Genomic DNA, 144,179 nt, shown 5'->3' with positions numbered 1-144,179 from the left:
TTGCAGTGTAGTATTATCAGAAACACTGATAATAGCATGTAATCTGAGGCAGGATCATCTTTTCTGGTATTATGGAGCATTGATATCCTTCACTCTACATGCTGCACCATATTACACCTAAACATGTCCCTTTTTAATGTATTTCTTTTCATGGGATTATGAGATGGAGGATCCTCCGCACAAAGTGATACGAGCAGTCTTTTACTGAATACCTAGAGGGATGGTGATTCAACCACCACCCTGGGCAACGCATTCCAATGCTTAACAGTCCTTTCAGTGAAGAAATTCTTCCTGATGTCCTACCTGAACCTCTTCTGGCACAGCTTGAGGCCATGTCCTCTCATCCCGTCACTGGTTGCACACGAGAAGAGCCCAATCCCACTTGCCTATGGCCTCCTCTCAGGCAGTTGTAGAGGGTGATAAGATCTCCACTGAGCCTCCTTTTCTCCAGGTTAAACACATCCATCTCCCTCAGATGCTCCTCGTATGATTTTTTCTAGAAATAGAAATAATATATGTGTGTGTATTGTATAGTATATATAATGAGGGTTTATATGCCAAATTCAGTAAAAAAATCTATTCTGATGCTGCCTAAATTTGGAGGTGCCTAAACAATTTAAGTGGTTTCCCTTTTTTTCTGGCTCAGTCTTTAACTGTCAGGAAGAACTGTTCTTCTGAAAAGCTGAACTTAAAACTTTCAGCCTGTTGCTCCATGTACTCAAATTTGTGTCCTTTCATTATTAGAGTCTTCATGATGGAGCATCTAAATCAACATCCTTACACTGATGACATTATTTCAAACATACAATAAACTATAGATAAACTCACAGAATATGCTCAGTTGGAAGAAGCCCACTAGGATCATCAAGTCCAACTTCTGCACAGAACACCCAAGAATCCTAGGCATTGTGGCATTGCTCATATGCTTCTTGAACTTTTTCAAGCTTGGTGTTGTGACTGGGGAATCTGTTCCAGTTCCCAGGCATCCTGTCAAAGGCTTTTTCCTGATATACCACCTAAACCTCCCTGACTCAACGTCATGCCATTTACTTGCGTCCCATCACTGGTCACCACAGAGGGGAGATCACAGTCTGCCCCTCCTCTTCCCCTCACAAAGAAGTCTCCCCTCCATCTCTTCTAGTATGAACAGACTGAATGACCTCAGCTGCTCCTCATATGGCTTCTCCTCCAGGCCCTTCATCATCCTTATATCCTTATGGACACTCTTTAATAGCTTGATATCTTTTTTTTTTTTTTTTATTACAGTGTCCAAAACTGGCCCCAGCACTTGAGGTGGGGCCAATCCCCTCCCTTGCCTGGATGGTGATGCCAGGCATGATGAACCCCAGGACATGGCTGACCCTCCTGTTTGCCACAGCACTGCTGACTCATATTCAGCTTTCTGTCAACCAAGTTTCCCAGGTCCCTTTCCATAGTGTTGCTTTCCAGCATCTCATTCCCCACTCTGTCCATCCATACATCAAGGATTGCACTGTTCCTGGTGCAGAATCTGGCATTTTTCATTGTTAAACTTCATATTGGGTCATTGCCCTGTCTCGGAATTGTCAATACTTTGTGTGACAAATTTAATCACAGAATGTGATCAAATATTTTAGAAACCATGCAGAAGCTTTATCCAATGAAATTAATTGTGTAATTAGACTTTTTAACTTGTGAATTTCTGTCAGCGTACGCTGCACAAGTGCAGGATAAACCATGGTAAAATATAACATGATGATGATGTGATCTTTTTCTACCAAAAAAGATTTAAATCTCTAATTTTGGATGAGCTACTATGTATTTCTGTGACAAATATTAACAATAATGATGAAGCCATAATAAATTGAATGGTCCTACTAAACTTTTTGATTTTTCTGGATTGTTAAACAATGCTGCCTAAATATTTGTGCATTCTAAGAAATATAAATATTTCTTTGTAATTATTCTCTGAAATACTCTAAATAGTGAGACAATGTGAATTTAGATCAAATTGAACTCATTACTGTCATAAAATGGCATGGAGAGACACTCTGGTGTTAGGCAAAACTGCCTAGAAATTTGGTGTCACAACTTGCAAAAAAAAGCTACTTCTTTTTGAAATATCCTTTGTTATAAATCACACTGAAACAATTTTTATTAATTTGAGCAGTGAAACAAAGTGAGTGAAATAAAACAGCTTCCCTGTTACTGCTCAGTAAATGTCAATATTCTCATCTATTTCACTAGTGCTAAAAGTGGACACCTATCTCACAAGACTTGGGGCTACAAGTGAGATTTTTCAAGAGGACCAGGGATAAGCTGTCAGAGACTGAAATGGATCATGCCTTAAACATTGCTTTGGAGGAGTTTTGCCCATTGCAGCAAAAACTGTATAAAGAAGCTACAACCATGGAAACCCACCCCTCCTTGAAGATGCCTGACTAGAACATTGGACTATGAAGGAAGCTACCTAGATAACATAAAGGGGATACTGTCATTCAGTCATCTCAGGTCTAGGGAGAAACAAACAAGGCAGAGAGAAAAGAATGCATCCACAAGAGAGCCAAATGCCGAAGGAGTTTTCTTCAATGTTTTTAGTAACATAGTATGGCATTTAGTAATAAAATGTGGCTTTATCAGAAAATGGCTCTGTTACCCTCTATTGTAAATGGAGGTTGCATGATGACTTTGAAATAACAAAAAAATGTATGACTTAGTGTGACCGTGGTCACAGGGGTTTTCAGGTGAAGAGAGAGACGAGAATGTTGACTCCATGATCAGAAGGCTTGATTTATTATTTTATGATATATATATATTACATTATAACTATACTAAAAAGAAAAGGAAAGGAAAAGGTTTCCTCAGAAGCTGGCTATACTAGGAATAGAAAAGAATAATAACAAAGGCAGCTCTCTCAGACTCTGTCCAAGATAGCTCCGTCTTGATTGGCCATTAATTATAAACATTCAAGAGGGGCCAATCGCAGGTGGACCTGTTGCATTCCACAGCAGCAGATAATAATTGTTTACATTTGTTGCTGAAACTTCTCAGCTTCAGCAAGAAAATCCTAAAGAAAAGATTTTTCACAAAAGATGTCTGCGACAACTTAAGACCAAGAATGGAATGGTGAATCTTTTCCAATCATCCTGAAATGCTGAGGTTCCTGTTTGATCTCCACCGTGAGGCATCTGAAGACAGTCAAAAGTTGGGCTGAAAGTGATAGTCTGTAACTTCCAGTTCTTGTATCAATTTCTATTTACCTAGAAGCAGACATTGCCATGTGTGTCCTTGTCTTCAGGTATGCCTAAATATTTAACTCCTCCATGATAAAGGTTGTGGTTAACTTTTTACCTTTTCACAAGCTCTAAGATCTACCAACAAACTTGTAGATTTTATTTCTAAAGAGCTTTTTTCCTGAATGTGATACTGACCATGAAATACAAGCAACTAAAGAACTATTTTAATTTTTTAATAATTTTTATTATTTTGCTGGTTTTTGCCTATTTAATTGCCTATCTATTCATCTGACAGAGGAAAAGAGAAAATAAACTAAAATCCTGAGTCAACACTTAAAATCTTATCTCTGTATATTTTTATTCCAAATGAGCAAATTTTCATTCTGATTCATTCAAACAAAGATTCATAACACCCAGGGTATCTAAACAAAACAAATCAAAAACAAACCAACCAAACCCAAAATGCTCTAATGCTGTGACAGTGAGGAAAACAAAGTTAAAAATATGTTAAATATACATGGCCAGAACTGATGTAATTTGAAAAGGGGAAGCCATGCCTATCAACCTTTCTCTTCTCATGTCTGCCAATGACAAGGAGAGCTTTCCAAGGGAGGAATCTCCCACTCAGTTTTGAGGGTCACTTACTTCGGTGTTTCTCCCTTCTAAATGATACCTGGCATTGTTGGAGGACAGATGTCATTTTGTTTTCTTTAGGGCTCAGAAACTAGAGTCTTCCCTCTATTCCTCATAAATCCATTTGCAGGTTGTATAATGGCATGATTACACTGAACATGTTACAAAAATGTATGCAAATATGGCATTTTAGGTGCTTTCAGAGTGTGTATTATTTTATTCTGGCTAAGATCCCTCGCTGAATTGCTGAGCATAATAAACTTCTTTTTAAAAGATTTTTGTTAAATAACACAGAGCAAGATGAAGCTTATGAAAGCATTTGAAAGAAGATTAGAATGACATGAAAAGGTTTGAGGCAGATCAGTACTGACATTATCTAGACAGCACTCGTTGTATCATGAAGCACTCCTGGAACATGCACAACTCAGTAAGTATTTCTAATCAATAAGTAAAATAAATACAGGGATTAGAAATATATATTGGCATGGTGAATGTTCTATGTACCTTTGACATTACATCTTCATTTTAAGCATAACTCAGTATACTTAAAGTAATGAGCAGGCTGAAAACTTTTTATAGCTATACATTGCACAGTGGGTTTCTTCTAAATTTGCTACTGTTTTTCTGATGTTTATTACATCTTATGTTTGACATATTCTGCCTACATATGGACAAGAGCATTAAACTACTCACTTTAGTATTTTGCCAGGTACCTAGATTCAATGAAATTTAAGCAAAGACCTTCATACTAGAAAAAGGTCCAGCAGAAGGTTTTAGTTTTGCCAAACTAAGGACCACTCAGTCTTTTCTTGCACAACTCTCACAAGTGTGAAGGTCTTTCAAGTATTGTAGAAATGATTACTATGGTAGCTTCACTGACCGAGCACAACTCCCTGAAGGCCCTCTTAAAAGTTTCTTGTGGACCTGTATTGCACTACAAAAGTGTATTATCTAAGGAGTTAGAATGGAAGAGGCAGGAGTTACCCTATTCAAAGGAAAAACTTTTTGAAAGAGAAGTTTAGATTGGAAGGTTTATGATGCTTCAGATGTCCTCAATTTCATTCTTACACCAAGATAAAATTAAGAAAAAAGCTAATGATATAAGAAAATGAATGTAACTCTAAGAATGCATTAGTAAAAAGAAAATGGTCAAAAAGAAGAATTTTCTAATGTTTAGTCTCTGCCATGGACAAGTAATTACTCTGAAATACTCAGCCAAGATCAGAACAGAGGTGGATTTAAGAAACCAAGAATTGTTGTTTCTACCTACATTATGCTGAGATGTTCTCAGATATCTGAAAACATTTCTTACCACTGAATGGCGTCCCAATGAGCATACTCAGTTTTAGACAGCCATTTCCTCACCTGGAATGATTTTCTGATTTCATTACTGAAGAAACATTAAAATTCTTCCCCTTTTTTCCTGTCTATTCAATGAATATTCATTGTGTGAAATAATTTATTTATAAACTTATTCAGAAATCACACACTTAATGACTTACCTCTTTTAGGGCTCTCTAAAGAACCTGAGATCCTTTAGAAATCACCACAGGCCAGCTGCAAAAGGGTGAGTTAAGTAAGATAAAGGACTGTGAACATCCAGCCTAAGGATCTTGCACTGTTCATCTTTTGTAGTTGTGGCAGTTGTTATACTATGCAGAATTGCATAAAGGACTGTAACAAAAATGTAGGAGTGTGAAAAAACCCCAGCTAGTATTCTTGAGCACATAGTGTCACACACATGAGAATGGTGATGTAAGATCATGTAACAACTCGCCTTTTGGCATTTCTTAGCTCTGCCTTACTAGCCTTTATGCACATCTCCAGACAAGTTTTAATGCCTTGTGTATATATATATATACACACATATATATATATATCTGGTTACACAAACATAAATATGTGTAAGTCTGCTCGCTGGAGCACTGCATAGCAATATCAGAACTGTTGTGGTTCATATAGGTATGGACAGAGGTTATCACTATGAGAAAATCAGAGGTAGTTTGACACTCAGCTGAGGAATCAGCTCACATGTGATGCACAATGATTAGGTGACCTAGTTTGTATAGCTATTGAGTGGCTTCTCATTGACTAATGTACCTCCTGAGAAATAATGTGGAAATAAAGTGTTTATATAGAGTTTCTGGGAGCATATTTCCTAATGCCTCTCTGTAAAATTAATATGCTTGCCTATGAATATAGTCCTTAAGTTAAAAAAAAAAAAAAAGAAGTATGAGTAATAAATGCCAAAACTATTTGCAAGTGGCCTAAATCAGCATTTCTTCATGAACACTGGTGGTGCTTTGAACTCCTTAGTGTTTTAGTGAGCTGTAGAAACAGGTAAAGAAACACATAATGGACATGGCAGCTTTCCACAGGGTCAGCTGCACACAAACTGCATGGTAACCTATTTGTATATTCCATAAATCACTTTGTTACTGGTTCCCAGTCTCTACTGTAAAAGAAATAGCAGTGTTCTATGTTTTAAGTACTCCCAAACCTGAAACAACATGGTTTAGAGTATTTACTATTTAATGTCCTTAAAGGCCATCTTAAAACTAGCCAGTAATGCTGAAGCCTTTCAATTACCACGATTTGCAGTAATTACAGTTTGTTTGTTGAATTAAATGGTTGTAAATTGCAAACACAACTGAAAGAAAACTCCAGCAAAAAATAAAGTTTCTACAATCATTATTTTTAAGCTAGAGCAAAGAAAGTGGTGGGGAGAAAATTAGTTTAGGTTACCTACTCTGGAGCATTTTCAAAACAGTTGACATAAAGGAGCTCTGATCTTCTATCTTTCTGGTATAAGCCAGGAGTAACCCCAGCATCAGTGGTTACACAGACATAAAACCAGTGGGCATGAGAATAGAAAAGTCACTGTTTTCCAGATGGGAGACCGTTACTCAGCTTTGCAACAGGATGTGTTTTGCAGCTCTACTTATCCTGCAGTAAAAGAGCCTAACCTCAGTGTCAGTCACAAAAAAGTTAATAATGGTTTTTCAGAGTCTTTTTTTTCAGCAAAGTAATTATCTGTGACCAAGTTAAATGAGATACTTTGTCACTAAGGTTAAATGGAAGTATTGGAAATCCTCAACCACTGTAAAATTTCACACATTTTGAACCCATGATGTTGATTCATCTGTTCATCTCATTTGAACGTTCAACCCATGATGTTGATGAGATGAAAAAAAACATATGTAGCTGGCTCATGCCCCATCCAGGATGGGGCATGAGCCGGCTACATATGATTGTTTTCATCTCTCATGGTAAAAATTATGTGGAGACCCCAAGTCATCTGTTCATTATATGACAGAAAATGCTACTTTGAGCTTAATTTGAAAAGAGTAAATGAGATTCAGGTTTTCAAAAAATTACTTCAGGCATCAGCATGTTAGGTCAGTTTGAGAGCAGTAGGAGTTCAGGAACGTGGAAAAATCCAAAATAGAAAATAGAAGTTCACAATCCAAGAAGTCTGAAAGCTCAGGTGGTTTGTGAAATTGGTGCTTTATATGAAGCAAGTGGACAACATGACTTTCAGTAGAAAGTCAGTCCTTACTAGTAGAGGTATTCCCTGCTATACTTTACAGCTGGAAAACCAGGATGTCTATCCTACCTCATCACTTACATGAGACCAGACAGTCAGACTAAATTTTATCCTACCTGCCCCACTTTAAAGCACTTCAGGAGTTTTATTACATGATGTAAAATACCATTATGATATACTTACCAAGACCATCACATCTTCTTGTGGGAATTTTAGAAATAATTTGTGGTGGATGAGAATGCTTCATGTAGAAAAATATATTAAACCCAATACGAAACTAGCAGTAACAAATATTCTTAGGCAGCTGAAAACATAACAGCAGAACACTTTAGCTCTTGGATAACCATTTGGGTCTCTGTCAGAAATTGCTTTGGAGAACAGCAACACAATTTTTAAATTCTTCGTCCCTACCTATTGAACTGCTTGTGTACAGTTTTCAGCAATCAGTGAAAAACCAGGCTGAGATGGAAATAAGGAAAGGAAAGCAAAAAAGTTTGGTATTGTTGTGTGGGTGGTTTTGATTAGAGTTGGCAGCCATTTTAAATGAGATGTATCTTCCAGAAGAAAAGACAGTTTTACTCAGGGAAGATACCTGTGATACAAGAATAAGACCTTTGACTTGTGATGGGCAAATCTAGTGAAAAATATAAGTGCTTATTACATGCATTTTCAAACTTTTGAAGATCTCCCTCAATCTCACTCCTCCTCTCTGAGGAAGTGTAGGCATTTTTAAGTAGAGGTTCCTTTCTGTTCTTCATACACCATAGCATCCCTGATTACAGCTAATTATTTATGCCAGAGTGCACAGAACAATCAAAAGTCTGAGATTATTCAAGAGGTCCAAAAATTTGCCCCATACATACCAGCTGGGAAGGGAACCTTTTTAGACTATAAGTCAACCTCCTGCACTGAGGGCTTCCTGGAACCTGAACTATTTTCTGTGCTTTTCCTGCTACATTAAAAGCAACCCAAATGTTTGAAAATATTTCTGTCTTAAAAAGCAGTGTGTCAGGGAACCCCTGTATTCTTATTCAAACGACCCAGTTCATTCTGCTGGATTCCAAACATTTTTGAAAATTAATCTCTTTCCCACAGTGATATCACCAGTTATAGGTAGAATTTTCAAAATCTTTTAAAGCACTGATTATGTGCTATACACTACTGGTGTAAAACAAAGGATCAGGCTTTGGTGTGAGTGGTGTCAATCCTGTCAACAGTGGAGGAGACCTCATTTTGCCTGCCCTCTTGGCAACCCTGAGCACTGACTGCATGCTGACTGCACCAGTACCTAAGTGGAGGCCGTATAGCTGCACTAGCACAGCATGGAGCCTAAGAAAATACATCTTGCCTTTTCAACAAGGCTTATGAGCTTGGGCTGCATGCCTGCTAGCTGCAGATAACATGGCTCCTGGTTTTGAGGCCAGTTTATGCCTAGCTGGCTCAGAGCACAGACAGAACAAACTTGAGCCTGCTTGCAAAATACCTCATGGATCTTTTGTCTGTCAATTCAGCAGGGGAGAGGCAGAGCATCACAGTAGTTCCCTTGAAATCTGCAGAAGATCTGATCCAAAGAACATACACAATAATTATTTTTTTTTAAAAAGGAAAAAATGCAAGTATCCTGGGGAAATTTTTCTTTCAGTGGATGTTACATAGTTGTTAACCCTTCCATTATCTGATTTCTTCGCTGCTCCCCTTCTATTTCCTTATTCCACATTTGTGAGTATAAATTGCACTCTACTAAATGTCAAGTTGCTGCAAGTTGAACAGCTTACACCCACATACACCTGTTTCCAGACCAACAAATACATGATATGTAACTTACACCATTGCTAACTTATGATTTAATTTGGCAGTGTTTTTATTAATTTATTAATTTTTTAATGTACCCTAGGGTGAATATATACATATGTGGCTCTCACTGGCTCTGGTCTCACTCCTTTTAATCCTTCTTCACTGAAACATTAAATAGCTGGATTTGCAGAATCCTCAGGTATGACAGGACAGATGCTGCTGGTGCAGTTTAATGATGGGGGATGCAGCATTCATGGCTCAAGGCATACAGCACAAGACTGGAGAATTACTTTGGTATTTCCATACATCTATTTGCAAGTGGACACCAAGTCTAGCCAATTCAGACATGTTCAAACAAAGGTTCGAGGGGTTAAAAAAGTGGGAATGGGATTTTGCAACAATGTAGAGGAGTGAGTATGAAAAAATGCAACCCAAGGACATCTTCTGGACTGGGCCTGAAACAGGGCAGAGTATGGGGCATAAAAATAGAAAGTTCTAAAAATAGAAGTTGCACTGAAAAGATGGGAAAAAACCTGGAGCTCAGCAAAGCTTTTGACACTGTCTCCCGCAGCAGACTCCTGGTAAAGCTGGCAGCCCACGGCTTGGACAGGAGCACTCTTTGCTGGCTTAGGAACTGGCTGGATGGCTGAGCTCAGAGGGTGGTGGTGAATGGTGCTGCATCCAGCTGGGGCCTGTCACCAGTGGTGTCCCTCAGGGATCTGTACTGGGGCCAATCCTCTTCAGTGTTCTCATTGATGATCCAGTTAATGGAATTGAGTCCACCATCAGTAAATCTGCAGATGACACCAAGCTGGGAGTGTGTGTCAGTCTGTTGGAGGGTAGGAGGGCTCTGCAAAGCAACCTGGACAGGCTGGATAGATAGGCTGAGTCCAATAATGAAGTGAAGTTTAATAAGTCCAACTGCCAAGTCCTGCACTTAGGCCACAACAATCCCCTGCAACACTATGGGCTGGGGAGGGTGTGGTTGGACAGTGCCCAGGTAGAAAGGGACCTGGGAGTACTGGTCAACAGCCAAGTGAATATAAGCTAGCAGTGTGCCAGGTGGCCAAAAAGCCCAATGGCATCCTGGTCTGTATCAAGACCACAGAAGTAATTCTTCCTCTGTACTCAGCACTGGCGAGGCAGTACCTTGAGTACTGTGTCCAGTTCTGGGCCCCTCGCTTCAGGAAGGATGTTGAGATACTCAAACAGGTCCAGAGGAGGGCAACAAGGCTGGTGAAGGTCTTGGAATACAAGCCCTCTGAAGAATGGCTGAGGATGGTAGGGTTGTTTAGCCTGGAAAAAAGGAGACTCGGGGTGACCTTATCACTCTCTACAACTACCTGGGAGGTGGTTATAGTCAGGTGGGGATCTTCTCCCAGGAAACAGCTGACAGAATGAGAGGGCACAGTCTTAAGCTGTGCCAAGGGAAGTTTAGGCTAGACATTAGGAAAAAAAAATTCTTCACTGAAAAAGTGATTGGGCACTGGAATTGTCTGCCCAGGGAGGTGGTGGAGTCACTGTTCCTGAAGATGTTTATAAAAGGACTGGATGTGGCACTCAGTGCCATAGTTTAGTTGATAAGGTGGTGTTAGGTCATAGGTAGGACTTGATGATCTCAAAGGTCTTTTCAAACCTAGTTAATTCTGTGGTTCTGTGATTCTGTGATGAATCTTTAAATGTCAAATCCAAACCTTAAAATGTAAAATCAAACAAAGTAGTTCACTTTTTGTAGTGTATAAATAGAGAACAACCTCACTGTTTTCTTTCTTTCTTCCGTGTGATATCATGCTTACAATTTTCCATTCATATGAGCATAATGTTTCTGGAATCTATCGGTGCAATCTATTTAAAACAATTTTCCAATCAAGCTATATCCTAGAGATGGAAGTTAAATCTATATTTAAAAGAAAGAATTTAATATTCATCAGTGCATAAAATATAGTAGTTCCTGAAACATATTTTAAACTCAATTGATCAACTTCACCATTAAATCCCTGTCAAACAACCATGAAAATGGATTATCTAGCTTTAATTCTTTTCCAATACCTTAATGGGAACTTTGTATATAGCATTATGCATATGTTAATACATAAACACGTATAAACACGTTAATATCTAAATACGTATTTATTTGTGAGGGAAAAAATCTAATGTGGGACATCAGTGATGATATTCAGTGATGGCTTTTGCTCTTTAATCTGTTGTATTTCTGGAAAACATTTAATTGCTTCTTACATCTCTTCTGAGTTGAGAGGATTTGTCATGGTCAATGATGTGGTTCAACTAATCTGTGAAATGTCATATTTCAGACATGGCTTCTGTATTGACGTTGTTTTTATCATAACTCATTCTTGATCCATTCTGAAGTAGAAGGGATGGATTTGCATAAACCAGCCTCACACCTTAATGATTCTTCACAAAGTTGTAACTCTCCTCAATTTGATTGCATCTGCTCCTGGTCTATTCTTTACTGGGCCTAAACCCCAAAATTGTGTCTTTAGGATTGATGCCAACTAAAGGTATGCACAAAGGTTTACTTCAGCCCAGAAAGACTTGCCGGGTTGCCCTCTGTCGCGGTTTCACATTGACAGGAAGTAGGTTTTTTTGGGATATGCTATGGTTACCAATAGGTGTTCAGATTTTAATATTGGCACCTGATGTAGCCACGGAGGTTCAGACACGCCTCTGAGGACACACAGGGGTTAAAAACCAGAGCTGCAGCCCTGGGAGGCTCTCTTGGGACTTGGAGGGAAAGAGGTCGGATCTCCCTCCCCCGTCCAGCTGCTGCCACTGGGTGGGCAAGGGGCAGCCTGCGGCAGGCCAGGGGCTGGACAGAGATGGGGGGTGAGGAGGCCCTTGAGGATGGAAGGGTGGAGGAGCCCCAAGAGACAGCCATCGGGCTTCCACCCCCCCCTGCACCCCCAGGAGAGAGAGAGGGAGAGCCGGCGTCTGAATTTGATAGCGGCCGGCCCAGGAGGAGAAGGGGTGGGGAGTGCGGCGAGAAGGAGAAGGTGCCCGGCGGGGCAGTGTGGGAGTTCTGGAGCTCTGGGACAGGCAGAGACTGAAATTTTTAACCCTTTTCTTGCATGACTGAAACCTTGCAAATGCTGATCCTCCTGGAGCTGAATGAGAAGAGAGATAAGAGATGAGATAAGAGGGGATGGGCCACGAGGGAAGTGCAGAAGACTCTTGAGTGGGGGGAGAGATGACAGAGTGGCCTTTTGGCTGGACTTTTCTTGTGTGGCCATAGACAGAACCATTTCTTTTTTTTCCTGTGACACAGAGACTGCATTTAGGGGGAGGCAGTGCCTCAAAACCGGGAGGGTTCAGTGTGGGTACCCCTCGGCCCCAGGGGATGAAAAACTGGGGGGACAGATGTCCCGAAAGAGAGACTGTGCCTTTTTTGGAGTGAGACAAGGCATCCTTGAAAGACAACCCTAGAAGCAGCTCTGGTCCATGTACAGTGGTGAGAGCACTGGGTATGGAAGGAAGATGTCACGATGGCATAAGGACTTTCTGGGCGGCGCTGAGTGACATGGGAGCACACGAGGTTTCAGTGTGTTTCCAGGGGAAGTCTATGGTGCAAGAAGGACTCCTCTCCTCTTGATGAACTGAAGATTGAGTATTCTAAAGGGTGGTGCCGGACTGAGAGTTGGTGATTTGGCGGAATGTATTGCATTGGAAAATTTGGTGGGGGGGAGGAGGAAAATGCTTTTGTAAGGTTTTCATTTTCCTTGTGTTTTTTTTTTTTTCTTCTTTTCTTGTAGTGTAGTTAATAAAGTTTTCTTTATTTCTAAGCAGGAGCCTGCTTTGCTTATTCCTGGTCACATCTCACAGCAGATACCAGGGAGAGAGTATTCTCATAGGGGCACTGGCACTGTGCCAGGGTCAAACCATGACACCCTCTATAGTCAGTGATTCTTTTCTGGGGTACTAAGTACCCAACACAACCCTCTTCTAGAGACCTTCTCTGTCTTTCCTGATTGGAGAGAAATGTGCTTCCTTCAAGCTAAAGTTATCCTTTGTGAGTAATCCTTTGAAAATGCCAATGGCAATCAGAAGAATGCAAGTAGTACCTTGAGCAGTTATGCTTGCTATCACTTCCAGGAAAGCAGTATTGAAAAGAGAAAGCTGCTTTACTCTTTTTCATACAAGAAACTCTGAAGAAAATAGTGATTCAGCTCCTCAGGCCTTGAGAAGAGATTATTGGTGGACTAAAATTAAACACAGAAAAATAAAAAGGAAAAAAAATTATATAATTCTGTAAAAATAATAACTTTGTTCATAAAAAAGATGTTAGGCCATAGTGGCGGCATAGGCTTATGTGATGAACAATATCTTATATATGGTTTCAATAGAGTTACATTCTATCATCTTACTATATCACACACTGAGATGATAAAAAATGAGACATTAATGTGTTGGCACGGCCCTGAGCTAGGATGATTTGCTTAGGTACAGACTAAATTTTGTCACATGTAAGCGCTATATGATTATGTTAGACCTGCATGAAGACTGTCACTGAAGATGTGCTTTTGAAGTTTAGGAGTTTCCTTGCTCTTCCTGCATCTGAGCAATAACGTAGTGGAAGGTGATGAGAAAAAATGCAATAGCAGTTGAAGTGATTCACATATCTGAGAATGTCATGAAACATATTTATGATCCTTAGATCCTTAGGCTGGGATTTTCTGTATTTCATGTTAATTGTGTAGAAATTACTCTTGCCCAGGATGTAGGATAAAGGCAATAAACAACAGGTTGCAGAAGACAGTACATGAAGCAGACATGGAACCCCTTAGTATTGTATATTTAGAGGCTGTTTAATGAATTATAAATGACAAAGGTTTTAAAGAGATTTCAAATTACCTCTCCTGCTTCTGGTTTTGCTCTTACAAATTTAGCTGGGTTTGATTCAATTATACTTGGCATGACAAGCTTCACAAGTGTTTCCAATGTGCAAAAGCACATGGGCCCTTTGGATTTCTTTAAGGAAGAGGTTTCCATTGAGGATGGGACTATGTGATTTGTTTGGAATTTGGTGTTTACAGAATATTAATATTGCCTTGCTCTAGGTAAAACATTCACCATTACTTCCACACTGGAAATAAATTTAGCCCTGACATTCTACATTAATCCTCTTCTATCCTGTGATCTGATCCATCATAATCTAAATCCTATACTATTATGAAAAAAGAGAAAGAGACTTTTATTTTTTTAAATTCTTTGCTATTCCTGGACTCTCTGGCTACAAATTTGTCATCTATCAGAGATCAAATAACAATATCAGGAGCACCAATGTGCCAAGCAAGTTTGCCAGAGAAGAAAGATAGTAAAACTCACTAATTTCTGAATAATATTTTCTACCCTAAATTTTTTGTAACTAGTATTTTTATACAGCCTTAAGATTTGATCTGATATTTCTGTGTAGTGAAAGGATATTTTGTCCTGTATTGGTGTTTAAATACTTAGGCATCTCTCTTTTTTTAGCATTTTGGTATGGTGTGTTTGTTCACTTCTCCTAGTTACTCCAATACTATGATTTTCAGTTAAGACTTTCACTTTGACTCATTTAGAAGAATAGATCCAAAGAGCTTGTTTTCAAAGTAGATTTTCATTTGGAATCCTTTTCATGTAGGAGTTGACAAAAGCCAAAACATAGTCCTGCTCTTGTGGAACAGAATTTCAGAGAACACAGAATGGATCTCGGAGAGAAAACTTCCCTGCAGCTGGAAAATATGGCTCATGATTGCAACCTGCCTTCATCTCAAATGCTACAGAATTTACAGAGTTAATGCTATGCTGTAATGAAGTGAGAAAAAACAGCAGCTAAGATCCACACATAGCAGATGAAAAAAAAGGAGGAAAAATATTTCTGTGATGACACCAAAACAAATTCATCACACCTATGCAAATATCAGTAGACATTTTTGTTGTTAGGCTATAACACACAATATTGTCGTGCAAATTTGGGATTCTTTATTTATGTATTAATTTGAGGCAACAAGAGAAGAATGACTAAGAATTAGTCAGGGAAAAATGGTGTTGCTGTTTATCCTGTAGAACAGGAAGAAGACTATAATATTCTCTGAACTAATATGTAGTGTTAAATCAGAGCATGTTAAACCATCTTCTAGAATTTAATTCTTAGTGAAATAATGATATCATCCTTTTTCCCAAACAGGCAATCTAGACAGAAGTTGATTAAACTGCTCTCTAGTCAGACAATGAATCAGTGGCACAGCAGGACTATAGCCCTGTAGTCCTGAGATCCATGTACATACCCTTGTAATTGGATCAAACTCCATGAAAAACATCCAGAAAATGAACCTGAAATAAGTTAGGTCTCAACTCCTTGCATGTATGTCAGCTACATAAATTTCAAGTGCACTTCTTAAAATTAACCTTTTAATTGTGTTGTAAGTTGCAGCATTTTTATTCTTCCCTTGCACTCTCTCAGTGTCTCTGCTTTGCTCACAGCACACTAGTAAAACACATCTTTAGGCAAAACAAAATGAGAACAATCCTGTAAACCATTTAAGCCAGTCAAAATATGGAATTCAACAGAAAACATTCCAAGATTTGAACCAGGCCCTTCATTTTTTTGCCATCTGGAATTCCGTTACCCAGGCAGCCTTGCAGCAGTTCTAGTTCACTTTCTCTGGACCTCAAAAAACTGCTGCTAGGGCTCCCCTCTCACCCAGCATGTCACCACAATTCACAGACGTTTCTGAGACCTCACAGAAAGGATATCCATCTAAAAAAAGGATATCCATGAACTAAAAGAAGACCCAAACCACAAAATACATCTTCTTTGGGGTACCATTTTGAATTTTGTTCTTTCTTTTTTCCCCCCTTTTTTCCCCATTTTTTTCAAACCAGAAAATGCTACTGCCAACAAAAACACTTCCCTTACTTCCACAACTGCCACACAACCTCGCAGTCCTCTCATTCTCATATTTCATATTAACATTCTTTTGAATATGAAGTGATGGAAAAGCACCTTTACATGAGAGCTCTGCCACTCCATGAAATTGAACCCCAGCAGAAGGACATTCATTCACTGTGTAGAACCAGCCTTTATGGGCTGTGCTGCTGAAACCCCTGCCTTCAAATGACCTTACAGATCACTATGACTTCACCAGCTCTGGAAGGGCTATCAAAACCATGATATTCTAAAGGAAAAATTACAGTTTGAAAAGCGGTGTCTTCCATCTCCCCCATTTCCCTCCTTACCCTCTGCCTTTTCCAACTCTACAAAAAAACGGTTTTGCTTTTAGAAGTAGAGAGGAAGCTGTGGAAAACCCCCACACTTTTTTTACCACTCTGTCTAGACATAGACCAAATTGAACATAACAGATAATAATTTAAGAGTTGACACAGATGAAGAAGGCCTTAGAAGTGTGTGTTGCACTATCACTTAGGAAAAGCCTTGTAAATTTCCTACAACCAATTCTTTGTTTAAGTATGATAAAGCACAAATTCAATACAGACCTGACCAAGTACAGGACAATAAAAGCAGAAGGAAAGTAATTGATCCCCATTCAGGAAGCACTTCAGAAACTCCAAGTTTCTTGGCTCTAGGAAAGGCAGTTTGATGATGTAGCACTTCACCTAATTGCATGGATCCTTAAAAAAGCCCCAAAAGGTGGCGGCTGTTATACAAAACTAGGCCTAGGACCAAATCTTCAAAGGCAAGTAGCACAGTGCCGAGCACTGAAGGACCTTTCTGCATGGATCTAGCCACTTTGTGAAGATTATAATCTCCCAAATTATAATCCTAATTATAATTATATCCTGAAGCCCAGGATGAAAAGTCCTGTTTTGGTGTTGGTTTTCAGTTTGTTTTTATTTTGTTTTAGTTTTTGTTTATTTTGGGTTTGGTGTTTTTGTATTTTTTTTTTTCTGTTCATAGTGGCAGCAAAAGCAGAAGGTCATAGTATCTTTGTTGGGTAGTGGACTTATGATGCAGAAGATCTCAGTTTCCCACACTGTCTAAACCAGAACTTCACTTCTGATGCCTTGCCACCAACATGTTTCTATAAACAGTAGGAGACTCACTAAGAAGTTAGAGACACTCTCTTATCCTCTGATTACTAATAATGTGGAGTTCAGTGTAAGAGAGAAAATTTGAGAGTAAAATAAATACAAGACTTTTTAGACAAGATTGAGGTGCAGAAAACATGAACAGTGAGCTGCTTTCCCCTTTCATCTCCAATATTCCTGAACACACAAGGAATTTCACTAGTTCTGATGGGACAGACAAAAAACTGGGAGGAGCTGTTGATTCTCTTGAAGGCAAAGAGGCACTGCAGAGAGACGTCAACAGATTAGAGGAACAGGCAATCAGCAATATGAAGTTCAACAAGGGAAACTGTTGGATTCTGCACCTGGGATGGGGCAACCCTGGATGTATGGACAAACTGGGGAATGAGAGGTTTCAGAGCAGTGCTGTGAAAAGGAGGTGGGGGTCCTGGTCACTGCAGGCTGGGTATGAGCCAACAGTGCCCAGGCAGCCAGGAAGACCAACCATGTCCTGGGGTGCATCAAGCACAGCATTGTCAGCCAGGCAAGAGAGGGATTGTCCTGCTCTGCTCTGCACTGGAACAGCCTCACCTTGAGTCCTGGGGGAGTTTTGAGCCCCACAGCATAAGAAAGAATTAAGCTATCAGAGAATGTCTGTGAGGATGATGAAGGACCTGGAGGGGGAAGTCGTATGAGGGCTGAAGTCACATGGCCTGTTCAGCCTAGAGAAGAGGAGACTGAGGGGACACCTACCTCATCACAGTCTTCACCTTCCTTATGAAGAGGAGGGACAGACACTGATCTCTTTGTGGTGACCAGTGATGGGACTAAAGTAAATGGACTGAAGTTTTGTCAGGGGAGGTTTCGGTTGGATATCAGGAAAAGGTGCTTCATTGAGAGGGCCCTCGAGAACTGGAAGAGGTTCCATGGGGAAGTGGTCACAGCACCAAGTCTGAAAGAGTTTAAGAAGTGTTTGGACAATGCTCTTGGACACATGCGATTCTTGGAGACTGTGCTGTGCAGAGCCAAGAGTTGGACTCAATGATCCTTGTGGGTCTCTTCCAACCCAGCTTACTCTGTGATTCTGTGTGTGATTTTAGATGCTTCAAAAACTGCTAAGTAGGATCTCTTAGTATTTTGAAATTGGAAGAAAATTGGGGAATTGAGTATGTGCTCATCTCTGGGGTATCCAATATAGGGAGGACATAGACCTGAAGGCCAGAGCAAATCTCTTATGGAGAAAAGATAGGTGGAATTGTTCAGTCCGGGAAAGAGAAGGCTACAAGAAAACTTTAGAGCCTTTTCCAATGCCAATAGCACAGTAATTATGTGAAAAATACAAATTGCCCTGCTTTTGTCAAAGTTTTACTTCTTGACAGTGAAGGAAATGTTTAAGCTTATTCTGGCATTATAAAAGTGCTCCATGAAACTCAGACAGTGGTAGGCTTCACAGCAATTGTATGCTTTGCGTTTCATTGTAGACACATTGCTTCAGCCTGTAAAATTCACTGATGCCCCAAAAGGGTGCACTGAATAGAAGGCCAGAGTGAAAACTATATTGGATAACTGTGATCAGTAGTTTCTCAGACTATATGTAGAAAACTTTTTCCTTCAAGGTGTAAAACTATGGCTAACAAAGGTCATCAGAAAAATTTTACCTCCTACTGTTTCTGAACTTCGTTTTGTCAGACTGGTGTGCTGTGGAAAGCTTTTATTTCCTTTAGCCATTGCCACAGGTAGGACATGACATGTTTATAGCCTGATTTTTAAGGCAAATGATGTCATTTTGTTTTGGAAAATAAAATGTTAGTCTTATAGCAGGCTATAACATCTCTTGTTCCAGTCAACAAAATCTACACACATACACCCCCCACTTTATAACCATTTAAGTAGGATTATCATATCAAAACCCTTCATTATCTTTCATTGAATTCAGACCAAACGCCTAATTTCATCTATTGTTCAGGGAATGGATATGACCTCATTATTTGACACCGTATTTTGGGGATCTGTATCCCAGTTGAATATAAAAACCATTAAATGCATCTTTTTGATGCAATGTGACCAACAATAACAATTCCCTGGCATCTTTTTTTCTTTGCACTTAATTCTATGTGTCTGCACAGACAACCATAACTCATTTATATCTTACAGAATAAATTTTTAAAATTCGAGAGCAGTTTTGTATTCTGAATGTCATGAAAAACAAGGAACTTTCACAAGTAAGACCTGCTAAAATGAAGTCAGAAAATTGTGATAGATACTGCAAAATCAAGATTCAAAATTATTTTGGGATGTGAACTACTTAATTATCTACCTTCTCCAAATCTGTTTTTTTTTTTTTCCTGTCAATGACGTAATCTTTCATTTTGCCAATAGCAGCAAACAAATGCCAATCCTTGATCAGTTTGAATTTGGTGGTCTTGGCCTAAACAATAGTATAGATTAATTTAGCTAAAGAGAAAGGAACTGGCTAGGCAGTTCTAAAATGTCACATCTTTCATCCTGTTGCAAAGAAAATGTAGGACTTCTGCTACCCATTACTACTTTACAAAAGACACATCCTATTTAAAGCTGGCTGATTAAATCTCATTGATCACTGAAATGCTATTGATATCTTGGCACTGTATCCGTCACTTCCACAGGTATACTAATCCCAAGATGTCCTTGCATGAAGCAAGAGTTCTGGATTGTCTCAAAGTTAGGCTCTGGTGATAGCTGATGGAAGAGAGCTTCTTTGTGTCCACAGAGTAAAGGTACACCACCACTCCTGAACTGTCAGCCTCTTGGTGTGCTCCTGTGCCTCCCAGCATGATGGCAGGATGCTGTTGGTTCTACCTTAGCCTTCACTCACTCCAAGCAGTCTTATTCCAGTCAAACAGCTTTCTTTCAGAAGAAGTTGTTTGCTGTCTTCTTGAATTGTCTCGTTTTCAAAAAACAGAGGGAAATTTTTCACTTGAAAGATGCTAGCAAATGAGTCACACTACATGCATGTGAATACCTGTCTGACAGTTTTCTACTACGAAATGACTAGTGCGGAGAATGTACGGAGAGCAGAGGATATTGCTGAATGTCAGTCCTCCTCTGATAAAGGACAACCCAATGGTATTACATGGTGCCAAATTGGAACTAAATGGGATTTTAATTAAGGTGAGCACACTAAACAGGAAAATGCCTATTTTGTCAGTGCTGGTGTGTAGGAGAATAGATTGTGGGAGAATAGGAATGGGGCTGTGGCTGAGCCTCATCCCTAATGGGGTACAGCTGTATGAGACAGGTAAACAGCACTGAAGGAGAAGAAGCAAGGAATGCTAATGTGTATTGACTAATCACAAAAGCGGAAAAGAGCATACAGGTATTATGCATGTGAGAAAAAAGGTATAAAAAGTTGTACTGGGGAATAAGAAAGTGCTGACGCTTGCTACCATTTTTAGCATCAGTTGTGTGTCCACAGTCTCTGGTATAGGGAACTTGGATTATGGGTCTCCAGCGCTCCTAAAACCTGCACTGAGGTACTTCCTTTCTGCATAAATGTTGTATGTTTGCACTGCAAAATAGGCATTTGCTGAGGCATTTTCACAGATGATTAATCTCTGTTGTTCACAGGGGCACTTCCCACTGTATATCCCATTGTGTTCCTTTTCTAATGTTTATCAGAAGTATAAATGTCTGATATCAATGTGAACTTAAAAAGTTTGGACTGTCTGCTTTGTAGAAAATGAAAAGTGTATTTTAAAAGTAGAATGAAATAAGGGTTTTGCTAACACCATCTTGATTCTGTATGCTTCCTATTCATGCAGAGACAAAAGAAAGTGGTTGCTTTAGTAAGTATTTTACTGGTCTTGCACCATGTTCATTCATCCTGTGCTCTACCAGATGTGCTGTGTTTCATCTCCAACCAGGCTTCCATCTGTCCAGAAGGCTGGACTTTGAAGGATGTCATTACTGTGGGATGGACTGCTACTCATTTTGAGTAAAAGGTAGGAAAGTATGAAAGTGGAAAACTAAGTAGAAATTAAAAAAAAAAAAAACCAAAAACAAAAAAAAAAAAAGAAAAACCTAAACAAAGCAACATAAAAAAACCCTCAAAAAACCTGAAACAACCGCCCCAAAAAAAGCCAAAGAAAAAACCCCACAATCTCTTCCAAAGATTTAAAAAGTGAATGTAGAGGATTGTGTGCAATATTATAGGGAGACCTTGAACAATATATGAAATTAGGTGTTTGGTCTGAATTCAATGAAAGATAATGAAGGGTTTTGATATGATAATCCTACTTAAATGGTTATAGAGTGGGGGGTGTATGTGTGTGTGATATGTGAGGGGAGGAGGGTGTTTCAATATGCTAGCCAGCCAGTTCTGTTCTCAGTAGTGTCAGATCGGCTGTTTTGCTAAAGATAAATTTTTCACGTTCCAAATATTCTGCGAGAAAATAAATTATACGAATAGCAAGATGTATGGTGATTTGCACATTATCCAAGCCATTGAGTTATTCCTGACTGTCCCTATTCTAGTTCTTGATTTGTAGGCCAGCTACGCTCTGCAGCTGGAGCAAATTATATCAACAGAAGTGCTGATGTGACCACAAGTTGACAAAAGGACATGATTTCTAGTAGCAGAAAAGCAACTAGATTTTATGAAATTGTATCTAATAATGTTGTTTAACTCATGGATCTTGCATCTGACGTCTACTTTTTATCCAGTCCTTTCAGCAGCCCTTTGTTAGCAGTCACTCAGAAGAGGAAATAAAATGTAGCCATTGAAATAAAAATTGCTCTACGCTTTTTAATAGCTCAGCTGCAAGCTCTATTGTTTTCTTTAATGGATTGTATAACTGAAGTCTTTCCTCATGACTATACTAATTTGGCTTCCGTGTTTCCAAAGTAAACTACAGTATCTTGGAGTTCCAAAGCAAAGGATTCAAAGAGAGCGATGAAAGGATGAAAGGGTTTTTATATGCACAGATTGCAAACTACTGGAAATAATGTGGCTCAGGAGTCAGTATAGGGACTGAGAGTCAAGAACTTCTGTAGTGTTTCCATTTATGACACTGACTCTCTCTATGCCTTCAGTTATTAGACTCAGCCCTTCCAGCTCTCAATTTCCCAGCCCTGAAAAGGGGTTTAACAATATCCCCCCAATCCACACATAAGTAGTGAGTGTATTTGTACTTTGAGAGTGGTGTCAAGTAAAAGAAAAGTGAACTACTCCTCCATTAAATTTTCACATCATATAGGAAAAGTTCTCTCATAAGCTAGTGTTTGTCCAAATCTGCCAACAGTATCAAACAATTAAAGAAACAGGATGAAGAAGTAAAATAATGGGTAAAGAAAGCATTGTTTTACTGTTCTCCAGCCACCTAACCACAGGTACAGGAGACTTAATGTGGAGGCCCTGGGGGGCATCCCATAGGTGCGGGAGGCAGTAGAAGCTTCCCTCAAGAAGCTGTTAGACCCCACTGGCTCCCTCCCCTGTTGCTATGACCCTGAGCCACCCCCTCCCTATTCCCTGAAGGGCCCTGATCTTTGTACTGCCCCGGGACCAGGGACCTGGAACTGAGAAAAAGCGGGACCCTCCACGTGCCCGGGACCTGAACGTCTTACTGTGCGGCTGAATTACATATCTGTGGATATTACGCAGAGGCTCTTTTTGCTTCTTTACCTGGGACTTTACTAGCAGCAATTCAAGACGCAACAAATAGCGCTCAAACATGAGGCCTCCTGATTAGTCTAAGACCTCTTCTGGAAAACAACTGCACTAGACCACCCCGAGAATTTGAGGGTTTTTTTACCCCAGTGTGGTGAGTTTGAAATTTTGGTTCCTTCCTTCCTTTCTTTTACTCTCAGGTATTGGGAAGAGACTGGGCTAAGATGGAAACAACACTCATCCACAAACAAGACATTTACCTCCACCTTAAAAAGTCTTTTCTTCAAGAAAATTTTTCCAGAGGGGCAGTTGAAGTATTTTGTACAGTATTTTTATTACCTGGAACTCAGTCCCAACCGATGAATTTCTGGAAATACTTTGAGAAAAGTTTAAAAATAAGACAGAATTCCGTCTTTTATTTAATACGATGATGAAATGTGTTCTGAATCTTGAGAAACATTTTAAAAACGGCGAACCCCAGCTGAAAAGCCCTCCTTCGTGTTCCCCTCTTCGTGTCTCTGCCCACCCTCCCCTGTCGCGAGGGAAGATTCCAGGTTCTCTCGTCCTTACTCCTGCTGACCACGCTGGCGCTCACCGCATGGCCGCGGCCACATGGTCACATTCATGTGCTCAAGATGGCGGAGACAGCATGGCAGGAGCCACGGGGATCTCCCCTTCCCCTCTGGTCCCCACGCCTCCTCCCGAGGACGTGTTCACCTCGGTGGCTGTAGCACCGTGAGGCGCGGCGCGGGCGGCGAGAGCCGTCCCCCCTCGCACAGGGCTGCCGCCGCTCCGTGCCCCGCTGCTGCTCTCTCTCCCTCCCGCGGAAGACGCGCGCCGGGCGGCCCCGCTGGCGCTCCGCATGGCCGCAGCGAGCCGGCCGGCACTCGCTGTCCGGCCCTCCCCGCGGCTGCCTGCTGCACGGGAGCCCAGCGCGGCCGGGCGAGACCGGCGGGCCGGGGCACAGCTGCGGCCGAGCCGGCGGACGGCCCCACCCGGGGATGGCTCAGAACCGCAGTGCTGGCAGTGAAACCGCCGCCCACCGTCGCGGCAATCTGAGGGAAGTACGAGGAATAATGTATGAGGGTTAGGATGGGATAAGACCAACAATTTTTGGCGGTTGCATTTGCAGAAATCTCTATAAAAATTTGGAGAGGTGTTGTAAAGTGAAAGAATCCTGTGAAACATCTAAGAATGAAATCACTGTGTTACTAGTAAAAAATGCGATTAATTTTGAGAGAGAAGGGGGAGTGGGAAAAATTCATCCAAGATTTGTGAAGTCATTTTTTGCCAAGTAACCCAAAGCAGCTTAAAAATTAATTGACAGGTAATATGAACATTCAGTTGTGATGAAGTAATAAAACGGAGAGAATCAGTCATCAGAATATCATCTGAATTGTCTTCCCATATCTTAAACTTGAAAGAGTCTTGTGTTATCTCTGTGGCCTTTTGAGACTCTTTTTTTGGAGTGTGAATTGCATCTATCCTTTAAAGAATTTGGGAAAAGTTTTCTTTTTGCCACTGTCTCAGAGGGGCTAGTGCCTTGTAGTCATGTTCAGCAAAATGAAAAAAACAGGCCTTATTAAATCATCAAGTGCTAAGAATTCTTTCAGCTGTGGAAGACACACAACGCACATTGCCGCTAAAACAAATCGTACAGTATAACCTGTTAAGGATGTAATTGAGATACATGTAATCATTAACCTTGGAACAGACTGGGAATCAGTTAATGAATCAAATCAATACCCTCTCAACTGATCCATAATAATTTGAAAGAAATGAAAAATTTAACAGTTGCTATATGTGAGATTATCATGGGCTGCAATTAACCAGCCTCTGGGAACTAGGCTGTTACCTAGTTACCAGAGGGTAAATGTAATTTCCGCAGATATTTTGGAAAGACTTTTATAATGGCGGGTAACAGACAATAAAATGGGTCAGAAAGAGACTTCAGGTACTGGCTTTAGCTAGGTCATCTTTCTGTCTCTCCACGTAACACTTCTCCTCCTGACATTTTGCACTGTTACAGCTGCTGACTGATGAATATATTTCAATAGCTTCTCTGCTGAATGTATAGGTTACGAAAACTAATGAAATGTTATCTTTATTTTAAGTAATGCCCTCTATGTATAGCTCTCCGGTTTCTGTTTTTTTCAAGGTGTAAAAGAAGGCTACAATATATGCTTAAAACTGTGGTTTTCAAAAAGAGTGAATTTCTTTGAAATATCCACTGGCCAAAGGAATAAATACAAATGAGAAATAAGATTCAAAAATATATGGGGAATGTATGTGCCTAGGTGGTAAAAGTTAATGAGCCTTTTTTGTAACACTAAATAGGGTAGAAGGAGGAAAAAAAATGCTGTTCTTTGCCTCCACAGCGTGTACTCAGTGATACCCGTGCACAGTAGGATAGTTAGTTAGCTACCACATGCAAAGCAGAAAGCAGATGGTATGGTTAGTATAGATCACAGGAACATGAGTATCTGTGAGCGTGCATGCCTTTGTATGTTCGTGTGTAAATCAGCAAGGAGTTTGACATTGACATACTCCATCAAATCTAGTTTATAAGGAACAAGTAGTGCAACATTCTGTGCATCTGGCAACTTAACTAGCTCTGTCAATCTGTGGATACTGCTGACATTGTACTATTAGCATCACTTCCATCTGTTTTGTTTATATAGGGCTTGATTTACTTTCACCACGTGAATTGGTAGTGGGTAGAAATGTCCAAAAGTCTCTGGTTCCAATTAAACTTGCAGCGTATTGTGTTTTACAGTATTATGAAAAAGGGGAGCATGGTTGCAAAGATTCTTACCTGTTCCTTTGATGGCGAATATCAATGTACATTGTGGAACATAGAGGCATGTTAGTAGATCATAAGAAGTTATTCTCTGTGACATATTTAGCCCTTGTTCATTTTCCTATTTTCTGAGATAAGGAAATTATTTTTGAGACAGGAGTCTGTTCTGGTAATTCATAGTTAGGCTAGTCAATCCTGTGTAGAACGCTTTTTCCTCTTTGATATCTCCTTCTTGCCATTTGATGCTTTAAATTAAACCATGTCAGTGATCTCTCTGACAGATACTGCTTCCCAGAACCACAGTAACAGAATTTTAATCTTCTTTTCCCCGTCCCCTCCATTACTATAAGTGCAAACAATAGGAATGTTCCAGCTTAAGTAAAACTTCCAATTTACCCTACGTTTCTGCACTCACCACTGACTTCAACTACCTGTAAATGAATAAGAGAAATCAAACATATTGTTTAGTTTTTGTAAATGATGACAGAACATGAAAATGTGTTATTCAACTGAAATAATAAGGCATACGAGATGAGTATATTATATTAATCAACCTGGAATTTAAACAGGTTGCATAACCTTCAATACATGTCATGGAATATTTTCTGGCCCTACAGTCAAGTCTACACTTTCATATATCATATAAAGAAACAGTCAAAATTCTATTTAGGAGAAATAATTAATTACTTACTTGGAGAGAACACTGACATCTGTCAAAAAAAACCTGTTTTAAATTATACATGTTTTCCTTAAACAGCATCCTGTACAGTCCTATCTTCAAAATTACAGAATATACTTTATCAGAAATTTAGCCATGCAGCAGCCGTTTACTGGAAACCCATTCAAGATGGATTTGAAAGTAGCTGTTATGAAAATACAACGTTTTCCCATGGTATTTGGTACAATCATTAGCTCTTGTTCTCACAAGGGACTTTAACTTACGAGATGTCTTCTGGCAAAACAATACTGCAGAGACACAACAGTTCAGGGGGGTCCTCTAATATGTGAAAGATAAACCCCTGGCATAACTTGTGAGTGACCCAAGTGGGGAAGGTACTACTAGGTGATTATGGGCAGAGAAGGCCTTGTGGGTGGTGTGGTAGTCCAAGCACAGCCTGGGCATAGCAATGTAATAAAACTAGATTGTTTTCAGTCTCAGATAAGTAGGGAGAGAGGTCAGCAGAGCTGCAGCCTTGAGCTTCTGGAGGACAGACAGAGTACCTCAGGAGGCAGTCCTGAAGGGTCAAAGAGTCCAGGAAGGTCCAGCATGTGTTGAGAAGGAACAGCTGCAGGAGTATGCTGTCCCCTGTCCCCATGTGCCAGATGATGAGCCAGTAGGGAAGAAGACTAACCTACCTAGACAGAGAATTTTGGTTGGAACTTAGGGAGAAAAAGAGAGTTTTTGACCTTTAAAAGAAGGAACAGGCAGCTTGGGAGAATAACAGGGGTGTTGTAAGGTTATGCAGGGAGAGAGTTAGAAGGGCTTAGTCCCAACTAGAAGTACTGTCATAAAAGACAATACTGGGTACTGTCATAAAAGACAATAAAAAGTATTTCTATATATACATTAGCATCAAAAGGATGGCTAAATGGAATCTACAGTCTTTATTTGATGTGAGGAAAACAGGAAAACAGTGACAAAGAATGCGGAAAAGGCTAAAAGGTCTTTTTGCCTCAGTCTTTGCTGGGAAGCCCAATCTTTCTAGGGGTACCCAGCTTTCTGAGCAAAGAAAAAGGGACAGGAAGAGAAATGAAACCTCCTTAATCCAAGGGGAAATGGTCAGCAGCCTGTTATGTTGCTGAGATCCACAGAAGTCCATGTGGGCAGATGGAATGCTCTCTAGGGTACTGAGGGCCAGGTGGTGAATAGATCCCAATCCAGTTGTCAGAGGATCACAAGTGCTCAGTATTGGGGCCAGTTGTGGGTGTTTTTATTAATGATCGGTATGAAGGGATCAAGGGCATCCTCAGTCAGTTTTATGGATGACCCCAGTGTGGGTGGGTGTGTTGATCTGCTGAAGGGTAGGAAGGCTCTGCTTAGGGATCCAGAGAGGCCAACGGTGTGAGATCTCACAAGGCCAAGTGATGGTTTCTGCCCGTGGTTCACAACAACCCCTGCAGGCTGAGGCAGCTGCTGGAAAGCTGCCCAGCAGAAAGGACCTGAGGTGCCAGTCAACAGGGGCTGAACATGAGCCAGTGGAGGCCCAGGGGACCAAGAAAGCTAATGGCATCCTGGTTTGGGTCAGCAATAGTGTGGCCAGAAGGACCAGTTCAGTGACCATCCCCTTGTACTGGGAGATAGTGAGGTTGCATCTCAAGGGCTGGGTTCAGCTTTGGGCCTCTCACTGCAAGAAGAACATTGAGGTGCTTCAGTGAGTCCAGAGAAGGGAAATGGAGCTGGAGAAGGGCCTGGAACACAAGTCGGGTGATGAGCCCCTGAAGGAATTGGAGTGGTTTAGCCTCTGCAAAAGAAGGTTCAGCGGTGACCTCTTCAATCTCTCCAGTTGCTTAAAAGGAGGGTGTAGGCAGGTGAGGTCTGTTCTGCCAAGTAACAAGTGACAGGTCAAGAGTTAATGGCCTCAGCTTGTGATAGGTGTGGTTTATCTGATCCACATTTTTCATGATTTTCATTATTTCAACCACAGTAATAAACCCCTCTTGTTCATTGGTTGGGTGAACTTCATAGAGTAACCTTCTGTCAGAATATTCTGCTTTCTTTTCTCCTACAGGCAAATTATTATGGCACATAGACGAGTTAGTTCAACAAAATGCATACCAGACTTCTCTTCAGCCCAACAGTTGATACTCAAGACATTGTTGATGCTCTGCTATCATAGTTCAACCAAATCACCTGCAGGCAATGTCTTTCCGTCTCTGTCCCTGCAAGAAGGAAACAAAACCAAAAACCTTTTTTTTTTTACTATGCCAGGAAGGTTCTAAATCTTCAAATCTTGGACACAGCTCTCCTAGAAGAATAGCATCATATTTGTTGCTAATAAGTCAGAGTGAGCTATTTGTCCAGTGTTTAAAAATGCCACAGTGAAAATTACTGCAGTGGAAAAAAGGAGAAAATCCACCCTAAACCAAAGATCCGCTTGAAATAAATAGATCTGCTGAAGTCCTCTTTCAGTTATGAGATGTTCAGCCTGAGGTGAGTGGCTATGTCGTAGCTGTTATAAATTTGGAGATCTGATACTCAAATGCAATATACTGATCTAAACTGGGAACAACAGGCGAAGTACAGAAAGCCTGAATTGCATACATTTAGATACTTAAACAAGATTTTGATTTTCAAGGTGTTTTTTGTAAAAAAATTTTCTACGTTTGAAGGCACCCAGATTTCCTACTGGCTCAATTTCTGGCAGTGCGTTTTGGTGTGACAAGACTAGGACATACTCTTCTGGTTGTCAGGTGTCACTCCAGGCAAGATCCATATTTCCTTGAGTTTCTTCATTTAGTCATTATTTCAGTTCAGCTATTTACAGAAACCTTTCAGCAGTAGAGACAGCCTCTGCTCTGACCATCGGAGCATAACACAGTTATTTTATGCTCTCTCCATCACGCCACCATTGATTGTACTGGGGTGGAGAGAGAAATACTCATTGGTCTTTACTTGATAAGCTTGTTGTTGATACCTTAAGTAATAGAGGCAAAAGTTGCCATCTGCTATTTGAGAATGAATCAGGCACCCTATGTCAATAACCACCAAGGGAATACAGAAGAGAAAAATGTGTAGTATATACAATTTATAGGGCCTCTCTCCGTTAGCATTAGTCTTTTCCCTTTCCCTAAAACATGTAATTGCAAAAAATGGAGTCTTACTGCAACATTCAGGAACATGATTTTCACATGTACCTATGTAGGGTGTCGAGAATCAAGGTAGAATTTTGTAAATATCTTTCTATATATATTTTCTCTGCAGCTGACATAGTGCATAAGCTTTTGAAAGGATGCATAGTTGGTAGTATTTTTTTTCTTATCTCCAATATGATACCTGAAGAGTGTATTTAAAATATGGGTTTCAATATGAATGAGGAAGAAGAAGCTCAAAATCCTATAAAGTCCTTAGATATAGCACATAGGGAACTCCAAGATACCCCTCCTTGTAGCTGGATTCAGTGTGTGCAATGAAACATCAAGTACTTAATATATGTTAGGTACAGTTTAAGTTAATCATCCAGGGATGAAGGCCATGGGTTGGGACTTTGTCTCTGGACATTCAGTTCATTGTTTTCTCTGTCTGGAAATATACAGGAGTTCTCATGCACTGTTTTCCACTGGCTGATCTGAGCCTACTCAATCAAAATCTTCATGAGTGGCATATGATGGGACTGTTAGTTTTTGAATGGATTCCAATAACCACTTCAGAGCTGTGTTTTTTCCAAAGAGCACAATTATCAGCCGATAATTCACTCAAACTCAACTGAAATGCAATTTTCACTAAACTTACTAAGAAACAAAGGGGGATATAATTCCCTGAAAATGAGGTAGTAGTTTAGTTTGGACACACAGGACTGCAGAAACTTAATGTATATGGAAACGTGAATAATTTTTGCCTTTGCAATTCCATGCTTTCTATATTTAAGAAGGAACAAAATACTAGTCATCATCCTGCATCTCTGAGTAGTAAATGACTACAAAATTGTTTGAGGCCCCATAGGTAAAAGGCAACATAGAATCCCAACAAAATTATTGTGCCATTATTGTTTTATAGTGCATTATAGACAAGATAAGTGTTCATAATCTGAAGCTAACACAGAGTTATTATTTTTTCATAACTTAATAATGAGCATATGGCCAAAAAAGGAAATCAAAACAGTTTTCGTGAAAACAAGGATCTGCAGATGCACAGAATAAAGTTAGTTGTAAAATGAAATGTGGGTCCCTGGAGTTTCTAAAGCACAAACTCCAGGATTCTATTTATTCATCTGGTGTTATTTACTCCTACTACATCAACCTGCTTTCACTCCTGTGTAAGGGTATGCCATTGCTCTTGTGTCTTCTGCATGGATGTTTAGTGTACATAAATTCTGCAGATGAGACATTCGGTAAATATTTGATTTGGTCCTGAAAATGAGGTAAAAAGAAGCCTGATACCCCCTACAATATGCAACTATAGAGTGCAGCTCAGGATTGAGATCTCCAATGTGACTGTTCTGTTTAGTAGATTACAAACTGCATCAGGCAGTGGCTCAACAGCACATCATCATGAACAAGCAGTGCAACATGTCTTTCCAAAAAGTGAAAAACTCACCATGAATAATGTGTGACATGATACAGGCAGGCAGTTACTTACCCCTGAAAGATGGGAAAGACACCTACACTTAAATACATGGAGGAAGATTATGGTACTTCCATAACCTTTATATTTTGATATTTACAAATATTACAATGGCAGCTCCTTGCAGGCTTTTATTTGGTGTTGTGTTCTTGCTGAAGCCTCTATAGGAGACTGTCATTTGGGAGGGTTACAGGCTGTTTTTTTCCCTATGTTTAACAGTATAATTGAAATTTTTCCATGTGTGTATGATTCTTTTAAAGGAGAAAAAATAGTTTGTTACTATGGAGTGAAGATCTTTCTGGAAAAGCTTTTAAAGATATGAAAAGACAACAGGTAAATGAAAGTGACAAAACATGCACCAGTTCCAGATATAAACTAATCACTTTCAAAGAATGGAGTTTTCAGAACTCATATTGGAGAAAACAGTTGCAGCCAAGATTCTAACATCTGAACCTGGTGTTCATCATTGAGTGAGAGGAATGTTTCATTACCTAAGTAGTCCAAGCCTCAACACCAATGGGACCTGATGAAATTCAGCCTTTCTAGTGAGCTGCAGACTAGTTAGGATGGAATGTAATTTAGCCGTCAATGAGTGTTTAAACTATATAAGCTGCTCACATTTAACCACATGAGTGAGTTTGTGAGTTTTGAAATTTTAAAGAATAAATACTTGAGTGATCCACCCAAACTATCTGGATACTCCTGATGTCATCATGATGGTGCCCTGCTGCTGTGGACCCAGGAGAATTCTGTCTCTTTCTAAAAGATGTAAATATTTTTTGGGGAATGGAGAGAGAGATCTAGATACATGGGAGTGTACTGTATTTATACATTTACTATTTTTATGACAGGTTTGAAAACTATATGAAATGTCTGTGGAGAGATAATTAGCATTTTTTACTCCATTACCACAGAAAAGAGAAAAAAGGATGAAGAGAAGAAAGAAGAAGAAGAAGATCCCCTCTCCAGGCTGTTCTTTTAATCCTTCTATTTTCTTTTTAAATTCTAGATTAACTTTCAATTAAGGTAAGACTAGCTTTCCCTGTAGGAATAATTCATTAGTTTACAAAATCTATGTTATGCAGCAGCAGTTGAACTCTTCCATTTGTTTAAAAGGCTCTCAATGAACAAAAATGGATGCTCTTTGAATATTTGCTACTTTCAAAAGCTTAATTTATGCTATCTATGCATCACTTTCAAATCTGGCAAAATTGCTTCCTCTGTGAAAATCTCTCAATCTCTCACACTTTTCTATATATTTATACCTCTGCATTTATCTAACTCCATTTTATTAAAAAATTATAAAAGTTTTAAACTTTGATACACATGTGCAGGCATTTGGACTGACTTCCGGGTGTCTGCAGTATTTGACTGCAGGGACTCTCCATTTGAAAATTCCTCTGATAGAAAATGTGTGGGTATGTGTAAGGGAAAGAAGAGAGGAGTTCTTTTGTTCTTTTTAATTGTACAAATGTGCTGGTTGATTAAAGCCAGGATGGAGCCTTAGTAATTTTAAAGCACACTTTTTCATTAAAAAAAAAGCCACAAAGAAAAATGTTGATTACTCAACAATTTAAACTACTTACTATTTAATATTAACGCAGTTTTAACTATTTACTGAAACATAAGTTTATGTCTATCTATATCTATCTACCTATTTAGTGTGTCTCTAACTGACTTTCTTAAACCTCAGGTTTCCTACAATGTAAGCAAGGTATTATAACTGTACCTTATTTGGGCAAAGCAATGGTGATTTTGATTATTTCTTATGTATCTGATACGGCAACTTGACTAGTTACCTCTTATTCCCTTGATTCATTTCATGAAAGTGCATCTAATTTGGAGCTAATTCTCATTTTTCTCTTCATAAGTTAAATTCAGCAAATTGCCACAACCACAGATCTCATTCACTGGAATAATAACCAAGATAATCTTTTATTCTTAACATCTACAATGTAAAATATTATTTCCCCTTTTAATAATTTCTATGGATTTTTACTGAGGTTTGGATTTTGAAAAGACACTCTCGTGTTGCCCTGCAAATATACTAAGACATCATAAAATTCTCATCTCAAATTAAAATTTCTTGACTTCAAAGTTTGGTTAAAAACCTTAAATGTCTGTGGTAGTTAGCTGAGATTCCATTGGATATCTTTATGAGCTCCTGAGCTTGACAGTTTCTTGATGTACCTTGATTAAAAATCTAAGGTATGATGGACAGTGAGATCTGGCTGGATGTTCCTGACAGCCTCTTCAATCAAAATCACACTTATCCGAGAGTGTCTCTGATATTCTTAATATTCTATATTATAAAATTTACAAAGATTCAAAGAGAGACATCTGGCTTATTAGAAGAGTGATGACTCTCAAGTGAACTACAGCCAGAATCCCAGCTAAAGGGATCATGCTCTGTCAGCCCAGATGGCAAACGCCTGAAATCTTTGACTACAGGCCAGTCAAGTGAATAAACAGCTACTACCTCTGTATCCCTTCTGTATCACTAAACTGACAGTCCCACTCTCTGTTTTAGAACAAGACTTCAACGTACGAGCAATATGTGTGTCATATGCATGTGAGTTACTTCTCATCTACACCCACTCATACTTCCTTCCTAAAAGCAAGTTGTTCCAAAATACCATGTCAGCAGCCCCTTTCCTGCTGCTTCACAGGAAAAAAAAAAAAAATCCCTTGTCCATTGGTTCATTTTAGCCTGTGAACTAAACGCGTGTATTTTGCCCTTAACAAGGCGAGATCTTCTTCCTGATTGTGAGTGAAACACTCATCAGCACAATGTAATGTGACTTCATTCAGTAGTAGCAGCTGCAGAAGCAGTCAAGAATAGAGTTTTGGACACCCAGAGGACTGCAAAAATATTTTGCTTTTGAGGTTTAGGAAGGGGAATTTTTTTTCTGGGAAAGTTTTAATTTTGGCATTATTTCATTTCTGTTCAGTTTTCTGCATCAAAGTAAATTTTAAATAACAGAAGAAAATACTTTGTCTCGGTTGAACAAAACACATAATTTGATCGACAGGTTACATTTTCTATGTTTAAATTTAAAGTAACTTAAAATGTAATTTAGTTACTTTTTGTGGAAGTTCAAAGCAAAAACCTGATAGATGTAATTTTGAAAATACGCAGGTATCCTCAAATTCTGTTTTTTCTGTTTCATTCCATGAAATAAAAAATTGCTTATGCTTCAATACCACAGCAGTACTTCCATATACCACTGCATGATGCTATATAATGTTACATAATGGGAATTTTGAAACAAAACAATGTCATAATTTTAAAACTTGCAAAATTATACTATTCAAATAATGTACTGAATTAACATTCCAGTATTTTTATCCCGTGACTTCTTCACTTCAAACTCATCCTGTAATTAACCATTCTTTTCTGCTGCTTGCTTTCATGTATTTTTATTCTGAGCATATTTCTAATTCCTACTACCATTTCTAACTTAAATAACCCTATTATTCCTGTATCAACAAGTTAAACAACATATTCTGCCAAAATAACATTGTTTTTGTTGGTTGCATCATGCTAGTATATCTGCCTCATCTGCCTAGAGTATATAGTCCTACTGATTAAACATACTTATGTGTTTAATCCTGTGACTTCAGTATGACTCAAATGCCTACATTCCTCAGGTTCTTGTCTCTTAAGGTTTTGAATAAAGGTAATCTGAATGCCTTTAAAAATTCCTGCAGGAGAATTGCATTCACTGGTCAAATGAAGAAAACAAATACTGAAATCTCATATTGGAAAAAGTTAGCTAATTTAGCCTTTCTTATAATCAGTAACATTGCACCATCATTCTTATTCAGACAACCTTGGTATCACATTGCTTCTGCCTAAATAAAACAAGCTTTATATTGTTCAAATAATGAAGTGAAACTAATATGTCAGGGGAAAAATAATTGTCATATTTATACCTTTTTCATACATTTACAGATTTTGCATACTGACATTTTTCTGTAATTTTGCCATCCTGCATAAAAGCTTTGAAATTCCTACATTTTATGGGACAAAAAATAGCTCAATAAGTCACTGGGAAAGATTCTGTTTCTAAAATTAAACTATCATGTAACTGAGCTTTTGTATTCTGGATATTTATTCAAAATCTATTACAACCAATATGCTGAACAAGCATAGGTACAAAATTAAAGATAATTTTCTTCAAAAAGCTTTATAATATTGTTAAAAAAAGTCTATAAATCCACTTTGAATAAAAGACCACAGCGTGGTCATATTCAGATATCCATGACTCTCATAACCAGTGCAATCCAACATCTGAGCTTCTGAGACACAGGGTCTCTCTCATTTTTGGTTGCACTACAGTTTCTCTCCTGGTGCCTGTGAGTTTTTAGCAGGCTGAGAAGCATCTGCTCTGATTGACTTTTTCCTCAGATGTATTCATCACATAATTGTAATCAGGAGAAACCAATTTGTGTTGTTCCTACTGAAGTAGAGCATTTACAGCATTGTAATTAAGAAGGCTTCATTGCTAATACACTGGGCATTTGTATTTTCTGCAGATTTAATGACATTTTGCAGTGTGATTGAGTTCAAGAAGATTATGGAACATCTCTCCAAAAACTTTAATACTTTTCTTCTTTAATATAAGGGGTTGGACATGCATGTTCCTGTGGCAAAATTTTGTGTCAGTTCTCTAATACAACCCTTTTCTTAAGCTACCCAGTTTCAATAGGTTTTTACAGTCATCGTGTCAAAAGCAAGATGTGTCATTTTCCTGTGTCACCTTCTTTGAAAGCACAAACACAGTTTTGCCAGCTAAATGTAAAAGTCCCTGTTCTACAAACTGACATTTTGAAAACTCCTTGCATCATAATTAATTTTATTAAGAGTAGAAAACTCTGGCAAGTATAGAATCAGGGGAAGGAGGGGAAAAATGAATTGTGAGCAGTGAGATCATTCATCTTGAAGTTATTTTGTTTATTATTTTTCTATAATAACTTGTATTTCTAAAAAAGTTGCTCTAATTACTAAGAAAGTAATACTTGCTTTAAGGAAATAGTCTCTGAATCTTTTTGTGATATTTTTAATGGTTCTTCAATAGCATTTTGAACAGGAAATGTTGCTTGCCTGAAAACAGATTTATTTCAACAAGTTGTCAGTTTCCTTCCTCCCTAAAATTGTTAATTGAATGATGTTGCAAATGACCTTAGTTGTGCAATGTCTTTACATAAACAGGGAGAAACTTAAGGTTCCCTTATATTGAAAGGGAGCCCAGAGGTAGCTGGATGCTGGAGCTCCTGGTTGCACTGAAAAATGTTGCTGAGAGATTTAGCTTGCTGGCAGGATCACATACCAAGAATCCAAAGGGTGACAAAATTGTCAATCAGATAAGTCAGATCCTGTTTAGAACTCAATTTCTTCACACTCTGCAGGGATATGTATGCATACAGCTGCAATAAATCTTTCTGTGTACACTTTCTGTCACATAATAATGCCCCCAGAGAAGTCGACCCATCTGAACCCAGGCTATTCAGGCATATTGACTACTTGATATTTGTCACTCCCACATAACTGCATAATTTCTAGGTGCTAAACTAATTTGTGAAGATAGAGGTATGGTGGAGATGACACCCACTAGAAGCAGCAAGTGGTAAAATCAAAAGAGCTCTCTTTTACTCATTTTACAGTGTGATGTATTGGGGTTATGTTAAGTTATTGATTGCCTGTTCTATTTTTAGAGTTGTTGAGGTTTTTTCCTCTGCTTCTATGTAGCTCGTTAGCCCTTCTCCAGACGATCTTTGTTCCTGTGACAAGCAAGTCAAGCAAACAGCGTAGTAAAAAAAGGCAGTTGGTACAAGTGCTGATTTCCTCCCACCTCCCTCAGCCTGAAGTTAAGTTCACTATGGGTCACCAAGGGAGTTCCAAGGAAAGGTGTTTGAGCAAAGATCAGCAGGCCTTGTGTGGCACTGGCTCATACTGCCATGTTTCCCTCTGGAGTTACAAGTGGTCTTCAATTTAGGTAGAAATAGGGTGTGTCCCACCTTGCAAAAATGAGACCCAGAATTTATTGCACCTGTTACTTGGCTTCAGCTTTCAGAGCTATATACAAAGCAAAAAAAAAAAAAAAAAAAAAAAAAAAGCCAGAAGAAAAACATATAGGCAATCTGATATTTCTTTGTATTATAATTTTTTTTTTAATTATGTCACTTTATTTTACTGATACATTCTTGTCCAGAGTATCATGGGTGTTTGCTACTGATTGCTTGAGTTAAGCAGTAATTGCTAATAATTACAATATCTGCAATGAGCAGACCAGGGATTGAAGAAAAAATAAGGGATATTATATACAGAGGACTAGATTTAAGAAGAAATTATTTTGAAGTTTGATACAGCCAGAAGCACAGAGGGAAGTAGTGAGTAAAAGGTTGTACTTTTATAACAGCAGTGGTTATGAATTCACTTCAGTTCCTAACTCTGCTATCATCTGATGTGATATAACTCTGCTTTGTGTTCCCAAAATTCCTTGTTATAGGACCTTCTGCAACTCAAGACTATAGCACCCAATGACCATTTTTCTTCCGATTCACTATAGTGTGTAAACTTCCTGTATGCTGGTTTTGTAGATAAGGAATTTTGGTCAAAGCTTGGACTCAGTTATCTTAGAGGTCTTTTCTGACCTCAGTGGTTCTGTGATTATATGACTCCTGAATCACAGAGTACCTAAATGAAGCAAATGCACAAAAGGCAGTAAAAATTATCATACCATTCATAACACCACAACTTGGATACACAAACCTCCCATTCATCTTTGGGCAACTCACAAGGAATATAATCTTTTCTGACAGTAAAATTTTGGTATATTCACAACTGCCTAATTCATAGTATTATTCAGCAACTGAAGATCCAACTCACTTCTCAACAAGAAATCTGTTTGGATTTTTGTAGCATTGTGTGTTTTATATAGGTTTTGTTGAAAAGTTGGTTATTTTTTATAAGTTAAGATTTTGGTTTGACCCTCGGTTCCCCCCATGTTCTCCCTCCTAATGGTTTGTTCCTCCCACCAGTTACCTATCATTGTAACCAAACCCCTTTCATTTCGAGAAATTTCTATGTCAGTCTTCCCTTACTTAACATATGATTTGTCCCCTGAGCCCTCTCCCTCCCCTGTGCCATTCCTATTGGTTCAGTTGTGCCCCTCGCTCCTCCCCTGAGCTCTGTTCATTGGTTGCCTCATGTCTCCTCGTGTCATGCCCTTCCCCTTTATCAGTGCCTCCCCGGCGGTTTTTCTCTGGCGCCGTTACTGGCCTCGCCCGGGTCAGTGAAAGGCCTTGGCACCCACACGTGTGTCCACGCCTTCCTTCCTTCACCTTAGTGCTTCGCAGTCCTGCTCTCGCCTGTGTCACTACGCCGCAGATGGAGCCACTGCTCGGGGTTCTCGCAGTGAGCCCGGGAGTGGCGGGATTTGTGGTCTCCACCGATCGCTCCGGGAGCGGCTGGCCGGCACCCGTCAGCTCCAGTGGCCGCGGGACGAAACTGCAGATTTTTTTCTGGTTATCTTTCATGGTCCTATCCAATTAAAAGGTTGATAAACAATCTCATTTTCTCAGTATGTTAGTGGTAAGAACATTCACCTACATGAAGTGGGGAGAAAAATAATAAAAATTGTAAAAAATTACAGAATTGTTTCTTCCCTGGACATACTTCTTAAGAAAGGTCTGGGCCTGCCATGTTTTTTGAGGAGTAGGATCAACCCCAAAATTCTAATGAAAGACCACCACCTACTCATACTTAAAAAAGGAGCTAGTCCACTCTTCCAAAGTTTCCCTACTTGACATGCTCATTTTAGTAGAACTCGCTCCTAGACACACTTCTACCAAAAGCATCTAATTCACTGTGGTAGCTTTCGCCTTTCATCTAGACCAACTTCATTTTACAAATTGTCTTGCCCAAGGTTATGGAAGCCGGTTACAATGGACGTGAGAAATGAATGCAGCTCTTCCAAGTACAGTCCACCTTGAGCATCATCACACTCTGCCTGAGTTAGAGCTGTGGTTACTTTGATTGCTCCAAGACAACCTTAGGATGATTTTGTCTTGGACTTTTCGATGTAAAGAAATATGTTTTTAAAAGGCACAGGCAGGGCTTTAAGTATAGGCAGGAATTTTGAAATTTTGCCTGGAAAATGACAGAAACATGTCTTTTCACTGGGAAAGGACACTGCCACTAAAATTTCTTAGTAAAACAGGAAAAAAAAATTAAAAAACTAAACTATTCCAGTGCAACAAAAAGCATTAGGACACAACAGCTAGTAAGTCAGTGGTTTTAATTATGTCAGTGCTGTTACTCTTCAAAGTATCTGTTGTTTTCAGAAAAAAAATTCAGATTTTGAAAGACAAAAAATTTTTATTCAGTCACTTCTGGTTTGGACAAACACTGATGATCAGGTACATGTGTATTATACAACATGGGGGTTGACACAATCAAACCATAGATATGACTTTCAGAGATCTAAAAAACAAAGGTAAAAATGGAAAAGCATGTTGCAGATTATCCTTATCTGCATGTATGTGGATGTATCTTGAAGCAGTTTTACAACAGCACTAGCAAAACACCAGATTCAAACCCCAAACCACTTTGGTTCTGAACAAAAGATAGGAGATTCATGTAATTATATCACTTGTTGTGTGCACAAATATGGTAGTTTCATATAATTCATATATATTTTGGCTTAATAAGATTTTGACTCCTTTAAAAGTTTTCAAGCTTTTTCATTTGATTTTCCCTACTTTCCCATATTTGTAAACTGGCAAAAAGCAGATAAAAATTTGAGTCAACGCTTTGACAGAATAAAGAGCTAGTCTTTGAGCACTTCTGTCAAATGCTAGAAATTCAGTTAAGGGCAGCAAAACTAACATGCTGCATGATGACGAAAGAAGGCTTTGAAAGAAACCTTTTTTTTCCAAAAAAGGAGAAGGCCATTTTACAAGCTTTTTCTTTCCTTTTTTTACTTTTTTTTTTTTTTTTTTCTATGAAAATAAGAGCGGTCATATCTTTCTAGTCTATATAGGCGTTTGTAGCAGCTATGATCTTGGCCATGAAATGGTTCTTGGGAAGTGTTTGCAAGCAAGAACGCTCACTCAGTTGCCATCGAAATGAGAATAGTTGAGCTTATATTTGATGTTTTGGTGTCCATCTTACTTCATATTATTCATCTATCATGCCACATCACACCAATATGATAGAATAGGCTGTCTGGGCACTTTTACCGTGCTATTGCAGTCTCTACACTCCACCACCCGCTCACTGGCAAACACTTTCTAGAGGTACCTTAAGAAGGAAGTTTTTCAGACATTGTTCATGATGCTGTTTATAGAGAAAATTGTTAAAAAGCAGCTCTGGAGCTGAAACATTTCATAAATATTTTCTTCTCTAGGATAGGAGATGACCTGTCTCTCCCTGTATTCGGCTTGTAGTGAGTGGATCTAATGCTGGCCAAATTTCTATGCACCGACTAGAAATAATTTACTAATTTCCTACTGTGAGATATGGATTAGGAGGCGGAGGAGGGCAAAACAGGCTCAAAACTTTAAAGGGTACAAAGAAAACTTTAGTAACAGAAAAATGATAGAAAAATCAGAATAAACCTTACTGCCCCACACCCTCTCTTCCCACTGACAAAAGAGATTAAACCTGGAACTTTTGAGTTAGTTTACCACCCCTAAAATAATGTTCCTTCAGTCCACCTAGGGATAGGAGCCTCTCTCACTATGCCATGGAGATTATCCACAAGAAACAGTTCTCTTGTGACTTCAGTGTCACAGCAAATCAGCTGTCTGGGAAAGGAAAATCTGTTGGCAGTGTGAAAAGTCCCTCTCATGCCTTGAAGCTTTCCAAAAGCTTGGGCCATGTTAACTTATGGGCTATTACTTTAAGGATGAGCTGTTCCATCACAAAAAAGTTTTCTTTTATTTCTGGGAATAGAGGTTTTTCTTCTTCTACCCCTAGGGCAAAGCTTCTCACCTCTCTCTGACTCTGTTCCAGCTTCTCATTGGATTACAGCTTTTCAGCATCTACACAGTCCAGCATGAGTGCCCCTTTCTCATAGGGTGTGGGTGAATGCCACATTCTTCCATGCACATCATGAATTACAGGGAAAAAGTGAAGTCTGATAGATCAAAAATCATCTCCATCATAGCTTCACAAAAGAATTTCAAGACTAAGGCATTTCCTCAATCTCTTCCCATCTAGAATCTGAATCCTTCTTTACTGGCCTCAGTGTCCACGTTGTTTTCTCCACATGTCTTCACCCTTTACTTTTTCGGACTCAGGAGAGAAGTAGTGTTTGTAGGATCATTTGTTCTCAATCTTTATTATTAATTCAAACAGTTTTATAGAGTTCTGCAGTGTTTAAAGGCTGATCTTGTCCAGGCTCCACAATCAAGGAATCATGTGTCTCTCACTGCTGATAACGCGGTCCCTGCTGGCACCATGAGAGTCACATTGGCTGGCAGCAACACTCCTGGGCCATTCTTTCATATGGGACGCCTGAAGAAAGAAAAAAACCTCCTGCTGCTTTTGAGCTTCTGTCCACAGCATACCTGTCTAAAGCAGTTAAGTAAACAAAGTCCATTGTGATCCATGACAAGATAGCTGCAGCCACACAGTGCCGCGGTGGTCACCCTGATTTCAGCTGCGCAGTGCTGGCCATGTGGCTGATCCTGGTCCAGGATGGTGGAGGCCACTCCCAGCCCCAGCTGCTTTTGGCCTCAGGGCTGCCCTCAGTCCTGACCATGGGGCCACTCCCAGCACTGGTCCTGGAGTAAACAAAGTTCATTTTGCAAGACATGCCAAAATAGCGGCAGCTGCGTGGTGTCACTCAGCCGTGTGGCACTGCCCTGGCTGTGAGGCGTGGCGCTGCCTCAGTGCACTGTACTAATCCTGGCCACATGGTTGCTCCCGGTGCAGGAATGGCCCCCAGTGGCATGGCCCAGCCCCCTCGCCAGGATGGGGCCTGGTGGGCTCTACGGGGAAGGGCCAGTGCCACAGCACAGTCCGTGCAGGCTGACCTGGCTGCACAGCTGTGTGGGGCCAGTGACCTCTTCAAAAGCCGGAGGCCAGGAGCTTTCCTCAGATTTGTGCACTTTTAAATGTGCTTTTTCAGGGAGACGAGTTCAACTCTTTTAAATGGTTTAAATGGGTGTCATTCTTCAAACCTAGCCAGCTGATTGGCTGTACTAGGTCCGTCCCCCCAGGGAACCACCCCCCTCAACTGAAAACCCGACTTCATTAAACCATGTCAGCTTTCTATGATGATTCCCTAACTATTTCCATGTAGTGCAGTTCCTGAGTACTATTCCACGTCTTTCTGTGACAAACACAAACATGTATATTTACCCTCAATTACCGTTTATGGGGCTTTTCTCACAATAGGTCGCTGCTTTTAATGGAGGCAGAACTGCTGTATGAAAGAGGAAATAGGATGTTTGTGACCGTAGTCTATGACTTACCCTGTTTATTTCTGTTCCAAATAAATCCTAACTGCTTTATACAAAGTCTCTTTATGAAAACTATTTCTGAATGGGTATAAAATAGTTATGAAAGAAGGAATTAGATCTGAAAAAAAGATGCCTCAAAAAATAGACCTGAATAACTGGAAGGACATGCTGGGAAAAAGCAAGTCCTACTGTATTTTTTGCTTATTCCACTTGCATGGCCCTTACTGAGTGACTGTCTGAAGCAAAACGTGGCATATTGTGCTGTATTCCATGCTTGAAATCCCATAGAGGATGAATGACTTCCTCTTCCTAATATTTTTACAAAGCATCTGAAAACCAGCAAAACAATTAATAGCAAAACATTTTCAGTGGAAAGTGTGCTAAATCCAGAGCAGAATTTTTTCTGATGCATAGAGATTACAAACTATAGTTTCAGATCATACTGGTTTGTTTACATCTTAACTAGCACTTAGGAATAAATGCAAGGGACTCTTCAATGGGATAATACATTAAATTAGTCTAAGCTATGATATGGTTAATCATTGTTTATTTTTCTTTTTTATTACGTTCTTAGACAAAGAGAGTCGTAGCAATGCTAGTTATATGAAACTTCTGAAGGTCAGCAAGCCTCCCATTTGAAAGGGGAATATTGCTAACAAGATCAGTGATAGATTTGCTTAGCTGAGTTTTGAAAACCTCTGAAGACAAGATTTCCTCAGCCTGTCTGGGTCACAGGTAACCTGCCCTTGCCTTCTAGTGAAGAAGTTTTCCTGATGTCCAATATGAAGCCTCTGACTCACCACCTGTAATCAGATAGGCCACTGCACTATCTGATATAGCCTTGCAATACCTAGAAGAGTTTGCTTGTGGGGTCCTTGTTATTGCTCTTCACATATTCCCTGGCAGTTGTTATACTGTCCAGTATATTTACCTCTTCTTTCCCAGACCAAACTCAGACTCCCTAGTTTTTCCTCATGCATGATGACTCCTTTAGAGTCCTTGCACTGGAGCGCTACAGTTTCTCCACAGTCTTTTTGAAGTTGGGACCAAACCAGACAGAGTACTCTGCAATCAACCTGCTGGCCACACTTGTTTCAAGGTACATCTGTATGAAAATAGTACTATTCATGACAAGGGCTCTGTCAGCTCACCTTTGTTCTGGCATCACCGCAATCTTCAAGTTCCCTTCAGCTTACAAGAGGAAATAGAATTTGCCACTTTGTATGACACACAGAATAAACCCCCAAAAATTAAATAATCCAATGATCTTCTATAAGAGTTAGCATTTATCTCACTCTCACTTTAGCTCATTGATTTCCCTTCCCTCTGTATTGTGCACTACAACTTTTTCTTTGGTTTGTTTTTTTTTTTCCATCCAGCAGCAATATGACTGTTGATGTATATTTCTGGTGTGCTATGAGAACAGCTAAGGCTGCCCTGGGTCCAGCACTTGGAGGACCATGCATAAGTGGACTGTGATAGAGAACTATATTCAGGTCTAGGGGAACTGAAGTAATGCCAGTGAAATTCCAGGAAGGACCAGTTTGACATTTGTGACTGCAAGAAGCAAATTTCAGACACCAAGATAAATTAATGTTTTCTACAAGAGAATAAAGGGAGAACCAAATCCATTCAGAATTAATGAAGAGTCGAGTATACAGCAGAATATCTTCTTCTCTTCAAGCCTCAAATAAGTGTTACATGCAGAATATATATGTTCTTGGTATTTTTCATTCCTCTCTTTCTGTTCCACTTTACAACTGCAAAATTCAGTAAACATAGAAAATGGGGTTCATTTTACTGTGTATTACCTTTTAAGAATTCTAGCAGAAAGGCTTTCTATATTTATGGTTCTATCAAAAAATGTGGCTAAAAAAAGGAATAGTTCCCTCTCATCAGGAAGTGAATCTGCCAAATGTTATTGCTATAGGAAGTCTATGTCATATTGGATTACCACCTGGCACCATCAAAGCTTAAACTACTGTCAACTTGAGAAGGAAAGAAAAAAGATCAAATTATCATGGGTTTATGAAATATGTTCATAATCAGCTTCAATTCAATCCTCTCATAATATAGCAAAAAAAGAAAGTTTACTCTTCAGCAGAGGAATTTATTGTCACTCAAAAGAAGTTAAAAATTAAAAAAAATCAGAAAATACTGAGATGTACAACTCAAAGATCAATGAAGGAAAATAGCAATGGGATGATAGGATGGAGTTAACTTTTTTTTTTCAACTGATAAAGAAAAGTGTTAATGTAATTTTGGGATATGCTCAGGGACCAGTTTTTAAATTTACAGCTAATTGTATCATCAGATGAAATTTTGCAAGATCACTAGGCAATCTGGAAAAATATAAGATTCACAAAACATAAAAGATCAACTCTGCATTTTTAAGTGTCTTCTGATGGTCATAAATAATTTGAGCTTTTAAACAAATAATATACATAGAATAGATAGCCAACTTGCTGGAAGTCCTAATGACAGAAATTGCAATGCAAATATTTGAAATAACTTCCCATATAAATTTATATATATATATATATATGTGTGTGTGTGTCTGTGTGTGTCTGTGTGTCTGTGTGTGCATACACACCAAACTTTGTTATAAAAGTTAAATCACTAGTTTTGAAAATAATTCCTCAGAACCAGTCTTAAGTTTTTAAATGTCCACCAAACCATATACATGTGGTTTTCAATTCATTCCTCCAATTTCACCAAGATGTCTGCATTTGACTAGAGATTAGGAGCAGTGTCTGCGTTTTCTAAATGCTCAGCATGCCTTTTTTTTTAATGTGGACGCTGTCTTGGCAGATGGAGGGACTGTCTCAACTATTCGGAGAATTTAACACAGGGAAGCTGGTGTGGGTGTCTTCATGACTTGTGAGGGGTAGTGCAGCTTGGAAATGTGGACAAAATTGTTTCAGGATTTGTTTCAAGATTTCACCATCTTACAGACTGCATCTACATATGAAATTTACAGGACTCTCAGATAGGAGCATGCATGAGTGACCAGGCAGCATCCTGGCAGCTAAACATGGCTACCAGTTTGACTTTGAGAATGGCATCACCTCGTGTCCAGCCTAGTATTCCATAGAAGAGTAGTATTAAATATAAAATGTCCTAATCACAGATTGCTGTTGCCATCTCAGCCACACAGCATGAAGATTTGGAGAAGACTTGGATCTCTAATGCAACACCAGGATTTAATCCATGAAGCATCAAGACAAGACAAAACAAGATGGCAAAGCACATCTTGTGCTGGGATCAGGCTGTGGTCCAAATTAAAAATTCATTTTTGTAATTTTTACTCCAGTAAATGTTTCTAATCAGTTGACTTGTTGCATGATGTATCCTGAATGAAAAAAAAAATTAAATATGTTGAAAATAAAAAAGTAAATATTTTGAAAAAAGAAAGGATGTATGTAAATTATTATTGTAGTCAAGTTAGTTCCCTACAAATCTTTCTCAGAAGAATCCAATTGTAATTAAAAATGCAATGGTCTACTGTTAAGTCAGGTTAACAGTATTTCCTATAAGTTTTATTCATTTTTTTCTTAGGTCATCAAGGGCAACATGATGGTTTTCATTATGTTAAAAAAAGAATCAACAATAGTATTTGCAGTGGTATTAAGAAACAGTAAAAAGTCAGTAGTCCTGTGTTTTCAATAAGGATCTTATTTGGTCAATAATGGCAGCCTTGATATGTATTGGTTTAGCTGCTAATAAAAATTAATGAATACAGAGTATTTACTGTAGGTAAGTTCTGTTGAGCTGAAGTAGTGTATGTAGATTCCCAGTCTCTGTATGTCTAACTTTAATATTACTTTGAGACCAGTGCGGTGTATAAGCCTAAATTATTATACATTTGTAGCAATTGTATATTAGAAAATACAGACTCACACAAAAATAATGATCTTAACTGAGTCCATGCTTCATACAATTTTAGATTTATCCGGTCTTTCTCCTCTTGCTGATGGAGTCCTCCCACTGTTAAGAGTGGAACCCCTACTGATGCTGCTAAGAACAAGAGAGATGTTTTGCTTTATGGGCAAGCATGGAGATAACTGGTTGATTTTTAAGGCCCTGACAAGAGAATTAACACAGAAAGAAAGTGGGGGAATCTTGACTGATACGCTCTGTGACAAGCATCTGCCTTACACATTGGGATAGCTGGATGCTCCTTTGTAGATCAGTGCTTCCTTTGTAGATCAGTGCTTCCTTTCTCAGTGGATTCTGTTAAAGTGCGACATACTGGAGACAAGCAAAATAGTAGCAAGCATAAAACACCTTGCTTTTAAGTATAGATCTTTTTTTCCTTCCAGTGATTATTCTGATCAAATCTGTGTTCTTCATTTTCCACAAGGTTTTACATTAGAATCCATAACAACTCTAAGTTTGCCAAAGAGCAAACTGTATCTCCAAGGGGTATTTGCCAGAGAGATCAAAACTCCTTCAGTTTACTCATCCCAAAAGATGTCATGGTAAACCAAACGGAACCATGTTCACTAACCAATCATAATTTTCTTTACATTTCTAGTTACTTGCTACAGACAACTGTTAACAATACTTCCTTTGTAAATGAAACATGCTCTAAAATCAGTCCTGTGAGCTAAGGCTCTCACATTCTGTCCCTGTTTCTGATGTTAGTCTAGTGCTATGTGGACTTACGCAGAACACTTGAGGAAATTTTATAAGCTCTTATGCAATGTATTTGGCAGAAACTGCTTCATAAACTATCTGTTATGATGATACATTTTGGAAATGTCAACCCCTATATTTCTTCTTAACTTTTTCCCTAAAAATTGTTTATTTAGCTATCTATGTAATAGCATATTTTAATGCTTGTTTTCAGATTTCCCACACTGAAATAGTTACCTTGTAGCTGGAGAAGTAGTTTTTCTATATCAGTAGTTGGTCCAGGAAAATGTTACCAAAGGAAAGTTTTCAAATTACAATGTTAAACTGAGGTCTTTTTACTTCACTGGGACATAAAAAATGTTATGATGGAAGCTGGCCTTCCTTCTTATAGCTTTAGATTTTTATCTGGTCAGATTGGACAGGAATTTTAACCTTATTCTTGACATGTCTCCGAGAAAAATCTTACTAAACATTATAGCACTAAAGGGGCTAGGATTGGTGAGTTTTCATTCAATCATAAACCCTTAGAAAAGACTGTCTTGTAAGTTGAGTCTAGCTCTGATGTATGAGTTAAGCATCAATAAAATTTTACATGAGTAAAACTGGAACAAGCAAAAGGTGGCATTTTTGGCTCCTGCCTGCACACTCTCATTTACTGAGTGGGAGAAGAGCATTTTTCAGTCAATCCCGTGAGACTTTTGTTTTCCACTTTTGCATAGTTTTTGTTGCCTGGGAAGGTGAGGGGGAGGCCTGCAGTCTGCAGAACTGCGCCAGCTAGCACAGGCCTGTGACTTAATATATACACACCTACAAAGCTACTGACAACAAAATTTTTAAATTATATCATTTGAGCCCTTTTACATGCTTATGCTTTACCAAATAATCTTCTGTGAATCAGAGGAGGCCCATCTTTCATTGCCCAGTATACCCCTGTGGAATGCTGCTCACCCATTTTAGCAATACACTTTTAAATTTTGTTTTTAGCATCAGACTGGATATGATCAAATGTCCTCCAACTCACAAGTGCCTTTCTAGCTGCTAGCTGGGTTTTCCTGCTGGAGCCACAGCCTGATACACATTCTCAGACTTGCTGATGAGTCACCAGACATGAGGGGACTCTGGGACGGAGCTCAAGCCTGCCACTGGCCCGTGCAGCTGAAAACCAATACTGGTTGCTATTTAGAACAACAGTATAGATGCCAGGGTATTTGCAACATTTTAAAGGATAGCTCAGAAAGCTAGAAGTGAAAAAAATATTTCTCCAGTCCTAATGCTAGATTCACAGTGTTTACAAACAGCTGTTGTAACAGCTCCAAAGAAACTCCAGAGAAATACGTGACAGATCTGAGAATCTGACAATCAAAGTATTTGTTTGAGTGCATCCCTTGTATGGCTTGGTGTAACAGGAGATGTGGTCCTTCTAGTATTTGTCACCGTGGCAGCTGTGTGCATGGCAGTGGCAGCAGTTATTTGCTCCTTTATTTACTGCAGCAAGTAGAAAGTAATCCTGCAGACAGGGGATTCAGACAGCAGAGAGAAGGGAGTAAAGCCCACTGGAAAAAAATAATTATATAAATAACTTACAAATAAAGGGATCCAGTAAGGGTTCATGAAACAACTTGGGTGTTAAAGGTAACAACACAACACTTGAAAACAAGTATTGCACAGCCTCATTTATCACTTCAGGGAGGTTTTAGGAAAACAGCAGTCCCACACGACTCCTACACTCCATTTCTTCCTCACTATGGCTGTTCCTACACCCACTTTCCATCTCACTCTGACATCCTACAGGGAGAACTGGCTTTTTTAATCCCTCCTGAGGCTGAAGGCAAAGAAAAGACTTCAGATCTCTTCCCTAGAGAAATAGTCTACAGTGTTAGGAGCAGAAAAATTCACAGAAGCAACATACTACAAAAATGATGCAGAGTGAACACAAAACTACATGCTGTTGTTTCATTAAGAAAAGCCTACTGAATTGTGGTTAGGCAAGGGACATTTTTCAGTGCAGAGAACATGTTAGGAGAGGAAGTGGCTGTACACAAAAAACATCACATCTTACCTGTTCCCAGCAGCAACTACTGAGATCCTTGTATTTTAAACTGTTGTTCCTAAAGGGCATGTATCAATGGCAATGTCCTTGTGCAGGTAATTCTAATATTTATTGAACTTTTTGTTTTGTGCAGGGCTTTAAAATACCATATTTAGGTTACATTCTTTATATAACATAAATTGCTTATGTTTGCCCTACTAACAAAACCTCATAGCTTTTAAAATGCTAGAAAAAGAAATGCCTGGCATTTTTTACATAAGTAAAGTTTAGAAAAAATAGATGTCAGGACCCAGGGATATTTTCACTTTTATCCCGTTAAACTTTACAAGTTTTAACTGTGCTTCTGAATTCTTCAGAGAAGCTTTGAAATTCACAAGTTCATACAATTCACAGAGCATCTGTTGTGAAAAATAGAGATTATGACTTCCAATTTAAATAACTAAGAATTCCACTATTAAAAACCTTCCTATTTAAAATAAAACTCAGAATAGTTTTCATGGCAGCAGCATTAAAAAAAAATCTAACTTAGAAATTTCAGAATAAGATGGGAATTGTTATGAATTGGAGGAGTCTTTGTAGTCGATTGGGATTACCTCTATGTACCCCTGCAATGTAAAAATAAGAATTAGTTGTCTAGGTGCTGTTAATGCCATTTAGGAGCTATGCACCAAAACCTGGATCACTTAAGTACTGAAACACATAATAAAGTACCCTTTAAAGTTGCTTAATTTGGGTAAAAGTAAAACAACTAAAGCTTTTTCAAGAGCTGTGCCTCAGCAAACTTTTGGGATTCTGAAAATCTTCTGATTGTAAAGCCTTTAACTGGGTAGCAGAAGACACTCTTTGATACATGGAGAGCATAAGGGGAAAAGAAGATGAAAAGAAGAACTTTGTGGGGGAGGACAGAGGACCTGCTTTTGGCAGAGGAGATTTCTGAAGAGGATGCTAAGAAGACTAAAGACGTGGGTGACAATAGGTGACATGAGGATGGTTCAATTGCATTTGAGGGGTGTTTAGCCCTCTGTGCACTGAAAACGAAGAATAAATTTACATGTATCAAGTTCAGTATGATTTTTACACAACCCTAGTTCAATAGTCTAAGCTTGTTAAAAGCTTGCTTTTAAAGCTTTCTAAATCTTGCTTTTGTTAACAGCCTCATGTTGTTCTCCAGGCTTTATGAATGAAGCTCTGTGAGGCCAGCTTCCCTTGGTAGATTTCTAATGGGTACATAAAGTTATTTATTTTTGACTTTGACTTCCCCCAGATCTTCCAGATGGCAGTGGCACAGCGGGGACACTATCAATTCCAGTGTCTTACAGTTGTCTCACAAAATGCCACACCAGTATGGGCCTCAAAAATGCATATAAGGTAGTGTGTTTTATTTACATATGCAAAACCAAGGCCAAAGTAAGGTAATAGTCTTATTAGAGGCAACACATCCTGAGGTGAGTCAGTAAGCAGGAAGTCCCTGTTACTGCACTGTTCTTGTTCAGGCAGATTATTTTGCCAGATTTCTTAGAGATACGGCGAATCAGGCTTTTATAATGGCCTTGTCCTTAGCATTTTCATACTCTTTTACATATTTTGTTATCAGTAGCTGCTTTAACTATGCTCAGAAAACATCAGTTCAAAATGTGGGATGGTGAGGTCAAGAGAGTCATCTTATTAAGGGAGGGACTGGTTTAATACCATGAAGGAAGTTTATAGGAAAGTGTTTTAAAAATATAATTGGACTGAGGAAAACACCACCCTAGAAGGATGGGGGACAAGAATTTTGTGGTCAGATTAAATAAGGCTCTTACTGCAGCCCAACCTTTTATAACAGAACACTTGGAATGATGAGGGGGGAGTATCCTATTTTTTGAAGAAACAATTTTTAAACAAATATGCCAGGTTTTATTCCATTTTGCACTTCTGAATTGTGCATAAAATACTTTATCGACTATGTGAACAGCAGATTAGGAGAAGAATTTTGCCTAAAGTTTCAGGGAAATCTTTGTATCTCTACCAAAACTTCCTGTAGTCAACCTACAGTACTTTTTGCTACTGCAAGACTTGGATGTAAAGACAGGCCTCTGTGTCTCTATAAATGTCTCGGGGCCAAGTACCTGCAGGAGCGCACTGTATGTATGAATACATACTTCAGTTTATGTATTTTCAGGTTAGAGAGATGAAGCTTAGGTTGCCAGGGCCTGGACTTTTTTCTTCATTATTGCTCCTTATGTTGTCATGGTTATCATCTGACGTCCTCTCTAAATGCTTTTCCTATTTAACAACTCTTGTACTCTCCTTTTTTCAACCTGAATAAATGGGCTGCTTGCAACTGGAGTGGGAGAAGCGGGAAGTGAGCATTTGTGTGCAGAGAATAATGTTCACAAGGGGCTGAAAAACATTTTTGATGCACAAAAAAACCTCCATAGACAAACAGACAGTGTACTGTGACCAAAATGTCACTATTTTAAAGGTATTTGGCTTCTGTCTGCCTCACATAATGGTCACTCTGAAAAGGATTTTCAAAGTGCAGTTGGTTGGCCATTAATATATGAACTTGATTTTTCATATTATTTTTATTTGTTTTACATTGTGGTTAGGCTTTCAAACATTTACTGAGGAGTAAAAAAGAAAAGAAAAAAAAAAAGGCAGAGAGATGGAAAGAAAAAGAAATAACCCAAAGAGATGTGGAAAGATAGAAAGGACAATTTACACACTGACAACCCACACAGGCCCGCCAAAGGTTTAAAAAAATAGGATTGCAGAGGATTCATAAATAGCTCCTGAAAACACAAGGTCTCTTTCCCTTAGGAAAACACATCATCCCTTTGAGCAGCATTCCAAGACAGAGTGCTGCAGATCTGCCATTACAAGGTGTGCTGGTGTGATGGCTGTCCGCAAACTTGGCTCTGGCCTTGCTCAGCCTGGCTCCTCTCCCTGTTAGCTCAGCAATTTCCCAGCAGTCAGTCTGTCTTGCCATAATCACACACTGGCGCCACAAGAATGTTTCTTAACTGAACACTGGTACCTTGTAATGAATACACGCTAAAATACTCTAAACCATGTTGGTTCAGGAACAGCCATGACCTCAGGCTTGAGAGCTCAACACCATATTTATTTATATGGAGTACCTGTTAAAAAGGATACCAGCTGTAATGAATACCGCATTTTCTCTTTTTCTCACACTGTTAACTTGATGATACCTGGAATATGCATCATTCCACTCTTTCAGTGGATATAAACTGGAACCGTCTCTGGGTAACCAATACCTCTGAGAAGATCTATGTGAACTGCAGCTGACCAGAGGAGACAAAGTGCAGAGAGGAGTCACATTTTGGAAAGCATTTCACTTAGAGGTAGAGGACAAAAGTCAGTATTTCTATAGTTACATACTTGTTCTTCCAGCCTCCAATTAAGAATGAGTTATATTAAATTTAACATAAATAACTGATCTCTGGCAGACTTTGTTGTAACTCAGAAATAAAGGTATCCCAAGCTTTAGAGCACCCCAAAATGTAAATTAAGAATATTTTCAATTATTTTCAATTTAAAAACTTCTAAGGTAATTAAAATTATTAAAAAGAGGTCTCTGTCCTCTTAAGATGAAAACAAGACCATAAAAAGTCAAGAGTACAGATTTTACTCAACAGAAGAAGCAAATTTTACAAATTTCCTTCAAGCTCAGCAGGGCTCTTTTTCCCCATTGCTTTAATGCCATAAGGTGCAAGGAATCACAGCTTCAGAGCCTCCATGATATGCAATGACTTAATCCCACCACCTTTCCCCCAGAAAAAGCATGCAAAATCTAAGATATGATGTGCAGTATGACTGGGATTTAATTAAGGTAGTTTTCTGCAGCTCTTGTATCATGTTTTGTATGCAGCTTACATGAGGAAACTTCGAATCCAAATTTCAAACTATTTATCTTTTTTTCCTTTTTTTTTTCCTCTCTTCCATCTCAAAAGAGACACAATTCACAAGAGAAGGTTCCTAAAAGTAGCTTACATTTTGGTAATATTAGCTAAAGCATCTACAGTGCTAGTTAGCAATTTGTCATTATTTAAAACAAAAAACGGTTAAAAGCCTTTACAAGTCAGCATTCATGTTATGTTTTACATGATAATTTTATCTAGCTTGGAAGCAATACTCAAAATACATTAATCTATTTGGATTGTCTTCACTTTGAAAATTAAAGATATTTTCCAAGTTATTTTAGAGGTCTTGAAAGGGACAGCATGTAGCACATCTTTTCAGAGTTTCCTATTTATGTGGGTCCATATATGTTGCCTCACATTGGTAGATAGTTTTGCTCTCAGTAAGAAATTCTTGACAAACTTTCTCCATTGGAAATTGCACAGCTAATTTTTGTGCCATTTTTCCTTAGTGAGACCTGTGGGTTTGCTGCCTGTCTTGTAGATACATCAGAGGCAGCATTCTTCTCATGCAAAACTCATGTGAGATACCTGGACTATGTTAAGCTGAATAGACAAGTGGGACATGACTCATGTAACTTTGCAAGAAAGGTTCATAGCAGAGGAATTGTACTTGATTTACAGTTGGGTAAGGGAGGGAGAGTTCCCTTTAGGGACCTTGATATGCTTTGGCATGACTACAAAGCATGAAGATGGGATGCCTTCTAATGGGGTGATATTGCCTGTAGTCTGACTGCAGTTTTTCAGAGTTGCTAGATTTTCTTTTGGGGCTTTTGGGTGTCTGACTATAAGAGACAGCTGAAGTTGAGCCACCTCTTGCCTGGAAGCAGCCTGGTAGAGCAGGAAGGTGATAGTCCATTTTTTTCTGTCCACCACTGCAGAGTTGCAGGAAATCTTCTGAGATTACTTCAGAGCTTCTTTGTTTGTGGAGGCAGGTGATGGTAAAGAACCATTCTGTCAGCCTTTGTTTGTTCATTCAGCCTGCCTAGGTATGTAGAAATCCTGTTCTGGCAAGCATAACTTAGGACAGCCTCACCATGGAGGAAGTAATCTTAACATTGACCTTCCTTGCCTGGCTCCTTTGTGAAAGGGAGCTCATCTGTGTCTCATGAGCGATCAGAGCTTTTTTTTAACTTTCTTATTTAGATACTGAATTTAGGCAGCACAGCAGAGTGAATGACATTTATGCAAAGTGATATTATTTCTCATATTTTTCCCTAAGCTTGAAAATTCTGGCATTAATTCCTTGCTTACTTCCCACTGCACTAAACTGATACTTCTCAGATACTGACAGCTATGCACATAAGGTGAATGAAGATTGAGACAATTGTCAGTCTATCTGGTAAAAGTGATGGTGTTTCAAAAGTTTTTTGTGCAGACTGTATTCTGAAACTGGTATGAATTGCTATTACACTCAATTAAACATTTTCCTGACTGGCTGCTTTCATTTTGATTGCTTTCTATTTTGGGGTGGGGGGGGAATAAAGTAAAAATAATTATAAAGTATATTATTAAATGAACACAAGCAGCTTTATTTGCATGTGAAAATTTATATACGCAGGGGAATAATAGATTGAGGTTTACATTGACAATCTATTTTGGCACAGATCTCAAAAATCACATGGAAGAAGTTTGTGTCTGTAAAAGAGAATTTTATAGACACACTAAACTCAAGAAATTGAGTTAACTATCTACAGGAGAGATGCAGAAAAAGCTCAGTGAAAACACAGTCTAATTGGAACCTTTGCAGGACACTGCAACTTCCACAACTGCAGGAACAGGAGTAGCACAAGGACATCATCAAAACCAGCAACAACAGACTTTTGAAATCCTGACTTTGGTCAACATTTTTAAAGTGGCAGGGTCTTGTTCAGCAATCTGGAATGGCTACAGCACCTCTAAAGATCCTGCAACATGCTATGCAGATGGATCTGCATGAAGTTAATGTTGAATTGAATTAATTTGCATAGCATTAGTTCTCACAGACTAATGTGTGTTTTTCCATTACTTTGTACATTGTATTTCCAGCCAGACTTTTTTTAATCTTTTTTTTTTCCTTCTTTTTAACTGCAACTTCTCTTCAACACAGCCATGGCTCCATGTCTAACCATTGCTCCATGTCTGACCATTGCTCTCTACTGGACATCAGTATTCACAATTTCTATTGAGTCAGAAGTCGGAATCAGAGCCCTTGACAAAATCTGGATTTTCTATATTATTTCAACTTCCTTTATCATGTACATCATACTGTATTGAGGATTACATTGTCCTTAATAAATATTCCTCTCAGCTTCATGTCAGTGTGCTTTGAATAAGACACAAATTCAGCTGAGTCAATCTGTTGCAGGGGAGACGGAAGAGAAAAGGAAGAAGTAAGAAAAGATCAAGTGAAACTTTCTGTATAGCCCAGTAAGTTACTTCCCGTTCTAAAAATCACTGGAGAAGACCCATAGCTGCCTATGCTACGCCACCAAGAATTAAATGAAAATAAAGAGAGACCCAAGTCTCTGAACAGAGCTGACAAGGTGCTCTTCCTATAGATGGGCATGGGATGGATAATTAGAGATGAGACATCTGAAATGGAAGCAACCAGTGCCAAATGGAAACATCAAGCTGGCAGAATTTGAGGACAGAAATGCAGATTCATTGAGGAGGTGAGGATGTCAACCACCTCCTCAACAGCAGAGGGAAAGTGAGAAAGCTGCTCTTAAGTCAGGGAGATAATAGGAATATGTTTTTTTAAAAACCTTGCAAACGAACAGATGCTATTTTTCAAGGGCAATGGCTTTAGTATTTTCAACAATCACTCTGAAAGATTTCTTGTATCTTTCCTTAGGGCTTTAACAATACAATGAGAAAGTGCATGCTTACCAAGCTTGACCAAAATGCATAGGATAACCTGTGTGAGGGATGATCAGCATCTAGCGAAAGACCTATACCCTCTTTGTGCTTCCTGAGGAGATGCTGCAGTCAAGGCTCTATAACTGCTTATAAAGATGCAAGACAGGTCAGTGAGAAAGCCTGGCTAGCAAGGTCTGTTACCAGAGTTGCAGAGAGTATCTGGCAGACATCGTATCTCCATGATACAGGAGATGATGGCCCCTCTCTTCAAGAAAGACAGGTATTTGAAGACTGCGACCCCACCACTCCTATCACCTCCAGGAGAAAATGAATTATGTGTGTGAAGTCAGGGAGTGAAAGTCAAATATAAAAAAAAGGAGAGAAACAGAAGGTTATACCAAGTGCCAAAGGGATGAAAAGACTTAAGCCTTAAGCTAAGAAGGGGGGGAAAGCCAGATCTGCATTCACAAGGAAGAGAAAGGAAAAAGGGTTGAGCACAAAATCAAAGGAACGAAAAGGGCAAGCTGAAAGCCAGAGGGGAAGAGAGGGCAAAAATAAGTCAGAGAGAAGTACAGTATGTTAACAGAGTATGTTAAATAGAAAGCAGGATAATTCTCTCCAAAGTTGAAAAGCTGATCTCTCTGTGTTTTCAACATGTCCAAATACTTCTCTAGTTAAAAATGGGAACTGGGCTAAAATGCAGAGAACATGCATTCTACATGTATGCAACACAGAACCTGTTTAGTAACTTGAAAGCAAAGTGACATTTCTGTCATTTCCATTACATTATTGATACCAAAGGACTTGTATCCAGAAGCAAATCTTAGCATGTCTTAGCTCTCACAACATGGATACAAAGAAAAAGAAACCTATTTGGACTGCACACACCCGTAAGAGTGAGGAGGTATGTTCCAAGAAAAGTGAATGTTGTTAGATTAGTGATGTGCTCAAAGTAAAACAACAATTTGTCATAGTCAGTAAAATAAAATATACAAGTGTGACATATTTAAGTGACAACTTAGTTACAGGTGAAACAAGTAATAAAGATGAAGGCATTGTCAGATCCAAAGATAAACAGTGAACTGACAATTTTAAGTAACTAACATAAAATTACAAGAGTAAATGCTCTACCTAAGAAGTCTAAAGTCTAAATTAATCTGCTGCAAAGTCAGGAATATGCAAGTACTGCTGAATCTGCTTGTGAGGAGACTATTTATACCTAAGAAGATAGTCCAATAATGTTCCTAGATACATGCTTTGTAGTGGTAGAAAATAGGAGGACATGTAGCTCCCGTAGATTTTTCCTCAGAATATGTATTTTGAAATTGTTTGGTATGCTATCAATTTTATTTGCTCTCTGCTGTTGAACACAGTGGACAAGATGCAGTGTTAGAGAGCAACATACAGTAGCGTTACAAGTGTGCCTTTATCTTCAAAGTAGCAGATTTATTGACTTTAATAAGCAGAAAATATCTACATGGACATTAGACAAACACAGACTCAACACAGACTGAGAAAAAGCTGATAATTGTATTAAACTGACTTTGTTTTTCTTACATGTGTTTGGGAAATTTCCAACAAAAGAGTGCCAAAAGGCCTGGTTGTGAGTCTGACAAAAATCCCACAGAACTGAAAAAGATAAATATTATATGGTTTTTAAAGTAAAAATAGTATGTTTCTTTAACTTTGCTTGGACAGCGCAAGCCTTACCTGTATGGGCAGTTCTGTTATTACCTGGACTGATGTCAATACAACTGACACTCTACCTGAACACTTGAGAACATACCCCATCTACAGATGTCTTAGGGTGACTTTATGATGTTCATACCCCCATTCATCTGTTTAGCCCAGAAATTAGTTTTGCATCTTTAAGACTGGTTCTGAGAGTGAAGGTGGGGTAGAGATGAAGTGTGCAGTTTGTTTTCAGACACTGCATTCATTCCTCCACGTTCCTGCTCCTGGACTGTGCTGTCTGCAGCAAGGACAGACAGTGGGACAGAGCTCTCCTTTGCCTTTAGTTAGTTTTTAGCTAGATGAGGCAGAGAAGTTCCCTGGACTGTGTTTTTTCTTTTTCTTTGGACCTGTTTAAACCTGTTCTGGACTGAACACCCAGAAAAGCACCGTCAGCTCACACCTGTGGCCCACTGGGCAGGGTCTGGGCTGTGGTATTTCCAGCACAGGAGGGGCTGATAACAGACCAGTGAGCCAAGCTAAAACCCACAAAGGGAACTTTCTGAGTTTGTCATCTCTTTTGGAGCAGCAAGAGGTTTTATTGTTTAATAATGTTCAATTTTTGAGCTGGTGAATACTTTGCCTATTAAATAAACAGTTTTTTCCACTTTTCTCCAATGAAATCTTTTTCCTGAACCAGTTGGGGGAGGGGCCCCTTCAATTTGCTTTCTAGAGAAACCCCTTTGGAGGTTTTCTCCCAAATTTGCCCTAAACCAGGACAAGTACATTTTAGTGAGTGCACCAGTGATTGGCCAGCACTGAACCCACTACGCTAAGGAGTGCATTGACTGAGAAATCTCAAATTGGCAAACCAAAACCACTACACAATTTTTTTTTTTCTGCCCAGTTTCGAACGGAAACAACCACATCATTCTGGTAGAGAATGTGGGCAACTGATGAATGCTGTAAGATAGGGATTTATTGGGAGAAATGAATGGCAAGGTATGTATTACAACATAAGATTAAGCAGAATGATAGTGAAAAGTTTCTGTTGTAATTATGGTGAAAGTCGAAGGGTGGAGGTTACTGTAAAATTTTTTTGCCTTCTGTTTATTTAGTAGTTTTTATTGTTCTATGTAGAGGCTGTATGTGGAATGTAGTTTTGATAAAAATTTTTGACATGTTTAATTCACAGAGGTGAGGTGGAATGTGGTGATTTTGCATGGGAGGCATTCATGGAAGTGATGCAAAGCATCTGTGTGATTGACAATCTGTCTGAACCACTGGAAAGCTCTAAATGCCTCTGTGAAAAACATATGTTAAAGATGGAAGAAACCTGGGAACTTTCTCTTTCTTATTGCGTTGCCAAAGAGCCAACAGGGGCCAGGCCCTGGTTGGCCGGGCCTCTGCCACAGGCCCGGGCTCCCTTCCTGGGGCACCTCCGCCGCAGGCAGGGAGAGGAGAGGCTGCGGGCTGAGGCCAGGCTGGGCCGTGGCTGTGATTTCTAACATCTTGCTGCTACTAAGCCCTGCCCTGCCACTGTCCTGAGGCCGAGCTGGGTCCACCAGCCCCCAGGAGCGGCCCGGGGCCTGGCTGGCTCAGCCAAGCTCCTACCGCTGCTGAGATTTTTCCACAACGGCCGGGCAGGAGGAGGAGCAGGAAGCCATCGGCCGCCCCAGCCCCAGCTCCGGCACCAAGCCACTGAGCCTGGCCGGAGTCAGGGGACACCCTGCAGGCCCTGGGCGAGATATAAACTCTGTCAATGCTTCAATCCTCCCACGACTGAGAGAAAAGAACAAAATGCAGGCAATGTAAAGGAGCAGCATGAAGACACCAAGGTCAGTAATGAAGAAGTAACTCCTAGATGGAGGGATGAGGAGATGCCTTGATCTTGGGACTGAAGTCCTCTTGTAAAGCTATAGAGAAAGACCTTTTTTCCCTATAATGCATGAAGGTATGGGGAGATAAAAGTGTGAAAATTATAGATATCGAGCAAAGGCCTCCAAGCTAAAGTAAATAGATGTTAAAGTAGCTGTGATCCTATGAGAAGTTTGAATAGAGAAGGTGAGAAGAATGATGAAGATCCTGTGCCGCCAAGTAGAGAAGACCTCTGTTCCTACAGAGGAAGATAATTTCAGAGATAGATTATGAGAACCTTTGCCTTTGAACAGCTCATCTTTAACACAGTACCCCATAAGTTGACGTAGTCCATAAACACAGCTGTGGGAACAGCTTCTGGAAAATGGGAGGGATATCACGATTGCAGATTTCCCCAGGTGGCTGCTATTCTTGAAGAAATTGAGAGCCATGAGAGAACTGTTAGAGAAGTCTCCATAACATTAACAAGAAGGACTTCTCTCCTTAAGTGAACTGGAGAAAGACTATTCTAGAGGTGGTAAACTGACTGAAATTTAAGTTTTGTTTCTTTACATTGTCATTGAGAAAGAAAAAGTTGTAGGGGGAGTGTCTCCTGAAGGGTTTATTCTGATTCTTATTACTCTTTCTTTTTGTTACTGTTAATAAATTTTTCTTTATACCCTTTTAAAATTGTGAGCCTGCTTTCCCTTTCTCTTAATCCTATATCACAGCAGGACATACATTCTAGTGAGTGCATCGGTGATCGGTCAGCACTGAACCCACCACACTAATTGGTGCATTGGCTGGGAAATCTCAGACTGGTGAACCAAAACCACTACAACAGAATTGGGGAAAATGCTGTAAGGTTGTCCCAAAGGAACAATGAACAGGGCTGCAAGGTGTTTCTTTTAGGGTTCTAGCTCTGTGTCTAGAAGTAGACTTGATAGAATTAGCACATTGTAAAGATCTGTGAGGACAGATAATGAGGATTTCTGCTCATATTTCCAGTAAGTAATAAGAGTATAGCAAGATTTATGGAGTGGAATTTTAGAAGCTTTTGCTTTAGTGTATGACCAGATGGTGGTGAGAAGAAGAGCGGTTGGGCTTCCGCAGTTGAAATTGTGACTGACTGGGTGATGAAATAAAAACATTTGGGAAAGGAAAGTGGGAAGGCACTGGACTGCGATAGCTCAGAGATGGAGGAGTAAGTCTGGGATAGAGTCTGCACCGCTACAACAAATTTCGGGCAACTGCCATGTGTAGGAGCTTTATTTCAATGGTGGCACAGCTCAGCTAGAAAGTATGCACTGCAGAAAGCACAATTCTGAATTGTGGGAAGTCAGGGAGCATAAGGACACATAGATTAAGGGAAAAGCTAAACATCGAGAGGCTCATCGTTAAATAAGCATCCTTCTTCTGATTTAGTAAGTGAGGTGGAAGTCACATGAAAAAAAGTGTCCATGACATTAAGTCAGTTCCATAGCATGCCTATATATATCTGCAAGGGGATTGAATTCAATGTTCATAAGATGCCTAAATTATTCCAGCACCTTTTTTGATAATCATTCAGTATTTTAAACATTGTGCTTTTTATGACACTTGGATGAATGCATGTGCACGCATGTGTAATTAAATGTAAAGTATGATCTCCCAGAGGTACAGAGAGATTTCAGAGTACTGATCCCATGGCTCAGTTGATCTAATTCAAACCTAAGGGCTGATGCTGTTCCTCCAGAAATAAAAGGAAGTGCACACACATACTGGTATGGATGCACACCCTTACTGAAATACCTGCACATACCATTGGACTGGGGTGTCTCAGTCACTCAGGGTGTCGTCTGTACACCAAGGACCCTTCAGTTTTGGAGCAAATCCTGGTATATTTGCCCCAAGATATTTCAGAGACATGAAGATATGGTAGAAACATAAGGAAGTTTAAAAACCAGACTATCAAAGTGGAGGATGACCTTAACCTTAACTCCTAGCTTTGATAGATGGAGGAGGCCAGATGGTGATTAAAGGGCATTTAGTGTCAAGGTCTTCTATTAACATAATTTTGCATTTCTTGAGCTGTTTCAGTTTTTGTTGTACTGTTAATGTTATTTAAAGTACATTTGTTTGTTTTTTGTTTATTTTAGAAAAGAGACAAAGTTACAAATTTTGTTATATATCTGTATTACAGAAATATATCTAAATTCTTGCAGCATTGAAGGGATTCAAGATCTGCAGCTCTGAGTCAGCCTCTGAGGTGGCAAGGCCAGCAAGGCAGGCAGACTTGGTTACCAAGTTGTTGCTTTGACTTTCTACCTCCTCTTCTTGTTCTTCTCACATGATTAGTGGATAGGATTTTTTATCTTCCTCTTATTTTTTTATCCAGGTGTGTGAAAAAACAAGTGCTTAAATGTCAGCTAGTTATTTTCCAGGGCTTGCTCTTTCTAAACATTCTCTGTTTTGTACTTTAATGCATGCTGAAATGTTCAATAATTACTGCAAACCTTGACATAAACGAATGCACCTACAATTTGAGCATCTCATATTGCTTGTTATGAAAAGTAGGTTTTCAAGCTTTTGTTTGTTAGGCACTGGTAGCTTTTACCTTCATGATGTATCAGTGTCAGTGTCAGCAATGATCAGTGCCCTCTGTGTGCGCCATCATGCCTGATGCAGTGGTCTTGTCTTTTGCAGGTGTTGAGGGTGTGACAAAGTGCTGCCCACTGCAATCCACTCGTCCTGCTCACACCAGGAAACAAGTCTGCGGGTGGAAAGTGGAAAGGGTGGTGTTAGCAGTATAAAGGAAGTCTCACCAGAAGACTCTAACTGAAAGGAAGTGCATATGGAAATATGCCATCACCCACACCCAACTTCACCAAAACCTCATGCAGCTGAAGGGGGTTTATGGGATCTCTGAAGCATAGCCACCCACAACGGTCATCAGACCAATTTGTGTGAGGTTTTTTAATAGTGCTTTGGGGTTTTTTTCCCCTCCTGTTTTGCTTTGCTTTGACTTCTGGTCATAAGCTCTAACCTTCATGTATATGTGTATATAAATGCATAAAGAGAGAGAGAAGGTATGTACTTTTTGTCCTTTATCCTGTCCCTGTTCTAAAATAAGATGTCCCACAAAACAATTTCATCCACACAAATACTGAATTAAAAGTCTGTCCTCCTCTAGGAGGAGTTGAGTCACAGTCATGGCTTGGCTAATACAGATACCATGATCTTGGTCCCTTGGTCCCAACCACAGCTGGCATCATCAGAACTATAATCAAGACTGAATTTCACTTTTACAGTCTGGGGGCCAAGTCCTCATTTGTTCTTGCTCTCTTTGTCATAGTTTTTATTTAAAAGCTTATCATTGGATATCTGGATATGAGACTCAGAGGCTTAACTGCTCTAGCTGGATAATACATTTTCAGCTGTGTAGCTAGCCTACTCTAAGTTTCATTAGAAGAACACTGCTCAGGAGCTGTTTTCAGATAACTATAAGACCACCTTTGATGAATTTCAATGCAGTAAGCTGAAAGCATGAGTTGTTGACATTTCTTTGAAAAAAATCTGTTTCACTCAATGTGTTCTGCCCTCTTCCTGTGTGATTTTTTCTGTGTATTTGCATTCAGTGCAGCTTTACTTACATAAGGTCCAGCTAAAAATGGATTTTTAAGTCATTTGTGGTAGAAACAGTTCAGTTTGAATGAGCAAGCAAGTGAATAAATGAAGTTCTTAATTCGAACAAGTCGTTACCTTCAGTGGCTTGTTAAAAGAACCATGGATCAAAAGCTCAGTTGCAAAGAAGATACATAGCATGTTTCCATCTACCCAGAGACCAGGAAAGCTGCCATCTGACAGCAATACCTAACATATGACAGCAACAGCTATCACTAACACAAGCCATCCTCTTCTTCCTATCCTTTCCAAGCCCCTCTGTCTGCCACTGCACATGAACAAACATAACCCAGCTTCTCAATGCTGCGTGTGCTGGTTCCAAAGTCTTGCTCTGCTCGACATGTTATCCTGTGCCACGTGGTTTAGACAATGAGGGAAGGCCAATAGAGTTATCTGTTAAGAAATGGAAATGCATAGTGTGCATAATGCAAATGGAAGCCAAGATTGTGCCTTAGAAATGAATGCAGAGATGTGCAGTCACCTCAGACTTCACAAATAGTATCTGAAATCCTTATGATAGGATGCAGTCCAGTTCACTCCTGGGAATGCAAGGGCCAAAAGATGCCACCAAAGAAGGTTCCTCTTCATTTATTTAAGGTCAAAACTATCCAGACTTTCCAATGTGCCACATCACTGAAGTTATCTTAAGACAGAACACAAGCAAAGCAAGGGAGTGCAGCGTTCAGGCTGAGTCCCTGTTCTCCAATGCAACAGTAATTTTGCACCATAGAATCAAGCCCTGTTCATAGGAATGCATGTGAGCCTGGCGGTCTGCCTTGCTGCTCACTTGCGTCTCCTCCCACAACCTACATGCATCTGTGCCAGGTACAATACTTACAATGGATCTGATGATCCAAACAGAACGGACAGGTTGATTGTTTGCAGGTGGGGGTGGGGGGGAATAAGAAAAGGAGAGAGAAAAATCTTCCAATTCCTTATGATTTTCACTTACCAACAGGTAAACAAAACCCCAGAGGCACTATAGCCTTTAAAATTGCCATTTTTATCTGTGCTGCTCCACCAAGCAGCTTGGAGTGGTCCCCACAGTCCCCTGACACGAAACCACAGGAGGGTGAGGTTCCTGCTTCTGCTGGGAGCAGAACAGGGAAGCTATTTATTTTGGGTGCATCTCTGAGCAGTGAGTCATGTTTCGACTGGAAAGCTGGCCGCAGCTTTCTTGCAGATCTTTGTTGCCAGCAAAAGCTGGCATGCTACCCAATTCCTCCCTCTCTTCACCCCCTCCCCCTTCTTTAGTTTGGGCTGCCTTTATATTGTTAAAGCCCCCATTTCATAATAGTCAGTGTGCCATGTTAACCTTGAGAGTAAGGGAGAAAGGACAGTGAAGGGTGTAGCTCTGTGCTATAATGAGCATTTGGTGCTATAGCAGGTGGGAAAGGCTTTGGGGATCTGGGCAGATTAGAAAGAGAGGGGGCTCTAGCAGATGTTGAAGCAGGATGATGTATTGCTGCTCACTCTGGGATTCAGACAATACCAGCTCAAAAGTAGAACAGGGAAATGGGGAAAAAATTGATCCCTTCTGATGCAAACTGGGCTGGAAACCAGACATACTTGAAAGTGAGCATTTAAAAAAGACAAATATGTTTCCAGGTCCAACATCTTCTCCTCTCTGTTACTGACAGGTTTCTCTTGTAAAATACCATCCCAGATTTGATTTATTTTACATTAATTTAATCCTTGAAGTGTTACACTCAACTTCTTCCTTTCCCCTCCTCTCAGGCAGTAACTGAAAATACATGCATCTAAACTTCCTCCTCACCATCACACCTCAGAGAGAGCCCAGGCAGGACAGCAACAGTAAATAAAGTCTCACCTACACACCAAAGGTCAGCAGCACTTAGAAATTCAAGCCACTTTTTCTTCAGCTTTTATTGCAACTCTTCCAAAATATTTTAATGATGTGATTCCCACCTTGCACAGTCAACTTCAAAGTAACTGACAGGTAATTGCTTATTAGCTACATATATATATAGATAGATATTTATATACATATGTCTCTGTGTATATATATATATATCAAAATTATGTCAAGATGACTAAAAAGCAGATTTAAATTATGAAAATTTGTCCTACAGAGGGCTAACACCTCAAGAGGCAATGGTGCATCTCTTGTAATAAATAGTCTGCAAAAGATGAAAGAAAGTCAGGCTTGGTTTTAACCTTGATTTTCTGGAATGCAAATCAAAGTGAGATACTAGGTGCACAGCAAATTGAAAAGCAATTTTTTAAAAAAACAGATATCTACATGTGAATATACTTAGTTTTCGAGTTCTTAGTTTGGAGTCCCACTAGAGTTGAAAATCTAGGCCTTATTTCTGTTTCTATTTGCAAAAATGTTGCCAAGGAACTCACATCTTTCTGAAGTTCATTAGATAATTAAAATTGTGCTCTGTAAAATAATTTCTGATCAGCAGATCACCCACTTTTGCATTTTGATATGTGAGTAATACACAAAATCTGGGTTACTTGTTCTTGAATGGCACAGATCTATACACTAACTGATGAATGTGTCTGAAATAGCTGTTGTAAAGGAGTTTATCTTCAGATTGTCCCACACTGAGATGTGGGTTGCTACACAATTTCTGAGAAGCATGTCAGCCAAAGCTTTCCAGCATCCTGGAAATTCTTAAACCAGCCCAGATTTCTGATTTCAGAAGGCTGTCAAAAACCCCAGCAACAAACCTCTTCCCTATCAGAAAAACAAAATGGAATAGTACAGCACATGACTAAATATCTATTATCTATTATTATATGTAAGTAGTATTGCACTGGAGCTGGTTGCCCAGAGAAGCTGTGGCTGCCCCATCCCTGGAAGTGTTGAAGATCAGTCTGGGTGGAGCTCTGAGCAAGCTAGTCTAGTAAAAGGTGTCCCTATGAAGGCACGGGGTTGGAATAAAATGATCTTTAAGGTTCCTTCCAACCAATCCATTGTATGAACCTATGATTTTATGATCTAGAAATTGTCTGTCAAGACAGGGAAATATTCTGTTTCCTAGAAGTACCATTTCAAAATTTAGATGGCCAAAAAATGGCAGATAATAGGAATACATAGAAAGGTATTGAAAGTGGAAGAGTTGGTGATAGTTCATAGCAGTCTCAAGCATCTGTGAATCCAAAACTGAGCATGATTTAGCAAGGACTTTTCTGATAACCGTCAGCCAAAGTCTTCCGCTTCCTGCAGGAGCTGTCTACTATCCACCTTCTCACCATCACGGTCAGAGATTGTGTTGATGGTCTGCTTACAGTTTCTGCCCCTGAGGCCTTGCAGGTGATGGTAGAGAGTATTCTCTGCTCCCATATTTCTCTTCTGGGGAAAAAGGGATGTAATGTCACTCTTCAGTGGGAGCAGGGGGTGAATATATGAGTGAGGCTTTCTCCCTTGTTATATAGTTATAAGTTATAAAGTTATAACTTTAAATAAAATATCTCTTGTAAGTTTACTCAGCAATGGCATTCTTTTGCCTGAATTATTGGATTCCAGTTAATTAAAAAAAAAAAAAACGTTCAGAGAATCTCAGTACTACATTCACATTGAGCATCCTGTTCACCCTCTGTACACTCTGGCAAGTGCTAATGCAGGGAAAAACCAAATCTTTTTCTGGCACTCATCTCCTTTTTGGTACAGGACCCCTTCACATCCACTTGTATTCTCTGATTTTATATGTGGTGTTTTTTGTTTATGTCTGGGAAAAATACCCAATCATGGAAGTAAACGAATAATGTTTAATAATGCTTTATTTGTAATCATTGCATTACTGACACATCATGTCGACATGATGACTGACACCCAAAGGCGCAGTCTCTATAAGATTCTGGTTTTTCCCTGTGTCCCTGGCTTAAACACACAAGCCCCAAAATAACATATGGAATACACATGGGGTACTTTGAAACAGCTGAGTATTTATGACAAATTTTAATTTGAGTCTTCTTTTAGCATCTAGAGGCCTCAAGTTTGGGCTGTGGGTTTTGCTAGTATTCAGCAAAATTATGAAATTCAGAGTAAAATGGAAATTATGTGGCTTCTAGAACATCACTGCATTTTGGTTTAGGTACCAAAATAGAATCTACAATTTTGTGTTATCCTATATCCTGACCATCAGCCTCAAGAGCGGTGTCTAAAGCTAAATGCCTCCTTCCTTCTGTACCAGATGACCATCATTGCTGGACTCCAGGAGATAGGACACATCACTCACAGGCACTCACGGATATGGGTGGGCAAACAAAAATAGGAATTCTGAAAAAAATACAAGAGGAGAATTATGGACTCCATTGCCATGGCTGATATATGTACAGATTCCTCTGGAGGCAGTGATCCTTGGACATCAGTAGAAGCTGTGATTTAAGAAAGTGAAAGGAAAAGGGGAAAAGGAGGCTAATGGTGCTAAGTAATTAGATCTGTGGACACAGCTAAAATATAAGAAAAAATATTTGAAATATGGTTTGGTTTATTAGTATGCAGGATAAGCTTTGAGAAAAAAAAAAAAAACTCTGAAATGAAAGGGAAATATGTTTCACAATGGAAAAAACCCACAAAACAATCTAGAAGTGCTGACTGGGAATAACAACAAAAGCCAGATGGCATAAAACGGCATCTTTAGGGATTAAGAGGCATAAGGAGCTGTGCAGAAAAGCATGCTCTGAGTCCTTAACAATCTAACACCACTTACTGGGCATGCTCAGTCTCCTTAGATAGCCACATTAACTTACTTAATGTGCTCTGGCCTTAAAAGCTAGACAATCATCTCTAACATTTAAGCTCGCTGCCCTTAGTTATCCCCAAGCTTTCATCAAGATTTGTCTGCTGTGCTGTTATGTATCCTCAAGAATCCGGGATATTCTGCATTATCAGAAACTTGAAAGAGGATCCTTTATCACAGTTAACAGCACAAGTCACTCCTCCACACCCTGCCATATGCATAAGACTCCTCCCGCTCTTTTGTTAATTTATTTGGAATGGTAATGAAGCTTTAAGGTCCTCACTTAAGTTTCTTCTAGACAGATCTGCAATATCACTGAAATGTTCTCCCATCATAGGAATATAAAGGGACAGGAAATCTATGTTCATCTACGCACTCAGAATTATGCTCTACTGGTTGTGAGTGTGAGATTGACTTATTAGAGAAATGTCAACTTAAATAATTCATTAACTTAATACCATAGCCGGTATTGAACTTCATATTTGTCAAAACTTAAAGTTCTCTGTGAATTTAATTCCAAGAAGGCCTTGCCTACTTCTTTTCATCTTTCCATCAACAAGAAAATATTCTAACTGCAATCAAAACTGAGTCCAGTATCATTTACATTACAATCGTTAAAACTGCCGTCAGTAGTTGAGACATCTAGACACCATATTCCATTTCTTTATGGAGATTTACAGAAACAGCAAAGAAGATTTTCTTCTTAACAGCAAAGAAGATTTTTCTCCATAGACTATCAGCTTCTAAACTCAGCCTTTTCTCCTTTCTTTAGTGATGGGTTTATGCAAATAAAAAGAAGTAAATGAATCAGCTTTTTCTAGTTACACAGTAACCTGATGCTTATTTGGATAAAATCTATAATAAGAATACCATCCTGTGGAAAACCTCTGCAATAAGCCTGTTGTATTTGCAGCTCTTTTCTTTAAACATGAGACAATATCTTACTTGTAATAGTGAATCTGTAATACTAATTTCAGGACTGAGACTTTTATTTCTCACTCTTGAACAAAAGACATGTAAATATGATGATCTGGAACAATATACAATTTTTTTCCAGATGGTTTGGATCCTATTAGACTGTAAACCACAATATTCAGGGATGAATAAGAAGTTCCCAGCATCACTGGAATTCTAGACATCCTGCTGAACCCAATTTTAATTAAAATTTAAGCTGTGCTGGCCTTATTTTGAAAAGCTTAGTTCACTGTTAAACATTACAGTACTTTTTTATTTTTAAATAGTGTGTGAATTTTGTTACTCATTAAATGTGCCAGATTGACAGTCCTCAACCCTCCTGTACCCACAGAATGAGTGGAACAGTAACATAATCTCCCAAATGTTGTCTGGCATTGATGGGAATAATTTCACTTGGCTTCTAATTTTGATAGAAATAGAGTCACTGCGCTGAGCAGGAAATGAACGTTCACAAGATAAAGACTCCCAAAGTACTGTTGAAAGATATTTATTTTATTGACTGTGTGACAGGTAGGAAAAGTATCTGGGAGTGAGGGAAGGGGAAAATAAGTACTCATATTTTCTGTACAAATCTGAAAGGTGTAAAATCATTACGTATCTGTCTGAGATTTCCAGTGTGAATTTTCCCAGTGTGAGACAACACCTAATATAACAGTATATCCCATTTCTAGTTATCTCCTATGGGTTTTGGAACACAGGGTACATTATTAATAAAAAAGAACATGGCTCTTCTCTGCTGTTATCTGTGAGTGGAAGATGAACCTGTAGAGCAAAGGTAATTTTGTTCCATTTGCGAACAACCCAGAACTCTGTATTGCCTTAGAGTGTCAAACAGTTGACCTGGAAATCACCTCTGCTGGAAAAATAGCTATTACTAAGTTTCTTGTACCTTTTTCTTGAGAATCAAGAACAACTGAAACATGAAAAAATTTTAGATGGGGATTTATGGATTCAGAGATGTCCTGATTAAGTTGTATTGAAAAAGACCAGGGAAATTGTGCAGCAGTTAATAAAAATGTCAGTTAAGAAAAATGTGGTTGAGCCTAGGCAAAATGTGGTGCTAAATATTGCCTTTGCTTCAGTGGACCTGTCTTATACAGCAGCAGATTTAGCAGTAGCCATATATGCCATTATACGCTGAGTCCTTTACGATAAGGATGGCCCTTTTAACATTTTTGAAGACAAAACAGTTTAAGTGAATATCCAGAAGAACATGATTACCAGAGGGAAATGATTTTAGTGCAAGTTAATGGAAACCACATTACATGAGTAAATTATTTTACTGCAAGCCTCTGAAAACCACATTACAATAGTCAAACAATCTCATTTCAAGTCCACTGAGACCACATTAATAAAGCCATTATCAAAGTAAACCAATTTCAAGTGAACTCTGTTGGGATTTAGTTTTAAATGGCAACAAGATTTCAATGCATGTTGAGAAAAACCCCTTGAAATGCTATTATGGTGTAATGTCAAACGTGCAATCAAAGTTAAGGGGCCAGCTATGAGATTATTTAAAAAATAGTAGCAGTTTTTTCCAAATTCTGCTAATTTGACTAACAATTTGCTATTAATTACCATTTTTGTTCTATTTATTTCTTCATTTCTAACATGTGACATGAGTTTGTTAGAAAGCAGTACATGGAAAATGAATTTTAAAACATTTCAATAAGCCAATATGACAACCCAAAAGGCAGTAACCTCATTCAGCCACTTGTAACAAGCCTGCATAAAATATTTTGGGATAGAAAAGCTGTAGTAAGTCCTTATCCCATGTGCCAGGATCAATAACCATCGCACACTGAGAAGAGCACAGGGCTTGTGACTGAATTAATTGCAAAACAGACTATGTACAGAGGAAGGAGGAGAATAGAGAGCTTGAATGCTTCCTTTTGAAACTGGAAAAATATGTTGAAACTGCACTTACATTAAAGGAGATGATATTAATCAGTTATACATACATCTAGAGGCAAAACTTTTACCACATAGAAATGCCTTTAGGTGATTCTTTCACTTTTCTCCTTCGATTTTTTTCCTCCAACTTCCTTTGTTGTAACTACTTCCAGAGAAAAATAATCTTAAGCCATCAAAAGCTGAAGAAAACATTTCTTTATGTGTCTTAGAGATGGTTCCAGACACTCATCTTTGATGGATCAGTCTCAGTATTTGTGGGCACTTTTCACTTCATAGATTGACCAGCCACGAAGCTTAAACTGCAAAATGCATTTCTGTGAGTCTACAGTCAAACTTAACAGATATCAGCTTAGCACCTCAGCTCTGCCTAACTAAATTCAAACTTTCCTGATGCAGAAGTAAAAATATTTAGGCATGAGAAGAATTCTGGCTTAAATCATAGATACCTCTAGATTTAAAACATTTATAGTTTTTGATATTGGGATGAAGTATTTTCTCTGCAACTTCACAAATACATTCTAATTTAACTTCAACAGCCAATTTTTTTTTTGTGCCTGCTATACATAGAAATGTTTTACAAATGGTAAATAAGTTCAATGTGTACCTTTAGATATTCTTCTTAAGTATTAAAACTTTTAAAGCATACAATAATAATAAATTTTTATATGCTTTAAAAGTTTTAATACTTTTAAAAGCTTTAATACTTTTAATACTCCTGTTTTTCTCTCAGCTGTCTCTGTTGGCAGAGAAAACCAGGAGTTCAGGTACTGTGTCGATATGGATAAATTAGCAAAGTGCTAACAATTGAAAAACATTTTCTATTCAGATGAGGAAACAAATCATCATTCCTAACATATCACTGATTGCCAAGATGTTGATGAAGATCTTGAAAAAAATTACAATAGAGAATATTTTAATAGAACAATCTGTTCAAAACCACTACATTCATGGATTGTAGCTGTGGATCTTTCATCTGTTCACTAAGTTTGATTAGGAAGAAGAAGAAAAAGAAGGGTCTCTTGGATACTCCTGAATGGCATAGTACTGATAGCCAGCACAAGAATTAACCAATCAGATTAACTAACAATGTATATCATGAAAATAACCCATTTGGACAATCCTATCTCAAAGAATTTTAAAACTGTAAGATTTGTTGAAGCCAATGTAAATTGTGTCCATCCTTAGAAATATACAAGTATTTAAGTTATTCATAAATTTTCCTGCTTTGCATTGTGACTTAGGTATATTAAAAAGGTGAAAAAATAATAGTTGTTGAAAATCATAATTTTCCTGCTGATTTGCCAGCTGTTTCTATAACCCCCCCCCAAACATACCAGCTGGTAAATCTGAGTGCAATCCACATCAGTGAAGTTCTAGGTTTAGATTCCGCTGATCTCAAGTACAAAAATCTCTTTAATAAATATATGATTTTCTATCAAGTATAGGCTAGTTTTGGGGTAAGTTTGCTTGTGTTTTGGTTTTTTTTAGTATTTCCTAAGTGATATCCAAGCAAGTACACACTGTACATTTACTTATGAAAATCCAAATATCTCTGACAGAGAATTGACACCTCTGCTTGCACTTCTCCTTTTTATGTCACTGTGACTATTGCTGATGGACCAAAAATTTACTATTTAATGTTATTTCATTTAAAAGTGATATTAAGATTTAAGTTTGAACATGTATTTTCATCCCTTCTTTACTGCAGTAGATCAAGCTGATGTGAGGATTTCAAATGCAATACAAAATAAAATTGGAGCAAAAGGAAAATTATTGAAAGAAAGTTGATTTCTCAAAATTCTTTTGTGACAAAGAAAAAATGAAATTAATACAGCCCACAGTCTTGCACAGAATGCAGATGTATCACAGGACAGAGTTCTAATTCTTTTGCCATTTTCATGCAAGTCTTAATCTGGAGTGTGCATATTTTCATTACTTCTAAAAGTTGAAAGAAACAAGAAATCAAGTCCAGTAACAACAGCAAGAACACAGCTATATTAAGTTCAGTGAGACATGAATACTTATGAGTTTATATTTAGAACTAGTTACTTCTAACCACAGAAAATTCATCACTGTTGATTTGTTGCAGGAAGAAATTTCTCCATAACAATGTTGACTCACCACGTTTCTACAAAAAGAAAAAAAATCCCCTTACTAACACAAATTAAAGAGTGTGGATTTGCTTTCCAGAAACTTGTTTTCTTGTAGTCCATAATGCGTGTATTTCAGTGTACTGGATAAAAGCAATCACATTGGTGGGTGTTACTGTTGAAAACTTCTGGTATGCATTCTGTCTTTTTTTGTTTCCGACTGATGCACAAAAACTTACTCAACAGCTTTGTGGCAGTGTGCAAAAGTTGCAAGGGATGCTGCAACGTAAAAAAAAAAAAATAAAAATGGTAGAATTTCAGCACTGAAAACCCTTCTGTCTGAGCAGAAGGAGAGAATTTTGAGTTAGAAGCATTAGGTGTTGGATTGTCTCACTAGTACAGGAAACATGCTAAGCCAGTAGTGCAGAAGAATCAGTCTTGAAACAGTCATCTGTGGAAAGCAGTTTGCTGAAGTACTAACATGATCCAGAAGCATGTGGAGGTTACTGTTGGTAGCTGAGCTCTGTATTGGAAGGGAATATACAAAAGCAGCTTCTCTGGAATTTAGTATTTTCAAGCTGTCATTGAACAGAATAGAGACACAGATTAATTTGTGTTAAAAGCAGTCCTCAGGCCATTTGAAGATACATGTTAGTCTTGAAGATTGCAAGACTGCAAAGATTGCTTTAAGCATGGGTGGGCAAGCCTCTGAAGCATGTAGGACCCTGCACACCCAGTCATACCTTCTGAGTTAGTACACTGGGTTAATAGACTCCACAATCTCTGAGGTGGACAGAAGGCAGATGGAAATGATACCAACTGTGTTTATGGTCAGTCTTAATGCTGTTTCTGAGAGTGTCTCTGATGCATTCAAAGAAAGGGGGGAATTGGATAATATTGAGAAGATGGAGGAAAAGCTTGGATTCAATGCTCATGTAGACATAAATCTTAGTCTGAATCTCACTAAGATCTTTATTACTATCAGTTGTAATTAGAAATTGGGATATATTTACTTCTCTTGATTTCAATTTCTGACTTTGGAAGTCAAAAATTCTCCACTCAAGGCAGGGAAATATTTTTAGCAGCTTTGATGTATTTGCATGTTTGCAGGTGCTGTGATCACTGTGTGTGCCACATAACCTAGTTGAGTCATAAGCTGTGGCTGTGACAGTTGTCATGAGCTAAACAAACATAAATCAAAGGGTGGCAATAACACAAGTGAATGGAGGTTTGTCAGGATAGGAATAACATGCAAAATTGCATCCTACCCAGGAACCAGTATGAATCATTTACTTATGCCACGTTTTGGAGTGGTTGAATAAAAAAGAAAGATGTATGTGGTGGAAACAATAAGAATTTGAGAAAACTTTAGCACAACTGTAACATTCCATGGTAGTCTAAATCAGCAGTGGTGTCACTGGAAATTGTCTTTGCTAAAGATGTAAGCAAAGAATCCTTTAATGGGAGTGTCTCTGAACTAAAAATTGAATTTTGAGGATGGGCCAAAGAAATTTCCATCAGCTCTGATCTACTGCTGTAATTGGAATTTTAGAAGCATCATATTTGAAAAGTTGAAAGAACAAAAATGAAGATAATTAAATATTTTAGAGTGGAGTGCATTGTAGAACAATGTGTTTAATGATAGTGAGCAAAACTGACATCAAGTGCATTAGATAATTCCTCAAACTTTGTGGAATTAATTTAATACTCTTCAATTGTGGTGATAAAAATGATTAATTTCCTTAGAAGGGAAGAATATAGCTTTTTGAGAGGCATCAGATATTTTGAAATAAGACAAAGCATTATATTTTCAGTAAATGGAAGATATCATATATGTTGGAATTATATAGGTGCACATGTCAGCTGCAGCACCTTCTATCCAAATGTGGACACCTTCAGGCAGAGTTGTGATGTAATCTGAAACTGTTTTGAAAGCCACTCAAACATTCAAGCCAAAGCATGCAAGCCAGGCAACCATAGACCAATCAAGGTTGGAAAAGTCCTGTAAGATCATTGAGTCTAACTATTAACACAGCACTCCCACCATGTCCAGTGCTAAATCATGTCTCAATTGTATTCACATTTTTTTGAACACATACAGGGATGGTGAACATACCCTTCCCCCATTTCTTCTCTTTCTAGGCACTGCAATTTACTTCAGAACTTCATGCACCAAAATGGTATGAAAAGACAATGTTCAGGTCTGTAAAAAAATATTACCTGTTTTCTGATTCGGTGTTCTTATCTCAGCCTGACACCTTTAAGATCACTAGAATCATGAATTTCATTCCACAGCACTCCCATGTCTATTTTTTTAGTGCAGCTGCTCAGGAATAGTACATAGATGTAATAATTCTTCTCAAGCTTTGTTTCAACCTTAAATGCCCCACTAGGATTCACAATGCCTTTGTCCTCCTGCCCTGGGATAAAGACAGGCAAAACAGACATTTGGTGTTTCCCCAAATGTTCTTCGTTCCATTAAATGAATTAAAAAAAAAATTGAAGTTGAACCCTTCAAGAGATAAATTTTAGACATCAATTTCAATTTCAGATGAATGAAGCTGCAGGGTATATCTAAACCACAATAATTTCCCCTATGCAGTAGTAAAAAAGAAAAAGTGAAAAGAAAAACTATGTTTAATACTACTGATGTAGAAAAGCATATTGCGTATTTATAAATGGTACCCAAGATCAGAATTAACAGAGAGCAAAATCTGATCTGCATTTGACTTCAAAGCACAAGGACTATGTGTTACTATGTTCAGGTTATTTCAACTCTGCCTACTATGAATTTCATAAAACACCATATGCTACCAAGCTGCCTCTACACTGAATGCATCACTAAAAGAAATATGATAAAATATGTAATTACCTACCTAGTAAATTTTTTAAAACTAATTCCTTGTCAGAAACTTATGTAATGCAAAGCATATATTGTCTGTATTCTGCATATTTAAATATCTGAGAATTTAGATGTGTAACCTAAAGAAGTTTACAGCTTTTAAACAATGTGATGTATAGATTCAGGTTAATTGCAAATGAGTGAAATACTGCAACAAAACTCACAGTCCACCACTGAAGTCTCTTCCAAGTTTGAACTTGGCAACATTTCATAGTTCCTGGTTTTTTTTTCCAGATGTGCTCTTATCTGTTCATCTTAACCCATACTTTTTTTATTATTTAAAAAACCCAACCAAACAAAACAAACAAACAAACAAACAAACAAACAAACCCTAGTGTAAACTCCTGTTTTCCTTTAGTGACCACTCCAGCACTCCTACTTTTTGGACACAAAATTCTTCTTTCCTTTGTCTTCAATATTTTACAAATCCCAGTCTATTTAAAGATATGATGGCTGTAGATTGTGCCAAGATATTTGTGCCTTCATGAGGTTTACTTAGTGTCTTTGGAAATAGATTACTGATGGTTCTTATTGTAGACTAGGAATCTAAGTTTCTCTAAACAAAGACTAAATCTTTGTCTGGATGTTCAGGGCAAAGCATCATCCCACTCCAGTATCCTGTTTCTCTCTATGTCTGCATGCAAGTGGTTTGAGACCGTTCAACATGGTTGTTGCCATTTCTCCTTCGCTAGCTATTCACTAGCATAGAAACCACCTATGCTTCTAGGAGCCTGTGCCTTTTGCTCCCTGATGAAGTGAATGCCTAAGAAATACACCCTGTCTCTAAAAATGCACATACAAGAATTCTTATCCAAACAAAACATACCTTTATTTGATTTTTCCTTTAGCCTGGAAAGGACAGCTTGTTCTTAAATAATAGTCATGAATCATACCTACTTAGAGGTTAGTTATCTGTTCACTGAACTTTTTCATCATAAAAGAAAAAAAAATATATGTAATATCTTCTGACCCAAATATACAAGAGGGAAAAATGTTATTTTATATATGCTAAAATTTGACATGAGAAATGTCCTCACCACTGAGGCATTTTATGAAGTATAAGCACTTCTTGTTCAACATTTGGTTAGGGTTTTTTGTTTAATTGTACACGTATCAGCTAGCTATCTGTGGCTGTTAGTAATGTGATATTTATGATTAATGTGACTAATTATGATTTGTGCTTTAGAAATTACCTGGAATTTTGTCAGGATTCTTATTTTATTCTTGAATGAAATGGCTATTATGAAATGGCTTTCATAATATGTAAAAAAAAAAGGAGAAAAAATAAAAATACAAATGTATCAGATCACATCTATATAGAAATTTGTACTCATGTTTATATAGAAATTTGTACTCATGTTTAAGCATGTACTTAATTATAAATGATAAATTTCTTGTAGATAAGGACAAAAAATTGAGCTATCACTTATGTATAAGCTTAGAGCAAAGGACTGGTGCCAACTGTTTTTGTTTCTACTCTCAGAAACAAGAGAAAGAGTAAGAAACTTGCTAAAGCACATAGAATGTCTCATGCTGAAGCTGAGAGTCCTGCTTTTAGCTGCAGACAGAATTGCTGAATCAGATGAAGAGAAAAAAAAGAAAAAAAGAAGGATGTTTCTCCAATAGTTCATAGTCTCCAAAAATACTGGTTCCAGAGAAGATCTGCAAATGAGGTTTGTGAGTTACACCCCAATAAAAAAATTTACAAAGTGAGAATTCATCAGTACAGTTACAGATTTCTGCCCTTTCACTTCACACAAGCCATGTGCTTATGGAGAACGGATCCTTCAGAAAATGTTTCCTACCTTGCCTCCACAAGCAGGGATTAAGGGACTAAGGCTCATTAAACAGCTCATTAAGGGACTAAGGCTCGTTCCTACAAGCCAATATTTTCAGAAATGGAACCTGTACAGAGACAGCTTGACAAGCATTGGAAGTTGTTTCCTCTTTTGATTGAGTACATTTTCTTCATTATATGAGGAAGGAATTTGTTCTCAAGCATTTTTATGTAGTGCAGACATTGAGATACTCTATCACAGATTTCAAGGTTTGGACAGATTGAAACCTCGATGGAAAAAAGGCAGTTACAAGCACCTAGCTATGGAAATGTATAGCCCATCTCAAGAGTCGGAATTAAAAGCTTAATTACTTTTTAAAAGATGCAGTGGTATTTCTCTGCTCAAGGAGACAATTTAGGAAATACTTTGGGATCATGACTCTAGTTTTCACTTCATCCCAGGAGCATTTTGGTGGGGGCATTGATCAGAGCAGATTTTGGGCAAGTGCAACTATATTCACAGTGGACATCAGGTGGACCTGAAGGTAGGCAAGGAGAGATTTTCATTCAAGACTTCTGCGACTTCAGAAAGGATGTGTCTTGGAAAGATGATCAATAAAAATGCTGAGCTCTTCGGGGAGGAAACTGGTGTGGTGCTTAGCAAGAGGTAGATGACTTTGTCCTGTACTAGCATGAGGACCTGTAAATGCTACATTTCTCACTTGACAGTGTCTCCAAGTCTGTTTGTCAAGTCACTGGCTAACAAAACCTAATTCCCAGACCTATTTCAGATTGTTTTATCTCCAATACCTTAGTATTAAGAGCACATATTTGTGGACTCTGTAATTTTAAATTCTATTATATCTACTTCTAAGTGTTACAGTTATTAATGCAGGGGGTGTATAGAGTTAAATCAATACTGCAAGAAGGATGAATTTTATGTTGTATTTTAAACTTCATGTTTGCGAATTGTTCTCTTCTGAGTGGGTGAATAGTGCTATAAAAAAATAAATTATGTTTCAAGGCCTGTCTCTGCTTGGAAAAATATGTATTTATTTACTGTATATAAACATTAAAAAATGTCTTGAAAAGAAGGAAAGGGGATAATATTACCGCAAAAATATTTCTCTAGAGGACAATATTGAACATTACTGAAATAAATTGTTCATGGTGAACAAAAATGTGAAGCTTTGTTTCATATAAAACTATTTTTTCTGTTACGACATGTTAATATCAGTCCCACTGTTTTCCTTATGATATCTCTGTTGGGCACAAGCTACCCTGTCTGAAGTGGCTGCTAACCAGGCCACTAGCACTCATGTGTTGAATTTAGATTGGCAAACTTGTGCAAAAATATTTTTTAGTTTTGAGGAGTTGCAGAAAAGCATTTTTTGTTCTGGGCTATATATTAAACAATAGTTGTTTCTTCAGTCCAGCAAAAGAAGCCTGGATCTCTTTGACCACTACAGTATACCTGCTGTCTTGCTTTCCATTTAGTGGTTTTTATTTTTGTGTTACTATATTTAGAGTAGTTTTCAAGATATGTTGGGTGCATGTTTTCATCCCAACTTATATGAATTAATGCCATAAAAAGATACACAGTGGTGTATAACTACTGTTCTATTACATGATAGAGCAATTTGGTTGGGTTTTTTCTAACATCAAAAAATCCTTGAAAAATTTTAGCCCTCAAATACAGTCCTTTCACTTTGCTAAGGTAAAAATCTCAAAATTAAAAAGGAAAACCAGAATGAAACAAGCTTCGTTTAAAACATAACAAAACAAAATTTTAAATTGTGAAATGTTAAATGTTTCATCGTCATAGTTCATTAAATTTTTTCTTGCATTTTTTATGGAGAGGCTTGAAACTTTATCGGGAAAAGAGAATATCATTTACAAAAGTCTTATCCCCCAAAACAAGCCAGTTCCATCCTCCAGTTCCTACTGCTGCTGTAAGATTTGGCCTCTACTCACAAGTCTTGCAGAGCATCCTCACCTCTGTAAACCACACTTCCTGAGGAAATGTTCCAATGTTCCTGGGCACAGAATCTCAAATATTTATACTTCAAAAGCAGTGGGTTTGATTTCCCAGACAATAGCTGGGGACTGTTGCTGAGTTAGATGGGAAAGGAAAAATGTTAGGAAGCAATTTTTACACAATTTCCCTGCTTTGAAGGCTTGGAGGGTTTGAGCAAAGGGATAAAGATTTTCTTCTTCTTCCTGGCTGCAGTGGTAGATGGTTGTCCCAACCATTTTAAACCTGCAAGTGTAAATAAATCTGTAGTATACATCTGATCCCACAGCATGGTCATTTGACACATTTCTTGGTGTCACAAAAGGTTTCAATGGATGGGAATCCAGTTTTTTTCCACTTCCAGTCTGGTGCTTTTACCTCCTGAATCAATCAACCTCTGTTTAAAAAAACCAAATAAAAAAACCCAAACCAACAAACAGAAGAACCCAACCAAAACAACAGAAAAACCCCCAACCAAACAAACAAAATATCAAACCAAATACCTGAAAAATTGTTTCAGTAAACCTTTTGACATTGGTATAATTACAGTCCCTGAGGCATGAATAATATTTTTCTATGTAGGTTCTGACAGCAGAAATAGAAATTTCCCCACCAGCAGTTTCATTTTAAGAGCAATATTTAGCACAATTTAAAAAAAAAAAAGATGTTTCCACTGTACAGATCATATTGAGGTGTTTGCAAAACATGCCTTCTAAATTTCTTGACAGTCATAAATATTTCATATGATCCTCCAAAGGGTCTGGGTAAAACATAAATTGCTGAGATTGTAACAAACAAAGTGATGCACTGAATGGGAGATAAAAGTAATCTGTGGAATGGTGTTATTGGACATTTGGGATATCAGAAATGACTGTTTCTTTCAATCACCCCTTGGCAAGCTGCTTAGGACTATCTGCTCTATGAGATATATGCTTGGGCAAGAAAATAAGTGAAGGATTTGCCGTGCTCTGGATGTCAGCTGGGCAGCAGGATTCACCCTTCAGCGCACAGCAGCATGCCTTGTCCTTGTCTTGGGCAGTGGGAAGACCACCGTGCTCTTCTGTCAAGCGCTGTATATGAGGGTTTAGCATGTTTTAAAATAAGGAGCAAACACACAAAAGCTGCTTGTGATGATCAGGCTCCAATCTGCATTTTCCATGCGATCTCTAGCCAGAGAGGGCTGCCACTGTAGACAGTTTCTGCTCAGAAACAGGTCAAATAATTCTGTATTCAGCTCCTCCAACAGCAAAACAGTGGCATTGAAGTCAAAGGATTTGTGTTTATTTTATTAACATCAACTTTTTTTTATTAATTCCATTTTTTTCTTTTAGTTTTGTGTTGGAATCACACTTTGTTGTAAACATTTAGGAATGCAACTGATAACCAAACTACTAGCACAAAATTTATAAAATCAGTGTGATAAGCTCTGAATATTTTATTGCAAAATAGCCATAGGCTTTCTGGAGAAGAGAACAGTAGTTCAAGATGTAAAACAAACAGTACCATAGTCAAAACTGCTCACTTGAGAAAGTAAGATATGGAGAAACAAAAACGAAATACAGCCAATATCTAGTCCAGTAAAAATTACCATAAGCTATTATATAGACTGTGGAGCTGATCAACAATGCACAGAACATGTACAGTAACATTTATGGCTACTAATGTAAGAGGACTACTAATGTAAGAAAAAAAAACAAGAGGAAGAAAAGAAGAAAGATATGGACAGATACAAGAAAAGGCAATTTCTGCAAATTAATGAATTTGAATTAAATGAATCTCAGAAGGCCAAGGAAATTGGATATTAGTCATCTGAAATCTGACAGGTGGTTTTGAGAAGTTGCAGAGAAAAGAGAAATGACAGAAAAACGGAATTAAAAAGGTATAATTTTTAAGGTATAATTTTAATTTTTAAAGGTATAATTTTAATTTTTAATCCGTTCTTAAAAGTCTACAGGTAGCTGAGTAATATTAAAAGGGAAAAACCTGTGGGAGGTTGAAATACATACTTGTTGTGATTGGTATCTTCTCCACATGTTTTTTTGCCTCTGCACATACAGGTGAACATACAAAAGATATCCAGTGTAATTTTTTGTACACTTTTGCAGCCCTTGAGTGCCTGTTTCTGTAGACCCTGATAATGGGCCAGCCTATCCATCCAAATGGATGACCAAATTTTTCCATTTGTGGGGCGTACACAATGTCACAGGTATTCCACATTGCCCTATGGGTCAAGCGATTGTTGAACAGGCCCACTGCATTCTCAAGCCCACGTTGCTAGAACAGAAAAGGGGCAGTGCAAATATAGGGTATAACCCCGTGAAAGATTGTAAAAGGCCTTATATGTTCTTCATTTTTTGAATTGGGTTCAGAATGACCTAACCCCCATCCAACAACATTTTAGTGAATCACAGGCTCACTTAGACAAAGCTCAGGTAATTGGGAAATGGGAAGAACCCTTCCCATTGCTAACCTGCAGGCAAGGACATGCTTGTGTTTCCACAGATTCCCATCCATGATGGCTACCTGCAAGAGTAGTCCAACCAGTCTTGGTTACTCTAGCTGCATCATCTGCTTGTGGGGAAGCTGAGTTAAAAAAATATGGATCTTGTTTGGTTCAGGTGGTGGGTCAAACGTTGTAATGCTGGGAGCGTTTTGCCTTGTGATTCTTGTTTGTATAGTTGATAAGGGTTGAAAAAGGTTCTAGTATAACAGTTTCAAAACAAAAATGGTGGAATTGTAGAAAGAGATAAGATAGAGTTGAGCTACAGGCTGTGGTACACACCTGTGAGGAGCCTGCCAGAAGCTGCCAGACCCTGAACAGTGTGTGGCCACTCCTCTAAGGACATTAGCAAGCGTGTTGCTGACATGGCAATATGTGATAGGGTCGCTTAGTGAAAAATACCATATAAGGAAATACTGTTTCTTGAAGAAGTGTATAAAACCATCTGATTTCTCTCAATAAGTGTCTCAGTATCCCTGCTGCTCTGAGTATCTGTTGGTCATCACACTTCTGCTCTGAGGACTGAAAGTGTAAAGGATCTTGATTTCTGTTCTATAGCACCTGACTGGGAGCATCCAATCTTGAAACCAAACCCCTAGCATAATAAAAACTGCTCCTGGCTTTCATCTCTTTGTCATTTTAAGTTGCTTATGCACTTTTAAAGCCAGAAATACAGTCCATTCTTCTCCATTCAGCTAGGATTCTAATTATCTATTCCATCTTCAAGAACAATAATTTTAGACATACCTAGTCTAACTTACAGGCTATGAAAATTTTACATAGACTTTTACAGATGCTTCAATAAAAGCATATTACATTGTCAGTTTTCTTGTGGGTTTTTTCTCTTTATTATTCCATCTTGTTTATTGTCAAAGGAGAATTTCATGTCACTTGCCTCATCAGTGCAGAGAAAAGTCTAAACCCACAGTATTTATGTAATTTATTCCACATTCAAAATGCTTTAAACTTATTGGCTATTTTATAGAACATTTCTGTGCAGTGCAGTAGTCAAGAGAAGTGATCTGATTATGGCTATGCAGAAACTTGCTGGCAAGAAAAGGCCTGAAAATAGAAGATTGTTATCCACAACTCTGCAGTCATTACACTACACAACATCTTTTACTAAGATTAAAAGAGAAAATGAAGAATATTACTGAACTAATGGACATCAAGCTCATATCTGCTAATGTAGACAAGGCTTCTAAAAATTACTGTAACTCCATCCAGTGAGTCTTTGTACATTTAAGACATTATAAACAGTACCAGGATACTGTGACACTCAAAAATTCACATTTAAAAGTATGCATCTGCTGAAACAAACTTTGTAGGCTAACTTCAGAAAGACTTTGCCTGTTGATAGGGAACTTAGAACAAAACCTTGGGTCCTAATCCACATAGCTTTCACAAGTACTTTCAAATAGCCTTTGGAAGAGCTCATGGACATCCTCATGGCTGAAACAGATCCTGATATGCCCAGCTTTGCTCTAGATGACATCTCACTGTGGTCTTTGAAGGCAAAAGATAATGGAGACCAGGATGCAGTTTTTCAAGCAGAGAGAGGATCACAAATACCCTGAAACATCCCCTTGTCCTCAGGAAAAACTAAATGTAGCAGAAAAGAACATGTACTCCTGCCATATTTTCTGGCTGCAATCCCTCAGATAATATCTACTACTTAGTATAACCCTTTGTCATCAAAGCAGTCTCTGCGAGGACAAGGGGATCCACCTTGAAATCACAGCTATTATCTTTGGATAGATACTGTATAATTTTATGGCATTCTCATCTCTGTCGTTTCCTCAGCAATATGGATGGCATGTCTCCTCTCAATAGGTTTCAGAATCAAACCATTTTTCTTCTGTCTGGAGTGTCTGGGTTTTTATTGAGAGGGAAATGTCCTCTAGAGACCATGCAAAAATAATCCCAAACCCTCTTTCTTCTAACCTCATAATCTTACTGAGGAGTCACTATTGCCAAGCACCCCTTTTTTCCATTCTAAAAAGTTTTTTTTTAAAGGAAGTTTTTTTCAGTTTTGGGATTTTTAAATTTAGCTTAGCTTCCAAGTTAATCTCCTAATTGTTTCTAATCACCAGTATTATTAAAACATGTTTTATATTTAAGACTGTCAGCTAATTTAATGTAATCCAGTTAATACAAAAAAAAAATTCCATTAATCCTGCTTGCTGAAGAGGGGGGGATGCAATTAACTATGAAGAGGGGAAGCTGGCATCCTGAGATGTAGAAACAAGAACAGTCAGGTAAAATAAAGAAAAAAAGCAATAAAAAGCATATCGTGGCTTATGGAAGGACACACAGAGAGCTGTTAGAAGTAAAACTGTATGTTTTCCTCTCTTTTTCTTAATGCATACCTCTTAAAAATAGTATTTGTTGGCATGTATTTGTTTCCTGGTAGATATGCAATTCATTACCAGGTTCACATTTATGTTTATGAATTGTATTTCTAACTTTCCAGCCTAGCTTAGTTCTCAGAAGCAAGAAGAAAAAATACATGCTCAGAATTTACATATTGCGCTTATGAATTAGGGTATCTGAGAAATGCTCAAGGGAGCTGAAAGACACATATATACCCATAATGCAGTAAGAATTTTAAGCTGATATATCTGTTCCCCTCTTTTACAGAGGCATATTCTGCTTTCAGTTAAGACCTCTTATTAAAGAATACTCAAATATGTGAAAGTGAAGATAAAGTCTGACAGACCTTCAACAGGTTGTGGTGCATTCATACAGTACTGTCTGTATCTCTTTTTAATTAGCAGTCCAAATGCAGTGAACAGATTGTACAGTGTACTACATCAGCCTGGTTCCTATATTTTCTATTTACTCATATTCATGTTTAAGGATCTTCTTCCAAGTAGGGTTAACCTCCTCTCTCTCTTCTCCCCAAAACTCAAATCATTAAGTAAATATCATTTCATTCACTGGCACCTTTGCCAGGTAACTGAAAGGACACCCAAGTCTACTGTTTCATGTATTTTTCTATACTTGGGATGAGAAACAAAATTGCTGCTAGCCTTAGTCATTAACCAAAATGTTTAAAAGCATTCAATTACACACCCAGTGGGAAATTTCAGACTTTACTAGTGCCTTTTGAATCTCTGTTAGAAGTACCTAAGTACAAAAATCCTAAGTACTAAAATCCTAGGACAAAGGGCTTGCTTAATATATGACATTTTATTAACTAGACACTATTCCTTGTGTTGAAGTAAAAAAGAGGGAAAAGTATTTAATTTATCATCAAGATACTGAGAGTAAACTTTGCTTGGTTCTGAATTTAATATTAAAACAAACAAAAAATGTCTGTTATTGCCTATTTCTGACTTGCTTAAAAATGAATGAGTTGATGCATTGTTTTTTCATAGAACAGAAGAAGGGCAAATATTCCTCAAAAGTATTAGTCAAACTATTTTTTCCTGGTGAGAAGAGGACAGTTAATTGTGTGATCCTTTGTTGTTATCCAGTAAAAATTTCTATGACATTCAACAGCCCATTTTTACCCAAAAGATTTACAGTTTGATTTATGATATATTGGAACAGTTGCAGCTGAGAAGTTCAGAATATTTTGAAAATCTCTTCAGAAGACTACTTTTATTATGTTTATGTCTTTGAGCTTCCTTTTTTTTAAGGTGATTTAACCTACATAAATTTTGTAAGAATTTTAAAAGAAAAATCAAATTAGATATATTTAGGGTTAGAAAAGTCAGACTGAGTAATTCCATTTCTCTCCCTAATCCTCAACAGGTTTTCAGACTTGCCGCATCTCATTAGATCTGGAAATTGGCTGACGGGAGTTGGAAAATTACATTATAACTTAAGCATATATCCCTTTATTACCTTCTATGGAACCACACTCCCCAAGAGAAACCCATGAAGGATTTATGAATTATAGGAGTCATGGTCCCTCTGTATTTCTGATGGAATTGAGAAGACAGACATGCTCTGTCTTCTTCAAGGTCCATCGGTTTCAGTGAGAACTGCCTGTTCAGAAGTAGATACAAATGTCACCCATTTCTAGGGCCAAGTTTCATCCTCATTTAAAATTGCATCCCTTGGGCTTACCAGTAACAGCATCAATAAAATGAATCCAGTTATCCCTAACTAATTAGCTATTAAACAGCCTTCTCAGTAGGATGGAATTTTGCAAACCCAGTTCCACAAAAATCCTTCCTAATATTTTTTCACACATATTGTGTTCCTTTGCCCACTTTGGGACAAAAAAAAAATCAACAAATTCCTTTTATTTGCTGTGAAGGATGTAAATATGTCAAAACACATGTAAGAGAGCAATATACCATTCTAGTATCATTAATTCAATGAAATGTAAGAGTTAATCAGTACTAGATGCCAGGAATGAGTATTTTTTTTCAAAACTGTGTTATGATATTCTCTTAATTTGAGTTTTTTTAATAAAAGCTGGATAAGCCGATATTTCAGAACATCATGTTACCTACTAAGGTGACATTTCTATGTTTTACCTCTTGTTTACCATAGTGCTTACTTTCTAAAAGATGTAGGAATTGTTATGTGTTTCCAGGAAGGCATGGACTATGTTCAACACAACTGACAGTGATTATACATATGGCCAACAATGACAAAAACATAATTAAAAAAATGCAACTACCAATTGTCACCCTGACAACTAGCATTGTATGCTTCCATTCCGTGCCTGCCCGCATTTGATCTGTCCTGTGACTCTGCATTGAGCAAGGAAGGCCTATGTCAAATTACAATTGGAGAGTTGGCAAGCACATTTCTGGTGCTTTGTACAGTCAAGCAGGTGGAAATGGGGAAAGATGGTTAGGTTTTGTGGTGGAAAGGGATTCAAAATATCACACAAAAAAAAAAAAAAAAAGTGTCACTGTACCCCTCAAAAGCACGTAAAAAGGGCTTTGATCCAAGACTGAAAACGTAGGTCCCCTGGATCTGAAATACATCTAAAAGGTGGCATCCTCTGAAGCTAGCTCTAGGAAGCCCCTGAGGCTACAAAGATAGAAAACCAGTTTGCAGTGGCAACTGATAGAAATTCAGCAACTACCCCAGTGAGCTCTTTGAAAAGCCACCCAAAAATTGCATAATTCATTAATACAGCATTCTTTTCCCCAGAAATCTTTAAAAATACCTCAAATACTGGTGATAGGCAGAAATATCTTAGGAGAAAGCAGCACTCCATACTGGTGTTTAGAGACTACAGAGACAAATACATGAATTCCTATGACTTACATTAGGATATTGTACAACTGAGTCTAAAGGGGGATTTTGTAAAATCACTGCAGTGGAATTCCAAAACCAAGATCTTTTTGTTAAACATCCATTCAAGTCCATTCACACGCCTAGGCAGGGGATTCTTTGTTAGCTGTTGTAATCGGGACAGCGTAGTTGCACTGCACTGTATGCACTCACTGGTGAAATCTCAGCCAAATTTACTTCAAAAAGAAAGAAGATAGTAAATCTGCACACAGAGTAAGGATTAGAAATTGGTCAATCTTCTAATTTGGTAATATATATAATTAATAATTTATGAGTTCTGACAAAAACATTTAGAACTGTGCATATCAGAAAGTAAAGCTACTGCGATAGCACTTAGTGACCTTTTACAAATCAGACCAAACCAAGTGCCATGTCTTTAAGGCAGGTAAGTCTAAAATCAGAGTGCAGTTTTTTAGTATATTAAATGAGCAAATAAAAGTTATTTGGGGGGGAGTAATTAATTAATTGGTCAATTCCATCAATTGACTTCTGCTGTCCTATAAATCTTCTTTGCAAACAGCCATTTCAAAAATATTGCTTAGGCTTAATGCTTTTCACAGCTTAATACAAACATTATAAGATCTTCCTGCATGCTGTCATTACATTAAAAAGCAGGAATTAAATGTATTGCACCAATTGCAAGCAAATTCTTCCTTTTGGTCACAGTAAATACACCTTCTTATTGATCATTCACCATGCTAATGTAAAGTCAAATGCAAATAGAAGGTGCAAATCTGGTATTCTTCCTTACAATTCAACTTCTCAAACAAGTGCAGATGATGGAAAAGACCAGGAGGGTAACCCTGCTAAAAGAGGATTCCAAGCCATATAACAAAGTCTGAGTGTTGATAAGCTATTACAGCTTCCTGGGGTGACAGAGTATTCTTGAAGGGACTGTGGGGAAGGACAAGTCCTGCCTGTCCTGCCTCTTGACAGAGGAAATAAATCACCCTGCACACTTGAGGATACCTTTCCAGGCTGCATGCTGGGAACTTCATTACACAAGCTGTGCCACATATTACTATGCATATTGCCACTGATTGGACGTTGCCTCAAACCCATAGCCTATTTCTGTCATAGTCTTAGGGGGAAGAATCTGTTTCCTGCTTAAACACTTGGAAAGGATAGGGGAAGAAAAAGACACTGAGCAGCCAAGAGTTCTCAGTGGAAAAAGATCCCCTTGACTAATGATATGTCTAATCTACACTAACCTGCCTCATGGTGCATGAAATATAGTAATATTGTCATGGTTTTCATATCCCCTTTGATCTTAATGCAATTGTTGTCAAAGTGAATAGCTACTTGCAGCAATCCTGGCTTCATTAGAAAGATAGAAAGTGCTTCCTCCAAGAGAGCTAATTTGGCCCTTTTTTCATACTTCTATAAGATTATAGAGCTTCTGCATGCCTGTCAATAACTACAGCAAAATATTAAAATACACTTGCTAACAAGGAGTTCATTAGCATTATGTGTGCCTCAACATATAATCCTAATACTAATATAACTTGAAGGTGTTGAATTAAATTTCCCAATATACATGAGGGTGAGGCTGAGACAGGAATATATGACTGTGATTTACATATTGAAGAGAGAGGAAGGCTGCCAACAAACCAAATAACACAAGAAGAGAAAGAGATATTTCCTTGCAATACCTGCCTGTTAAGTCATTGATTCACCTGCTGCAATGGACTAAGCTGAAAAATATGAAGAAGCTCTCATTTCCAGCTGCCTTTGTAGCCCTTTTCATGATGGCTACTCCCTTGTCAAAATCAAAGTGTCTTATGTGAGGCAATTTTGACAGGTCAGTTTACATCCCCATCTGACGTTCCTCCTCACTTAGACACTAAATACCAGCCAACACATCTACCTGCCTCCTTGCTCACCATCTCACCCTCCTGCTTCACAAATCAAATTAGAAGTGATTTTACTATGAGGAATTTTTATCTCTTATTAAGCATTCAACAATTTTGGTCCACTCTGTTAATGGAAAGGAATTTAAATGGCTGTCAATTATCAATGAGCTGGAATCACAGTGGTTGCTATAGTGTGATCTGTATAGCCACAAGGTAAAAATAATGAACTAAAGGCAAAATAATCAATGAAGTAGGCATCCTGTGGACTGAACACAAGTATATTAGAAGTGAGATTTCACTAATTTGGGATACATAAAGAAAATGGGAAAAATAATAAGTAGTAAATAAATAATGATGTTTCTTCCATGATAAAATAAACCATGACTTTTTTTCCCTATAGTAAGGGTGCTTCTACTGAAAAAGTAGAAGCTCAACACAAGTTGAGCTCACACTGGAACAACTCAATACAAGTTGTACCAGTGTGACTGGTGTTAAATACATGTATATGATGTATATGTTACAGTGTGTAATATATGTACACATATTCATTCCTTCTGTAGGCTTTCCTAGAACACAGGCTAGGTGGAGTGAAAGTAGGTGTTTATTAGAAGGCCTCAATGGGTATGCCTTGAGCAGTACCAGAGCCCAGCCAGGGCTACACCCAAGATGAACACAAAATGGTCACAGAATGGACCACTGGTCACATGCCTCTCACTTCTGTCCTGGTTCTGGTCCATTAGCATATTGGAGTTAACTGTCCTGTTAAACCTAGCTTTAGGTTATGAAGTCCCATCCTTCTTGTTTTTCTCTCTTCAGCCCACATTTTTTATGCTCTTGGGCCTGAATTTGTGTGGTTTTCCTTGGTCCCAAGCTAGGAAAGGAATTGTTTTGTCTACCAACTCTGTGAAGAGAGTTTACCATCCCTTAATATGAAGAGCAGAACTACACACTAAAGCAGTAGAAAATCTGAAAATATAAAAGCTAAAACCTAAGGCATCAATATTTTTGAAAATTATTTGCTATTGATAAAAAACTCATTTTCACAAAAAAAAATTTCCATCAAGAGCAAGCATATGGATAAGTAGGATTCTCTTCTACATTAACCCAGAAGTAATATTTACCATATCTTGCAGCAGAGTAAGAATTTAAATAAAATATTGTTAATGTTTTCATTTACTGCACAACAAAATAATCGTAAATGATTTTAAGTTTTGTGTGGGACTCCTGCAAATAAGGAAGATGGCACAAATATGTTAAATATAGCATAATTTTTCCTTCCTTCTAAAAAAGTTATAGTAATTGTGCCCAAGACAGCTTTGATGAATCTTTTGGTAAATACCAGAGAAATCTGCAATATTGTGGGAGGTTTTCAGGGTATTACCATGATATCCTGGCACATGTTCAGAACCTCTGCATTAAAATAGCCCAAGTCTGTCAATAGAAATAAAAAAAAAAATCAAATCTAGAAAATTATTTATATTGTTAATACAAGGTGACTTATAAATCATGCACATTTGCTAGGAGATTGCTGCAATCTTTCCTACTAAAGAAAGGGTGGAGTTCTAAGTGTCATTAACTATGTCATGTAAAAGCTTCCTCTTTACCAAGTCATCGCAGATTAATAATAGCTAAAAACACATAAATCAATTTGCATCCTCTACTTAAGAGGAAGAATTAATTAAGTTAGCCTTATAACAGTTTGTTACACAGAAAGGTTTGTAGGCAGAAATGTTACATTTCTTCTTGTTTCCTTAAATAAAGATATCTTTTTAAAGATAATTCTCTATTGTTAATGAGTAGGGCATATTTTGAATATCTTAGGTGCTGTTACAAAATTCTGCCCAAAATGTTCATCATTTCACTGATGTCTATGGATGCTTTTCCTATGTTATTCACAAGACTAAAGAAGACCTAAATTCTGCAATACAGTCTTCCCTTATTAGCATCAAAAGATAGATGTTCTAAGAAGCCTCTTCTGTATCACACAATATTCCATTCATTGCAATCTGCCTCTCAAGAAGATAAACAGCCATCCTTCTTTGATATGTTGATATGTTTGATAAGTAAGGAAAACAGCTGAGCACAGGTAATTCCACCAGGTTATAAATACATGTTAAGCACTAAAAAAGGTGATTTATGTTAACTTTCTCTGACTGCCAAAAAGTCAAAAATCTTCCAATTCAAAAGTGACATTTGTTTCACTAGCTTGTCATAATTTCCAGCCACACATGTTCTCCTTGATGAACTGAGAATTGATTATCTAGAGGGTGGTGATGGACTGAGAGTTGATGATCTGAGGGATGGATGTTTTGGAAATTTGGTGGGGGGGAGTAGGAATGTTTTCAGAAGGTTTTCATTCTGAGCTCTGTGTGTGTTTCTTTCTATATACAGTTGTAGGTGAACAAAGTTTTTCTTCTTCGTTCCTAAGTTGGAGCCTGCTTCGCTCTATTCCTGGTCACATCTCACAGCAGACAGCACATATTTTCATGGGGGCACTGGCACTGCACCAGCATCAAACTATGACAGTTTTACTCACCTGTGTATGACAGCTTAGGAAAGGTTATTGAGTTATCCTTAAAGACTGCTCAAAGAGCCCTTCCTTGTGTTTTCCAGTTCGTTTAGACATATTGACCCCTTTCTGTTTTCAACTGAAAGCATTTTCTATCTCATAAGTACTAAGTTCTTGACATTAACAAAAAACAGGGAAGGAAATTAAATTAATGAAGTATTGTATGACTAATTTTTTTGTTAAAAACAGGATTGATTTAATTTTCTCAGCATAACACAAATATATTGTCATTGCCTAAGACACAGGTTTCACAATTTTGGCTAATAGAGTTAAGAAAATCTTCTGGTGATGTTTTTTCTATAACTAAATGGGGGTGTGACTAAACCCCTCCAAAATACTGGAAAATGCTGACATTTATAAAATCCTCTAATAAATATTATTCAAATTATTCAAATATATCACCAAGATAAAATATTTCAAATATATCACCAAGATAAAATATTTCATTACAATATTATAGGAATATTTCCTTTATACATGTAAAATATTATAAAAGTCATTCTCCTTGCACAGTTTGAGTGCTGAAGTACATAAAAAAAAGGCGTTAAATATTATCTTGATTGTGCTGAAAAATCTATTTCACTATTTATGTACGCATGCTAAAACCCGTGGACGAAAACTTTTGTCCATGAAAGAGAGAGACCTCTAGGACAAAGAAAACAAAAACCCAAACCCAAGAAATCACAACAACAACAAACCCCACACAACCCTCCTTCCCCTTCTCATAAAACAAAAATCACCCAAAAGCCCCTTAAGTCTAATCAATAAAAAACATCATGCAGTAAAGTAATTAGTTATTAAAATATGTTAGTCTTCAGAGTTGGAGCATGCACCAAATGCCTTCTTCCTCTAAAAATACAAAAACCAAAAAGTCTGAGATACATTTCACACACTGACTTTTGACTGACCTATTAACAGTCCCATACCTTTACCTTGGTGGTGCACTCCAAAGAAAACTCATTTCTCTTTGTACAATGACTCTTGCAATGCTCATCCAGAGTGTAGACTGGAATTTCTCCATGAGTAAATTGACAGGGCTAGAGAAGATGACCCATTTCGCCACATCTGATGATCTATTTCAGATGTGATTATCCTTATTGTTGGCACTCTCTATATCCCTTCTTCCTCCTAACACAAGTCCAGTGGTATCAATATTTGCCAGTGTCGTACTGTGGTCCACACTAATACCCAGACTGGGATGCAAAACTAGAGTTTTGTACTCATTTTTGTAACTCATTTAGAGAAATTTCCACCTAATCCACTCCTCATTCTCCTTTTTAATTTACTTCAAAAAAACCCCACAACTTTAAAGATTGTGGCAGGATGGTTTTTACTCCCAAATCTGCTAAAAAATGACATGGAGCAAGGGGAAATCAGGATTTTCTTGGAAGTGCAAGAAACTGTGATCCTGGCCCTTTGAGATAAGAAGTAGAAGTTCAGACTGAATGTTTTTAAATAATTGTGGATTATTTGATTAATTTTATGCATCTGTTGCTGTGACACAACGTGCTATAAGAAAGGCACAACACCTCTCAGGATATTAATCCATCTAGGCATCAGAAACAATAGCACAAGAAAAAGTTGTTAAGATAATCAGTTTGACTTCTGTTCATCTCCTGTGCTCTTCCTAGAATAGTCCAGAAGGGGAAAAGAAAGGATCATACCAACCAAATGTTTTTGCTGCTGTGTGCAGGGCTCTTGGAGATCCACACCAGCAAATCCCACCCGTGGTGTTGACTTGAAAAGTAATAGTTGGGTGGACTACAATAACCACCCTGTTAGGGCATGATCTGTTTTAAACTAAAATTGTTCTAGCTCAGACCCCTGAACGACACCCCTCCCCCCACTCAAAAGTGTGACAAAACAATGATAGTAAATATATGATTGGTGCTGATGCCTAAAGATTTGTGATTTTTATATAACCGTAGCTTTATAGATTTTAATATATAGTTGCATAGTTTCTAACACTTTGTCACTTTAGCGTAGTAGTTGCACTTTCTCGCATATTGTTCTACCTTCTTGGGATTCTGTTCAATCTTACTGTTTAGTCTAGCAAAGACACTTTGTTTTGCACCACACATTATAGACATAATGAAATGTAGGGCTAAAAGATATGGGGGGCTCCAATAAGGCAGAACCTAGGGGAAATTACCTAACTAACTGCTCCTCTACTTGGACAGTATTTGTTAGATATACTAATTAATTAACCTTATAAAAATTGTACAAATCTGATTCCACATGTGCTCATAGTCACGGGGACACCTGGAAGCTTCCATTAAAGAGCTGCTTTTTGTATTTTCTAGATTAATATTATCTGGAAAGTGCTTTTTCTTTCTCTATTCAGGCAACAGTACCTTTCTGAGTTAAATTATTATTATTATTTTAATTATTTGTATTATTTTTATTACTTACAATATAGCATATAATGATTAATAAATTATTATTATTCCGAGCCTTGTGACAATATTTCTGCACATCATGGCAGGGTCTATTAGTAAATATATTTATTTCATTTTTCACCTCAGCAATTAATACTGCTCCAATTCCTTTCTAGATAAGAGTAATAACCTATAGAGAATTAATAATTTTCAGTTGCTGTGACTGATACCATAATTAAGCAGGAGGTAACCAAGCTTTAAATGTGAGTTAATAATTAAAGGTTACTGTTATAAAAAATGACTGTGTCATCATATAAGTGCAAAAATTTTGATTCTTATAAAGAAAGAGTACCTTCTGGATCTGACTTTCAGTGATGATTGTCATGTATGATTGCAATGTGACAGAAAATGGTCCACCACTTCCTGCATTTCCGATAGCTGACTGTAAAATACCTAAAAGATTAGGAAGAGTTTAAGGCAACCACATCAATTAAGATATTTTTAAGATTCTTGGATACTCTGATAGGCTACAGTATCTGTGAAACACTTTTCATCCATATTCTAGTTTCTAAATAGAATTATCCTTAGTATCAGAACCAAAGCACCAAAAGGCAGCCCTTTGGTAGACACATGCAGCCACGAATGCATTTTTTTCTGAGAAAGACTGAAAACTTTAGTAAAGGCAGCTATAGTAAGCCTGTCACTTCATTTCATTGTAAATTAACTTAGTATAAAGTGTGGGAATGCAGCTTGCAGGGATGAATAGTGGCTTAGCCTCTGTAGCATATACAGGAAGCATCAACCTGAAACCATGGGAAAGGGAGATATCTGGTCAAGTCATGGTGAGAACAGTGTGGTTAAGGGTATGTTAATGGAATTATTTTGTAATAAGTCATGTTTCTGGTTCTTGTTCTCAGTTGGTTTGGGACCTGTCACATATAAGGTCATGTTCCGAGTTCATGTTTGTGATTGGATTGGAGTTCATGATTGTGATTGATTCTTACCCTCAGAATACCCCTATATCGTGTTACATTGCCACACCCTCATCTTTGGATCTTGCCCCTCAGATTGTGCAGTTTGTGCATTTGTTATTTCACTATTATAGTTCTCTATTTTTTGGGCAACTCCATTGTTCCCATCCGCCTATTTTGCCATGCTCCCCCTGACTAGACAAGGCTTGGGGTTGCAGCAAGCCGGACTGCAACAACTGACTATCACACTTCGAAGTTGCACAAAAATTACTTCTAGGTAAAGCAAACATATAAGCATTTTAGAGAGAGTTACTTTAACAAAAGTGGCAAGTATGATTTCAGAAAGAAGGCTACACATCAGCAAGAGAGGAACTAGTCTGCTGACTCCTAAATTGCAGCAGGGATCCACTAAACCTAATTACCTAAGAAAATGTTTGTGAGAACAGATAAGTCAGTTAGTACTCAGTAATGTTTTCCTGACTAAGGGCCTCTTTGGACATCAGATAACTGGAAAATTCTCTTAAATAACACTGGATAGTTCCCTACATCAGTTCTCTTAATAAATTTATGTCAGGTAAACATTGGCACTATGGTTAAACTATTATGGTAGATTAGAATAAAGCATGGAAGAACACATTTTTTGCTGCAAGTGCAACACTTGCTTCAATGTTCTATTTTAGGAAAATCAGGTACCCTACTGAGAATTTTTGATTATAAGACTGAGCGCACCTTCACAATCAAAGTTAAAGATCTTAGTTTTTCCATTGTTCTAGTCAGGAATATTGGTCACACTTTATCATGTCAAAATTACCAGCAGTAATTCAGTATATATTACCTCATACCTTCCAGGCATTGTGAAAAAAAATAAAGAAATCCATTGACAATCACCAGAATAGTGACTGACATGAAAGTAACAAGATTAATTAGCATATCAACATTTAACCAGAGTTTCATTGCAGAACTGGATATCAACAGTTTTTTTAAGATGTCAGCTCCCCCACAAAAGAATTCTTGTGTGCTGGATGTGGGCCTCATTCATCACAGCTAAGCAGACTTTCAGCATTCGAACAGTTGCTATGATCAGAGAATGGCCCTAAAGCTCATGAGCAATTGCAAAAAAACCCAACCACAAGCTGCTTCCATATTCCTCAAGGATATTCTTCAGGGTCTCCTTTTACAGCTGAAAGTCTAGCCAATATTTTACAACTAATGAACTGGATATTCTAGCTGGGATGCTGCTCCTGAATTTATTAGCCAGTGGTGGATCGTCCGCGCTGAGTTCCAAAGAAAAGCATTGTAGACCTGCAAGATTTAGTGAAAGAGGTGTAGAAATCCCTTGATCCTAAGACAGGATGGAAATTGGACCTCCCCCAGATTGCCTTCCCAGAGCTTGCTGCTGCACTCTCTGTCCATGATGCTCAGAGCAGGCTCTTTGAGGATCACACAGCATATTTAAGGCAGCCAGCACTGTGCTGGAGAGCTTTATACATGTTAGAATATAAAGTACTTCCAGAATTAATTTTGGAGGAACATGCTAAAATCCAACTTGGGATTCTTTTTCTTAAAGAAAGTAAGTTTTACACGGGATGAACTCTTTATGTAAACCAGGAAGCCGAAGGGACCCATCTGTTTATTGACACAGAAGGAGTTTCTTCTTATTTCCATGTTCTTATTCTTATCCCTGAAATGGCTTGGATTTTTGTTCCTGCTAATGTATAAAAAACATTCAAAAGTTATACAGTGTTATGTGAAGAGCAACTGCTTTGTGCTGAAGCATGCTGGAATCTGTTAACTTTCTAGAACCAATTACCTTTCTGACGCAGTACTGTGTAAAAGCACTAAAATGATCATTTAAAGAAAACAAGTGGATGAAACTATTATTTACTTTAAATATGTAAAGAAGAAAATTCTTTAAAATGAGGAGCAGGTACTTAATTCCTCAATTGTACTTAAAATGGTCAACAACAAAATTACTTCCTTTCATTGATTTTGTAGCAAAACATCCAGATGTGGACTTTACAAATCAAGGCATAAAAGACTATACAAGGGATTTTATTTGACAAGATAGTTCCCTTGGTGATTTAAAATCTGGGATTATAAAATATTCCTTGGAAATAGTCTAAGAATAAGGGCAGATATAGTATTTAGTGAAAATCTAAAATTCAATGTGAAACAATCTACATTGTTGATGACCAGATGAATTTTTTTCATTACAATCTGGAGAGAAAGGAGAGATTAACAAAATGAAGAAAGGAAATATAATTTCCTGAGGGATACTCCCAGACCATTAATTAGCAAATATTACTTTGTCTCCAAAACACTCAGTCTGGAATCTCAGTTCTTTTCAGATTTTTTGCCAAGCTTTATGAGTTTGCAGGAAGAACCACATAGAGCCAAGCACTTTATGACTTTTAAAAAGATGTAAAAATGTTCTCATAACTGGACACCCAATTTGTAATTTGGCAATGATCTATTTCTGCCTCACATCTTCTTGGATCACAAAATCTTCCAGGTTGTTACTCTGAAAGGCATGGTGAAGTCCTTTGCCCAATGGATAATATCTTGGTCAACAGAAAGTACGAGGCAATTAAGCATTTCTGCAGCTTTAGAAACTGACAAGTTTAACTCTTAAATAATGTCTAAAATGGTTAGGGCTAGCAGTAAAATTTTCCAAAAGCCTATGTTTCTCTATTATTTTTACCCTCTTATCCAATATTTACTGGTATCCAATCCAGCTCTAGAAGCATTGCTAAAACTGTAGGTACAGGCCTGACTTAATTGGCTCAAAACTCCTCTTCTTTTTTTTTTTTTTTTTTTTTTTTTTTTTTTTTTTTTTTTTCCATACATTTGGCTTTTATTTATCTGGATTTATAATATTATAGTTCACTGTCCCTGGCTGTATCACCAAGTTTTCCTACTTCATGCTTATAGGTAAGGGCAGACTTGCAAAGAGAAATAAGCCATTCAGAAACCAGTCTGCAAACATGCTTTTCTTTGGAAATAAGATGCACAGTGTTAAGTATATTAGGAACTATAACATGTGATGCAGCTTACATTTAGATAAAAATTCATTTAAAGAAACCTGGAACATGCATGCAGAAGAGTGCAAAATCAACTAGGGATTCTAAATAAAATTTTCAAGACAATTTTAAAAATCTTTGCCCTATAAACAATGTGACAGAATTCAGAGAACCCACAAAATAAATAGAAAACAAATGCTAAGATTTCTGCTATTAATTTGTAGGCTGTGTTTCATACAGACATATTTTTTGGGTATCACTGATCAGGTGAATCCACAGACTTGCCCTGAAGGCATTTGAGGTCCCTATCCAGAGACAGAAACTTCACAGCCTCTTCTACCTGTTATCTGGAATTATTTAAAATGTCCTCTAGAAATGTCCTCAGACTATTCACTCACTGAAAGACACTCCTCAAGGTTCCTGGAGAACTGCGTCATGTATTAATAACTTTAAGAAAGTAGAAGGAGATGGGCATTTTTTGCTGGCAAAACACTATATTCACACACCACAGTGGCTTGGGCAGTAACAACAATCAAGTAGACCACAAATTTGTGTTGTTAAGAAATGTACCTGATTTTTTCCGACCACCGCCATGAATACAGGCATATTTCACATGGTAAGCAAATTATATTTGAGCAGGCTTAAGTCGTATTCCTGAAGATTTCATATTGTCAAAATATTACTAATATTAGAGGTACACATTATAAAATGTCTGTGAGTTACAAAATTATGTATGTCTTGCAGCACATATATTGCTGGATGTAATAATCTCTAACAAAATTTGATAGGAGATTACCATGCACTATCTGTGCCAGATTATTCTAAACTACCAAAATGGTAGTAACACTGGTAGTAAACTGGAAAATACTTCTTGCAATTTTTAACCTATGCTTATTTTTTCCATCTTGCCTGTTTCTGACTAAATTAGATTACTAAAGCAATATAATAATTTTTCCCACTATCTGTGAATCTGGGCGGTATCACTCATTGATGAAAGCCAGATTCTGCTTTCAGGCACAGGTGTGAGCAAAGACCAAGACAAACCTTTCCATCCAAAAGTAGACATTAGAAGGGTGTAATTTGTATCTCTTATTTACAGGTCCTTCCTTGAAGGTTCTCCATTTCTCTGGGCCAACTCTTTGCTGACCTTTTCTTTTACATTCGGGCTTTATAGTATCACTTCTTTCCCCCTCTCTTTCACACAGATACAGGCTGCTTGAGAGTCCAACCTCAAAGCAGTGTAGGGCAATGGAACTGATAATTTTCTGTGAGTAGATTTAAGAGATAAGGACTACAATAGGCTGAATTGACACTTGTTTAAATTTAACAAAAACACTGGAGAGTTTTATGATTATTTTATTTTAAAAGTGGTCTTGTCAGTCAAATATGAAGTTAAATGCTATATCACTGTAGAACATCCATTCTTGCATAGAATTAGGGCATCTCTCCTCAGTTTATCTCCTTAGAAAGTATGATTTGCTTTGTTTTTGTAGCAGTCCTTACTGAAGTTCAAAATGGTACATCACAGAGATACTGTTTTCTTGTTATTAACATATCACCTTCTTTGCAAAACAGCAGAGCAGTAACAGGTTGGATTGTACCTGGCAGCAGCGCTACGAGGTTGATGGATGTGGTCCTTCCCCCTGTTCATCACTGTTAAGGTACACCTGAGGTTCTGGATCTAGTGCTGGACTCACCAGTATAAGAAAGACATGGATATATTCAGAGCAACGATAAAAAAATGTTGTCCATTTCTCAGTGTCGTCCATTGACAGGATGAGAGGCAATGGTCACACATTGAAACACATTTCACTTCAGCCTAAGAAATCATTTCTACTGTGAGTATGGTAAGACACTGGCATGGGTTGGGGATTCTGCAGTCTCTTCTCTTTGGAGATTTTAAAAATTCAACTGGATATAGTTATGGGCAACCAGGTACCAAGTCCCTGTGAAGCAAAGGCATTGGACTGGATGATAGCCTTAGATCCCTTCCAATCCCAGTAATTTCGTGGCCCTGTGGGATCAGCAGGACCCCAAAGCCCTGACCAGACACCTCAGGGATCTCTTTCCCTCCATCAAAAAAGAAAAACAGTCCTCCGGATGGTAATCTGGTAGATGGTAATCTATGGTAGAAACTACCTATATCAGTCTCCTCAAACCTTGTTGGTAACAGCTCATCTTATAAACCTCAGACAATATATGTGTTGGTACCTACTCATCTGCCATGCCACTGTCAGCATTTCAGATATTTCTTTGGGGTTAGAAAGTATTTGTCTTTCTGAGAGGCTGAGGCATTCCACACCATTTTTCTTCTGCTGCTTTTCTGCTCACTACAAAAGACGGTTATGCAAAATCCTGTCAGAAATAGACTCTGCTAAGCACAAACTCAAAAATCTTGTGTCTCGAAAATCTTGTGTCTTAATTTGCCTCAGAAATAAATTTTACTGGTCAATTCTACATCCTGCTAATGACCATCAAAACCATAACACCAACTGCTTAGGCTGGAAAAATCATGCTAAGAGGCTTTATTTTAATCAAGTGAAAAGCACAGTGTGAATGACATCCAAGGGAGAAGACTCCTAATTTTATTTATTTGTACATTTTCAAACATTATTATGTTCTACTGTTGTGCGCTCTGATGGGCATCCTTCTAAAAAGGAGCTGCTTTGTAATTGCTAGTTTCATGTACTCTGCTAAAACACATTATTGTCAACACAAAAAATAATCAGAGGCACTCAGTCTCAAATAACTTAGATAACTTAGAAAATTATCCTAGACCGTATCTAAGAGAATGAACATTCATATATTTCAGAAGATTTTCTCCTTTTTGCTCAAAAATTTACATGTTACAGAAGTTTCATCACTACATGTTTATACAAAGTGCTCAAGTTTGGGGCTCAAATTCCCAGAAATTTCTCATTTCAACTATACACACATATAAAGAAATTTAAGCTTGGACCAAAACCCCCAGTTGCCAGACTTTAAGTTCTGAGCATACTGCAAACTACGAGCAATCAATTAAAAGCAAAAAAAGCATCCAGGCTGATTTTCATCCATAAATGCAGCACGTGGAAAGATGTTTTTACATGCTTTTTTGCAAAAGAGAAGCCAGTTCAGAACAGTCATGACCTAAAAGCATTAGAAATACAGACCTTTCCCACACAGAGAAAATTCCATTCTACTATCTTCATGTCACATGATGATAAAATTTTAACAGCAAATATGTAGAAGTGTCTGAATGGGAAAAAACATCCAAAAAAGAAAAAACAAACAAACAAACAAACAAACCAACAAAAAAACCACCCCAAAACCAAACCCAAAACCAAACCAAAAAACTCAAAAAGCCAACCCATCAACCAAAACAGTTCCCCTGGAAGTATTCTCCCCGCAACACAGAAGTGTTTTCTCCTGTGCTTCTTTTGAAAATACACTTCACATGAAAGTCAAGCCTAAATTTTAAAATACCTTGTAAGAAGAAAAAATATTGATCTCTGTGTTCTCCCACTGAAATACCATGTGTCCTTGATATGTCCATGCCACAAATATTTTTTTGTAATATGAGGGTAATACTACAAATCCAGACATTTTAAAGTGATGTGCCAGTGATAAGCACTACATAGACTTACTAAACAGAAATAATAATGCTATGTATCATTGCCTTTAGTAGCGTAAGTGGAAATAGGAAATCTTACTCATACATTAAAAAATCAAGAGTTATGACTGCGTTTTTCAAGGGAACAGGTTGCTGAATTGCATTTTCATTACAATTCTTTTAAGGTTCATCCACAAGACATGAAGATTTCTGATCAGAAACATGCTTTTCCCGCTCTCACAATGTTGCTATGTGACATTCTGCAAAGCTAGGGAATGAGCACTTTATCTATTCCCTTCTCAGCCTTGCCGGTGGGCAGATCAAGCCTCCTGAGCTGAAATGACATGGAAAAACCCCACTATTTAGAGCAGCCTTTAGTCTTTAGTTTAATGTAGATGGTGAGAAATTCAAATTATGGATAGTATAAGTCTTTTTGTTTCTGTCTCTGACCCAAAACCAGAAGTAAAGTTCTTGTGACTCAGGCTTAAACAATGAGAGATTTTCTTTTAAAAAGAAAAGTTTACAACAGAAGCACATACTTTTCAAGGTAGAGATTTTCAAAAGACCATAAAGCAAGTGGAAAAAGCTGTTGCTCAAGGTTTGCTTGTAATAGACTTGCACTCTAAACAAAGGTAGATAGAGGACCACCTCTATACGCTTTTCACTTTTTTCTCCCTCACACACTGCCAGTTTGTCCTTGTTCCTGCTCAGCTGATTGACTTAGTTGTCTTTATTGTCCCAGTAAGGGTGTCAGAAAAATATAACTATTCCTAATAATTTTTCTCCTTGAATATCAAGTTCGGAATTTTTGAATTTAAAAAATATGTATTTAAAGAAAAAAGAAGGGTTAGGTTCCTTTTTTTCTGTTTGTATGGTTGTTTTGGAGGTGATTTTTTTTGTTGTTTCTTATTTGTGTATTTTTGTTTGGTTGAAGTTTATTTGTTGTTTGTTGCCATTTCTTTTTCTGAACACAGTGGTCATACGGCTTTGCACAGAAACAGTTCCAGTGCAAAGTGCTTGTTCCAGCTCTGATCTAGCAAGATGTTCTTCTTTGAAATGTTACCACCTCTCTTGTACTCATGAGTCCCAAATGGTAAATAGTACCCTGGCCACCATGGAGAGAATCAGTTGTTTTCTAAAAATTCAGAGTAGATAAGCCAGAAAGAAGGATAAACTTGTTGGTAAATGCTCCTTGTTGGTAAATGACAACAATCATGACTTGTTTTTCCCAGTTACTCCTGATTTCCTTGTATGCTTAATGCATTCCCCTGTCTTTGACAGTGCATCAACAAGAAACATGCTTCATCAGACTACCTAGAATTATGACAACATTGAGGTGCTTGATATACAGATATATTTATCTCCTAATAAAAGTGCACCAGCCTATCCAAAAGGGATGTGTTGGGGAAGATAATTTGAAGACCCCTGTTAAAACAGAAGCTGTGTAACAGCTTACTTGGATTACCTTGTTGCCTAGGGATTCACTCATGTATTGCCATCCTGGCACTTGGTGCTGTACCAACAAAGAGATTCATGGATATTATAAATGATCAAATCGGTAGTCAAATTTATGATAAAAATTTAGCAAAGATTTATTAGGACAATAACAAAAATAGAAATTTCGGGAAAAAAGAAAAAAAAAAAAAAAACTACCACAGCCAAGACAGCATCAGTCCTGGGAACAGCGCTGGATGACCCGGGGTTCCAGCTGACAGAGTGACAGCATTTCCCCAGAGGTACACCCTTCCAGCGGCCAGCTTATATACAATTTATTCTGCCTGGGGCAGGGATAACCACATATTTCTTTGTGTTCCTTCGCATGTAAAGTTGCATCCATACAGATTTAGAAACAGACAAAGGCGATACCAGGGATGCAGACAAATGTCTGAGTGTCCAGGCAGAGGCTGTATTCACAGGTACTAGTTTCTAAGTACCATGATGAAGTCATGTTCCACGTGCATGTCTCATGCGCTCCTCCAGACATTCCATTCCAGGAAGGTCCAGATGGTATCTCCCGAATGCAGGAACTGGAGGAAATTCCCCATGATAGCCGGGGACTATTCCATTCATACGGTAACAGACCTGATATCATCTAAACGCTGTCCAGGAACTGGTTACAATAAGAATAAGACTGTTCCCAGCCAGAGTGGTCAGAGACACACCTTTCGAATCTTTGCAGTATTTTATACACACATATATCTATATCTATAGCATGAATTATCTCTGCCATATACTACAATGGAGAATAAAGGGAAGGCCACAAGGACAGAAGAGGCAGTGAGATAAGGATCAAGGACTAAGTTCAGGCAACTGACATTATGGGTAACTAGAGGGCATTTATATTTACTCAGAAGAACTTTGTAAAAGTTGATTGATTTGTATCTGCCCTCTAAAATGGAAAGCAGTTAGTGTCTTCAAACAAGTAATTCTTTCATTTGCAGGTGAAAAGTTAAAGCAGAATTTCATTATTTCAAAATTTGTAACCAGTGCCGGCTAGCAATCAATGAAAAATCTGCAAGTCTATTTTTTAAGCATATTTTTGGCTTACATTTCTGAATTACATATTTTTGTATTTATATACTTTCTTATAGAAAATATTTTCAATAATCTGGAGTTTTATTTAATTATTTTCTTGTTTTTTTCCATTTGTTTCAAAGTGAGAACACACAGCAGGAGGAGAACTATTATTTTTGTCCCTATAAAACACTCTACATATATTTTTATTTTTCTTTTCTGGCTAAGGAGCTGCATGCTTCAAATACGATCAACTTTTTCTCTTTGAAAAGCTCTCTGTAGGATTATATGCTGTGTGTTTCTGGCTGTAGCCTCTCTTGCTAAAAGGTAACAGGTATAAATGATATTCACACATCTTAATTGGACTAATTTAGAGTTCTCTAGGTCTTCCATCTTAAGACCTTGGGTTTCCTAAGAAACACCTAGAAGTCAGTCAGGAGTCTCTGCAAACTTCTGTTCATATAAGAATGTCAGTTAAGAGTGTGATTTTTTTGTGTTTGTTTTTTTCTTGCAAAATTTCTTTTCTGTTAACATTTCTACCACAGACAAGATTTTATGAGCAAGAAGATGCTTTTGTTTCTATGCCCGTTAAAGGAAAACCATCACTTCTGCTTTTTCCTTTGTATATTCTTTATCTATTAAGAGGTTTTCCATGTCTAGCTACATGAGCTGCAGGCAGGAGTTTTTGCTTCTTTCTTTAGTGATGCAAATTCTTAAAAGTTTCATGGGTTATTTTTGCTTTGTGGGGTTTTTTTTGTTTGTTTCTTGGGGTTTTTTTTTAATGCAGGGAGTGTTTTGTTTTTTTCCCTATTTAGTATTGTGCAAATAATTTTGACAGTAAGGATAAAAAAAAAATCTGTTATTTACCTGGCTTTGCAGAACAGAGACAGAATTGATGGAAGCGCTATTCCTTAACAGCTTGATAAAATACCCTAACAATTAATGAAAAATTTAGTACAAGCTAAATATAGTTTATTCATGAAACTGAACCAATTTACACTGCTTAACTGCAGTCAACATCAAAATGTCCTTCTGTGCCCTCTTAAAAAGCCTGTACCACCTCTGCATGATTTTCTTACATTTTCTTTTGACTGCAACTGTCTGAAAGCAAATCTGATTTCACGTTCTGCACCAACATGCATTCCTATTGTGTGTAGAGGTACAAATACAGCAAATACCAGGCTCAGTTGTTGCCTGTAAACTCCAGTCTAAGCAGAAGAGATCACTACTACCGCAATAAAAATCACTGTTGTTGTAAATGATCAATCGAAAAGCCAAATTATCAAAACGTGAAAGATTTTATTTTCGCAACCAAAATACGGTCCTCAAAAATCCACAGCCAAAGAGACAGTGTTGAGCCTGGGATCGGTGCTGGGTAAACCTACATCCGACCTCAACCACATCGAATTCCCCTCTGTTCACGCATGCCATTTCCAGCGTGGCTATTTTATATATTTTTTATGCCTGAGGCAGAGGTGCCCCAATTTCTTTTGTAACCCCATATATGTATGAGAGTTTCTTTCACTGTGCTGGGCTGGACAACCGCTGTTTCTGGAGTAGTGGCAGGCGCTGATCATGTCAGGGGAAGTCATGTATTCAGATGTATCTTTCTGGCAACCTCTGCTTTCTTCATCGATGGTATCAATCAAGCGATGACCACCCTTGGGTGTCTCCTGACTGCTCCGGAGGATGACAAGCGCTGGCCACATCTATTCATGGGTAAACAGGGGTATTGTTCTCCTGCTGCCTTCAGGAATTTCAAAATTCCGAAAGTAGACATCTGTCCCTGGGCTGCTTGTGGTGATAGACTTGTTTGGATTTTACAATCTTATAAAATACATTCTCTCTTTAAGCATGAATTTCATAACATATATTACACTATCATTTTTGCAGTCTACATATAAGTAGGAAGCTTGCTGATGAACCTACACTGTCACTTGCGTTCAGTCTGACTGTAATGTTAGTTTGAACCCATGACATCACCTAAGTAACACTATTATGAAATAGTAAAAATATTAATTGAAAACCAGTAAATCAACTATCAGGAAAGACTATATATAAAGGTAGCATATACTTCTGTTATATTACTTAGAGTGATCATAAAAAATCTTTATATAATTTCTAAATATGGACAAACTTAAATACTGATTAAAATCAGCCTGGAATGGTGTTGGGGTTGGAGTTTACTTCCCTTTACTTTCCTTCTTACTTGTGGAATTTTTTCCCATTGAGTTGCTAAGAAGCACTGATGGCTGAGTGCTTGACAGAGTGGGGAGAGGGAACTACTCTGGTTTTTGGGAGTTTCCCTCGGAGGTATAGAGGTACTGTGAAAATAGAGGCAGGGAAAAAGAGATCGGGGCAGCTGGGGACTCACTCTCTCTGGGCTTCAGAGGAGGACAGTCAGACCCACAGCCTGGGGAAAGGATTTCACTGCCACCACCATAACCCAGCTGGGAGCTGCCTTTCTTCTGCTGCTGGGCCCCGCATCCCCTGTCCTGCTGGGGCATCCTGCAGTTCCAACTACCGCCACGGAGTTTCTGATACATCTTGCCCACTACCCTGGGATTTCTGCTCATTGATACTGTCCCAGCTTGCTACTTCCAAGGGTCCTGGTGGGCACTGGGATCGACTGCCCCAGAGGGTTTAAGAGGCAAATCCTCTCTTCCATCCCTTCCTGTCTGGGCCGAGCCGCCATTACAGCGTGCTCGCTGAGCTCCCACCAGTGCGCCCCCTGCAGGCACGGGGGGAATCACTGCGCCTGCACTGCCCAGTGGGAGCCACCAGCGCCCCTGCCGGCTGTGACCGGAACTGCACCAGAGGGGAAAGGGCTGCAGCCGAGAAGGCTGGGATGGGGTTTCTGGTTCTGTTTGGGGTTAATGCCGTAGTTGTGGTTGTTTGTTTGCCTTGTTGTACACACTTGTAAAGAACTGTTATTGCTATTCCCATACCTTTGCCTGAGAGCCACTTAATTTCAAAATTATAACAATTCGGAGGGAGGGGCTTTACATTCTCCATTCCAAGGGATACTTCTGCCTTCCCTAGCAGACACTTGTCTTTCAAACTAAGGCAAGTGGGTGTCATCTAGAGTGGAGACAGATCCTCTGTAGTTAGAAATAAAATTAGGAATTGTTCCTATATGGATAGAGACTGGCTATTGCAAAATATGCAGGGCTGAGTTGGCAAATGAGGTAGACTCAAATGTTGGAAACCTCAAAGCCTTGAAAACTTGTCACATTATAGATTTTATTGGAGCCATCTGCGATCCAGTATGCCCCAAAGGATGCATAAAGCAGAGTTCAAAAATAAGAAAAGTAGCCCATCATTCATAGTTGAAAATCATCTTAGATCTTTGTAGAGAACTGCTGAGTGAGAACCACAGTATAACTTTGACAGAGGGTCTGAAGTATAATCATGTGTCACATCTTTCACCATTCTTCATCAGTGCCATTGGCATCATTGATTGCCATTGATCTCCAGCTCCCCCATTAAAAATAATATAAAAGGAAGTTATTATAGTCTTCCCTCAACTCTATGAATTAAAAAAACCCTCATATAAGAAATACCCCAATAAATATCTTGTAATACAAAGTTACTGGATATTTGGAAGAAAGCCCTTATCAGATTAATCTCTCTGACCCCTCTGATATTAATAACATAACTATGAATGGGGGAAGAACTTGAATATAGGCTTTTAAAGTGAATACCCTAATCCTTTTGAGTTTTTCATCTAGTTTGATACATATTTTAAAGTTGAGCCTCAGTTAACTCCAAAACCACAAGTCTATCCATCATCTCAGATTTTGTTGAATTCCTTTTTTATTTTAGATTACTAGATCTTTTTTAATTTAAAGAGCATTTGAGCATTTTCTTTTTCCTTTATTTTTTCTTCTTTTTTGTTTTGGGGGGTGGGGGGCTGTTGCTTTTGATTTTCAATCTGACAACATACTGTGCTTTGAAGACCCTTGGAGCTATATAGACAAAATAAACACGTCAACAACTTTTAAAAAATTGCTTTGCATTTGTATATCGTGGCTGTAATTCTGTGTCCCAAAATTCACCACACAATTGCTTCTTAATTATTGAACTGTATTTCTTTTAAAATCCATTCAGATGTAGAACTCATATGTGTTCAAAATTTAGTGGATCTTCCTCCACCCAGTCCATGCAAAGCCAAGATGAACTGTCCTGGGAAAAGGAGGTTGACACAATGCAAGGAGAATCAGTGTTTCAGGAAATGTTTTAAAATATAGGTAACCTATGTTTCAAAATTATAATTTTCTCTTTTGATACGTACAGTAATACACAGTGATGATCATACATCAGTACTTAAATAATACTATATTGCTACAAGACAAACTGAAAAATTAAGAAAGGCAACAAAAGCCCCTTACTTCTTTAAAAACAAGCATGTCACATGTATTTCTGCATTGTATTACAACTGGTTTTCCACAATTCTGGCTGCTATTGGCTTAAATGCACAATAAATTAACTTCTGTTATCTCAGAGTTGTTTTGTAAATGCTAAATTTGTCTTCTTACTAACTGCCTCTTTTTGCTTTCCTATATAAATAAAAATTATGTAAGAGGATATTTTTGTACTTGATTTAGAAAACTTCAGCAATGTTCAGCTCGTAATAGTAAGGTAGCTTTCTAAATGCAAATGCTGTTTTCCCTATGATTTTGTTGTCTCCTCTGAATTTTTAAAGAATCTAATCTATTCATGAGCAGAAGTGAATAAAATCACTGCTTTCCCAATGGAGTCATATTGTTAACATGAATCACATCTTTTTCCTGACCTTGCATAGCAGTTTTAGGGTCCAACTGGTCCAATTATAAATACACTTGACAATCAGTTAGGTTTCCAGGAACTTTGGAATAACACCAATAGGTTTTATTCAGTCCCAAGTTCTCAATTGCAACTGACCAAAAAATTACCTGCCAGCAATATCAGACTTTTCATGCCATTCTCTTCTGTTGCAGTTTGTGTTTTGTTTATTTTATTAAGATTGATCGTTAAATGGTCCGTTCTGTTATCCCCCACGTTTTCCCCAAGTTGGTTCCTTCCTAAGTTGTGCCCTCCCCCTTCCAGCTGTCCGTCAAAGTGTCCCCTCTCCTTGTTCCAGACCCTTCCCTGCCTGTCAAGGCAGCCTTTCCTCTTGTTCTAGAACATTCCCTGTCATTCATTCCCTGAACCAGTCTCTTACTGAGCCTTCTCTCGTTCCCCTATCCTGGTTGGCTGTTACCCCAAAACTCCACCTCTAGCATTACGCTATTGGTTATGCAGTTGTATTCTCTCCCTGTTTTGGTACGCTTCACAGAGGCCTTTGGGGCTGTGCGTGTCCTGGCGCCTCTGACCTTGTTAAAGTTTGTTGGAACTTGGAGACCAGAGAGTCTCCTTTTGCCTCTGTGCCCAGTCCTTGCCCTGCCTCATAGGAGTGCCGCCTTTCTGTGCAGAGCTTGGAAAGCTCTAAGGTTCTGCCCGTGGCTTCACCCAGCCAGGGGAGTTCCCCACACTTGTCACTCCACTGGAACAACAGAGAGCTAGCCTGGGGTCTGGGGTGCAGTGGTACGCTTTTACACAAATTAAAATGAGATTCTTTGCTGAAACCAAAATCTTCCAATATGCTTTTCACGAGCTGCTGAATTTACTGTTAGCTTCTTTTACGATACAGATTAAGTGTGGATCCAGAGCTCTGCTTCAAAGGGGCCCTCCAAATGGTATATTTTCATCACAGCATGCTCTCACAATGCAAATATAATATCCATCTGGGCCTTTTATGGGCTTAGTTTAGCCATGCTTATTTATTATAATTAAGTGCACCATGTGATAAGAATCCATGTCTACTGAGCTGAAGTGGTGAAGAAATTACTAACTCTACTTTTGAAATCTAGCAAATGATTTATATGATACCACTCATCATAAAAAACAAATCCTCAGCTAATGACATAAATGTGTTGGACTAACCTGTTCTTGCCCTATTATTTTGCCTATGTGCTAGTAACCTATGTTTCTAGCACATAGGCAAAATAATAGGGTAAGCGGAATGACAGAACACCAAACATGATCTCTTTATTAAAGAGGATTTCCCTGTAGAAGTGCCAAGGAAATTTCGAAACCACAAGATTTGAAGATATGGTACGCCATCGATTAGTTCTGCAGTAATAGAAATGTAACTAGGGGATGAGCTGTGTAAGAACCCTAGGTCAAGGAGTTCAGAGAAGCTCTTCTGAAATCAAAGTTGCATCACTCCAGGAAAGTTGTTATAGGATGCTGGAAATGCAGTCTGATTTGGGGCTGACCCACTTTCTGATCTCCTTTCACAAAAAAATAAGTGTCTGTCACAACTTCCAAAAGCAATATGCAATTGAAATGTTTAAAGCAATCAGTCACATACGTCACTTAAGGTGTTGTCTAGTCTGTATCCAGAGTCCACAGTGGAGTGCAGTGCAAAACACTGAGTACAACAGTGGCAAAGTATTGTGTAGAAAAACAAAGTAATCTCCAAATCCAGATACATACCAGTGCTGTGCTATCCACAACCAGAGGATAGGGACTGCTGTAGCTCCTAGACTTCAGTTGGACAGTCCTATATCACTCTCCATTATAGCCATGTGTTTAGGTATTTAAAGCTGGATTTGTTCAAACAAGCCAGAAATTTTCTAGTACTGAAGGAGATCTTTATGACTTGCGAAATCTCTTACTGCTTTTGAAATGGATGCAAAACCTCTGCATATTAAGGAGATATCATGAGACCCAGAAAAAAAGTGAAGAATGTCCATATTTATGTCCGGAGAGATGAACATCATTGGTTCTTCCAAGACGCAGCTGCAAGGTAATGCCGCCTCCTCAGACCAGACTTTGGCTGTAAAAACCTTGTATGTTAAGAAATCACAGTTACCACCACTCTCTTTTCCTTCTTTTTGATGGGCTTCTCAGTACCTGCACTGTACATAGAAGACATTTAGGTACTGTCATTGTGAATTGTTTATATAGGAGAAGACAAAATGAAAGGTCAGTTCAGTTTTTTTTTCATTTTTCTGATCATCTCTCTCATGCTGTTCAGTGCTTTTTATACAAAGGCTCCTGGCTACAAAGTAGTCGTAATCTGCCTACGCAGATTCTTTAGCCCCTCAGATAGGACTGGATAGTTGCTAAATCTGGGGTGATCTAGCAATGTGCCAACACAGAAATTTTGGACCTGAAAGAATTTTGAGTTTAAACAGGAAAACTCACAGTGACATTTAGCAGCTAGGAGCCAGAAACTGATTTTTGTTTAAATGCATTTAGTTGGCTAAAATATTTATCTGTTTTCTATATCAGACCTCGTGGGATTTCCCAAAGTGCCCAAGAATTTTGTTTACTGCATTCCCATTGAAGTTTGAACCTTAGGAGTCCCTAATTTTCAGTAAGACTTACAGAAATCTTACCATGTTTTTAATGAACTTGCAAGTTTTAATGAATAGCAATGCAAGTTTGGAGTCTTCTTGTCTGGAAGCAAAACTGGTCTGTAAATCATTAGACCATTAATAGCTGTTCCTTTGCCTTTCATTCTAAGTATGGTAGTAATTATCTGTTTTACAAAGCGTAATGAAATATATGTCATCATATTCAGAATATTCATGTAGTGAGAATTCTAAAGATATCAAAGATGGTGTACAGACAACAGTGTGTTCATAGTGAACCGGATTTTTAAGAGAGCTTAGTTTCCAAGCCCAAAATCATAAACTTTGATAGAGGAAACAACAGGCCTGCAAATCACCAGAAATTAAAGGGATCGATTTCTCCAGTGCTGGAAAAATTCTAGATCCTTGCTGACTTGCAAATCCTTTAAACTTAACATGGTTTAAAATTCTTAACCAATGCTGTTTCTAATTTTGTTGTTGCAGTTGAATATGCTTGAGAATTAAGGCTCTCACAATATGTGAAGAAAAAAAGTGTTAATTATTACCGTTGGTAATAATTTTGTGACTCTTCTTGTTTCTACAGGAGACTGACGCTACAGAGGAGGAGGCTCAGGGTGACTGCTGCTTTCTAGGTAGCAGTGAGATGGAACACAGCACATGCCTACTGCTCTCCTCCAGCTCTGTAATCCCTCACTTATGCTGAAAATAGCTCTGGATATGGTCTTGGTACAACTGCTCTGCTTGCTTTTCCTCTGCCTTCTTGTCATGACTGTGTGACTCGTCAGCTCCCGCATTTTCCCTTGTGGCCCCTCAAACACCGAAGTGATGGTTTTATTCCAGCCTGTGTCTCTGCTGTTTTATGTTACCCTCAACTTTATCCCCATCTTTGTGCTAGTGCATGTAGCAGAACTTATTCAAACCGTAGATTTGACATTTGTTCTTGCTAGAGATCTTTTTAGGAATGTGAATAATAAAATGTTTATGGAACTCTTATGGTTTGAAAACTACGTTTGGGATTAAAGCAGAAGCTGATGGAGGAAAAAAGAACACAGCAGAGATGGTTTTCACCTTTAACTGTGAACATCTTTGGCACCAGGAATTGGTTGAGTTAGATTGGCTTCTCCACCAAAATTGTGTGGAGTCGAACTGTTCATTAAAGGCGCTTCTCTTAAGAACTTGAAGGAAAATGACGTGGGAAGTTAGAGACACAACAGGTATGAGCCATCTTCAGAATGGTGCAGTCTTTTCAGAAAAGCTTGATGAAACTCCGCATTTCTCTAGCACAACCCGAATGTGAATATTATTGCACATTTCAAAAATAAAAACAAAAAACCAACCCAACAAGACAAACCAACCCCCCAAAGAAACCCTAAAATGAAAAACCCTCAAAATCCTAACATAAACACAAATCTGAAAATTTTCTGTGCCATGATAAACAAATTCATCAGAGCTTTTCAGAATGTATAATATTCTCAAAAGAACAATTTGCCTGACAAGTTACAGAAGTAATTTTTTTATATGTGCTGGGATCTGCTGGACAAATGCCAGCTGGGAATGCAAGAGGCTGGGACAAATCAGGAACTCTGCATCCTAATGTATGTAAGGAACGGGAGTTTGTAGTGTAAATCTGTCCTCCAGCACACTTCATTGAGAAATGACCTCATAACGGAGATAAAATCTATAAAAATCTCAGGTTCTTTCTTAGATGCAGGAGCCAGAAGACCTGAGCTGTCCAAAGCCTGTGTAAATGGTGTCCTACTCTAGCAGTGTGCTTGACTAATTCAATACACTTTGTCTGTGTGTTCTGTCAGTTCTGTTCATTTACTAGATTCTTGATTGATTAATTAAAATTATCTGTTTTAAATTTTTTCTTCAAGGAGGATATTGGTGTGAAGTTGAGCAAGTTGTTTGGTTGGTTTTTTACAACTGCTAAACTGCATTTAAGTATGTATTTTGGCTTTGTGAATTGCCTAGAGTCCTCCTTTTCTTCCTCAAAAAATTAATTTCGGAGTTGTCCTGGTTTGACTAACAAGAGTATTTTTCAGACATTTATAACACACAGCAACATCTCTCTCTCACCACATCATGGCAATCTGTGACGGGCACATTTTGCATTTCTCTTAATTTTAAAACCATGAAAATAAGCTTGAGGGAAGGCTGGATATGCTCAGTGAATACAGAAGAATATTAAGTAATGAAAAATGTGAGTTTTCAGCCACATGGAAAGGGCAAGATGGCTTTCAACAGTAATTATCTCAAGGCTGAAAAGGGTAAACTAGCGCTATCTGGGTCAATTTTGATCTAATCTTAAAAAATTCTGAGCTTAAAACAACAATTTTGGCCCACGCTTCTGTCTGAAAACAAGTATTTTTTCCAAATTTTAAGATTTTTCTTCTGTGTATATGAAAGCAATGGTCATAATTTTAGTTTTCATTCTTCCATTTGTGTCCACCAAGTTTTTTTCTCTCATACCCATCTTTATATTGCATGGGTTTCCTTCAGAAATCTTTCACTACATGGGAATGAATCAGTAGACTTTTGAACAGGTTTATGGTTACAAAAATACAGTGCTCAGACAAGCATATCTGACTAGAGAAACTAAGGATCCGCTTTCCTCACCTGCTGAACTGATTATGGTGAGCAGTAAAGCCTTGTTTTGGGGAATTTTTATCAAAGAACGTTATTTTAGGCTTGTTCCTTCAAAGAAAATGACTGGAAGGAAATTTATTGACCTGTAATTCAGCATCTCTGAAAACACTGTATTAACTGGAATCCTATTCCTGACTGGTTGCTCCCCAGCCTCTGAGACAGCTTGCCATCTCCCTGTTCACACACAAGCTGTTAGTTCTGCCCTCCAGAGAAACCCTTCCAAATTATAAAAGACAAAAGTCACAGAATGATAGAATAATTTGGTTGGAGGGGCCTTAAAGCTCAGCCAGTTCCAATGCCCTGCCATGTGCAGGGAGACCTTCCCACCAGACCAGGTTTCTCCCAGCCCATCCAACCTGGCCTTGCAGACTTTCAGAGATGGACAGCCACAGCTTTTTTGGAAAGCCTGTGCCTCACCAATGAAGATTTCTTTTCTAATGTCCAAACATGATGTGATCAAGCTGAATTTATCTTGATAACAGACCTTAGTACAAGTGACTGTAAGCATATATTTCTGTTCAGCAAATCCTGAGACTCACAGTTCAGTCAACACAGTTAGGAGTCCCAGTGAATCTCTTTCTCCCATATACAGATGTACTCTTGACCTGAGGGATGTAAAATCACTCTTCTCCAGGGATTTTGATTTTTTTCCTTTGGAAATGTGGAATGCTCTGAGGTATGAGAGAGGAATTTCTCTCTGTCTTCATCTTGAGTGTGTTTGGGGCTCAGCTTGTTTCTCTAAAGGCATGGCAGCAGGCTTTCTACATCACACAAAATCCAAAAAGGCCAGGATGACTCCAAAGGAGATAAGAATAACAATTAAAACAGCATCATTATACAGAGTATGAGCCAGCTGCTTTCCAAAGGGTTTTCTTTTGGATCTGAAATTTCCAAGAAAAAGGAATGCGGCGAGGTGTCCGGCCTTGAGGATCAGTTATCTGGCTAGCAGAGGGCGGCCAACACCCAGCTGCAACCAAAGCGAGCACCCCTTGGCGTCGGAAGGCCTCGGGCTGTGCTCGTCACGGACTGGTCTCGCTGCCACCGGGATGGGAATAAGGAGCTGGACACTCGATGGGGACGAATCAGGTTTATTGGGACACCCAAGATGTCAACCAGGGAGTGACCCAGAACAGGGGGAGAAGCAAGGTTATAAAGGGGGGAGGAATCTCAGGGAGGTGTTTTACAGAGGTCCAATAGAAGAAAGCTGGGGAGTGAACTTAACATAATAGACATAAGGGAAAACCGAATCGATACAAAGTAAGGGAGAGGCCCCGGGACCACAGCCAATCATCACCCCCACAGAGAAGAAGATTCTGGTAAACTAGGAGGAGTTGGGGGTGATTGACTGGGCCCAGGGAGGAAAACAAATATACATATAAGGGAATGAGGGGGAAGAGGAATTACATAACTAAAAGGACTGACAACACCAGTGCCATGGGAACAACATAATTGGCAGGTCAACGGTGGGAAAAACTGGTGAGGGCAAAACCATGATATAAAATGGGGGAATTATACAGAAAATGGGGGAGCAATCAAAATAAACTAACAAAACACACTACAACAAAGGAGTAACAGCACATAAGAAAAGTTGAGAAGCAATAAATGGCCTTTTACAGAAGTGATCTTTCAGGAGCTTTGGTTAGTTGAGGGAGTGTACTATAGTCTGTTAACTTCTGATTATTGTGAAGAATGCTGAAATTCATTCATTTTCAGATCTCCTTTTCCTGCTAAAAATATCTAAAATAATTACATATTTTTCCCTTCTCTTTATGCTTCCTCTCTGCTCCTTCATTTTGCAGCAGAACCTCTCTGAAAGCAGTGTTGAGTGATTCCTGTGAACTTGCCTGCACCCTGTTTCCTTTGCCTGCAAAGGAAAGTATCGGACTTAAGAAGGGCAAGGAATACTGGCACCCCTTGATCAACATGGGGACAATCAGTTCATCTGGGTCACTGGGTCAGCACAGCAGTCTTTGTTTTGAGTGCCAACAGATTTTGATTAAGGCACTGGGAACAGAAAGAATTTAAAGGAAGGAGAGTGTGTCTAAGAAACAGTCAGTAAATAACCCAAATAAATATAATAAAAGTTTGAACATTGAGTCTTTTTCCTACTGTATCTATAATTTACCGGAAAGGTTTACAATTGCATAATTATCTGAGCCATTTTTCCATAACTATTATTAAAAAGCAGGAAAACTCTACCTAAAGCACTGAGACTAGAATTTTATCTCTCATAAGTGAATAAAATTCCATCATGACTTTTCCTTTTGGTTCTTACTTTGATCTTGTTTGTATTCTTAAAAAGGCACAAGAATGCGTCTTTTCATAGAAGAAGGCCGGGGGTAGGAAAATTTTATGCTAAAGTTCTAATCCCTGAATACAGTCCCTGATGGATGTGTTAAGTATGTTGACAGAAGACCCTCTGCATTAAGTCTCAGAGCCTAATATAGTTGCCAAGAGCTGAGAATTTCACAAGATTTAGCTCATCTGCTTTCAAGTAGCTGTGTGAGTAGACACTTGGTTTTCTTAGACTTTTTGTTGGTTTGTTTTTTTGTTGGTTTTTTTCAAAAGCAGCCAGGAAACATCACCACATGCAAGTGCCTCAGTGCTAAGTATTTTAAAACCCAACTTGCAGCCTCAAAGGAGGATACATAAATACTGTATTAATAATTTCCTAATATAAGTAGACAAGAAGGCTCAGGTGTCCTGCCTAATGAGATACATCATACACAAAGAAGTGGTACTGGGGAGGGATAGTCTTCCATGTGAAAAAGTTCTTTCTGGTGTTTCAGTTCCTTACATAAGGATCCAATGTTTGCGAATCTGCCATTTTAATTCAATCTCTCGTAAGTCATCTTATTTTTCTTTCAAAACACGTAAAACATCAGTGGTTAAAAACCTTTTCTGTGCTAGATAGCAGGGGGAGCTATCACAGTCATTTTCTCCAGCCCTAAACATCTTCACCAGTGCCTGAAGAAAACCAGAGGAGTCAGTCCACTCTGAGAGGGACATACCCTCCCTGACCTATCACCACTACTACCATGACGGAAAATAGTTAAAAAACATCCTGTATGGGTGAAAGTGAGAGTGGAAGTCCCTTTCCTAATTGCCAAAGTTATGTATTTTCCATGTTAGCCTGTTGCCAGCTCTGTTTAGAGTTGCTGGTATCATCAATTGGCATGTGCAGAGGAGTACAATGTCATGAAAGTGACCCTTTTTTTTTTTTTTGGCCTTCTTCCTATTAATCTACAGAATAAATAAGGAAGACTGGGAAATCTTCTGGAGGTCAGATGTCTAGGCATTTAAATTTATGTTCAGGACACTGGTTTTGCAAAAATTTTAATCTGGGTCTTCCTCTCCCTGTCTCTGGATTACCACAATGTATTTTCTATTGTTGCAGGGCAAACAGGTGTAAAAGGTAAGAAATCTTACAAATAGTCCTAAATCAGTCAGTTTTCTCTTAATTTCTGCATTTACGGGGAAGAGGATTCTTTGCTCCTAGGATAATCTGTTTTCCAACATGCACAAATGGCTGATTGATTGATGATTGGTGATGTGACTGAGAAAGAAAGGTTATGATACAAATGAGTCTATCAAATACCTTCTTGTAACAGAATTGTAACAAGGTAAATGCTCTGTGTATCGCCTTTGGATAGGTTCACAAGTTCAGAAGTGGAACTCTATGGGACAGAGACAAATAAAAAACAAACACCAAGCCTAGAGCCAAAACAGTCTTTTGACTACCTTTTGCCTGAAACCTCTCCCAAGTGACTGTTTGTAGGCAAAATGTATTAAAAAGTTCTCCAGTTCAAAATTGTTGATAATAAATTCATGCTGTCAGTAACATGACATTTTCTGCTGTGGTACCACAGTTGTTTCCCATGCTCAACATACCTGACTCTTGAGATAAGAAAAATAAGTGGCACACTAAACAAATTACGGCTTGTAAAATCTCTGGTTGTCCCATCATAACTCTACTGAGTACCAACAAGTGTTTACTTGTTTTTCCTCAAAAATGAGGAAAAACAAGTAAACAAAAACAATTGAGAGTATGAAATTTTATACATAATTGTGATCTGTAAAATCGGACCATCATAGGGAATGCCCTAAACATTTTTTCATACTTTTTTCCATAATTTCAGTTTTTCCATTCTCATTTGCTTCACCCTTGAAGCTGTACAAGTGAATTGTCATAAGAGCCATGTTGGCCTTCAGTGAGAAATCCAAGGGATCATACATACAAAACAGGCTAACTTGCTTAATAGGATCACAACCTATTACATCATTTTTGTGAATTAACAGCTGTTAAGAAGCAATTGTCTAGCAAAGAGAAATGTATGCCTTTACAGGCATACAGTCTGCTACAATCGTGTGGCAGACTCAGAAAAGCAAAAAGGCACCAACTGTTTTATTGTCTTCCAAAACAAAGCCAGTGTTTATTTAACAGTTATTGATGCACCAAAAAGAACAAAACAAAAGAAAAATCGCATCCAAATTATTACTGAAAGGAAATGAAAAAAGAGACAGCTTTTTAATTAAGTCACTGATTTTCAGAAACAGTGGAGAGATGAAATGGCTGCCAAATTTTCACAAACCAACTAAGCATCTTGGGCATACAGTGACGGCTAATGTTCTTTGAAAACCTGGCCAGTGGTTTCATTATGGAAATTATCCTGCTATAAGCATGTTTGGAAATGGTCCATGTTTAACAAGGTTAAGATTGCAGTTCATAATCAAGTTCTACTTTGGGCTGCCAAGAACTTAAAATTCTCATTACAGGATCTTCTTGACATAATGGTAAAATATCAAAATAGGCCAGTTTAGAACCCACCATCAAGAGCACAGTTACGTCAGTTCAAAGCTGCCGGTTTTTGGCAGTGTTTATCAGGTCAGTCTGAAAAAGGGCTGGATTATTTTTCTTGAAGGATTTCTCCCTTCTGGTTCTATCCTAGGTTCTGAGGGCATAGCTATATCCTGTGACATGATATGCAGGTCTTACCGTGGCTTGACAGCCCTTGCGAATTTCTTGGTGGGGTTGGAACACATTTTCATTTTGTTCACCCAACATCCATACAACAGGATGAAGAACTCAACAGTCAAAGTCCTTCAGGAGTAATTAAAAAAAAAAAAAAAAGATCAAAACAGCGACAACAACAAAAATAAAAACATAAGAAGAATAAAGCTGTTATAAGTACTTAAAATTTTGAAGGCATTGGCTACAGTGTCTGCTCTGACATGTTTTGGTTTTGTTCTCTTCTTGTTTGTGCTTGAGTGTTGTCCCACTTGAGTAGACACTCAAATTAGTAAAGATGATAGCACATTTAAAAGACTGTACATAGCCTTGTACTTCAACAAGCATTCACATATTACCTTCAGCAAGTGTTCACATGTCAAATATTTTGACAGCTCCTTTGAAGTCATTGAATGTAGGTTCAGCCTTGAAAAATGACCCCTTTTTTGTCAAGGTTCCTAACAGCCAATGGATTTTTACTGCTTTTGATATGAGAAAATACATTGCATCTTCTCTGTAAAGGATAATGGTTCTACTCTATCCAAATCCATAAAAAATACTGAGAAATTATTCAATGAAAATCTCAAATTTAAATATCAATATTTTGCTCTAAATATTTATGAGATACTCCAAGAACATTGGACCCTTATCAAATCTGCCGTTCGTTGGTTGTTAAAAACAGCTCATAGGGCACAAGGATCGTGGTGTAGATAAAGGCATAAGAGAAGCTTATGATGAGAGATGACAAGAATGCAATCATGATCAGAAAAATAAAGCAAAACCCTGAGATGCTCACAGAAAATTATAAGAGGTTGGCTTCCAGTAGAAGGACTAAGAGATTTTTATTATGTGGATTTACCACATAATAAAACACATTTTTCCTTTTAGAGGACTGTGAGCTCTCTAGTCATTGTTTTATTATCAACACACACACGCACACATACACACATACGCACACACGTACATATACACACACATACACAGAAATTATTAGATCTGAATGTGTTACCCTCAAGGGAGAGTAGTAACTGAAAGCTAAGCTAGAAGACAAGGCAGATGGATTACTTCTTTGACTGAACCTGTGTTTTAGATAAAGCAAGGTATTCAACACTTTGCCCATGAAACTGTCCACAAAAAAAAACAACACATCAGTTTCAGCTGTAATCCTTTTGAATCATTAGCTGAAAGACCAATGTCAGCAGAGGAGGATAAATATGTAGACTAAGCTTGCAGTGTTATTTAGTCATTAATAGCAATTCAGCACAGTGGTGTGCTGCCTGGCAGGTTCCTCTTGTGCTTGTGGCATGGTATTGTCACTTCAGAAATGTAGCTTTTAAGAATGTACCAAAACAAAAGATGCCCCAGTATTTGAAATAAAAATTTGCATTTTCATATAATTGACAACACTTGAGATACACTTGCGAAACATTCTCTGGGAATATTTGTGCTGAGGCATGGAAAGGAATTTAATAAATATTTTTGGAACTGGCACCAAAAAGTGTTTGGGAATCTGATTTTCTTTTTTTCTGACATTTTTTTCTGATCAATTCTTATAATCAACTAATCAACTAACAAAGTTGCCACAGAACTTTATTCATGCCAGGGGCATGTGTGGAAGTTGGCTTCTAAAAGTTAAACCAAATACCTCTTACAGTGCAGCAAACTTAGGGTCTCCCTTCTACCCTTTACTTGAAGTCCTCCTTAAAATATGTCAGTACAGGAGGAAGGAGAGAGAAGACCCAATCCAATGCATTACTTTAATGCATCTATGATCACTTAAAAATAGGAAAAACCTGTCTAAAATTCTTCTGATTTAAATGTGCTATTTGTTGAAAAAGAAGTTGTTGGGTTTTTTCCCAAAAACTCTAAAAACACACAAAATCCAAGCTCAGAATACATAAATCACATAAAAATAATAAATCATCAAATTTCTTCCTCCAAAGGAAAGAATACCTGCTTGTTTAACCAGCTTTCAATCAGATTCCTTATTGTTCTGGCAGTATCTTTGCAGAATTCTTTGTGAGTCATTTTATTTCATTATTTGTTCCACATTGATCTCTGTGAATATTTCTTAACATAACTAAATTCCTATTTCTTGATTAGCAATCAGATCTTACTACAGTCAGTTTCTTGGTGTTCCTAACAGAAAATATTACATCACTTACCTAGCTGATTCTAATACAGGAAAGGTTACTAAACTAACCCAATTAAAGTGTGCAGATCTGCAATTTGAGATGACTGTTATTCCCTTCCACGAGAGCTGGGATCATGAGAGCTGGAATGATGGATCGCAGGCCAGAGTACTGATAATCCATGTAAGAAGCAGGATCCCATCCTGGATTATCTTGAATTGGCCTACCTAAAGGTTTTTGTGATGCAAATTGGAAGCTCTGGGCATGGTAACAACCAGCGGAATATGTGACATTCTTCTGTCTGGTAGTGCCTGGAAAGCTCTCAACTGTTATGTTTGAGCCTCATTAATCAGCCCTGTATTGTATAACTCTGTCTGATATGAAGCTGCCATTTCTTGTCACCAATTACAGGTTTTGCAAAGACCCGTCTTTGCAAATTATAGTGCTTAGATTGCTTGTTCCTGAAGGTGATACTTGGTGTGCGACACCCTCAGCTTTTGCCAGTAGGAAAATTGTCCCTGCAGTGAAAACGTCATTCATAAGGCACAAAAAAGCAGTAAAAAAATCTTATTAAGTGCTCCCTGAAATATTAATCATAACACTGTGTAAAAACAGGTACATAAAATTGAAACAAGGAAAGGGAGGTTTCTGACCAGTTCAACCAAACTGGTTATCGCTTCAATAAATCCAGGACTGGGCATGGCTTTGGCAAGGCACTGGTTGAGTAGGTATGTGGTTGTTTATTTTGATGTGGTTTCATAATTAAAGAAAAATATCCCAAATTTTACTCCTCCCAAACCTCTTCTGCATCCACCAGAATTCAGAAAAAATGCAACATCTCTCCTGCAGACATTTTGCACGTGTCCTCATTTGTATTGCTAGTTGTATAGCCAGTGTCAGTCAGAAGAATCTGCAGTGCATTCAAAGAGCTGGAGTGATGTAATAATACAGCTGCTTTCCTGTTACATTCATACCTTCCATGTGGTAGTTTGATCTCCCAGGTGACATGACCAAACCCTAATACTTGACGTATCCAATGAATATATAAACATGAAATAGTTTTTTTACAATATAGTATATTTTGTGCCGTTGGTGCATTTTTACCATTATTACTGATTTTTGTCAGTTTACTAGCAGGTTTTATTTGAGAGTCCTGATCTGTAGGTATGAACTTCTCTTGCTGCAAGGACTCTCTCCAACAGTATAAAACCCACACATACAAATGATACATACGGACAACCCAAAATTTGCAAATTTAATGGAAAGTATTCTTAAAACTCCCCAGCATTTTCTTCTCTACATAAAATATGGTAAAAACATAGTGTTGTTTATCATGATAGAGAGAGACATATGAGCACCTTACATTTAAAGATAATATGGTAAAATAAGTAAGCTTTTAAGAAAAGAGAAATTCATATTTCTTTTTTGCTACAGTCTGTCCTGATGGCAGTTGAGTTTAGACATCAAATGACGGGGAGAATTTTTCTCTGCATGACATTCTTGTACCATTTTGAAAGCAGTAGTATTTACTCTTGAGCAAAGAATATGTCCCTATGCAACTTTTCAGAAGTTAATTTCAAGAAAACTAGACAGGATAAGGAAAGATCTATCAGTGTCAGTTAAAAAAAAAAAAAAAAGACAAAAGTGTCCTGACCTTGATTATTTGTCTCTTTTTAGTACATGTACACATATTTATGGGAAATGAAAGAGAAAACAATAATGTTCCTTTGTAAAGAAAAGAAACAAATACCATTAAGTCAGAAAAACCCTAAAATACTTAATAGCAACATAAATCTCTCTGTCTAGATGGCAATTTCCAACTCACAGTGTTGTGAAACAGGAAATACAAGTTCATCCTCTGGAAAAAATTGCAGACAGCATTATCATAAGAATCTTGTATCAAAAGTGCCTTTCACTGTGATGTCTAAACAGTTTCAGAAATGAAGGCTGTTACATCTCAAAGCCAAAATTCCGTATCAAAATGTTTCCAAACAAGCCCAAACTTCACCTGCAATTTATAGATTAAATGTACAAGAAAAACTCTAAAACACCAAAATCAAAAATAGCCCCCAACTGACCAAACAAAAAGCCCCAGGCCATCACCATCACTGTCACCAAAAGAACCCAACAGAAACCAAACCGAACTAACAAAAAAACCCCCAAAAACCAAAACAAAACAACAAAAAAACCCAAAACAACAACAACAACAAAAAAAAACCAAAACAAAACAACTCTCAAAAAACCAAGCCTTCCCACTGCAAAAAAAAATCCAAAATCCCCAAAGCCATGATTTCACAATATAATGCTGAGCAACAGTAAGCTATAACGAATCATCATTTTCTGTAGGTAACAAAATGGAAACTTCTGCACAGAGACTTTCTTCAGTTTTCTAGGTGCATAAGTAAAAGGTATGGTACTTTAAAAGAATTTTTTTCTACTCCATATTGACAGCTGTCCTGTCATTCTGCAAAATGAGTCTTTACATAACTGACAGATCATCTAAGGGTACATATTATACACATATTGCTATGACATTTTAATGCCTTTCCAAAGAAGTATAGCAAGACTATCAAGCTATCTATTTTTCCCCAACCAGATGCTCCTTTCCTTCTCACACTGATAAAGAGAGAGCAGCAGGAAATTGCAGACTTCTGAAGAAGTGATGAGGAGACTTTGGACATTAAAAAAACCACAAGACTCAGCAAAGGACTGAGAGCATTGGTAAATATATATCAGAGAGAGACTGAATGAGATATTTTTCTCACTTTCATGTTTCATTCAGGGTACAAGAACATTCAAAAGTCAGTTTAAATTTTTCTGTGCGCTACATGCATGTACATAATGAGCAGTTTTCTTCTACAGAGAGGCTTTTTTTTGTTTTCTAATATATATGTAGCAGTCTATTTGCATGAATATGTGTTTTGCCTAATCAATATGCCACAAGCTGAAAGTAAGTGGTAGGGAAAATACTTAACACTAGGAATCTGATGAGATAAATCACTACTGAATGTATCTTTCCCATCAGCTTTTTCCATTACCATAAAAACAACCTTAGGGTTATAATTTTGAATCAGAAGTGAGAAGCATCCAACATCTACGGACTAAAGCAATACTTGCAGTTAAAAGAGCTGAGAAGTGAGTGGAACATTAGTGTTGCTATTTTATGAATAAATCAGTGTTTTCCACACCTTTTGAGTCTAAAACTATGGTAAGCTCAGCACTAAGCAATTTTTTTCTGAAAAACACAAGTGCAGAAGCAGCACAATTGAAGTCTCTTTCTTTAAATCCAAAGACATAAGCTCTACTCCCAGATGAGAAGCCAAATCAGGACAGACCTCTTCCCTTGGGAATGTCAAACAGGCAGAGGTAAAATGACAGTGGTAGAACCTGCTCTGCCACTTCTGAGATAAGTGGTAACATGGAAGAGAAGGTATGCCAACACAAAAGTTTCTTGTCAAGAGGTAACAGACGAAACCAAGCCAATCTTTTACGTTATGTTAAAGACAAAGACATTTTATGGTTTCTTGGAGATTTCCTGGCCTGTGCAGCTTTATTCTTCATCCATGCCAACTGCCAACATTGACCATGTCTTCTGATCTGTTGTCGTGATCTGGTTACTAAGGTTCTTTGAAATGCCCCTGCCTGAATTAATGTGCAAACAAGACCATTAAGGTGCAAACAAGACCATATGCCAGTGACAATAGTATGGGTTTTATTTGATAGTAAATATGAGAAAGAAAGAGAAAGAGCGAAAGAGAAAGAGAAAGAGAAAGAGAAAGAGAAAGAGAAAGAGAAAGAGAAAGAGAAAGAGAAAGAGAAAGAGAAAGAGAAAGAGAAAGAGAAAGAGAGAAAGAAAATAGGTGGGGGGGAGACAGAAAGAGAGTGACAGGGAGAGAATAATTAAAATACCACCGCTCCATGGATCCTCTCCAGCTGGTCTTCTTGGTGGTGAAGGTCCCCCAAAAAAGCACAAGATTGGATGGGTTTTCCTACCTCAGGCCAGGTAGGAAAATCAGGCAGCTCCCTGGGCCGGGGTAGTTTGTCGCTGTGTCTGACAACAGACTCCACATTTTTTGCATCATATGCAAAAGGTACAAGGCCTCAGGAATGACTCTGGGGGGCACTTAGGGGGACCTTTGATGGATTAAGGCATCCCCTCAGCTGCTCCTCACATCAATGTCCCATGGATGTGGCATTCCCAGGGCTGTAGGTTCCATAACTAGTTTGTGTAAGGGAGGATGAGTCCACAGCCCCTGAGCAGAGGTTACAACATACCAAAACTTCTTCCCCCCACCTCACTTGGAGGGGAAATCTGTAGAAACCTGCTCCCAGAAAATGGGTCTAGGGGCTACAGCCTCTCCCACCCCACAGCAAGCCAGAGGTGACTCTTAGCAGGGCAGCTGGGTTTGGCTCACATTATTTTCTTTGTTTACTTGTTTGTTTCAGGTGATTGAACAATGGATTTTCACTTTATCTCATCTCAGCACTTTGACTTTCAGTCCCAAGTCCCAATCCGGTATCTTCAGGGAGGCCTCTTGTAGCTTCTTTATACAGTTTCTGTTAAAATGAGCAAGACTTTATGTCAGTGTTTGACGGATGAACTATTTCTGACACCTGTACCTTGAATGGGAGAAAAGCATCATCTACATTATTCTGTGTGCCATGTGTTTCAGCAACTAGTCCTAATCTCATTAGCCTAACCTCCAAGAAACCAAAATTTCTGGAACCTTTCATAAACATTTATTTTTTCAAAAATATTTGGGTTAAAAAAGATTGTTAATTTGGGTTTTTTTTGAACATTTCATTGTGACTTTCATTGCTTCTGCACACATTACACATTTTATTATTACGCACACTAAAAAAAATTATTTTGAAATAAAAAATCAAAATGTCCAGTTGTGTCTGCTGTAGCAGAAAAATTCATTACCACAATTCTGTCTTTCACTTTTGTTTTGTCCAAAATATAATTGAAATTGACCCTTTAAAAAATGTTTCAATACAGAGAAATCAACATCTGTCACCAAGAAAATCATCAAGAAAATAAATTATAAAACTAATTCATTAGAAAAAAATCATGACAAGTAGCACTCTGATCTATGAGCGTCATTGGGTGATGCTGAAGAAGACTTGGTGATTGAAGGTTGTCAGATAGCTCTTCTCAGATACTGAAAGTGTAATTTGAAGACTCAAGCTTACATTAACTTTGAAGGGCTGGATTTTTAGTTAAACAAAGAACCAATGGATTCATCAAATCTATTGCTGTCATTCCCTTTCATCTCAGCTATGAACACTACAGCTAAGAATTTTGTCTACTCCAAGTATAAGCAAACATTAACATGGAAAGAGGTACAAAACCAGGTTCTTAATGTTTCACTGTTCATTTGTTAGGCTGCAGAAACCTCTGATATACATAAGTCATCTTGCAAAAAAGTAACACATTGATTAATTTAGGGCAGAGCATAACACTTCCATGCTGTCTTCAGAGAAGGAAAAATGCTGTTAGATAAGGCTTGGGGCATTTTGGTGGAGTTTCTTTTAATCTCATAATTTCAGATTTATTGAATAATATCAGACTAGAGCCTTTACCAAGAACAAAACAGTGAACATGAAAGGGGAAAACCAGAAACATATAAAGTGACAATGATGATAAATTAGCTGACTCATTTCATCTTGCATGAGCAGTAGGTTAGAAATATTTGGTAGCGTTGGCTACTGAAAGTTGTAGTCCTGTCTGCTGCACTCAGACTTTTCAGGGAGGCAGACAAGGTGGTCACGTACTGCTTCAGCCCAACACTTCTGAGATGCTGTCTGTGCTTGTTAGCTTTCTTGTCATGGATGTAGGAGAGTTTTCTAGAAGTGCTCATAGTGGGAATTAATTGATTTTCATCTGCCATCATCATAGGTTCGGGGACAAAAGACCATCATACTAGTATTCAGGATAGTCTCTGGCTTTTATTACTGCTTACGCTTTTTCTGCATCAGGGAAGTGACTACTTCGCGATAGTGGACATGATTAAGAGCCTACAGAACTTAGCATGGCGAGCAAATATTCCTTGACCCAAAAGACCATCTTCAGGTAGGTTAAAATTTTAAACAATCCCAGGAGGGGATTGTTTAAAAATCTCATGGAGGTTCTGTGTCCAACAAACATTTAAGAATATGTTTAATTCCAAAAGATCTGTTTCACTGACATCAGTGGAAGTGGTGCTACTTTTGCTTTCTTGTGGCAAAGATTCAAGGTTCATGAATGTAAAGTAGGGCATTATCTATACAACACAAACAAATATCCCTTTAATAAGCACTTCCAAACATTAACTACAATCATGATTTTCTTACTTAAAATACGTCTTTTATTATTTTGCAAATAATACACAATAATCAGAAGCACTGTGATCATAGGTGTTTTGGGCTGCAGTGGAGCTGTTTTGACAGCTCTGACTACCTATCTCCATGGATTACTTGAATATATTTCCAGGAATTTATGGTCATAAAAATACTGCCATATCCACAGAACATCACACAGTCCTGAACAATGCTACTTGTCAAATTTTGGAATACTGTGATGAGAGGAAAAGCCATAACAGAGAATAGAACACAGCAAGATTGATGGAAGAGTTTTGGTGTGGTCTTCCATTTAAGATCAGTATTTTCAGAGCATTCCAGAGAAGGATGAAGCATTTATTATTACAGGGAAATAAAATTTTGAAAAAGTTCTTTACCACTGGTGTCTCTCATGCAAAGGCTTTAAAAAGAAAGAAAAACACTTTTGAGAAAGTAGGTGGGTAATTGTTAAGGTTCTTCTGGAATTCCAAATATTCCTAGGTTTGTAGTTGCAAGTGAAACATTCCCTTTTGTACTTGACTGGCAAACTAAAGCAACTTACCTTTGGAAACATTCCTCCTCTGAAAGCTTAAAAGGAATGTGCAGAGCTGAGGGTTTTTTATCATAAAACAAAGTTGAGTTTTATTTTTACATTACTTTATTGGAATTTTTTTCCACACTTGAGGTTTTTGGTTTTTTTTTTTAATGTTCAAAAAGGGAGAGACTATGGCATCTTAAAAATCCTAAATTAATGGCAAGAAACTCTAGGTGATATTATGACTAAATAAATAATATCTTGCCAGCAAGAAATGTTCATTAAAGATCTCATTTTAGTACAGGAGTTAGAAACTCTTTCAAGGCATATCACAGATAAAATTGATGGTCTTATATTTTCAGAGAAATGACCAAGGTACACAATTGTCACTTCAGTTTCCCCAGGAGGAAACTAATTTAGTACAACACAACTTTGCAAATACCAGGATATGCCTTGTAAAATTAATTCCCCTTGGGTACATGTAAGCAGAAGGGCTTTGTGGATTTTTTTCCAAACCCTTGATTCTGACTCAAGCTACAGTGACTCTACCTGTGCTTTCCACTTCTTACACACTTACTGCCAACTGAAGTAAAACATGGACTGAGAAGGATGATGGTGCTCTTTATCATGTCCCCAGATTTGTGTGACACTCACTGTTTGTGCATAGGGAGGTCATGATAATGAAAGTTTTGTAACAGCTAAATATTGCCCTTTTTGAGGGAGTATTTTGTGAAATCTGTGCTTTTCGCATGCTTACCTGTAATGGAATTCAGATCTCAAGCCCTACAAAATCCCACCTGACTGCATGCAGCCTTTAAAATTACCACTATCAAACCGAAAAGTTTAAGTTGCTTAACTCTGCGGTGGGATTTACTTCCTGTCATGCAAAAGAAGGCCATATCTGCAGAAGCCCATCTACCAATAGCTGTCAGAACCCTGTAGGACTCACCCACACTCTTGGTGTGTAAGTAGAGCAGCTGAGAAATCTGACAGCACAATTGCAGGAAAATGCTGGAGAAATGCTGACAGCACAATTGCAGGAAAATGCTGGAGAAATGGAGGTAGTGTTTTGGACACAGGGTGGGCAGGGTTCACTGAGCTTATTACAGTTCATCAAGCCCATCCTCTGGCACATTAAATGTTTAGAACCATGGCACTGAAATGTCAGAGGAGGTTTTTAAACTCCTCTGTGTGTAACTCATATCAGAGCTTCACTGCTCTGATAGATACATACCTTTTGCCACCAGAATGAATTTATTATATTTATATTATATTATATTATATTATATTATATTATATTATATTATATTATATTATATTATATTATATTATATTATATTATATAATATAATATTATATTATATTATATTATATTATATTATATTATATTATATTATATTATATTATATTATATTATATTATATTATATTATATTATATTATATTATATTATATTATATTATATTATATTATATTATATTATATTATATTATATTATATTATATTATATTATATCGTAGCATATCGTAGCATATCGTAGCATATCATCATATCGTATCATATATTAATGTAATTAATATTATATATAATATTAATTATATATGTAAATTAATTATATATTTTCACCCATGGGCAGATATACTAAAATTTTATTTGGTTTCAGTACAGCTACTCAGCCTCCTGACCTACTGCACTCACATCTATGAAGACTACTCACATCTTCCTCCCCTATTCCCTAGCAGTTACCTTGCTTCCTGATGATACACTTAATGGAATTATGTAATTTAAAAAGTTAGTACTTTCCAGACTCCTTTCAACCCACAAAACCCTTGGCCTAAAACACTGATAGCTTTTATGCACTTCCAAACAGACTTCCTGAAACGGACTCTGCAGTTCTGACTTCTCAGTCCCAAGGGCATTCACCAAATTTCCAGTGCCTCTGAGATCCCAGGTTTTTCAGTCATTTGTCAGGTCAGCCTGTGTGAAAACACAAAGGTTAGTGAGCCTAAGAAACATATTTGCTTTCAAAACCACCGCATGGTTTTACTCTTTCCAGTTTTCAAAGGGAATACTATGGAATCTCAATTCAGGATTTTTTAATTTTTTTTTTATTCAAAGTGAAACTTTTTAAACATAAAATAATCATGGATTTTTCTGACATTGAAACCAAATGCTAAAAAAAAAAAGAGAAAAATTTATAGCTCCTTAGTTTCAACTACATGGTTTGCTAGACAAAAACCTGAACTAAAAGAGGTATTTTGTCATGATTAATGGACTATATCTTCTGTGCTGAGAAACCACTCAGTACATGACTTGCACTGCAGAGTAGTATTTTTATCTCATCATGTACACAGGCACCTTTCTAGTAACTTTAAATTCTTTAAAGGCCTATTCAATTTCTCTTCTTTATGTTTTGAGCAAAACCTTTTTTTGTTGTTGTTTTTTTGGGCTTTTTCTAAAAATAATACTAGAAACCAAAGCATTCTGATACTTACTGGAAATAAATTAGGAAAGTTAAGCATTGACAGTAATGGATAAATTATCCCATGGCTCTTTCTGATGTATTTTTTTCCTTTGATTCCCTACAAGCAATCAATAACAAAATTACAAATTTTTTGCAATTATATCTGATTACAAAATTATTAGGTTTAGGTTTGGTGAATGCTGCATTTTATTCATTGGGAAAAGTAAAAGAGGATGTGTTATAGCTAGTGCTTTAATGAGAAAACCTGTACTTTCTGGAAAGAGGGAAGTGTCTAGGGGACCATGTCTTCAGGAGGTTGTTGGTGTTGAATAGCTGTTAGATTAAGATGGAGCCTTGCACAGATGGGGAAGAAAACTGGTTCTGCCTTTGTGTCAGAAGAGGAAAACCAGTGAAGAATATAAGAAATGAATTACCAGACTTGTCTCTTCCTGTCCTATTAGATGAATGGAATAACTACTTTTTAATTCCACAAGGACCAAGTGTCTTTTTAGAACCCTGTGATTCTCAAGGTTAGACAAATCAAGATGTGGAAAAATAGGCTCCACACTGAAAAGGAAACTATAATGTTTAATACTGAGCATGGAAAACCCTGCTTTGATCACCCCCATCTCCTGGAGAAATTAATTCTCAAATGGAATTCAATGCTTTTCTACTAGAAATTTCAAGTTACTCATATTGAAGCAGTTAGACACCCAACTTTCTAAAGGGTGTGCCTTTTGGTAGCTCCAAAACCAGCAGAGAGTCAGACAAGAAAGGTTAGTCAAACCCTGAAGGATGCAGAAATGTGCTTTTAGCACTTGGACATGTGAGTCTCACTGATCATCCAATTACATAGCAGGGCAGCTTGCTTACAGCTTGTGCCTTCTGAATCTTTCTGAGCTATCAGGGCTGATATTCTCAGGAACTGCCTCTTGTTGAGTGTTGCCTACTTTATGTGCTCTTTCATCATCAGAGTCATCCAACAGTATAGCATAAGATGTTTTTCAAGAGCTGAATGATAAGGCTTAATGTGGCTGACCCCAGTTTTTTTGCCTGAGGTTTCCCTGATAAAAACCAAGTGGTGCAAAATACATGGTTCAGAGCACGAGACTTATGAGGAGCGGCTGAGGCAGTTGGGTTGTTTGGCTTGGAGAAATGGAGTCGCGAGGGAGCCCTAATCCTTCTCTACATCTATGTGAAAGGAGGCTGTAACCAGGTAGAGGTCAGTCTCTTATCTCAGGGAACAAGTGACAGAACCAGAGCAGAAGGCCTCAGCATGTGCTAGGAAAAACTTCAGATTGGATATCAGATTTTTTTTTTTTCTCTGAAAGGGTAATGCATTGGATTAGGCTGCCCAGGGAGGTGGTAAAGTCGCTGTCCCCATAAGTGTTCAACATTTGTGTAAATATGGCACTATGGGCTAATGGTGGACACCATGGTGCTGGTGAACTCAATGATTTTTAAAGTATTTTGCATTTTTAATGATTCAGTGGTTCTTTGACTCTGTGATCTAAGATCAGTACCCAGGGTTAACCCTCAGTGACTTTGCACCTTGATGTATCCTGGCCAGGTTCTGGGTGACTCTAGAGCTCTTCTTACAGATATCTCAACAATGTTGTGGGAGTGGGTTTCTCAGCCTTACTGTAACAGAAAAGAACGCAGCAGCCTCTTCTAACAAGTAAGGAGCTTCAAATGTATATGCACCTGTGGCTTCTAGATTAATGAAATACTGAGAGGAAATCTGGCTTCAGCTTTCTGCCAACACCAGTGTTAGGAGAAGAAAGAGGAGACCAGAAACTACTTGTAATGCTGTTCAAACTCTAAGCGCAGTCCTGACACTGACTAGACTCAAGTGCCCCCCCCAAAAAAAGCTGAAAAAATCAACCCTAGTGGGTCTTCATTAGCTAAGAAATTCTGAGCTGCAATTTTGTAAAGGAGAGAAATACTACTATGGTAGTCTTTCCATCTAGCCTTTTTTCTCCATAGGCTGACCCAAAAAGAAAAAAGCACCATGATACACTTAACAGCATGGACTTGTATTCATTCCAGGTGGGGTCTTCCTCTTTCATATACTTCCTCCTAAACTAGGTACAATGTCTTAGCATAAAACATGCAGAACACTGCTTCAGTATCCTTCTAATAAAAAATATGCAAGAGCTTAATCCTTCCATGTACTCACATACGTATATGCATATTCACATCTACAAACACACGCCTCTCAGTCCAAACAGATTTGAAAAGATTGCACTGAAGACAAGAAATGGTGGTTGAATGACAAATCTTACAAACTTGAAGCTGTATTTCACAATGGTGAGACTGATGCTGATGTCTTGACTTTTGAAAATACTTCTCCCCCTCCACCATTTCAAACAACTGTTGGTAGATTTGTCCCACCTATCATTGTTTCCAGAGATATCTCTACTGCTACATAATTTAATCATTCAGCTGATGTGTCAAGCAGTTAAATATATTGTTAGTTTAAAATGGATAGGATGATTTACGCTGAAATAGAAGACTTAGATTTAGGTGTTCTAATTGTTACACACAGGAAAAAAAAAAGAAAATGGTTGTTCAATTTAAATAGCCACATTTACTTATCTGCTAATTTAGTTCTGTTCAGAAAGATCTTCAAGTATCCACCAGCTCATTAGTAATGCTCACACATGTATCTAAAATCCAATAAATGTACATTGAATAAAAGCACATGGAAAAATATGTAACTCCACATTTCTGATGAAGTCTTATTTGAAGCCTATATGATAAATTCAAATACAAATGGCAGGATGTGAAAAAGCTATACAAGATTTTTCAATTAATTAATGAAGTGCAGTAGTGCAAAATTTTGGGAGTGAGTTAAGGCAGATGTTGCTATAAAGAGGTTTCAGACTTGTTCAATGTAAATGCTCTATGAGGTTCCTTAAGAAGGAGACTCTGGGAGTACTATTTTAGAGTGGTGTCTAGTAAATCAGTGATTTAAAGTAATAGGAGTCATGTGGCTAAATCTTGAGGCATCACTCTGAAGATGCACCCTTAAGACCTTGCTTGGCTGATATCTTCCAAGGCTGAGCCCTAATCCCAAATCCAGCTGTTTCTGATACCCAGTATTATATTGAAATATGACACTGAAAACTGTTCTAAATCTAAATGGGATTCATGCTATGCTATGAAATCACATCAACTTCTGCACCAAGGCTAGTATTTAATTCTTAAAAAAAAACCCTTCAGGGTGTCTTAGAAACTTCTACACCTTGAGTGTTGAATTTCTCAGGTGGTAGACTTTCTCTTGTGTTCTGAAAGTAGAATCCATTCCTGTAAAAAAAAACAATAAAAACCTGAAATGAAACCATGAAGACACCTGTTTTTTGAAAAAATGTGCTTTATTCTGGTGCACTTTTACCTGTGCAAAATAAAATACTTCACCCATTTTTGTTATGTTGATCAGCAGAAAAGATAATTTGCTCTTTCCTGTAGAAGACAGGTGCTGTACCAGGAGGCAGCTAAGAGGACATGTTCATTTCACCTTAAGAGGCACTTATATGTGGAAGTGGTACTGCTATATAATAAATTATTCAAAATGAAAGTAGTGCATTGGGGTGCATTCAGATCCCTGAGGAACCCTCCAGGTCCTGTGCAAAGATATTTCCTGTTTCATATTACAAGCTCAAGTTTGGTGGGGTCTGTAACTTCTCTGAAACTGGTGGGGTTTCTGTCCTTCTCTTCAAATTTCACACCTGAAAAAGCTATGTTTACATAGCCATGCACAGTTTGCAGCTGTGTACCATGCTCCTTATCCCTTTAGATTTGTGTTCCATTGGCCCTGATTAGCACTGTTTTGGAAACAGCTTAAGTAACACAAAAAAAAGCTCCTCTTGTTTCAAGAGAAAAGGTTTAGTAGAGAAATACAGACAGTTAAAAAGATAATTTTAATTACACAAACATTATTTGTTATACAGTGCAGAGACAAGTGTATCCCATTGTTTAAACGTGGCCCTGACCAAACACTAACCTATTGCTGCTGCATATTGCAGCTTCAAAAGGTTTCTCATTCACCATTCCTCTTGCAAATCCTCTGTAAAACTTTCTGCAGTTGGAAGTACTGTGATCTAAAATTTTATTTGACCTAACCCTCATGTCTGTAGTCTCTTATCATCACAAAAAGCATAGATCATCAGGTTTTCATGATCTAGCAATTTTCTTAGCCACACATCCTTTTAATAAATTACCTCAGTTTGGCATCTGAGAAGTTGCATTAAGTGGATGCACAGTGGACTAATCACAAAAGAAATTTCAAGGAGTTAAGCATGCTGTTATTGATACCTTTCACCCAGGACACCCTTGAGTCTTGAACTAGCAAAAGTGAACTACAGCTCGCTTTCCATTTACCTTTGCAGTCTTTAGTATTTGGTAGCAAATGTCTCTGGTAAGCTGCCGCCATCCCCAGGACCAGGTCTATGTGAGATTCTAAGAGTACATCTAGGAACATCTCACAGAACATAACTGCTTCTCTGGAAGATTCTGATGCTTATGGCAGAGAAGCTTTTCTGATGGAAATAATGCATCTACCCAGGCACTGACAACAAAGATTGTCAGCCACCAAAAGCAGAAAGGCAGCTGAAGAGCTGCAGAGGAAATTGCCTTAATACCAAAACCCAAACTGGCTGTGTAATGCAGCATCCACTGAAGTTTAGAAATAGCAGTATCAATGGCTGTCTGATAAGGCAGAATCACCTTTCACTCTGTGAAGAGGTCACACACTCTGATCTGCACCAAATATACAACAATCGTGGGATGAGATTTTTAATAATTATTAATTTCCATCAACACATCTAAATAGCATTATGTTCTTTGTATGCTGAACATAGAAATCAGATGCATTTGGGAGGTGGGATGCAGATGCAGGTCTCATATATGACCTTAAATTTGCAACTAATGAGTGTGGCATGCCAAATTGTGCAAAAAAAGCTGCATCATAGTTTCTTTTCTGTAGTCTATGTGTTCATCCTGTCTCTGAGAGAACTGTATAACTTTGGTCCTTCAAAGAGCGGTTTCTCTATAAAAGACCAAAATAAAAACTCTAAGGAAGCAGAAATTATATGATAGTAACCAGAATAGCTCTTGTTCCTGGGTAGATGTATAGGCCATCTGTAGAGCACACTCAGCAATTGGTCCCATGTTCCCTTTCCTATTAAGGAAGCTCTTAGTTTGCAGCATATTGGATGGGTGCTCAGGTTATGAAGGAACTGGATATTTGGAGATTGACAAAGGGCACAAGAAAAAGGACACTTATGGGAATGACTATGAGACCACACTGGACTGTGAGAACTTCTCATCTTTCCAAGGGCTGCATTAGATGTGCTAGATGTGCTAAGACTGGGCAAGACTGGGTAGTTACCCAGTCCTCTTTTCTGGACGGGTAATTGCTGTCTTCCCCGCTGTTGCCAGCATAATGGGCTACACTAGTCTTTTGCAGCTCTTCCAATCCTTTGACATTAAATTCTCACTTGGCTTCATCCTTAGAATCAGCTATACAACAAATATATTAGAATGATATCCCATCAGGTTTCATTTATGGTATATGCAAACAAATTCAGCAAAAATTGAAGATTGGGCTTGTGTATGTTTATAAGAACGTACATTGCAGCTGATACAGAGAGCTATCAGCTCACACAGGAGCAAGTCCCAGGAGCAGAAATTCAGTAAAGACTGAAAAAATAAGCTAAAACAAGTTAAAATATACCATTTCCCCCTGACAATAATCCAAGGACATTTCTTATCCACTCCCAAGCACCCAGAGGTCTGTTGGCTTGGTCAGGTGCTGAGTGATGGGGGTCTATGGAGCTAACCCTGAAGGGAATCCTGCTGGCCTGGAACAGGGAGATAAATGCTGATTGAATAAGGCATGGTTAATAAGACTTTTGTCTTCACTCTCATTGTGGAATGGTTGGTTTTGTTATAAAACTAATTAACATACATGTGGAAGTACTTTGTGGAAGCAGCTTAATCTCAAGCAAATGTGAAAATAAGCCTGTGTTTTTTCTAGGGACTGATTTACATTAATTATCTTCTACTTTAAAAAACCTCACAAACTCTTTTTTTTTAATCATTGTTTCTTTGTGGAAAAATTAAGAACGGGACACATCTGTGAAACACCGTACATACAAATTTCTACCATTTCCAGCAAGGAAGTATTCTCCAAAGGCAGAAAGGCTTGTGTTTAAGTCAAAAATGCTACTTCACAACTAGCTAAAGTCAGAGACCTCAGTTTATATCTAGCTACCCAAATTACTAGCTTCATTCTCAAAAAATTACAACCTTCTGACAACCAGACTTAATTTTAGGAACTTAAATGTGGACTTAGGTGCCTAAATTTAGCCACACTGTCTTACTTTTTTTTTTTTTTTTTTACTTAATTAACTACAGTGTTGATCATTTGCCCATATAAAAGGTAGCAGGACAGTTTGTGATCTCAGAAAAAGACTCTTTCACAAAAAATTTAACCAGCAACAGTGTAGCAATTTCAGACTGCAAATATCCATAAGGAAAGCATGTGGATTTTCAGGGTGTATGTCGGTATTTAACTTCTGTTTAGAGCATGGCCCTTTGCCAGATCTCAGTCCTTTAGTCATCCTGCAAGGGATAAAATGCACCCTTAGTGTTTTCTGAGGCATGCACTGGAGCTTTTTTGCACAGTATTTTGAAACAGTGATGGGGATAACCTGCATCTCTGCCTGGCGTGGAGCAAGGGCTCAGCTGCACCACATGGATGGACCCTGGAGTCTGCACTTAGTCCCAGGTTTAGAGACCCACTTGCACATAACTAGGATCCACTCTATCCCTCATACTTTTAAAGAAAGCTCTTATCCCTCCTGCACAAATTTTAAAAAGGAGAATTGTCTACCTAAGTCAATATTGCCTCATGAAACAAATTCCCATAGAATGATCCCTGAGTAAACCTCCCAGATTGTTCCACTTTGAAGAATTTCAGGCACTGCCTGGCAGCAGCAGAGTATTATAAGCTCATGAACATGCCTGATGCACCTATTTCCATCTCTGCTATTAAGAGGATGTAGGAGAGTGGCACAGGACTTCTGCCGGCATTCCTCTGCCTCTCCAGCAGCGAGGGATAGGCAAATAGAGTGGAGATGCGTTTGTGGATCTAAACACTACCACTCTCTCCTAAGTGTGAAGAGACAGAAACCCAAGATTCCTTTGCCTCAGGTATCTCTAACCAGAGTGTTTATCTGACTCCTTCACGTTGGAGTTCTTTGTTTCACGTTCTTTTGTTTCATGACTGCTGCCTGTCTCTTGAGTCGGAGGTCATGAGTTAAGGAGAAAGGTATATATTGGCAGGCGTGCCTTGCAAGAAGAGAAGTGAAGCAACAGACAGTTAGAAATGAGATGTGAAGCAAACAGACAATTCTGGTGAGGAAGATGGACTTACCCTTACAAATCTGTGACAATGTGCCCCAGGATGTCCAGGGATCGTCACAGCTTTCTCTGCCTCTCTGTCCCAGCAGGGACACGTGCTGGCTCCTCTGCAGTCTGCTGGCCAAAGCAGCTTGGCTTGGCCAGTGCTAGTGTCACAAAACAAATATTCATGCATCTCTTTTGTTTTTAACAAATTCCTAAACTGCACTGCAAAGGGAGGTCAGATTGAAACAGGGTACACAAGCTTTCAGATCTTTAAAATTCAAAGCCCCCAAATGTAAAACAAGTACTATTTGCCTCTATCCAGATCCTGTAGGAAGACTTGCCCTAGCACAAAACCTTCAGATTTTTGCTGAAAACACCCTTGTTGACAGTCTGTGGGACACATATGTTACAGCAAGACCATGTTGGGTTCAGCCTTAGTGGGTCTGTAAGTTTGCTTTGTTGGCGACAGTGCATTTCCTACAGAGATGCTGTTACTTCTGCTAGGAAAAAAAATCCAAACTAGAAACTAACACATGACATGAATAAGACTTTTCTCTCAAAAATGGAGGAAAGATTCTGTAAAATCTTTTCTTCCTCTCCCCGGGCTGCTTTTACTCAAATATAAAATTCAGTTCTTCCTTTGACTTAATTACCCTAAATATTCTATGTATAACTAGAGCTTAATGTCTATCCTTGAAATTTTCACTAAGGAAATATCTATATTTTCCTCAGTCATATTTTACCAGTCCTGAATACAGAGCCAACTCTTACCCATTTCTATCAAAACCTGAGCTGTTAATGGATTTTCGTGTCTATTTCATTTAAAGCACTACTGTGTTTAAACACTTAGAGTGCTGAATGTAAAAATAGCTGGCAATCTCAGAAGTGAACATTTTATTTGTAATATGGCTGATTTTATCATGAACCACAACATTTTTTTACTCATCATTTATTAATATTTTATATAGCTCATAAAAAATGAAGGTTGAGGTCAATAATTGCTGACACATAAAAGAACAAGGAAAAGGACAAGCAAGGGCATTGTCCAGAGCATTGTGGACTAGCAAAAAACCTCAGATTTTCTTTGCACACATTGAAATACAGTAACCACTTAAAAGGCCCGAGTAAAGGAAAAAGAAAACTTATTTTTCAATAATCAGCATGGTTTCTAGTTTCATGTGTACTCATATGTGCTTCAGAAAGCATCTGGATTTTTATTGACATCCGTTTTTACTTATCAGTTCCATTCTGTAGCTTCCATCTTTGCTTTGCTGCTGGGGAGCCTCATCTCCTCTGAGCAGACTGGTGAGCAGAAGACAGTTTTCCACTTGGCTCACAGCCCCGCACTATGCATTGTCAACATGAGTGTGTTTAATAATAATTCCTGCTGATTCTGTTGTGGAAAAACTTACTCTTCATAAGCTGACTAGCTTGTGGTGCCAATGCATGTGTGTATAATTTTTTTTCCTCATTTTTACAGACTTGGGCCCTGGTTTACAAAAGACTGTTTGAGCATATGCTAAAAGCTAAACACGCTTGTTCCCACCTTTATTTAGCAAGACACTTAAGGATGTATTGAATCTGGCTGGCTTCAAAGGGACTTGCATGCTGAATTGCTTGTTGATTCAGAGTTTCAGCTCTCAGGACTAAATTCTAGCTCGCTCTCTCAAACCTACCTACATCTCCCTCCCCAACAGCAATATTTATGCCTTTCACTACAATAGACTTAACAATTTACAAGTTATCACACTTCCCCTGGATGAATTCATTGTGTGTTTCAGAAAACTACACCAAAGATATGATCAGAACTACCTCTCCAGAGCAGTGAGTGATCCACTTAATCTGCATTTATGAGTCACTTCATAATACAGCAGGGGGGAGAAAAGAAAACCTATTAAATGAGTCCTTAATTGTTATGCAAAGGATACCAGCGCTTCCATTTCAATTGCATCACAGCCTTCTTCTAACAGATACACTCTCCCTAAATAACAAAGGCGCTACCACCTTCAATAAAAAGAAATTAACAAGAGCCATGTTACTATATTCTTTGGTGTTTAACACATGTCTTTGAAAGGACTGTATGCCATTGGAATATTAAAATACAATACACACAACTTCTTCAAAATCATTATCAGCTTTAATAAAAATAAAGAAATATAAAACCTTATGGGATCTAGAAGGAGGAGTTAGAAGTGGGAATTGTGTCAACTCACAAGAATTATTTAGGGTAATAGTCGAACTTAAACTGCAACAAATGTTTTCAAATAACATTCTCCCTCTGTGTCCAGAAGAAGGACTTATTTCAAGCAAACAACAAAAGTGGACTGTACTACATTTCCCTAGCTCATAAGCTCTTAGCATCATTTTAGAGTGCCAACCAAAAAGGATTTTCAAAAACTGCTGTAATTGTAGCTGAAGCTGTCAGGGCATGCCGTGAAAATGTATAATTTCTTTTTGTTCTAGGAAATATGATTGTGTAAGGAGCAATAGGCAGTAAAGCAGCAACCTTATCTAGTAATTTCTTTTTCTAAAAGTGCTGATTTACAGACACACACCTTACCAGACAATTTCTCTTTGATTTTTACATCTGTTTAGACTGTTACATCTGTTTTGCAGACACCAGGTACACGGGTTTATGGTTGGAACACCTGACTAAGTAACACTGCTGTCTCACACCATTCCCTGGCTACTACTTGCATGGGTATCAAATATAGGCTTAAATCCACACAAGGATACTAAGTAACTTGCAATCATCGCAGAATCTATACTCCATAAAGGTTTCCATGTTCTCTATAAAACTTAAGAGAATAAAAAAGGGCAGGCTGCAATTTCAATAAGCCAGTAGGAAACCTTTCTCTCTCTCAAAAGAAGAAAAAAAAGTAACTTAAATAAAGTTCCTTTATAGTTCCTTTATTTTGTTCCAACCCATATTCCTGAGCTTGCTGTTTGGCTGTTCTTCTAGGATGGCTGGAAATATTGCCATGAGCCTGAGCATCCTGGTCCCAGAGGAAGTCAGAATCACATAACACGTGGAAGCCTTCCTTACCACAGCTCTGCTCGGTAAATGTATTGGTGCTTTGCAAAAAGACATAACCTGAAGGTGGCCTGATTCAAATCTACCAGGCATCAGTTTTTATATGCCTATTTATCCACATTATACAGTATGCAAAATAGTTTTTTTAGAGTCCTTCAGTCTACCTGCGCAATTTCAGAAATTTGACCCTGGTTTTCAGGAAACAAATCCCCTCAATTAAGCCATTAGGGTTAGAAACTTCACTAACTGACAGATTCTAGCCCAGGATCTTTGCCAAGAATGGATGGTACATCAGCACTAACCTCCCTCTGCCTCCATGGTGTCTGGGCTAGCAAATCCTGACTAACTTTTTTTTTTTTTTTTTTATTTCATCAGGTTTCTACAAAATTCCAACACTTGTTAACAGGGCAGATCAGTGGGAAAAACTTAAGAGATAGCAGAAGAAATAAATACAGCAGTGATACTTTTGCATGCACATGTCTGCTTAGGTGGCTGCAGTTGAGCTATCTGTAAAACATTTACATATATAAAACCGATTAATTATTAATATACTTTCAAACTATTTTCCTGAAAGGATTATTTACTTCCCTTCCCCATTAATAGGAGTGACCTAATTGAAAGCTGAGCTTGTGACCCCATGCTTTCTAGGTTTAGAAACAGAACCTACCTTCTCCCTGCTAAATCAAACATCACAATGTCAGATGCTCTGCAGACATTTCTCTCAGGAATCTGAAGGCTAATTAGGGTGAGCTTCGCTATAAAGAATAGAGTTGCTAAAACAGCTTTTGTACACACTGGAGTAATGATTATTCTCATGCAGACTCAGTGATTTGTGGCTTCAATTTGAAGCCATATATCTCTCAGGAGCTATTTCAGATGCTGTTATTTATTGCACGTATGATTATTAATGATATCTTGGCAACTGTTGGAAATGACTGGTTTCACCTTAGGAAGTAAAGTATTTTAGCTCAATGTTTACAGACCTAAGGAGACATCAGTTTCTGTAGAAAATCCGTTCTTCATTTGGCCTCCCCCAACTCTAACTGTACCATCATTACTTACAGATATTTGCCTCATACTGTAAACAATTTTTGTCATTATGAATGAAGAGAAAACCCTGTCACTTCTTCTTTATATTGAAAAATGTTTTTTCTTCTTTATATTGAAAAATTTATATATTCTTCTTTATATTGAAAAATGTTTTTTACCAGGAAAAGCAAAAAAGAAGAGGGTTTTTTAACTGCCTCTGAAAAGGAGTGAAAGAGTAGTATTGTTTACAAATGTATATACATAAATAAATAATTATGTCCGTAGAATATAGGGCCAAGTTCTCAAATCACTTGTAATTTTTGATAGGGAAAGTGAAAATACCTCTTTTTCAATTAAAAGTCCTGTTGATCTGCAGAAGCACTAGCAGAAATGAAAACCTTGCCAGATCACTTACATATTTCACAATACTTCGAACAGCTTTTGAAATTTAGGCATCAAACATCAGTAGTTGTCCATTCCATGATGTTCTATCTAGTTGTTGCTGAACCTACATTTAAACTGAGATTGTCTTGCTGTCTGAGGGAAAAAATTAGTGTAATCAAGGAAACCAGAGGAGCTCATTCTAATTTTGATCCCATTTGAGCTCTGAGTTTCAAAGAGTGACTATAGCACAGCCTGTAGTGGAGATGTGTTGTGCTTAGAAGAGATTGTGAAAAATTCATGGGAGTTCAGATGAATCTTAAAAACAAAGAATAGTAAGTGGATCAGCCTCTTTAGCTCTTGCCTGAAGTCATCTTGTTTGCAACTCAGCCTGGTCCAGGAATTTGCCCTGGGTAGGTAGTGAGAATTCCTCTGAAGGACAGCAAACATGAATTATAAACATGAGGTTTTTTTAAATTTATTGAGAGTAAAGTGATAAAACAAGAAAAGATGTGATAATGGTAGATTTTTCGAGAGAGACAAAAAGCCAAAGAATTTTACAGACTACACAAGGTATGCCCTTTTACAACCACAGGTGTTAAAAGAACAATTGAAATACTATGTTTTACAATTATCTATTAACTAAAAGCAACAAATAATTAGATATTAGTGTATCTAAAACATATAGTATTATAAGATTTAAAATTATCCTGATTGTTTTAGTAAACCTTTCATGATCAATGTCAAATAGCAATACTAGAACAAAGAGAAAAAAGAAATCTTGCGTTCACTGTCCAGAGCTGTGACAATCTCATCTGTACATTAATATATTTTAACAAAAAAACAATGATCTCTAGTTAATATATTACATAATTTCCTCACAATAGTAAGCAGCAGCTTACTTTCTGCTTTTCTTTAAGGATGAGGGTGTATGAATAACTTAATCTCAGCCCGCCAGTATTTTGAAACTACTTCCTGTAACAAAACATCTAAAAATACTAAAAATGCAATACTATTGATTATTTCATTTGGTCTATCAGCCAACAATAAACTGTATTATATTAGTCTAAATTGATAGTAACAATACCAGAAACTACAGAATCTGGTTTAGGGTCTGCAGTGGTTTAGATATTTAAGTATCTGACTTTTTCCTAAAATTTAAAAAAAAAATAATTTGGATTTATGGTATTCTCGGACATCTTGTTTGCATACTCATAGGTTTTTAAAAATTTGCATGAATGATGAAAGCTAGGTCACAAATATGTATTTAAATAAATGTGTGGGCAGGCTGCATCATGGAAATTCACATGCATTTATTCCTGTATCATATATATGTTGACAAAAAATTGCTTATCAGCCCATCCTCCTGTTCTGGAAAAAGGTGGTCAGTTTGTGGTCAGTTATGGTGTTTGTGGTTATTAAGAAAACTGTAAACATAAACAAGTTTCACCAATAAAGGATTCATGGGGTGTGGCTTTTCTTCTACAGATACCATGTCTGAACAATTTTCCATAACAAATGAGAAACAAACCAAAACCTCTTCACAGACCCATCTTAAACATAAAAGGCAGCAGATTTGTCAAAACATTTGTTTTGAATTACTTATCTGAGTGTGATGTCTCATAGCTTAATTTTTCAGTGTAATTTGAGAATCATGTGAGAAGAATTAGCCAAAATATCAAAGATTTTACTTCTTAGCATTGGG

This window comes from Melospiza melodia, chromosome Z (genome assembly GCF_035770615.1).
Source record: "Melospiza melodia melodia isolate bMelMel2 chromosome Z, bMelMel2.pri, whole genome shotgun sequence".
Classification (NCBI taxonomy): Eukaryota; Metazoa; Chordata; class Aves; order Passeriformes; family Passerellidae; genus Melospiza; species Melospiza melodia.
This window is presented reverse-complemented; position numbering follows the sequence as displayed.